Raw genomic sequence first — 139,468 nt, 5'->3', positions numbered from 1 at the left:
TTCACCTTGATGTTCTGCACATGCCATGTATGATGCCGATATTCACCCAGGAGTGTCAAGCAGCTACTTGACTACTGGCCGAACCATTCTAAGCTAGTAAAAGATAGCATTACGTCATCTAGGCTAGGCTCGGTATTGATGAAGTGATGCTTTCACAGCATGACAAGTGGTCTCCAAGAGCAGATTTTAAGGCTTACTAAAGCATTATTCCCCAACCATGCTATTGCAAGAGTGTGTGATAAATTGTTAAAGCTGAGCGTATAAGATGCTAAAGGTAAGAATGGCACAGCATCATGTAATGAGGACAGCAGGAGAGCACACACGCATTAGTGCCAACCTTGGAGCGGATACAGAATCCAAGAGCGTGTGCTTGACATTCAGCGTTGGCAGTCAAGGATCGGGCTCATTCAATCTTGAATATTCAAATCAGTGTTTTCTCATTTCCTTGACTGTCAGTGCTGATTGTCAAGAACGCGCTCTTGGATTTTGTGTCCGCTCCAAGGTTGGCACTTGTGCGTGTGCTTGCTGTCCTGCTGTCCTTATTACTTGATGCTGCGCCATTCTTCCCTTTAGCATGTTAAAGCTAAAACCCCTTCACAGAGATTGGCAGGATACGGCCGGGGCCAGCCATCGAGATGCCAAAAGATCGACTGTGTTACTGTATATACGTAGATTGTCACACAATTTGAAAAATGCGGTCAGAAGGTATGGCGCAGAAATGGTGCTCTTGGCCCTAATAAGTTGACTACAATCTGTAAAATTGTGAAGAATAATTTTGTGAATTTGGTCCGGGAAAAGCATATGTGCCTTGTAAAATGTATGTGGTGTATCGGATACTGTTATCTTGGGGTTGGGTTTATGTTGGTCAAACTCGAAGGTGTGTGAATGTAAGACTACGGGAGCACAACAGATATTTGGATATTGGTAGGGGTTCTAACTTATCTGTACATCGCAAGGAATGTAAAGGCTGCTAACCATTCCTTTTGGCAACACTCATTTTGGCGATACATTCGGAGCAGATTAACCGGAAAATTATCGAGGCTAGACACATCTTATGACTCGGTGACAAATCTCTGAGTGTGCTGTCCATCACGTTAATATGCAACGAGTTTGACTGTCTAGATAAGAGGAAAGTTAAGGGCGATCTTTTACTCATGTTGTGGTATAGCTTATCTGTAACTGTGTGGTTTCTGGTGTTGTTTGGGTATGTACTCCCTGTTTACTTCCATAAACTTCAGTTGCGAGTCAGCGCCTGTTTTGTCTCCTTTCTTGTCATTGTCTCGTGCTGGTAGGTTCATGTACTTGCAGAGTAGATTCACTGAATTGTATACTTGCAGAGGCTTGTGAAGAAAAACCAGAGGAATTTTCTTTCCTTTGTCTGGAATGGAAGTTAAAATTTTTTTCGCATAGCTGGATGTTTGCAGCATGAAATTCCATTCTGGAAGGGTAAACCCACTAAATTGCACATTTTGTGTGCAAGGGTACTGATGCTTGCATGAAACTGAAAACATTCGCCCAGGCTATCTGGCTAGCTTCCTTCTTCCTTGTGCCCAGATTTTTTAAACAATACTTTGTCAGATTTATTTTGACCAGAATTTCTAACATGTTAATACACCGCATTTCGTGATCATATACAACAAAATTCAAAACATGATGATCACTGGTATGGTTTAGTCTGGGGTAGAATGATGAGAAGTTCCTAGTATATAGTAAAATTTAATATTACTAGTCTAACAAACCAAATTGCTCTTTTTTTAGTGGAAAATTTTGCTACCAGAGAGTTGGAGTGGCATGGCGTGATGAAGACTTGGATAGTATGCATTCCAAAGTACCTGTATTCATGTCGGCACGAGAACTTGCGCGCACTGCTTCAAAAAGTTGGTGAGTACTTTGGTGCTGTGCTTCTTCTTAAATAGATAGGTAGATATTTTATTTTAAATGTGCCTGAACAGCCAATTGGCCTAAACGAGTGCACGCTAAGTCAATACAAACACCATGACGTGAACAGACATAATACAGAAAAATGATCACCAATACGATGATAATAATAGTAAAGAAAAAGAAGCATAATGAAATGAACAATGAAAAAAGCAAATTAGGCAAATATTTCTGTGTCATAAAAAGTTGAATTGTATTATTTGCAAACGAGTCATTGGTGAAATGGCATGCATGTCAGGATAAAATCTATCATAGCATTTGGTGGTTTTTCCCTGAGGCACACGAAATCGCAGTAACATCAATAACTGCTCACAGTCAATAGAGCCGAGCACAACTTTATGTAGAAAATGCATGTCACGCGTGAGTCACCTGTCATAAAGAGGTCTGCTAGAAGAAAGTCGTAGTCTTAGAAACGACAGCGCTCAATATATCTATCACAAAGGATGCATACAATCTTCTGCTGAACATTTTCGATTTCATTGCCAGAGGTAACAGAGGCACTATTCCAAGCTACTGATGCAAACTCGAGACGTGGCATCACGAGAGCACAGTAGCCAAATTATATTTTTAATCTGAATAAGAGTGTGTATCTGAAAATTTGAGCAAAAATTGAGTAGCATTTAGGTATTCTTATACGGAATACCACTGTTAAAATTGGTTATAAATGATGTCTCACATGTACACTTATCTGCTGAATATAGTAAGCATGGATTGCGACCTGAGTGCCTCCGATGTATGAAAAAAATGGCCAGGTTACTGCATGACACGTGGAGCAACCCAGTGTAGCACATTCAGGCTTCATGGAGTGGAGAATGAAGGCAGTAATAACTTTAAGAATAGAAAACACAGGACCAGGAAGCTGAAAGAACACACCGACACTCGGTGCATGAAGGGCCTTATGGAGTTGCCTGTCGTGTCGTGCAAGATGGAGGTCGCACAGACATGTTAAACATGAGTCGATGCAGATATTTCTGTCATTACGTAGTACTCAATGCAGAACTCAACAAGCAAGAAGGAAAGGTAACAGCTGACCATGGCCAGACTCTTGTGCTTTCGCTCGACATATACATCATTGCTGCATGTGTCGGGGAAAAGTACATACCCTTGATATCAAGTGACAGAGCATTCACAGTGCCCAGTAACAGCTCACTGAGGTGTTCTGATGCATCTACAGGGCACCTCATGAGAGATTGTTAGGCTTCAGAGCACTCAATCTACAGGGCGCCTCATGAGAAATTCTTAGGCTTCAGAACACTCAGCCCTTGCAGAAGTTGTTTCAAAGTTTGTTGCCACATGAACCTCTTCGTAATAATGACCCTAAAAGGTGAGCCTTGCTTTAGTGTCACAAAAAGGCCTAGGACATGGGTCTTTTTTGCTCCTTCATTAGAACCAAAATGTTTGCGAGCGAGATCTTTCACAGATATGGAATGATTTCACGAAATGTCAGAGAAGACTGAAGCTGTGCGAAGCAATACCAGCAACAGCCCTGCCGCAGTGGCTCAGTGGTTACGGCGCTCGGCTGCTGATCCGAAAGATGCGGGTTCGATCCCGGCCGCGGCGGCCGAATTTCGATGGAGGCGAAATTCTAGAGGCCCGTGTGCTGTGCGATGTCAGTGCACGTTAAAGAACCCCAGGTGGTCGAAATTTACGGAGCCCTTCACTACGGTGTCCCTCATAGCCTGAGTTGCTTTGGGACGTTAAACCCCAATAACCAAACCAAGAAATACCAGTAGCAAACACATCACAGCTGTTGAAGAAGCTGGAAGATTCATGCCTTCATCCTTTTTCTACATCAGACACATGACGACACTTCGTCTTTCTGGGCCATCATTTTGAAAAGGTTAACATGGCAGCGGCCTTCAGTTAAATTTCTGCAAAGAGCCCTTTGTGGAAACTTGAGCATCTGTTCCTCGTGAGGCACACTGCAGAGATATTTGAATACCTTAGTGAGCTGCAACCAGCACCTGTGACTGCATTTTCGCTGACATCAGAGATTAGTACATTTTCTTACAGATGCTGAGATAATGGAAACTATGACTGAAAGCATAAGGTTTCGGGGAAGTATGCTTCCTGATTGCTTGTTGGCAAGTGCTGGGTTACCACCAATCCAATGGGTACAAGCTTTCTCTTCACCTGGTGCTCGTCTTTAGGGTAAAATGCCTGCCAAATGGTTCGTTGCCCCACCTTGAGATGAAGAAAATACCTTGTGCCATGGTGCTCTCTGTCCTCAGATTCCCTCGCGCCATCAAAAATCACAATCATCATCATGCTTGTGGGCAAGTGTCCGGCCTTTTTCAGATGTTACCAATGTTGCTTGCTCGCTAAGTTGTGCATTGAGTACTATGTAATGAACGGCATCTGCATTGAATTGTATTTGGCACCCATCCTTAGCTACTTTCTATTTCCACGAAATTGTAGACAACCGTAAAGACTTTCATGCACACAGTGGTGTCCGAGTTAGCGCATTTTGTCTGCTTCTTCCTGGCCCTGTGGTTTTTGCTGTTTACTGTTATGAAAAATGAATTTTAGGCAATGAATCATATTGGTTTGGTTCTCAGTAAATGGCTTTTACAAGCTTCTACGAAAGCCGATTGTTCAATAGCGGATGGTTCAAATGTATTTGTGAAATTTATAATTGGTGTTGTGTGGCTACTAAATGAGGATTTTTTTATCTTTTCAGATGAATCCGACAGTAATGTTTAGAGGTACAGCATATACAATTTGTCATGAAAATAAAACGTATGTACTTGTACTCACCCAAACACTTGCCACTCTTTCATTCTAAGCTGCATTCTTTGTACGTGTGCAATACATAATATGCATGAAAGTCTTGTACATAATACTTATTTCCTCGGCCTCTGGACTGCTATATCTGCAGTGAACATTCTGGACAGAAGCTATACACAGATGCATGTGCATGTACTACTCAAAGTACTATCGAGAGCAAAAATAACAGACCCCTGCCAGCGCATGCCGATCTGTGCCAAACTGCATGCAAGCGCCGCTTGACGAAGCACTCCAGATGCTGAGACAAGTGCAGTGGCACGCAATGCGTAGCGCTCCTCGAGATGGGCGCACGCCACTGAGCTGGTCTTGGCTCTAGGAGCGCTTCGTCAGGCGGTGCTCACATGCAGTTTGGCGTGGATTGGCACACGCTGGCAGGGGTCTGTTATTTTTGCTCTCGATAGTACATAATTACAATGCAGATTATTTCCGTTCTAGATCAGATGACTTCCAAGTGAACGGAGGAAGTATGCATACACATTACGGGGCCTTTAATAAGGACACAACAGAAGCATTCGTTGCAAAAAAACGATTTAATTCTCGTGCATAGCATAGCGTAACTTTCCGTTACCAAGAATGTGACAACCGTCAGACGGAGGCGCTGTATTCATGTTGCGGAAAACCCTCCGGCAACGCATTACCAGCGGGTTTCTCTGTACTGTGGAGCATATTTTTTTACAGTGTAAGCAACCACTGCGTATAAAAGAAGCGTCAGAGCAATAAACGCGGATTCCTTGTCCTGCACCGGTCTTCGCTGGTTCTCTGCTGCGGCCGCTCGGCTGCCGCACGCTACTACTTTACACTGGCGCCGAGGATGGGATCGAGGCGGCTGGCTGCTTTCTTCGGTTGCTGCTGAAGACGACTACCTGGCGGATGCTGCAATGGCGAAGGTGGGAAAAAATGATACCTTTGACGAAAGGAGCGACAGCTTCGATGCCTACTTGGAAAGATTTGAGCTTTACGTCTTGGCAAATGATGTGGCTGAAGGCAAGAAGCTAGCCGTATTCCTGACTGTAGTAGGACCTCGAGTGTATGAAGTATTGAAGAACCCGCTAGTTCCGAATTCCCCTGCCAGCAAAACGTATGACGAGGTCGCGGCGGTACTGAAAACCCACTACAGTCCCCGAAAGGCCGTGATTGCGGAAAGGTGCCGATTTAACCGAAGATTGCAACTTGAGCAAGAGACTGTAGCCGAATTCATTGTGCAGCTGAAGCACCTGGCCAGAACTTGTGAGTTTGGCAAGTTTCTCGACGAAGCGCTTAGAGACAGCCTAGTCGCCGGGCTACGCTGCGTCGACACTCAGCGTGAGCTGTTTGCCGCTTAAAAGCTGACGTTCGAAGAGGCGTGCAAAATTGCTTTAAATCGTGAACTAGCCACCACCCAGACTCAAGAAGTAAAGCTAGAAGAGCTGAAAAGTATACCACAAAGGCGCTCAGGACTACAAGTTGATGTTCTGAGTCAAGGCTACCGTGCTAAGGACAACTATCGAAGCAAGACTGAGCCCGTAGAGTGCTTCCGTTGCGGTAAACGCCATGCGGCCAATAGTTGCCGATATCGCAAGTACAACTGTCATAACTGCGGAGAGCAAGGTCACTTGAAATCAAAGTGCAGGCAGCGCACAGCAAACCGAACGCGCTGAATGCGATCGATAGCTCGGCCGATGAATCTGACGAAGAGCAAGAAATATACAGTATGACAACAAATAAGCCTGCATACTATGTCACAGTTCTGGTGGAAGGACAGGCCTTAAGGATGCAAATAGACACAGGGCGTCCGTCACCGTCATGCCGAAGTCAGTTTTTCATCGCAAGTTTCCCCATCTGACAGTAACGACGGCTACGGTTCCTTTACGAACATACACAGGAGAACTAGTGCCGGTCGTAGGGTCGGCTGATGTGCGTGTTGAGCACGCTAATCAAACTGACGTTCTACCTGTTCTGATAGTAGATGACGGTGGGAAAGTGTTGCCGTGTCTACTCGGCCGCAACTGGCTGAGGAAGCTGAAATTAAACTGGCAGGAAGTTCAAGCTATACAGCAAGACGACGCCGTGAAGGAACTTAAGAAGTTTCAGGCTTTGTTTTCACCACAGATGGGGCTGATAACGGGCTACAAAGCACAGGTCCTCTTGAAGCCAGGCAGCAAGCCAGTATTTTGCAAGGCCCGTCCCATGCCTTTTGCATTGAAGCAAGCTGTGTCCGAAGAGCCTTGGAAAGGCGGGGGTACTGAAAAGGGTCACCAGAAGCGATTGGGCGACTCCGTTGGTAGTGGTACCGAAAGACGGAGGAGCAAAAATGCGGTTGTGCGGTGACTACAAGGTCACGGTGAACCCTGTGCTGCTGACTGAGCACTACCCTCTTCCCTTGCCAGAAGATTTGTTCACAACATCGGCAGGCTCAAAAGTATTCTGCGTCCTAGGCCTTGCTGCCGCTTACCAGCAAGTAGAACTTGCCGAAGATGCATAGGCGATTTTAACTATAAACACCCACCAAGGCCTTTACCAGTACCAGCGGCTCCCTTACGGAATTGCCAGTGCTCCTGCCATATTCCAGTCGCTCATGGACGGGCTTCTCAAGGGTATCCCTCAAGTAGGGTGTTATATTGATGATGTCATCATTGGAGGTTCAAGTGCGAATGAATGTCGGCAAAGGCTGGAAGAAGTTTTGACACGATTGCAGGAGCACAATGTGACGCTGCGCATGAAAAAATGCAAGGTCTTTTTCAGTGAAGTCTGCTATCTGGGCCACATAATTTCAGCGGATGGAATAAAGCCACTAGGATCGAAAACAAGGGCAATAGAGCGCGCACCGGAGCCTACAAATGGTACTGAACTGAAGTCTTTCCTGGGAATGGTAACATTCTACTCCAAGTTCCTATCGAACTTGGCGACTGTAGCTGCGCCGCTCTACGAGCTCCTGAAGAAGGGCACGCGTTGGAAATGGATAAGCGAGTGTTCTCGCGCGTTTCGAAAAACAAAGAACTTGCTCACGACCAGTCCGGTACTTGCTTACTACAATAAGCAACCCTTGGCTCTAAGCTGTGATGTGTCGCAGTATGGGCTCGGCGCGGTTCTTTTTAACATACTTCCCAGTGGGCAAGAAAAGCCTGTCGGTTTTGCTTCCAGGACGTTATCGCAAGCTGAGCGTGGCTATGCCCAGATCGAGCGAGAAGCGCTGGCAATAATCTTTGCTCTCGAAGTTTCATTGTTACCTATATGGAAGGGCGTTCACGTTGTTCACGGATCATCAACCATTACTAGGCATCTTAGGGCCACGGAAGTAGGTCCCATCTTTGGCGGCTGCTCGAATGCAACGGTGGGCGTTAATCCTGGCTTCTTATCGCTACGACTTGAGATATCGGAAAGGATCTCATATGGAAGTGGCGGACGCGCTGTCTAGACTGCCTGTTGCAACCGAAAACAGCGTTGATGAGACACATACGCTCGCTGTTTTTGAAACTACGCCACTAACGGCTAAAGACGTTACCAAAGCTAGCAAGTATGACGGCATTCTCAGCAAAGTCTACAGATATACGCTTGAAGGATGGCCAGCACAAATCAAAGATGCTCAACTTGTACCGTACTATAACAGACGTGCGGAGCTGTCGCTGGAAGCGGGATGCGTCACATGGGGCAGTCGTGTTATTGTGCCAACAAAGATGAGAAATGCAGTGTTGAGTCTGTTGCACTCGGAACACCCCGGTGCTTCACGCATGAAGATGCTCGCACGTAGCCTGCTCTGGTGGCCAGGGCTAGACGCAGACATCGAAAGCACGGTAAAAACGTGTAGCATTTGCCAACAAATGCAAAATAGCGCTCCCCGTTCTCCATTCGAGCCATGGCCGTTTCCCGCCCGCTGCTGGCAACGAGTGCATGTGGACTTTTTTTACTTTGCAAAAACGACATTTCTTTTGTGCGTGGACTCGTTTTCAAAGTGGATCGAAGTGTTCCCTATGCGCTCTACTACAGCCACGAAGACTATCGAGCGCTTGCGGAGTCTGTTTGCTGCTTACGGATACCCCGAACAACTGGTTTCTGATAACGACCCCCAGTTTTCAGCGCAGGAGTTCCAGGATTTCCTCGACGCCTATGGCATCCGACGCACGTACAGCCCGCCATACCATCTGCAGTCCAACGGGCAAGTGTTCGGCTGAACTGTTTCTGAAACGAACTCCACGCACTACACTGTCATTACTAAGGCCATCATTTCGGGATGACATGCAGAGCAGGCAAGAAGGGTTCAAACAGCAGCATGACCAACGGAGATCATCTTTCCGTTCATTTAAGGAAGGAGACTGGGTGTCCGTGAAGACTGTCCGGCAAAAGAAGGTGTCATGGACGGAAGGGCGTATAGTGCGGCTAGTCAGCCCTGTGACCTATCTCGTAGAGACTCAGAGCACAGTTCGGCACGTTCATGTTGATCATTTGCGATCGCGCAGCTGTTTCCAGTATGCAGGACTGGACACCGGGGTGGAAGCCCCGAGACGACCCGACACCGACGACTTTGAGCGTCATCAGGAGACGCTCCCCTCCCCAACACTAGAGGAGCACAAGAGGAGCGGACGCGGCAGTACCCCCTCTTCGCGATGATGCACCAACCCCGACCCCGCCACCACAAGACGGGCAAGATTTGCAGCTGCCAGCTGCTCACAACGCACATCCTGAGGCGCAAGCTGAAGCGCCTTCCGACTCTCCACCAACAACACTGCGCAGAAGCCGGCGCGCCCGGAAACCACCAGATCGATATACCTTCCACGATTTCCGTCGCTGCAGCTAATGAGTGGAGGTGAAGATCTTGGAGGGAAGGAATGTGATAGCGTCAAGTGCATGACGCGTCACTTTGCCATGACGCGCACTGATAGCAGCAGCGGATAAGCAACCGCTGCGTATAAAAGAAGCGTCAGACAAATAAACGCTGATTCCTTGTCCTGCACCGGTCTTCGCTGGTTCTCTGCTGCGGCCGCTGGGCTGCTGCACGCTACTACTTTACAGCCGTAAGCAATACTTTCCAAATGGTGCAATGCTATATTAAGGGCACAGGCCTGCTCTGCTTTCTCGCTTCTATTAGCACATGCTTCTCATGACACTGGAAGAATCCATTTGCGACTAACTGCTGCCATCTCTGCCATGGTGCAATAGCAGTGGAAATGCCTATGAAGCAATGTAAAAATTGGCGAAGCTCATAGACTGAGAAGTCCTTTACACAACAAGGCTGCCGGTTCTGTGCTTGCTATCACACATAGAGCAGCTCCATTTGTCCTAGGTGTTTGTCAGTGCGTGGTGACATTTATGACATTTAAATTAGGCTAGCAAGGAATAGAACATGAATTAGAAATGCCTGGGAGGATACAAATTGGAAGTTTATGAGCATAGTACAGAGTGTGTTGCTGCCTACTGTTAGGCTCATATTGTTCTTTATTGTACCTCAGTGCGCAAATGATATTATTGCGCCCAGGTTAACCCTGCTCTCACTGAAATTGTTGATTGCTTCAGTTTCAGCTACCTTGCTGAGAATAATGCGCCTGGTGCTGGAGGTCCGACAGCAGCAGCGCGACTTGATGCAGCGGTTACAAAGGCTGGAGGAGCACGTGCTGCTGCGGTCGGACCGGCAGCTGGAGCAGAGGACTCGGCCTGTGTCCCCCTCGCCACCGCCTCCCACCCTTGCACTGCCCGCGTTCTCACCCGACGAGTTGGACACTGCGGAAGCTACCGTCCAGGAGGACAGCGTGGCTGCTGGACCGGTGAGTTAATGTTTCTGATAATTCGTGTCTGGAAAAAATGAATGCCTACTAACGAATTGCATGCATAATGTAATTCCGAGGTTTGTGAAGAAATCTTGAGCTCCAAGAGTATTTGCATGCCGTGCTCTGTGAATAAAATGCTCTTCATAGATATAATTCCTACTGTTGTGCTGGAGTGTGCTGTCACAGTGTGTTTTGTTAATGTAAATGTCTTGTTCATGGAAGTTGCTTGCTGATATACACACTAGCTGTTTCAGTGAACATTTTCAGGAATTCCTAAGAATAGGGAGTCCAAAATAGAAGATATATTTGCAGGTACACATGCATAGTTATAGCGGACACTGTACTGCAAACTTTTTCTAATTATACAATTAGCTTAAACCCACTTAACTTTTTAATTGACGCAGTTCAGTGGTTAGTGCCAGTGGGGAGTACGAAGCCATGAACGTAGCCATATCTTTTTAAAATAAAGAAAAGCATTTTTTGTAGAAATTCAGGAATTGAGACATGCTTTCCACACGAAACCGAAAATTAGCGCAAGAGGCGCACATGAAGTTGAGTTAAGATGGCGACGTCTGCTGATGACGTGTTGCAGGACCTACGGTACCAAACGTTAACTGTGTGCTCTACTTTGGTGTGTTGTGCACCTTATCTCGCTCCATTGCTCTAAAAAATAACCCTGCACTTGGCAATGACTATCCTTTTCTTTACACCAAGATGTGGTGTGAAACCATGTATATGAGATGGCACAGTACCGCTTGCAGTTCGAACTGGGCACCGTAGCCACTGCAGCACGTCCTCTGCGCTCAATTTCAATTTTTCTTGAAAAAACTAGAATTTTTCAGGTTGCAGGGCTTATGGAAATCAGTTTTTTGTTTCAAAGGCTGACATCCCATTGCCTTGTATGTCACTTCGAACTCCCCTTTGGCAGTAACCATTAAACTGTGTTAATTAAAAAGTTAATAAGGGAGTTTTTAATTACCTGTATAATTAGGATGCAGTAATTATGTCCACCACTGCTGAGAGATCGTTCCTCCAAAAAAAATTGTTTTCCCATATCGAACTTGCACTTCTTTAGGAATTTTTGAGTGTTCACTGGAACTCCCTGTCGATTCCTTGTGTGGTGATATGTATTGTTGGAAGCAAAAGTGGTGCACAATGCCCAGCCTGTAGCAGAGCTTGCAAAAACTGCATCCCGTGTCGAGACAGCTGTTAGGGGACTCTCTTTATCTGCTCTTTGGCTCCTATCAATTTGTTGGTCTCAGTAGCAGTGCTGAACATGTGGCGCTCCCAATATTGCTTACGGCAAGTGCCAGTTGTCACGTCATGTTTCCGCCACGCAGTGCAAAGAGCATGCCACCTGCGAGACTGCTGTCGCATCAGAGCGTTTAGGCGAGAAGGAGCGCTAAACATCAAACCGAGCTACTGATGCTGGTTCTGTGCGAAGCATTGCACCTGTCACATCTTGTAGTAGCTTGGTATTTGGCGGTGCAGTCACAGGCTTTTTTGGGGCAGTTGCTCTCAGATGGTGTCACTGGATGTCATTCGATGCAGTTTTCCAGAGCTCTGCCGGTGGCCGGTCGTTGCATAACAGATTTGGTCCCGACAAATTTTTTTTCTTAGTCAAATATTTCTGTGATTACATTATTGTTTTACATCGATCAACAGCAAAAAAAATCCCCTATGCTTTTGTTGCCAGTGGCTGCCTTTCTTCGTATGTGTCTCATAACGAGCCCCTCATTTTCCTTACATTTGTCATTTATTTATTGTTGTGCTGTTTTAATTTAGTTAAGCAGTGGACTTTGTAGCTAACATTAAGGATGTTGTAAGGTCTGTTTTAGAGGAAGCTCAGCTTTCGGTTAATACACTGTTGCATGAACTGCTGTGAACACAGCTGGAAGTTGGTCCTCTCTCAGCGCGTCTTTAATTTGGGCTAGGTTTCCCAAATAATGGGGCTGCTTTAACCCACCTCTTCCCTGTCTTTTGCTCACATTATGCACATTTCATTACTTCATCTGCTGCCAAAAACAAGCAACATCGTTCAAATAAATGTGGTTGCTAAGCACGCAGCTTTACTCAGGTGCTTGGGAATTTAAATAAGCGTCCTTTGTATAGCATTAATTAGACTGCTCAATTTCAGGGTAGTGAGCCCCGCCATGGTGGCTCAGCGGTTAGGGCACTCGACTGCTAAACCCAAAGACACAGGTTCAAACCCAGCTGTGATGGCCAGTCTTCCATGCAGGCGAAAATCAAGGCGCCCGTGTGCAGTGTGCTGTCAGTGGCGCATGTTAAAGACCCCACGTGGTCGAAACTTCCGGAGCCCTTCACTATGGTGTCCCTCATCATAGCCTGAGTCGCTTTGGAACTTTAAGTTCTACAAACCAAATCAATTTTAGCGTAACGGCTGTGCAGCGAAAACACATCCAGCACATATATCTGCCAAAAGCATTATAGTTATAATATAATTATTTCCAAGCTGCAAAGCATAATGGGTAGGAATTGGCAACCTTTGCTTAATTGCTAAAGTTTCTCTGCTCTTAATAAACTGGGGAAAAAAAATGTCCATATTGCTGGTGGTGCTTTCTGCTTGTTGCAACTAGCCAAGCTATTGTATCATACAGAAATTATGCATTATGATTGTAGGTACTCGCATGGGCTGTTGACAGGTAGTCACACAATTGTCTTAGCTATTCGATTCTGCAAAACTAAATGAAATTATAATTGATGTTTGCGCCTAATAGCTTGTGCACCTGTGGTGTTTCTTTTCAGCGAAAGCAGCTGGTCCGCCTGGGGGGCAAGGGCCTGAGGGAGGTGGGATCGAACATAATGACCGCCATCATGGTGGTGGCTGTACAGAGGGTGTACAGCCTCCATGGCCGCAAGTTGGAAGCGATCATTTATTGCCTTGAAGCTATGCAAGGTGGCAACAGGTATATTTTTGCAGTAGCTTTTAATTGAATTTTAAAAGATGAGTGGAAGAAAATATACCATGTTCTCCTGCACTTTGTTTTCTTTTCTTCTTTTCATTTGATACTTTACCACTTTTCTTTTTCATTACAGGTGAATATTTTGTCACTGTTTTTATGGGGGTAATCATCTGCAGTTTTCATGCATGTGCATCTGAAGATATATGAGTCAGCAGATGCCTTTCAAAGAAAGCCCTCCCACCAGTCACATCCATCTCTTGTCATGGATCGTAGTCGTGCCTTGTATCTGCCAGCCATTTGTGCTCCTATATGTTAGTAGTGCAAAGTGGTCGACCGTGATGTTGCAGCAGCTTTATACAGTTGGTTAGAAGAGCTTTCAGGTGGATTTTCTCCTCAAGTTGTACTTGGATACTGTAGTCCTTTCATTTTGGCACGCACTTTGAGTAATAACATGTACTTGTGGCCTTCTCTGTTTTCTCTGTAGCTGAAATAATCTATATTTCTGTGAACGAGCAAACTTTTTCTGCTGGCCTAAAATGAACGCTTATCTTATGCAGATGCCATCTGTGAGAAGACGGGGGTGGATGTGGTGGAAGCGCAGGGGTTTATTAGGAAGTGGTTGCCAGGTTCGGTGGACCGTGGCGGCGGACGCAAAAGGCGTTTTGCCGAAGCGTTTCTGCCAGGTACCGCTGCCGGCCTGGCAACCACTGCGAGCCCCTGGGCTTCAGCCCCCAGCAAAGTGCCCTCCATTCCCCAAGCGGCCCCCACCTCCCCGAATTCCTCCTCCCGCGCGGCCCTTGCTCCCTCCCAAGGTCCCGCCTCCTGCGCGGCCCTCGCTGCCTCGCAAGGACTCGTGCAACCGCGCGTCCCCAGCCACGGTGCCTAACATTTAATAAATTGTTGCTCAGTTGGATTCTTTCGTTGCCTCATTTTGTTGTGCATGTGTATAGAAGAGATGATTGCAGCTTTGCAATGCCAAAACCCATGGCTTTCCCAAGGCGAACATTAACTGGAATGTGAATATTCGCTGAACTGGAAATGCAATGGTATAAACTTCGGGCAAGCGTTAGCAGAAAGGCTGAACAGTGGCCTAATTGTGGTATGTCAGGCCGGTGTTCGTAGAGCAGCTGAAAGTGGGTACAATGGCGGCATGAATGTCGGTTCAGTGCTGGTAGAGCGGCTGAACAGTGGTTTGATAGTGGCATGAATGTCGGTTCAGTGTTGGTAGTTAGATAGGTCCAGTCTTGGCCCGAACATCAGGCCAAGGTTGGAAAAAGTAACTTTTTCCCCAATGCCGACGTCGGTACGACTTTCTAGCCGGTTTTGACCAGCATCATGCTAGCGTCGGTCCATTGTTGGTGTGCTGCTTGGGTTGTTGCCACTCGGCCGGCAGCGAAAGATGCATTTAAATCTAAGAAATTTGGATTCGAAGTTGAAAAAGTTTTTCCCGCCGCTGGTTTCAACTTGGGACTCTCTTATGACGACACAGGACTAAGTGAGGTGAAACATGACGTGAAACATGACGCGCACATGACGTAACGCAGACTCCGTGATTTCTGGCCGCTAGCGGTGCGGCCTGCCAGCAGCCGAAATGAAAGCTACCGCTGGCCGCATGTTGAAGGCATCTATCGGCTATTGCGGCCGTTGCTACAGTCGCTTCATTTACGTTTGCACCGGCGTTATGCCAGCGTTACCATGGATACCGGTCTCCAAGTTGTCAACGAAGTTCTCGCAAATAGACACCTTTAGCATACCTTTTACCTTGTCACCGTTAGCGGAGTACGGGAGCCCGCCTACCGCCGGTGAGCAGGCGCTGATTGGTCCCGATGCTGCAGGAATGCGCGTAGCTACCGGGTACGTAGCGCCATCTGGCGACGTCATGGAGATTTGCGCATGCATTGGCGTGGCCACCGCGATCTGCTCCGGCAGCGCGCCGTTGCTCCGGCCGTCCCATTCGGCGCCTAGCCCAGCAGAAGAGTAATGTTGCTAATTCCCTAAAACGCCGCGAGGTGGCGGTCTTAGCCTAAGCATCGTTGACAGCCGTGCTGTGCGGACGTAGGTTCAGGTGCTCTTCGGATCACGCGTGGAGACCGGGACCGGACCGACTGCGAGAGCGACTGCGTAAAATAGATGAGTACTTTCCTTTAATAGTTTTAAAAGTGTGTTTAATTTTTTTAGGCTATTAGGGGAAGTGCAGGTTAAGGAATAGAATTTAGGTCAGTGACCTATATTCAGCCGGGACTATTCGGCCGGCAGGTTTTTTGCGTTTTTGTGTGCGTTATCCTTTAGAGAGATACCTATTTTTTCTAAGTGATCGATCGGCATTTGCGGTAGACAGAATTTTATTTTATTTGTGCACGTGTTTTCAAGTGTGTTTGTCTTGAGCCTGTAGCTATCTTAGCATTTGGTGGAAGCAATAATCGAATGTTGCTAACATGGTTAACTACTGAAGGTTAGTTGTACGGAGTGTAAGGCGTCGGTGAATTTAAAAGAAACGCGGTTCGATTCGGTGGAGGAGGCCAAAGGCGCAGATTTTATGTGCAAATTCTGCGTATTAGGTGCACGCCTTGACAGGGCTGAACAGGCGAACAGCGAACTAGTGCTAAGGATGGATGCTCTCGAAACAGAGTTACAGATAGAGAGGGCAGAGAAGCGCAAGCTTCAAGAACAGCTTTGTCAGTTGGAGTCAAAAACGGCTGACACCGCCACTGGAAGCCACAATGGCGGGCATTCCAGCGCCAGCCACGTGGATGGGGCTTGCACTGGCATGGACAGCGAGAAGCCAGTAGGTCAGACATGTTCAGACAAGAACAGCTACGCACAGGTGGCAGCTGGGAAGTCGAGAGGCGATGCTGAGAAGGGGAACGAGCTAATTCCACGAAATGAGGTCGCAGTCGCTGAAAAGAGGCAGCTAGATCCGGAAGTTAAGATGGAGGAGCAGAGTACCCTAGTGCTTATCGCTGGTGACTCAAACATGGGGTGCTGCAAAAGAGCTATTCTGGACAGGGTGAAGGGTGATAGGCGGGTAGCAGTCGGGGTGTTGCCAGGAAAGACAATGGACGATGTTCTGAGAGCGACTAAAAGTGAATTTTCCGAGAAGGCTGCAAGGCGTAACTTGGTAGTGGTAGCGGCGGGGCTAAATGATGTCCTGAATGGCAACGCCGCACAAGTAGGGAAAACATTAGCTGAGGGAGTTTACGGTATAAGGGCGATAGCACAGCAAGCGCAGATCGTGGTGTGTACAGTGCCGGAGGTACAAGAAAGGAATGTAGAGGTTGCTAAAGACGTTGTGAATCTTAATCGATAGATAAGGCAGTTAGGCCTCGAGAAAGGCTTTGAGGTGGTAGACATAAACAAGGAAGTGCACAGAGCAGGTTCGGGCAGAGACTTTGGACGAGATGGCATCCATTTCAGTGGAAGGGTAGGAGAAGAGATAGGCTGGCGCCTGGGAGGCCGAGCGGTAGCTTTTTTAGGGGGTCCACGGTGGCTCAGGGCATAGGGGTCGGTAGAAGCGATGTAGTAAATGTAACAATGGCGGCTGAGCCCAACAAAATGGCCACTAGGAGGCCCAGAAAGAAAACTACGAAAAAGAAATTCAACGCCAGGATCACTTACATAAACATGCAAGGGGGTAGAAAGAGAGCAAAATGGCTAGAAATAGAACAGCAGTTAAAGGACGAAGCAGTAGGTGTGTACGCTCTATGCGAGACACATCTGAGGGATCTAGAAGGTTCACCTTTAATCGATGGCTATATCTGGGAAGGGTGCAACAGAACAACAACGGAGAACAAGGGAGGAGGAGTAGGTATGCAGATACATCAAGGAACAAATTGGCAAAGAATAAAATCAACTTGCAAAGAACATGTCTGGGTATCAGGTACAATTGCTGGCAAAAGGACATGGCAAGGGATAGTTTATTTAGGGACCGGGGACAAATGCAGGCAAGAAAACAAGGATCTAGTTAAGTGCCTCAATGACGATATAAAGCAGATTGGAGACGGTGTCGATATTATTTTGCTTGGAGACATGAATGGCCACATCGAGGATCTGGATGGATACACAGATTGTAACGGAAAGTTAATGCTAGATTTGTGTGAGCGGCACATCCTAGTTATTGTCAACAGAGAAACTAAATGTGAGGGGCAAATTACGTGGGAATCCCGTAACAGGCAAACAACCATTGTCTACTGTCTAATGTCGCAGGGCGTCTATAGCAAGCTCGCAATAATGGAAATAGACGAAGAGGGGATGTACAGCCTAGAACGTGATCACAAACGTATTAGTCTACAGTTGGGAGCCCTAGTAAAAAGAGAAATGCAGCGAAGTCAAAAAGACAACGCAAAATTAAATGATGAACAAATAGCGCTAATATCAGCCGAAATAGAAGAAGTAATCGAGAAACGCCCCATGGAAAAGTGGGATTATAATCAGTTCGAACTGCTCATCGCTAAAAAAATGAAACAAGTGAAAGGAGTAAACCGCTGGAGAGGAAATATGAAGCCACGAAGCTGGTGGAATATGTAAATTAAGGCGGCCATCGAACAACGACGGGCGGCTTAAAGGGAACACAAAGAAGCAAAGAGGGCGCAGTTATCTGAAGAGGAAATAGGCGAAAAATGGGAATCTTATCGACAAAAGAAACAGCAAGTTCAGGTCCTAGTCCAGGCTAAAATGAAGCAGTCCTCTGATAAATGGCTGGCTGAAGTTCGCGAGGCAAATAAATGGGGGCCCAGAAAACTCTGGAACCATATAAGCTGGTTGGGAAAAACAAATAAAAGAACGCAGGAACAGATTATAGATGCTGAGGTAAAATGTTTACAGGGAGGCGATGCTGTGAACTACATTACATCATTTATAGCTGCGTCTTTTAGCAACGACAATGGGGTAATCTCGCCAAGTGAGGCGGCAACACAGGACAGCACAATAGAGAACAGCTTAGAACTGACTAGTCTTAACTGGGAAAAGGCGGAAGCGAATATTCCTAAAACCACATCCGCAGGGATAGACGAAATTCCAATTAAGCTGATTAATGAACTTGGCCCAAGAAGCAAGGAAGCGCTGATAAAAGCATTGGAGACAGTCGTAACAAATCAGCAAATTCCGCACAGCTGGAGACGGAGTAAAATGAATTTGATTTAGGAGATAAGATGAACTGTAAAATGTCGACGCACAGATCAGTCGCAAAAGATCAGCTAGGATGAAATGCGCCGTTGTGATCCGATGCCAGCACCAGGAGAGTACGACGAACAGAGACCCCGCCGACGCTACGTTGTTCAAGCGCTTAGTAAAAGAAAGGTATCTAAAAAAACCGCGCAGCTCACCGCTACACTCCTACACCTCCCTCCCCGCAAACACGCACCTAGACACAGAGCGGCGCACAGGGGCGGTGAACCTTTTCCGACGCCAGGCCGCCGAGAAAGACGACATTGCGCGCCGTTTATAACGCAGCGCACCGTCCGCCTCCGGCTACCGTACACAGGCCGTGTGGCCTTCGAAACGCAGCTCAGCAACGTCGAGAGCGGCTTCACGTTTCGGTGCTGTTTGGTCAGGTGCAAAAGTTCGCTGATCAAAACATTCAACGCTTCTTCGCGTGTCGAAGCGCGGTTCCGGAGTGCCACCTTTTCGCGATATTCATTTCAATGCATCGATCGCTCCGCGTAACGACACCAAGTGTGACGAACAAAATATCAAATGAGCGGTTATTCGCCGCATTTAAAAACAATCCTAGATGCGTGCGTAACGTCACGACGCGAGGCATGTAGACTTTAACACGCAAGGCCGAACACACCGTGCCGAAAGCCCGTCCACCGCCACCGAGAAACACTCGGGGCCCTAGCAACAACGACGCCATACGCCGTTGCTAGTGGCCCGAGTTTTTTTAGCAACAACGACAACGTTGCTAGGGGCCTGACTTTTTAAGCCTAAATTTTGACGTCACTTCCGCCACATTCTCGCCAATGCATTGGGAATACGAAGGGCCTCTCCTGAGTTTTCCTTCCTCCATGTCTCCATGGATCAGAAAAGGTGTTGATCACTAACTGACTACGTCTAGGAGGTCCTTTACCGAATACCACAGTATTCAGACATTTGAACTGAACCCTTACTGCGACAGCTGCTAAAGAGTGTTCAGGCTTAACTCCTTGACAATTACACAGGAGTTCGCAACAATGCCAACACCACCCCCCGCCAGTGCCAACATTATCTAAAGATTTTTCACTGTGTCGTTTAACAGTGTTCCTTGAACACAAACTAAGTGTCATCGGTGCTCCTCTTATAATATGGACATATCATCATAGTGATGTCTCATGCCGCGACAGGTCCACTGCATCAATGAAACGGCCACATTTATGCATGACAGCGTGGTTGCAGGATAAATATGAAGAGGAACACAATTCGTACTTATAAACAAACTATGCCTTACGGACTATGCAACGTTCTTACCAGGAGTTGTAATACGGGGTTTTCCTTTGCCGCCACCACAACGGCCGCCAGAAAGGCGGCGGTCCTTCGGCGGCAAAGATGCTGGTATGGTTACCGAGACCTCTATATCCTCCACAGAGGAGCTGGCCGTTAATTCGGCGTTGCGATGGCTCGTGGCCTTCGCGCGATACTTTTCTGGTGCAGCAGCTGCATCAGGCTCCGCTCTAGAAGCAGAATCTATTGGAGCAGTCTTTGGCTCCTTTGTAAGGTTGGGAGGGCAGGTCTAGCTGGGTGTTGGTGTTCTGGCCGCCCATCAGCGATGAGGCGATTGCCGATGGTGGCAAAGAAAGGCCTCCGGCGAAGATCACATGATCTTTCCTAGAAAGGACTGTCGACGGGGTTGGGGCATTGATGTCGCACCAGGTCCAGCAGCTCCACCTGTGGGCCAACTGAAACTGAATACGGTTGCGGTTCCGGCTTCACCGCTTCAGAAAAAGTGCCCGTCTCTTCGAAGATGAATCGCTTCCTAGATTATGGGCAGGATATGTTCTCTTTTGTCTTCAAGCTAATAATTTATTTTACTGTCTTCCAAATACGGCACGACCTGGAGTGCGCGCCATGTGCGCCAGTGCAGGTGGTGTCTTTTCAGAGCCATCTACCGAGGAGCAGAAGATTGGCGCCCGCCTCGTTTCCGAAGTGGGGAAGCCGCACAGAACCCTCAACAGTGTCGACGTATACGGTGGCTGCGGGGGTCCGTCCTTCGGTCTAGCCAAAGCTTGCTTAGCAAGGCCCGTGCTCGCAGTCAGCGGCAACGAGCACCATTTGACCACTTTAAGCAAGAACTTCCCCGATGTGCCGACGTCTCACGCCTGTCCGTCAAAAGTGCTCAAGCAGCTCCACGCTGGCGGGATGACCGACATTCTCGGAGACATCGAGAAAGAAGATGGGAGCCCGTCCTTCGAATCTCAGAAGAGCTGCCGATTTTTGGAGGGTTGTGACAAACAAGGGCTCAGGAATTCTCAACTAGTGACTTTTCTCGGATTCTGTGCCTTCTTTGAATCTTCGTACGTCGTCCTCGTTGCCGAGAGGTGCTGCGTCCGGCACCATAACGGCGACGGCCTTGCCTTGGCTCTCAAGTGCCTTCTGGACCTTGGTTATCAAACTTCTTGCAGCATGCTGCAGGATGGCTGCTACGGTATGCCGCAGAGACACCGGCGCCTCGTCATCTTTGGGGCCAAGCGCGGCCGAGCAAAACTGCCAGCTTTTCCTTTGCCGACTCACACTTTCGAAGTGCCCGAGTGCCACCTATCATTTGCCGTGGACGGTCGCGCCTACAGCAGTCCTCTGAACTTGACCTCTGCGGCGCCATACCAGAGGACCACCTTAAGGGATGCGATTGCCGACCTCAGTGATCCTGAGGCAAAGTTTGACAGAGGTCCGTCAGACTTCATTCGTTGTCACCAGCGGATATGCCCGATCGACTACGACTGCTACAAAAAGATGACGCCGTTGTCCCAGGCTAGTATCGCCGCCATCCCCAAGGTCGCTGGGTCGGACTGGCGCGACCTTCCCAACCGGGAGGTTGAGCTGAGCGACGGCACCCCCGCGTATCGCCTCATCTACACGCACCGCTGCTCACCGTTTATAAAGCTTTTTAAGTTTCGAAACTTCTCCTCCCGAAGCGGCCGCGTTTTGCGCCCGGCCACTGAGATGGCGCTGCAGTCGAAGTTTGCGCCACGCTCGACGCTAGCTAGCCACGCCGCGGTGCAGCAACGTTTCTGAGGCTCCGTTTGTCGTGCTCATTTGCGTCGCGTTCTTTTGTTATCAAGTGATCCTTTCGTTATGAGTTGAGTGTTTGTGCACTACGCTTCAGCAGCTTTCGGTGTGTGGTCGGGTGAGGACGCTCACGGTGTGGACCCAACCTGCAAGTAGCGTGGGCTGCCGAATGTTCTCGAGCGCCAAGTTTTGGATTTTTTCGCTGTCAGAGGGTAGGTGGTGCGCGTAATTTATAATCTTTAGAGTGTGCTAGGACTGTCAACCAAATGCCAACGTGTTTCGTGCCGGTATGTGCCAGCGGGTACCGGCGCAACACGGAGAAAAGGCACTTTTTTTCTCCGCCAACCAATCCAAATCTCCTTGCAAAATGGTCGAGAGCGATACCCCGTGCAGACAAGGTGTTGGGGAAAACATGCAAAGTGTGCGACGCCCATTTCCAAGAAGGGGATATTCTGAAGTCATATAAGCATGTAATCAACGCAGAAGTGATTGAAATCGAGCGCGGTGTATGGTCTCTAAGGAGTGATGCAATTCCTATCATATTTCCTAATCTCCCGCTGTACTTCTCGAATCGTAAACGGCGAAAATCTCCGAAAAAGAGAGCAACCGTCTCAAGAGATGCAGTGGCAACGCAGAGCGACGCTGCAGAAGATATCGATATCGAGCGAGAGCAACCAGAGCCCGTGCAAGACAGCTGCTTGCATGTTAATGAGCTGGTGGAGAAGTGTGCTTCTTTGAGGTTACCTCGTCAGTGGAGATCGGCAGCTCTTGAAGATGAAAATGGGCGCCGATCAGATTGTTTTTTACACGGCAGGATTGGAGGCAGATGTATATACAGTACTCAAGAGTGTCGTAGTTCGCGAAGACATGAGTTATGTTGTATCTGCCCGCGGAAAACTGGTGCTGACGCTGCCCATGGATTTGGCAATCACTTCGTTAGCAGACGTAGAGGCAATTGTGCAGGTTGTACAAACTATGCAAGCCTGTCATGGTTGCACCTCTAGCAGGGGAGGAACTGTATACCACATGCAGTGCAGAGCTCTTACTGAGGCAGAAAAAGGAGTCTGTATAAAGTGTGCGAAAATGACGAAGGACCTCAAAAGAAGAAGTGGGCTGAAACCCAAGAAAAAGGTGTGCCTTGCAGCACCTGTTTTGAGGAAGAGGCTCATTCGGGCCGCTGCAGCTCGGGAGAAAATGAAGAAAGAAATTAGCGAACTCAGTGAAAAACTGAAGAAAGCGTTTTCAACAAGTCTAGGTGAAGTGACACAGGACCTGCCAGAAGCACAAAAGATGGTCTCACAGACAGCCGTCATGCAACAAGCGGCCAAGTCGCCACGTGGGCACCGGTACAGTACAGACTGGCTTATGATCTGTCTGCTTCTGAGGCTGACACGCCCAAAGTGTTACAGAACTCTATCTGACAGGAAGATTTTGCCCCTGCCAAGTGCCAACCGCCTTGTACAGCTACTGAAAGGTCTTCCATGTGGCTACGGCTTAAACAAATTTGCCCTTGGTAGCATAAAACTGCATATGGCTGGCAAGCCAGAACATTACACATATGGTTGTCTAATCATCGATGAAGTGAAACTCAGGGAAGGAACCGAGTTTAACAGGTCGTCCTACAAATTTGATGGCTTTGTAGATTACGGGGATATTACTAAAGTTGGCACAGACCAGCTGGCAGACCATGCACTGGTTGTTATGTTCAACCCAATGTTTGCGTCATGGGTCCAACCCATAGCAACTTTTGCAGCTAAGGGTGCAGCGCCAGGATGGGTCTTGGCAAAGGTGGTAATGAGCTCAGTGCTACAATTGCATGAACATGGTGCTCGCGTACTGGCAGTGATAAGCGATGGTGCCGGAAATAACAAATCGATGTGGACACACCTCGGCATCAGTGGAAAGGTGGAACACCCACAGTGCAAGATTGAACATCCCTGCCTTCCAGAGGGAACATTCCTCCACTTCATTTGTGACATGCCACATATCGTGAAATGCATCCGGAATCATATGATGAAGCACAAATATGGTCAGGCAAGTTAAATAATTCCTTGGATATGCATGTCTCTTGAGTGATGACGCTGTGTAACAGAGACTTGTTCACCTATGTTTAATTACTGCACATAACGAAATGGTGTACAATAATTTGTTGCAGGTAGGTGAATACCAAGCAAATTTCCAGCACTATGAACGTCTTTTTGAGGCGGAAAAAAAGGCCGCTATAAAAGTGGTTCCTAAATTGACTGAGCACCATGTCAAGCCATAGAAGCTCCAGACCATGAACGTTCGTCTGGCGACTCAGGTAAAGTTGGCCATTCAGTCATTGTAAACATTGTAAGCAGTTGGTGCCATAAAACTGCATGCTTATACATTACATCTGTGCTTGTCAGCGTCCAGACATTTTCAAAACTAATTTGCCATCATGTTTTTCCAAGCTTTACAAATTTCTTTTACTCTTTTTCGCTTGCAGCTCTTCAGCCGAAGTGTGTCGATTGGCCTGAAGGTCTACAGACAAATGATGGTACCTGGCTTCGCCGACAGTTTTGGAACGGAACAGTTCACGATGCTACTAAATGACCTCTTTGACATTCTGAACTCCAAGGTTCCTGCAGCTGGAATACGAAAGGGATCTCCCCCGTGCTGGTCTGAACACCCCGTGCTGGTCTCCGGTGTGTTCAACCGCCTCGATGCATCTTTATGGCACCCCGACGGCTTCTGCCATGACTTTGGCCACATGCAGACTGACCTGATTGACTGCCGCACAGGCCGGATTCTTCGAGACCAGCCGATGCGGGTATTTTGGGAAGGCTTTGAAAGCTTGCACAAACGCATGAAGGACAGAGATGGAGAGTACATGATACACAAGTTGAAGGACTGGCCACCCAGCGATGACTTCAGTGATGTGCTCCCAAGCAGGTTTGCTGATCTCATGAAAGCTCTGCATGTTCAGCAGTGGTTGCAGGTGCACATAATGCTCAGTTCTCCAAGTCCAGATGACTTGGAAAAACCACAACTGAAGAAGACTAGTGTGCGGAGAGACTCGTATGGATGCGTGTCTTGGGCGCCCAAGTTACCCGATGGAGAAACTACTGAACGGCAGGAGGAAAAGAGAGCTTCTTTACTGGAGCAGTTCAGGCTTTCATTTCGGAACGAAGTGCTTATCACTCGGCTGATGTCAGAAACCTACGCTTCACAGCGACTGCTGATCAACAAATCAAGAAGCATAATGGATATCAAGCAAAACTGGCCATTTCTGTTTGAAGAGCGGCATCTGAATTCGCACGTCAACATCCTGCTGGGGCTTTAATATGTCAGACGCTTTTGACAAGAACCTGCAAACTGTTGGAAGGCAGCTTTTTCGATATGCCCACAGCCAGGTAAAAAGGGAAAATGTCAAAAAGTGCTTGAAGGAAATAGAGACATCCAAGACTGAGAGAAGGTCGGCTGCAGCTGAATATGAAGGCACCCCACTGCTGTTACTTGCTTTACTGGACGAAGAGGAAGACCTCTTCTACAAAGTTTTGGAGGTAAGCGTTATGATTAGTTGAACTCTTGCATAAATGTCTACAGTAACAAGCCTCTATTAATTGGAATAATAAAGCCACAAAAATGCATGTCATCGCACTTCTTTTGGTACGGCCATCCATGTTGTTCAGCCAGGCCGCTCGACTTTTCTGCGTGTCATAATCAAAGTATGTCTGCATTTTGAGCCACTTCTTTCTAGTCGACAGTGGATGTTGTTATGGAACTTCAGTAGCTAGAGAAGTAACAGATTAAAATTGTGCAGTGAACTACGTGATGTTTTCAGTTTTCTAGGCTTTCTCAGTGCTTCTATTCAGGCATTAACTTACATATTAACAATGTCTATCTACATTGTGCGTTTACCATAAATTTAAATCAGCTGTTGTAAAGGCTACTGCTGTAACACATACTATGCCCTTACCACGAAGGAGACGGCTGCCGATGAGGACCTGGGAGACCTACCCTGCTCACCATTCATCTGTGCTAAAGGTAGTGCTTTTAATTTATGCAATGACAGTCACATTATAACAGTACCATATTTGTGCAGGATGCAGCTTTCTCACTGCGAAGTCCTTTACCGTCACCATTGACGGCCAGCCAGTTTTTGAGGCGTCCACTGCAGCGAAGGCCTTCAAGATGATGTTCGTGTCTCACTTTGCCTTCAACATTGAATACCAGTTCGATACGAGCCGGACCATGGAGTTCACCCAAAGGTAAGAACAGGCTCTGTTCTTTTGCCAATAGTTTTCTTTGGGTACTTTAGCTAAAGTGAAGCATCTATTTTGTAGAACTGTGTGCTTCTTCCTAACAACAATTCAGTGAGCTCAAGAAGTGTGCGCCATAACGAGCAACATTCCTGTGACGGGCCAAACAAAGGCTGATATTTTTTGATTGCATTCAGATTTTATTTGACTTTGGGGAAGAAAAGGGACTCCTTGAAGTGAAGGCCGCTGCATGCAGCAGACTACTTGTCCCGAAATGATAGTTGTATGATATAACTGTGGTCTTGAAAGTAAAGCCAAAACTGATTTGTTTTCCAGGGCCATCGCTGGAATAAACCCAGCCAGGGGCACGAAAACTGAGAAAACAGAGAAGAAACAGCACTCTCTCTCACCAAAGGTCGCCGCACTCATTAGGGCACTTGCCGAGTATGACTTTTAGTAACATTTTATTACTTCGCTTGCTGAATAAGACATTTAGCTGCATTTTAATCAATCACGAATGGAAATAAACGTTTCAATAGTTTTATTGCATCAGTATGGGCCTAGCATGGTCCAAGGTGAATTGAGGGTCCGCTACAAGAACAATGTAAACTAAGGAAAGCGAGAGTTGTACCAAGAATTTGTTTTCTGCTGCAAGTATGTCATCTGTAAAACAGTTTTCTGGACAATAAAGAAGGTGTAGAAAAAGCAACTGATATTTCAAGCTTTTTTATTGAATATTTCTGTGAAACAGCAAAAAAAATAATTCCTACAATGCAGGAAAAATATATATGGAGAACAGAAAGTAATATATATTTTCTGCATTTTTCAGGAGCTTTCTGTGCGGTGAAACATATTTGTGCGAAATCACAGAAAGTTTGTGAGAACTAAAACAAATATTCACAGAAACTTTCTGTGCGGTGAAAATATATTTGTGTGAAATCACAGAAAGTTTGTGAGAACAAAAACAAATATTCACAGAAACTTTCTGTGCGGTGAAAACACATTTCCGTGAAATCACTGAAAACTTTCAAAACACAAAACAGAAAATTACAGAATATTTCTGCACAATGAAAAAACATGTTTTCGTGAAATGACCGAAACGTTCTAGAACGGAAAACAGATAATCACAGATATTTTCTGGCAGGAAAGCTGCCAGACTTTTTCTGTTATTTAACACATAAATTTTTTACAGTGTACGCAAATATAAACGGTTACTTTTGACCCCTTTTGTGACGCTTGTGTAATGGCTCGATTACTGTTAACTGTTGCAGCGATTGACATTTCAAGCGCGCAACAGCCTTTTTTCTGAGCAGTATTTAGTTAGCATCAACCGCTGGGTTGTCCGCGTTATGATTGCGCAGAGCTAGCAAGGTTACGCAAACGCTCATAGTGCTCATAAGAATAGGATCATCGTTCCATCTTTTACTAGGCTTTTCCTGCGGGCATTAACATTACCGGCTAATGTTAGCGGATTTGTGAAACACCCATCGGGTTGCGGGAGGACTTGGAAACCAGATGCTGTCAGCAATGGGCACTGTTTAATTCTCACAGTATAGTTTGTCACGCGCGAGACTCAAAAAATGAACTACCACTCATGTAAGCATACATGGTCGGAGGAAGCTTACTTGAGAACGCGAATCTGCGATAAAAAAGTGCCAGAATTTGTTTTATTGTAATCTTGCATGAAATACAACGCGATACTATTTTTCGAGCGTTATAAACGACGAAACATTTACCAGCGCTGCAACAGGAAGCAAGGAACAATTGGATAAAAAAGCATGCAATCCGGTTGTCAATGAGGCTAAGATTATGTTCAGGCATCAAGTTAAATTGACTAGGGAATTGAGTTTCTGTGAATGCATTCACAGAAATACGGTCATGTGCGCAAGCACACAAAACAGCATGACAAAACACCATGAAATGAACGTCAGGACGGAAGGGAAAAGATGCATGTAGTAGGGACGGTGAACTCTCGCGCGAATCGATGTCCAGGCCGCAGGCGCAGAGGAAGCCCTCGCCAGTATAGGCCGTCCGGGCGCCCAGGAACTGTAGACATCAGAAGCGGCGCGAGAGAGCGACTAACGCTCGAAAGAGCCAGGACGACGACGAACAACCTCAGGGACAATGAATTGAGTATTTACAGCAGTGCGATTGAGAGGGTGTACGCGGGGTGAGTGCAAGTTCAGCATGTTCAGGAGTGGTTGCAGGTGCACATAATGCTCAGAGATTTTATGCAAAGAAATTCACTTCATGAGCTGAAAAGTCCTTGAGTGAGATTTTTATTACGGTGTTCTAGATGTGCTGCAGAAGACACACATATAAAGAGAAATTCTGTTCACTGTAGCTGTACTACTAGTGCACAGTTTAAAGGTGTATATATTTAGCACGTGCATGAGTTGCCTACTAATTGTTGTCGTACCTGCACTCGAGAGCAAATTTATCCTTGTCAACCAAAACTTCCGCACCAATACCATACCGGCATAGCAAAAGAAGCAATTAATTACTTTTTACTCAATCAGATGTGACACACGTCAGTAGCGTAAAATGTCGACGCACAGATCAGTCGCAAAAGATCAGCTAGGATGAAATGCGCCGTTGTGATCCGATGCCAGCACCAGGAGCGTACGACGAACAGAGACCCCGCCGACGCTACGTTGTTCAAGCGCTTAGTAAAAGAAAGGTATCTAAAAAAACCACGCAGCTGACCGCTACACTCCTACACCTCCCTCCCCGCAAACACGCACCTAGACACAGAGCGGCGCACAGGTGCGGTGAACCTTTTCCGACGCCAGGCCGCCGAGAAAGACGACATTGCGCGCCGTTTATAACGCAGCGCACCGTCCGCCTCCGGCTACCGTACACAGGCCGTGTGGCCTTCGAAACGCAGCTCAGCAACGTCGAGAGCGGCTTCACGTTTCGGTGCTGTTTGGTGAGGTGCAAAAGTTCGCTGATCAAAACATTCAACGCTTCTTCGCGTGTCGAAGCGCGGTTCCGGAGTGCCACCTTTTCGCGAGATTCATTTCAATGCATCGATCGCTCCGCGTAACGACACCAAGTGTGACGAACAAAATATCAAATGAGCGGTTATTCGCCGCATTTAAAAACAATCCTAGATGCGTGCGTAACGTCACGACGCGAGGCATGTAGACTTTAACACGCAAGGCCGAACACACCGTGCCGAAAGCCCGTCCACCGCCACCGAGAAACACTCGGGGCCCTAGCAACAACGACGCCATACGCCGTTGCTAGTGGCCCGAGTTTTTTTAGCAACAACGACAACGTTGCTAGGGGCCTGACTTTTTAAGCCTAAATTTTGACGTCACTTCCGCCACATTCTCGCCAATACATTGGGAATACGAAGGGCCTCTCCTGAGTTTTCCTTCCTCCATGTCGCCATGGATCACAAAAGGTGTTGATCACTAACTGACTACGTCAAGGAGGTCCTTTACCGAATACCACAGTATTCAGACATTTGAACTGAACCCTTACTGCGACAGCTGCTAAAGAGTGTTCAGGCTTAACTCCTTGACAATTACACAGGAGTTCGCAACAATGCCAACACCACCCCCCGCCGGTGCCAACATTATCTAAAGATTTTTCACTGTGTTGTTTAACAGTGTTCCTTGAACACAAACTAAGTGTCATCGGTGCTCCTCTTATAATATGGACATATCATCATAGTGATGTCTCATGCCATGACAGGTCCACTGCATCAATGAAACGGCCACATTTATGCATGACAGTGTGGTTGCAGGATAAATATGAAGAGGAACACAATTCGTACTTATAAACTATGCCTTACGTACTATGCAACGTTCTTACCAGGAGTTGTGATACGGGGTTTTCCTTTGCCGCCACCACAACGGCCGCCAGAAAGGCGGCGGTCCTTCGGCGGCAAAGATGCTGGTACGGTTACCGAGACCTCTATATCCTCCACAGAGGAGCTGGCCGTTAATTCGGCGTTGCGATGGCTCGTGGCCTTCGCGCGATACTTTTCTGGTGCAGCAGCTGCATCAGGCTCCGCTCTAGAAGCAGAATCTATTGGAGCAGTCTTTGGCTCCTTTGTAAGGTTGGGAGGGCAGGTCTAGCTGGGTGTTGGTGTTCTGGCCGCCCATCAGCGATGAGGCGATTGCCGATGGTGGCAAAGAAAGGCCTCCGGCGAAGATCACATGATCTTTCCTAGAAAGGACTGTCGACGGGGTTGGGGCATTGATGTCGCACCAGGTCCAGCAGCTCCACCTGTGGGCCAACTGAAACTGAATACGGTTGCGGTTCCGGCTTCACCGCTTCAGAAAAAGTGCCCGTCTCTTCGAAGATGAATCGCTTCCTAGATTATGGGTAGGATATGTTCTCTTTTGTCTTCAAGCTAATAATTTATTTTACTGTCTTCCAAATACGGCACGACCTGGAGTGCGCGCCATGTGCGCCAGTGCAGGTGGTGTCTTTTCAGAGCCATCTACCGAGGAGCAGAAGATTGGCGCCCGCCTCGTTTCCGAAGTGGGGAAACCGCACAGAACCCTCAACAGTGTCGACGTATACGGTGGCTGCGGGGGTCCGTCCTTCGGTCTAGCCAAAGCTTGCTTAGCAAGCCCCGTGCTCGCAGTCAGCGGCAACGAGCACCATTTGACCACTTTAAGCAAGAACTTCCCCGATGTGCCGACGTCTCACGCCTGTCCGTCAAAAGTGCTCAAGCAGCTCCACGCTGGCGGGATGACCGACATTCTCGGAGACATCGAGAAAGAAGATGGGAGCCCGTCCTTCGAATCTCACAAGAGCTGCCGATTTTTGGAGGGTTGTGACAAACAGGGGCTCAGGAATTCTCAACTAGAGACTTTTCTCGGATTCTGTGCCTTCTTTGAATCTTCGTACATCGTCCTCGTTGCCGAGAGGTGCTCCGTCCGGCACCATAACGGCGACGGCCTTGCCTTGGCTCTCAAGTGCCTTCTGGACCTTGGTTATCAAACTTCTTGCAGCATGCTGCAGGATGGCTGCTACGGTATGCCGCAGAGACACCGGCGCCTCGTCATCTTTGGGGCCAAGCGCGGCCGAGCAAAACTGCCAGCTTTTCCTTTGCCGACTCACACTTTCGAAGTGCCCGAGTGCCACCTATCATTTGCCGTGGACGGTCGCGCCTACAGCAGTCCTCTGAACTTGACCTCTGCGGCGCCGTACCAGAGGACCACCTTAAGGGATGCGATTGCCGACCTCAGTGATCCTGAGGCAAAGTTTGACAGAGGTCCGTCAGACTTCATTCGTTGTCACCAGCGGACATGCCCGATCGACTACGACTGCTACAAAAAGATGACGCCGTTGTCCCAGGCTAGTATCGCCGCCATCCCCAAGGTCGATGGGTCGGACTGGCGCGACCTTCCCAACCGGGAGGTTGAGCTGAGCGACAGCACCCCCGCGTATCGCCTCATCTACACGCACCGCTGCTCACCGTTTATAAAGCTTTTTTAGTTTCGAAACTTCTCCTCCCGAAGCGGCCGCGTTTTGCGCCCGGCCACTGAGATGGCGCTGCAGTCGAAGTTTGCGCCACGCTCGACGCTAGCAAGCCACGCCGCGGTGCAGCAACGTTTCTGAGGCTCCGTTTGTCGTGCTCATTTGCGTCGCGTTCTTTTGTTATCAAGTGATCCTTTCGTTATGAGTTGAGTGTTTGTGCACTACGCTTCAGCAGCTTTCGGTGTGTGGTCGGGTGAGGACGCTCACGGTGTGGACCCAACCTGCAAGTAGCGTGGGCTGCCGAATGTTCTCGAGCGCCAAGTTTTGGATTTTTTCGCTGTCAGAGGGTAGGTGGTGCGCGTAATTTATAATCTTTAGAGTGTGCTAGGAGTGTCAACCAAATGCCAACGTGTTTCGTGCCGGTATGTACCAGCGGGTACCGGCGCAACACGGAGAAAAGGCACTTCTTTTCTCCGCCAACCAATCCAAATCTCCTTGCAAAATGGTCGACAGCGATGCCCCGCGCAGACAAGGTGTTGGGGAAAACATGCAAAGTGTGCGACGCCCATTTCCAAGAAGGGGATATTCTGAAGTCATATAAGCATGTAATCAACGCAGAAGTGATTGAAATCGAGCGCGGTGTATGGTCTCTAAGGAGTGATGCAATTCCTACCATATTTCCTAATCTCCCGCTGTACATCTCGAATCGTAAACGGCGAAAATCTCCGAAAAAGAGAGCAACCGTCTCAAGAGACGCAGTGGCAACGCAGAGCGACGCTGCAGAAGATATCGATATCGAGCGAGAGCAACCAGAGCCCGTGCAAGACAGCTGCTTGCATGTTAATGAGCTGGTGGAGAAGAGTGCTTCTTTGAGGTTACCTCGTCAGTGGAGATCGGCAGCTCTTGAAGATGAAAATGGGCGCCGATCACAGATTGTTTTTTAAACGGCAGGATTGGAGGCAGATGTATATACAGTACTCAAGAGTGTCGTAGTTCGCGAAGACATGAGTTATGTTCTATCTGCCCGCGGAAAACTGGTGCTGACGCTGCCCATGGATTTGGCAATCACTTCGTTAGCAGACGTAGAGGCAATTGTGCAGGTTGTACAAACTATGCAAGCCTGTCATGGTTGCACCTCTAGCAGGGGAGGAACTGTATACCACAAGCAGTGCAGAGCTCTTACTGAGGCAGAAAAAGGAGTCTGTATAAAGTGTGCGAAAATGACGAAGGACCTCAAAAGAAGAAGTGGGCTGAAACCCAAGAAAAAGGTGTCCCTTGCAGCACCTGTTTCGAGGAAGAGGCTCATTCGGGCCGCTGCAGCTCGGGAGAAAATGAAGAAAGAAATTAGCGAACTCAGTGAAAAACTGAAGAAAGGGTTTTCAACAAGTCTAGGTGAAGTGACACAGGACCTGCCAGAAGCACAAAAGATGGTCTCACAGACAGCCGTCATGCAACAAGCGGCCAAGTCGCCACGTGGGCACCGGTACAGTACAGACTGGCTTATGATCTGTCTGCTTCTGAGGCTGACAAGCCCAAAGGGTTACAGAACTCTATCTGACATGAAGATTTTGCCCCTGCCAAGTGCCAACCGCCTTGTACAGCTACTGAAAGGTCTTCCATGTGGCTACGGCTTAAACAAATTTGCCCTTGGTAGCATAAAACTGCATATGGCTGGCAAGCCAGAACATTACACATATGGTTGTCTAATCATCGATGAAGTGAAACTCAGGGAAGGAACCGAGTTTAACAGGTCGTCCTACAAATTTGATGGCTTTGTAGATTACGGGGATATTACTAAAGTTGGCGCAGACCAGTTGGCAGACCATGCACTGGTTGTTATGTTCAACCCAATGTTTGCGTCATGGGTCCAACCCATAGCAACTTTTGCAGCTAAGGGTGCAGCGCCAGGATGGGTCTTGGCAAAGGTGGTAATGAGCTCAGTGCTACAATTGCATGAACATGGTGCTCGCGTACTGGCAGTGATAAGCGATGGTGCCGGAAATAACAAATCGATGTGGACACACCTCGGCATCAGTGGAAAGGTGGAGCACCCACAGTGCAAGATTGAACATCCCTGCCTTCCAGAGGGAACATTCCTCCACTTCATTTGTGACGTGCCACATATCGTGAAATGCATCCGGAATCATATGATGAAGCACAAATATGGTCAGGCAAGTTAAATAATTCCTTGGATATGCATGTCTCTTGAGTGATGACGCTGTGTAAGAGACTTGTTCACCTATGTTTAATTACTGCACATAACGAAATGGTGTACAATAATTTGTTGCAGGTAGGTGAATACCAAGCAAATTTCCAGCACTATGAACGTCTTTTTGAGGCGGAAAAAAAGGCCGCTATAAAAGTGGTTCCTAAGTTGACTGAGCACCATGTCAAGCCATAGAAGCTCCAGACCATGAACGTTCGTCTGGCGACTCAGGTAAAGTTGGCCATTCAGTCATTGTAAACATTGTAAGCAGTTGGTGCCATAAAACTGCATGCTTATACATTACATCTGTGCTTGTAAGCGTCCAGACATTTTCAAAACTAATTTGCCATCATGTTTTTCCAAGCTTTACAAATTTCTTTTACTCTTTTTCGCTTGCAGCTCTTCAGCCGAAGTGTGTCGATTGGCCTGAAGGTCTACAGACAAATGATGGTACCTGGCTTCGCCGACAGTTTTGGAACGGAACAGTTCACGATGCTACTAAATGACCTCTTTGACATTCTGAACTCCAAGGTTCCTGCAGCTGGAATACGAAAGGGATCTCCCCCGTGCTGGTCTGAACACCCCGTGCTGGTCTCCGGTGTGTTCAACCGCCTCGATGCATCTTTATGGCACCCCGACGGCTTCTGCCATGACTTTGGCCACATGCAGACTGACCTAATTGACTGCCGCACAGGCCGGATTCTTCGAGACCAGCCGATGCGGGTATTTTGGGAAGGCTTTGAAAGCTTGCACAAACGCATGAAGGACAGAGATGGAGAGTACATGATACTCAAGTTGAAGGACTGGCCACCCAGCGATGACTTCAGTCATGTGCTCCCAAGCAGGTTTGCTGATCTCATGAAAGCTCTGCATGTTCAGCAGTGGTTGCAGGTGCACATAATGCTCAGTTCTCCAAGTCCAGATGACTTGGAAGAACCACAACTGAAGAAGACTAGTGTGCGGAGAGACTCGTATGGATGCGTGTCTTGGGCGCCCAAGTTACCCGATGGAGAAACTACTGAACGGCAGGAGGAAAAGAAAGCTTCTTTACTGGAGCAGTTCAGGCTTTCATTTCGGAACGAAGTGCTTATCACTCGGCTGATGTCAGAAACCTACGCTTCACAGCGACTGCTGATCAACAAATCAAGAAGCATAATGGATATCAAGCAAAACTGGTCATTTCTGTTTGAGAGCGGCATCTGAATTCGCACGTCAACATCCTGCTGGGCTTTAATATGTCAGACGCTTTTGACAAGAACCTGCAAACTGTTGGAAGGCAGCTTTTTCGATATGCCCACAGCCAGGTAAAAAGGGAAAATGTCAAAAAGTGCTTGAAGGAAATAGAGACATCCAAGACTGAGAGAAGGTCGGCTGCAGCTGAATATGAAGGCACCCCACTGCTGTTACTTGCTATACTGGACGAAGACGAAGACCTCTTCTACAAAGTTTTGGAGGTAAGCGTTATGATTAGTTGAACTCTTGCATAAATGTCTACAGTAACAAGCCTCTATTAATTGGAATAATAAAGCCACAAAAATGCATGTCATCGCACTTCTTTTGGTACGGCCATCCATGTTGTTCAGCCAGGCCGCTCGACTTTTCTGCGTGTCATAATCAAAGTATGTCTGCATTTTGAGCCACTTCTTTCTAGTCGACAGTGGATGTTGTTATGGAACTTCAGTAGCTAGAGAAGTAACAGATTAAAATTGTGCAGTGAACTACGTGATGTTTTCAGTTTTCTAGGCTTTCTCAGTGCTTCTATTCAGGCATTAACTTACATATTAACAATGTCTATCTACATTGTGCGTTTACCATAAATCTAAATCAGTTGTTGTAAAGGCTACTGCTGTAACACATACTATGACCTTACCATGAAGGAGACGGCTGCCGATGAGGACCTGGGAGACCTACCCTGCTCACCATTCATCTGTGCTAAAGGTAGTGCTTTTAATTTATGCAATGACAGTCACATTATAACAGTACCATATTTGTGCAGGATGCAGCTTTCTCACTGCGAAGTCCTTTACCGTCACCATTGACGGCCAGCCAGTTTTTGAGGCGTCCACTGCAGCGAAGGCCTTCAAGATGATGTTCGTGTCTCACTTTGCCTTCAACATTGAATACCAGTTCGATACGAGCCGGATCATGGAGTTCACCCAAAGGTAAGAACAGGCTCTGTTCTTTTGCCAATAGTTTTCTTTGGGTACTTTAGCTAAAGTGAAGCATCTATTTTGTAGAACTGTGTGCTTCTTCCTAACAACAATTCAGTGAGCTCAAGAAGTGTGCGCCATAAAGAGCAACATTCCTGTGACGGGCCAAACAAAGGCTGATATTTTTTGATTGCATTCAGATTTTATTTGACTTTGGAGAAGAAAAGGGACTCCTTGAAGTGAAGGCCGCTGCATGCAGCAGACAACTTGTCCCGAAATGAAAGTTGTATGATATAACTGTGGTCTTGAAAGTAAAGCCAAAACTAATTTGTTTTCCAGGGCCATCGCTGGAATAAACCCAGCCAGGGGCACGAAAACTGAGAAAACAGAGAAGAAACAGCACTCTCTCTCACCAAAGGTCGCCGCACTCATTAGGGCACTTGCCGAGTATGACTTTTAGTAACATTTTATTACTTCGCTTGCTGAATAAGACATTTAGCTGCATTTTAATCAATCACGAATGGAAATAAACGTTTCAATAGTTTTATTGCATCAGTATGGGCCTAGCATGGTCCAAGGTGAATTGAGGGTCCGCTACAAGAACAATGTAAACTAAGGAAAGCGAGAGTTGTACCAAGAATTTGTTTTCTGCTGCAAGTATGTCATCTCTAAAACAGTTTTCTGGACAATAAAGAAGGTGTAGAAAAAGCAACTGATATTTCAAGCTTTTTTATTGAATATTTCTGTGAAACAGCAAAAAAAATAATTCCAACAATGCAGGAAAAATATATATGGAGAACAGAAAGTAATATATATTTTCTGCATTTTTCAGGAGCTTTCTGTGCGGTGAAACATATTTGTGCGAAATCACAGAAAGTTTGTGAGAACTAAAACAAATATTCACAGAAACTTTCTGTGCGGTGAGAACACATTTCTGTGAAATCACTGAAAACTTTCAAAACACAAAACAGAAAATTACAGAATATTTCTGCACAATGAAAAAAGATGTTTTCGTGAAATGACCGAAACGTTCTAGAACGGAAAACAGATAATCACAGATATTTTCTGGCAGGAAAGCTGCCAGACTTTTTCTGTTATTTAACACATAAATTTTTTACAGTGTACGCAAATATAAACGGTTACTTGTGACCCCTTTTGTGACGCTTGTGTAATGGCTCGATTACTGTTGACTGTTGCAGCGATTGACATTTCAAGCGCGCAACAGCCTTTTTTCTGAGCAGTATTGAGTTAGCATCAACCGCTGGGTTGTCCGCGTTATGATTGCGCAGAGCTAGCAAGGTTACGCAAACGCTCATATTGCTCATAAGAATAGGATCATCGTTCCATCTTTTACTAGGCTTTTCCTGCGGGCATTAACATTACCGGCTAATGTTAGCGGATTTGTGAAACACCCATCGGGTTGCGGGAGGACTTGGAAACCAGATGCTGTCAGCAATGGGCACTGTTTAATTCTCACAGTATAGTTTGTCACGCGCGAGACTCAAAAAATGAACTACCACTCATGTAAGCATACATGGTCGGAGGAAGCTTACTTGAGAACCCGAATCTGCGATAAAAGTGCCAGAATTTGTTTTATTGTAATCTTGCATGAAATACAACGCGATACTATTTTTCGAGCGTTATAAACGACGAAACATTTACCAGCGCTGCGACAGGAAGCAAGGAACAATTGGATAAAAAAGCATGCAATCCGCTTGTCAATAAGGCTAAGATTATGTTCAGGCATCAAGTTAAATTGACTAGGGAATTGAGTTTCTGTGAATGTATTCACAGAAATACGGTCATGTGCGCAAGCACACAAAACAGCATGACAAAACACCATGAAATGAACGTCAGGACGGAAGGGAAAAGATGCATGTAGTAGGGACGGTGAACTCTCGCGCGAATCGATGTCCAGGCCGCAGGCACAGAGGAAGCCCTCGCCAGTATAGGCCGTCCGGGCGCCCAGGAACTGTAGACATCAGAAGCGGCGCGAGAGAGCGACTAACGCTCGAAAGAGCCAGGACGACGACGAACAACCTCAGGGACAATGAACTGAGTATTTACAGCAGTGCGATTGAGAGGGTGTACGCGGGGTGAGTGCAAGTTCAGCATGTTCAGCAGTGGTTGCAGGTGCACATAATGCTCAGAGATTTTATGCAAAGAAATTCACTTCATGAGCTGAAAAGTCCTTGAGTGAGATTTTTATTACGGTGTTCTAGATGTGCTGCAGAAGACACAAATATAAAGAGAAATTCTGTTCACTGTAGCTGTACTACTAGTGCACAGTTTAAAGGTGTATATATTTAGCACGTGCATGAGTTGCCTACTAATTGTTGTCGTACCTGCACTCGAGAGCAAATTTATCCTTGTCAACCAAAACTTCCGCACCAATACCATACCGGCATAGCAAAAGAAGCAATTAATTACTTTTTACTCAATCAGATGTGACACACGTCAGTAGCGTAAAATGTCGACGCACAGATCAGTCGCAAAAGATCAGCTAGGATGAAATGCGCCGTTGTGATCCGATGCCAGCACCAGGAGCGTACGACGAACAGAGACCCCGCCGACGCCACGTTGTTCAAGCGCTTAGTAAAAGAAAGGTATCTAAAAAAACCACGCAGCTGACCGCTACACTCCTACACCTCCCTCCCCGCAAACACGCACCTAGACACAGAGCGGCGCACAGGTGCGGTGAACCTTTTCCGACGCCAGGCCGCCGAGAAAGACGACATTGCGCGCCGTTTATAACGCAGCGCACCGTCCGCCTCCGGCTACCGTACACAGGCCGTGTGGCCTTCGAAACGCAGCTCAGCAACGTCGAGAGCGGCTTCACGTTTCGGTGCTGTTTGGTGAGGTGCAAAAGTTCGCTGATCAAAACATTCAACGCTTCTTCGCGTGTCGAAGCGCGGTTCCGGAGTGCCACCTTTTCGCGAGATTCATTTCAATGCATCGATCGCTCCGCGTAACGACACCAAGTGTGACGAACAAAATATCAAATGAGCGGTTATTCGCCGCATTTAAAAACAATCCTAGATGCGTGCGTAACGTCACGACGCGAGGCATGTAGACTTTAACACGCAAGGCCGAACACACCGTGCCGAAAGCCCGTCCACCGCCACCGAGAAACACTCGGGGCCCTAGCAACAACGACGCCATACGCCGTTGCTAGTGGCCCGAGTTTTTTTAGCAACAACGACAACGTTGCTAGGGGCCTGACTTTTTAAGCCTAAATTTTGACGTCACTTCCGCCACATTCTCGCCAATGCATTGGGAATACGAAGGGCCTCTCCTGAGTTTTCCTTCCTCCATGTCTCCATGGATCAGAAAAGGTGTTGATCACTAACTGACTACGTCTAGGAGGTCCTTTACCGAATACCACAGTATTCAGACATTTGAACTGAACCCTTACTGCGACAGCTGCTAAAGAGTGTTCAGGCTTAACTCCTTGACAATTACACAGGAGTTCGCAACAATGCCAACACCACCCCCCGCCGGTGCCAACATTATCTAAAGATTTTTCACTGTGTTGTTTAACAGTGTTCCTTGAACACAAACTAAGTGTCATCGGTGCTCCTCTTATAATATGGACATATCATCATAGTGATGTCTCATGCCGCGACAGGTCCACTGCATCAATGAAACGGCCACATTTATGCATGACAGTGTGGTTGCAGGATAAATATGAAGAGGAACACAATTCGTACTTATAAACAAACTATGCCTTACGGACTATGCAACGTTCTTACCAGGAGTTGTGATACGGGGTTTTCCTTTGCCGCCACCACAACGGCCGCCAGAAAGGCGGCGGTCCTTCGGCGGCAAAGATGCTGGTACGGTTACCGAGACCTCTATATCCTCCACAGAGGAGCTGGCCGTTAATTCGGCGTTGCGATGGCTCGTGGCCTTCGCGCGATACTTTTCTGGTGCAGCAGCTGCATCAGGCTCCGCTCTAGAAGCAGAATCTATTGGACCAGTATTTGGCTCCTTTGTAAGGTTGGGAGGGCAGGTCTAGCTGGGTGTTGGTGTTCTGGCCGCCCATCAGCGATGAGGCGATTGCCGATGGTGGCAAAGAAAGGCCTCCGGCGAAGATCACATGATCTTTCCTAGAAAGGACTGTCGACGGGGTTGGGGCATTGATGTCGCACCAGGTCCAGCAGCTCCACCTGTGGGCCAACTGAAACTGAATACGGTTGCGGTTCCGGCTTCACCGCTTCAGAAAAAGTGCCCGTCTCTTCGAAGATGAATCGCTTCCTAGATTATGGGTAGGATATGTTCTCTTTTGTCTTCAAGCTAATAATTTATTTTACTGTCTTCCAAATACGGCACGACCTGGAGTGCGCGCCATGTGCGCCAGTGCAGGTGGTGTCTTTTCAGAGCCATCTACCGAGGAGCAGAAGATTGGCGCCCGCCTCGTTTTCGAAGTGGGGAAGCCGCACAGAACCCTCAACAGTGTCGACGTATACGGTGGCTGCGGGGGTCCGTCCTTCGGTCTAGCCAAAGCTTGCTTAGCAAGCCCCGTGCTCGCAGTCAGCGGCAACGAACACCATTTGACCACTTTAAGCAAGAACTTCCCCGATGTGCCGACGTCTCACGCCTGTCCGTCAAAAGTGCTCAAGCAGCTCCACGCTGGCGGGATGACCGACATTCTCGGAGACATCGAGAAAGAAGATGGGAGCCCGTCCTTCGAATCTCACAAGAGCTACCGATTTTTGGAGGGTTGTGACAAACAGGGGCTCAGGAATTCTCAACTAGTGACTTTTCTCGGATTCTGTGCCTTCTTTGAATCTTCGTACGTCGTCCTCGTTGCCGAGAGGTGCTCCGTCCGGCACCATAACGGCGACGGCCTTGCCTTGGCTCTCAAGTGCCTTCTGGACCTTGGTTATCAAACTTCTTGCAGCATGCTGCAGGATGGCTGCTACGGTATGCCGCAGAGACACCGGCGCCTCGTCATCTTTGGGGCCAAGCGCGGCCGAGCAAAACTGCCAGCTTTTCCTTTGCCGACTCACACTTTCGAAGTGCCCGAGTGCCACCTATCATTTGCCGTGGACGGTCGCGCCTACAGCAGTCCTCTGAACTTGACCTCTGCGGCGCCATACCAGAGGACCACCTTAAGGGATGCGATTGCCGACCTCAGTGATCCTGAGGCAAAGTTTGACAGAGGTCCGTCAGACTTCATTCGTTGTCACCAGCGGATATGCCCGATCGACTACGACTGCTACAAAAAGATGACGCCGTTGTCCCAGGCTAGTATCGCCGCCATCCCCAAGGTCCCTGGGTCGGACGGGCGCGACCTTCCCAAGCGGGAGGTTGAGCTGAGCGACGGCACCCCCGCGTATCGCCTCATCTACACGCACCGCTGCTCACCGTTTATAAAGCTTTTTTAGTTTCGAAACTTCTCCTCCCGAAGCGGCCGCGTTTTGCGCCCGGCCACTGAGATGGCGCTGCAGTCGAAGTTTGCGCCACGCTCGACGCTAGCTAGCCACGCCGCGGTGCAGCAACGTTTCTGAGGCTCCGTTTGTCGTGCTCATTTGCGTCGCGTTCTTTTGTTATCAAGTGATCCTTTCGTTATGAGTTGAGTGTTTGTGCACTACGCTTCAGCAGCTTTCGGTGTGTGGTCGGGTGAGGACGCTCACGGTGTGGACCCAACCTGCAAGTAGCGTGGGCTGCCGAATGTTCTCGAGCGCCAAGTTTTGGATTTTTTCGCTGTCAGAGGGTAGGTGGTGCGCGTAATTTATAGTCTTTAGAGTGTGCTAGGACTGTCAACCAAATGCCAACGTGTTTCTTGCCGGTATGTACCAGCGGGTACCGGCGCAACACGGAGAAAAGGCACTTCTTTTCTCCGCCAACCAATCCAAATCTCCTTGCAAAATGGTCGAGAGCGATACCCCGTGCAGACAAGGTGTTGGGGAAAACATGCAAAGTGTGCGACGCCCATTTCCAAGAAGGGGATATTCTGAAGTCATATAAGCATGTAATCAACGCAGAAGTGATTGAAATCGAGCGCGGTGTATGGTCTCTAAGGAGTGATGCAATTCCTACCATATTTCCTAATCTCCCGCTGTACTTCTCGAATCGTAAACGGCGAAAATCTCCGAAAAAGAGAGAAACCGTCTCAAGAGACGCAGTGGCAACGCAGAGCGACGCTGCAGAAGATATCGATATCGAGCGAGAGCAACCAGAGCCCGTGCAAGACAGCTGCTTGCATGTTAATGAGCTGGTGGAGAAGAGTGCTTCTTTGAGGTTACCTCGTCAGTGGAGATCGGCAGCTCTTGAAGATGAAAATGGGCGCCGATCACAGATTGTTTTTTACACGGCAGGATTGGAGGCAGATGTATATACAGTACTCAAGAGTGTCGTAGTTCGCGAAGACATGAGTTATGTTGTATCTGCCCGCGGAAAACTGGTGCTGACGCTGCCCATGGATTTGGCAATCACTTCGTTAGCAGACGTAGAGGCAATTGTGCAGGTTGTACGAACTATGCAAGCCTGTCATGGTTGCACCTCTAGCAGGGGAGGAACTGTATACCACAAGCAGTGCAGAGCTCTTACTGAGGCAGAAAAAGGAGTCTGTATAAAGTGTGCGAAAATGACGAAGGACCTCAAAAGAAGAAGTGGGCTGAAACCCAAGAAAAAGGTGTGCCTTGCAGCACCTGTTTTGAGGAAGAGGCTCATTCGTGCCGCTGCAGCTCGGGAGAAAATGAAGAAAGAAATTAGCGAACTCAGTGAAAAACTGAAGAAAGCGTTTTCAACAAGTCTAGGTGAAGTGACACAGGACCTGCCAGAAGCACAAAAGATGGTCATACAGACAGCCGTCATGCAACAAGCGGCCAAGTCGCCACGTGGGCACCGGTACAGTACAGACTGGCTTATGATCTGTCTGCTTCTGAGGCTGACAAGCCCAAAGTGTTACAGAACTCTACCTGACATGAAGATTTTGCTCCTGCCAAGTGCCAACCGCCTTGTACAGCTACTGAAAGGTCTTCCATGTGGCTACGGCTTAAACAAATTTGCCCTTGGTAGCAGAAACCTGCATATGGCTGGCAAGCCAGAACATTACACATATGGTTGTCTAATCATCGATGAAGTTAAACTCAGGGAAGGAACCGAGTTTAACAGGTCGTCCTACAAATTTGATGGCTTTGTAGATTACGGGGATATTACTAAAGTTGGCACAGACCAGGTGGCAGACCATGCACTGGTTGTTATGTTCAACCCAATGTTTGCGTCATGGGTCCAACCCATAGCAACTTTTGCAGCTAAGGGTGCAGCGCCAGGATGCGTCTTGGCAAAGGTGGTAATGAGCTCAGTGCTACAATTGCATGAACATGGTGCTCGCGTACTGGCAGTGATAAGCGATGGTGCCGGAAATAACAAATCGATGTGGACACACCTCGGCATCAGTGGAAAGGTGGAGCACCCACAGTGCAAGATCGAACATCCCTGCCTTCCAGAGGGAACATTCCTCCACTTCATTTGTGACGTGCCACATATCGTGAAATGCATCCGGAATCATATGATGAAGCACAAATATGGTCAGGCAAGTTAAATAATTCCTTGGATATGCATGTCTCTTGAGCGATGACGCTGTGTAACAGACTTGTTCACCTATGTTTAATTACTGCACATAACGAAATGGTGTACAATAATTTGTTGCAGGTAGGTGAATACCAAGCAAATTTCCAGCACTATGAACGTCTTTTTGAGGCGGAAAAAAAGGCCGCTATAAAAGTGGTTCCTAAGTTGACTGAGCACCATGTCAAGCCATAGAAGCTCCAGACCATGAACGTTCGTCTGGCGACTCAGGTAAAGTTGGCCATTCAGTCATTGTAAACATTGTAAGCAGTTGGTGCCATAAAACTGCATGCTTATACATTACATCTGTGCTTGTCAGCGTCCAGACATTTTCAAAACTAATTTGACATAATGTTTTTCCAAGCTTTACAAATTTCTTTTACTCTTTTTCGCTTGCAGCTCTTCAGCCGAAGTGTGTCGATCGGCCTGAAGGTCTACAGACAAATGATGGTACCTGGCTTCGCCGACAGTTTTGGAACGGAACAGTTCACGATGCTACTAAATGACCTCTTTGACATTCTGAACTCCAAGGTTCCTGCAGCTGGAATACGAAAGGGATCTCCCCCGTGCTGGTCTGAACACCCCGTGCTGGTCTCCGGTGTGTTCAACCGCCTCGATGCATCTTTATGGCACCCCGACGGCTTCTGCCGTGACTTTGGCCACATGCAGACTGACCTGATTGACTGCCGCACAGGCCGGATTCTTCGAGACCAGCCGATGCGCGTATTTTGGGAAGGCTTTGAAAGCTTGCACAAACGCATGAAGGACAGAGATGGAGAGTACATGATACTCAAGTTGAAGGACTGGCCACCCAGCGATGACTTCAGTGATGTGCTCCCAAGCAGGTTTGCTGATCTCATGAAAGCTCTGCATGTTCAGCAGTGGTTGCAGGTGCACATAATGCTCAGTTCTCCAAGTCCATATGACTTGGAAGAACCACAACTGAAGAGGACTAGTGTGCGGAGAGACTCGTATGGATTCGTGTCTTTGGCGCCCAAGTTACCCGATGGAGAAACTACTGAACGGCAGGAGGAAAAGAAAGCTTCTTTACTGGAGGAGTTCAGGCTTTCATTTCGGAACGAAGTGCTTATCACTCGGCTGATGTCAGAAACCTACGCTTCACAGCGACTGCTGATCAACAAATCAAGAAGCATAATGGATATCAAGCAAAACTGGCCATTTCTGTTTGAAGAGCGGCATCTGAATTCGCACGTCAACATCCTGCTGGGCTTTAATATGTCAGACGCTTTTGACAAGAACCTGCAAACTGTTGGAAGGCAGCTTTTTCGATATGCCCACAGCCAGGTAAAAAGGGAGAATGTCAAAAAGTGCTTGAAGGAAATAGAGACATCCAAGACTGAGAGAAGGTCGGCTGCAGCTGAATACGAAGGCACCCCACTGCTGTTACTTGCTTTACTGGACGAAGAGGAAGACCTCTTCTACAAAGTTTTGGAGGTAAGCGTTATGATTAGTTGAACTCTTGTATAAATGTCTACAGTAACAAGCCTCTATTAATTGGAATAATAAAGCCACAAAAATGCATGTCATCGCACTTCTTTTGCTACTGCCATCCATGTTGTTCAGCCAGGCCGCTCGACTTTTCTGCGTGTCATAATCAATGTCTGCATTTTGAGCCACTTCTTTCTAGTCGACAGTGGATGTTGTTATGGAACTTCAGTAGCTAGAGAAGTAACAGATTAAAATTGTGCAGTGAACTACGTGATGTTTTCAGTTTTCTAGGCTTTCTCAGTGCTTCTATTCAGGCATTAACTTACATATTAACAACGTCTATCTACATTGTGCGTTTACCATAAATTTAAATCAGCTGTTGTAAAGGCTACTGCTGTAACACATAGTATGCCCTTACCATGAAGGAGACGGCTGCCGATGAGGACCTGGGAGACCTACCCTGCTCACCATTCATCTGTGCTAAAGGTAGTGCTTTTAATTTATGCAATGACAGTCACATTATAACAGTACCATATTTGTGCAGGATGCAGCTTTCTCACTGCGAAGTCCTTTACCGTCACCATTGACGGCCAGCCAGTTTTTGAGGCGTCCACTGCAGCGAAGGCCTTCAAGATGATGTTCGTGTCTCACTTTGCCTTCAACATTGAATACCAGTTCGATACGAGCCGGACCATGGAGTTCACCCAAAGGCAAGAACAGGCTCTGTTCTTTCGCCAATAGTTTTCTTTGGCTACTTTAGCTAAAGTGAAGCATCTATTTTGTAGAACTGTGTGCTTCTTCCTAACAACAATTCAGTGAGCTGAAGAAGTGTGCGCCATAAAGAGCAACATTCCTGTGACGGGCCAAACAAAGGCTGATATTTTTTGATTGCATTCAGATTTTATTTGACTTTGGGGAAGAAAAGGGACTCCTTGAAGTGAAGGCCGCTGCATGCAGCAGACAACTTGTCCCGAAATGAAAGTTGTATGATATAACAGTGGTCTTGAAAGTAAAGCCAAAACTGATTTCTTTTCCAGGGCCATCGCTGGAATAAACCCAGCCAGGGCCACGAAAACTGAGAAAACAGAGAAGAAACAGCACTCTCTCTCACCAAAGGTCGCCGCACTCATTAGGGCACTTGCCGAGTATGACTTTTAGTAACATTTTATTACTTCGCTTGCTGAATAAGACATTTAGCTGCATTTTAATCAATCACGAATGGAAATAAACGTTTCAATAGTTTTATTGCATCAGTATGGGCCTAGCATGGTCCAAGGTGAATTGAGGGTCCGCTACAAGAACAATGTAAACTAAGGAAAGCGAGAGTTGTACCAAGAATTTGTTTTCTGCTGCAAGTATGTCATCTGTAAAACAGTTTTCTGGACAATAAAGAAGGTGTAGAAAATCAACTGATATTTCCGGCTTTTTTATTGAATATTTCTGTGAAACAGCAAAAAAAAATAATTCCAACAATGCAGGAAAAATATATATGGAGAACAGAAAGTAATATATATTTTCTGCATTTTTCAGGAGCTTTCTGTGCGGTGAAACATATTTGTGTGAAATCACAGAAAGTTTGTGAGAACTAAAACAAATATTCACAGAAACTTTCTGTGCGGTGAAAATATATTTGTGTGAAATCACAGAAAGTTTGTGAGAACAAAAACAAATATTCACAGAAACTTTCTGTGCGGTGAAAACACATTTCCGTGAAATCACTGAAAACTTTCAAAACACAAAACAGAAAATTACAGAATATTTCTGCACAATGAAAAAACATGTTTTCGTGAAATGACCGAAACGTTCTAGAACTGAAAACAGATAATCACAGATATTTTCTGGCAGGAAAGCTGCCAGACTTTTTCTGTTATTTAACACATAAATTTTTTACAGTGTACGCAAATATAAACGGTTACTTTTGACCCCTTTTGTGACGCTTGTGTAATGGCTCGATTACTGTTGACTGTTGCAGCGATTGACATTTCAAGCGCGCAACAGCCTTTTTTCTGAGCAGTATTGAGTTAGTATCAACCGCTGGGTTGTCCGCGTTATGATTGCGCAGAGCTAGCAAGGTTACGCAAACGCTCATAGTGCTCATAAGAATAGGATCATCGTTCCATCTTTTACTAGGCTTTTCCTGCGGGCATTAACATTACCGGCTAATGTTCGCGGATTTGTGAAACACCCATCGGGTTGCGGGAGGACTTGGAAACCAGATGCTGTCAGCAATGGGCACTGTTTAATTCTCACAGTATAGTTTGTCACGCGCGAGACTCAAAAAATGAACTACCACTCATGTAAGCATACATGGTCGGAGGAAGCTTACTTGAGAACGCGAATCTGCGATAAAAAAGTGCCAGAATTTGTTTTATTGTAATCTTGCATGAAATACAACGCGATACTATTTTTCGAGCGTTATAAACGACGAAACATTTACCAGCGCTGCGACAGGAAGCAAGGACCAATTGGATAAAAAAGCATGCAATCCGCTTGTCAATAAGGCTAAGATTATGTTCAGGCATCAAGTTAAATTGACTAGGAAATTGAGTTTCTGTGAATGTATTCACAGAAATACGGTCATGTGCGCAAGCACACAAAACAGCATGACAAAACACCATGAAATGAACGTCAGGACAGAAGGAAAAAGATGCATGTAGTAGGTACGGTGAACTCTCGCGCGAATCGATGTCCAGGCCGCAGGCGCAGAGGAAGCCCTCGCCAGTATAGGCCGTCCGGGCGCCCAGGAACTGTAGACATCAGAAGCGGCGCGAGAGAGCGACTAACGCTTGAAAGAGCCAGGACGACGACGAACAACCTCAGGGACAATAAACTGAGTATTTACAGCAGTGCGATTCAGAGGGTGTACGCGGGGTGAGTGCAAGTTCAGCATGTTCAGCAGTGGTTGCAGGTGCACATAATGCTCAGAGATTTTATGCAAAGAAATTCACTTCATGAGCTGAAATGTCCTTGAGTGAGATTTTTATTACGGTGTTCTAGATGTGCTGCAGAAGACACACATATAAAGAGAAATTCTGTTCACTGTAGCTGTACTACTAGTGCACAGTTTAAAGGTGTATATATTTAGCACGTGCATGAGTTGCCTACTAATTGTTGTCGTACCTGCACTCGAGAGCAAATTTATCCTTGTCAACCAAAACTTCCGCACCAATACCATACCGGCATAGCAAAAGAAGCAATTAATTACTTTTTACTCAATCAGATGTAACACACGTCAGTAGTGTAAAATGTCGACGCACAGATCAGTCGCAAAAGATCAGCTAGGATGAAATGCGCCGTTGTGATCCGATGCCAGCACCAGGAGCGTACGACGAACAGAGACCCCGCCGACGCTACGTTGTTCAAGCGCTTAGTAAAAGAAAGGTATCTAAAAAAACCGCGCAGGTCACCGCTACACTCCTACACCTCCCTCCCCGCAAACACGCACCTAGACACAGAGCGGCGCACAGGTGCGGTGAACCTTTTCCGACGCCAGGCCGCCGAGAAAGACGACATTGCGCGCCGTTTATAACGCAGCGCACCGTCCGCCTCCGGCTACCGTACACAGGCCGTGTGGCCTTCGAAACGCAGCTCAGCAACGTCGAGAGCGGCTTCACGTTTCGGTGCTGTTTGGTGAGGTGCAAAAGTTCGCTGATCAAAACATTCAACGCTTCTTCGCGTGTCGAAGCGCGGTTCCGGAGTGCCACCTTTTCGCGAGATTCATTTCAATGCATCGATCGCTCCGCGTAACGACACCAAGTGTGACGAACAAAATATCAAATGAGCGGTTATTCGCCGCATTTAAAAACAATCCTAGATGCGTGCGTAACGTCACGACGCGAGGCATGTAGACTTTAACACGCAAGGCCGAACACACCGTGCCGAAAGCCCGTCCACCGCCACCGAGAAACACTCGGGGCCCTAGCAACAACGACGCCATACGCCGTTGCTAGTGGCCCGAGTTTTTTTAGCAACAACGACAACGTTGCTAGGGGCCTGACTTTTTAAGCCTAAATTTTGACGTCACTTCCGCCACATTCTCGCCAATGCATTGGGAATACGAAGGGCCTCTCCTGAGTTTTCCTTCCTCCATGTCTCCATGGATCAGAAAAGGTGTTGATCACTAACTGACTACGTCTAGGAGGTCCTTTACCGAATACCACAGTATTCAGACATTTGAACTGAACCCTTACTGCGACAGCTGCTAAAGAGTGTTCAGGCTTAACTCCTTGACAATTACACAGGAGTTCGCAACAATGCCAACACCACCCCCCGCCGGTGCCAACATTATCTAAAGATTTTTCACTGTGTTGTTTAACAGTGTTCCTTGAACACAAACTAAGTGTCATCGGTGCTCCTCTTATAATATGGACATATCATCATAGTGATGTCTCATGCCGCGACAGGTCCACTGCATCAATGAAACGGCCACATTTATGCATGACAGTGTGGTTGCAGGATAAATATGAAGAGGAACACAATTCGTACTTATAAACTATGCCTTACGGACTATGCAACGTTCTTACCAGGAGTTGTGATACGGGGTTTTCCTTTGCCGCCACCACAACGGCCGCCAGAAAGGCGGCGGTCCTTCGGCGGCAAAGATGATGGTACGGTTACCGAGACCTCTATATCCTCCACAGAGGAGCTGGCCGTTAATTCGGCGTTGCGATGGCTCGTGGCCTTCGCGCGATACTTTTCTGGTGCAGCAGCTGCATCAGGCTCCGCACTAGAAGCAGAATCTATTGGACCAGTCTTTGGCTTCTTTGTAAGGTTGGGAGGGCAGGTCTAGCTGGGTGTTGGTGTTCTGGCCGCCCATCAGCGATGAGGCGATTGCCGATGGTGGCAAAGAAAGGCCTCCGGCGAAGATCACATGATCTTTCCTAGAAAGGACTGTCGACGGGGTTGGGGCATTGATGTCGCACCAGGTCCAGCAGCTCCACCTGTGGGCCAACTGAAACTGAATACGGTTGCGGTTCCGGCTTCACCGCTTCAGAAAAAGTGCCCGTCTCTTCGAAGATGAATCGCTTCCTAGATTATGGGTAGGATATGTTCTCTTTTGTCTTCAAGCTAATAATTTATTTTACTGTCTTCCAAATACGGCACGACCTGGAGTGCGCGCCATGTGCGCCAGTGCAGGTGGTGTCTTTTCAGAGCCATCTACCGAGGAGCAGAAGATTAGCGCCCGCCTCGTTTCCGAAGTGGAGAAGCCGCACAGAACCCTCAACAGTGTCGACGTATACGGTGGCTGCGGGGGTCTGTCCTTCGGTCTAGCCAAAGCTTGCTTAGCAAGCCCCGTGCTCGCAGTCAGCGACAACGAGCACCATTTGACCACTTTAAGCAAGAACTTCCCCGATGTGCCGACGTCTCACGCCTGTCCGTCAAAAGTGCTCAAGCAGCTCCACGCTGGCGGGATGACCGACATTCTCGGAGACATCGAGAAAGAAGATGGGAGCCCGTCCTTCGAATCTCACAAGAGCTGCCGATTTTTGGAGGGTTGTGACAAACAGGGGCTCAGGAATTCTCAACTAGTGACTTTTATCGGATTCTGTGCCTTCTTTGAATCTTCGTACGTCGTCCTCGTTGCCGAGAGGTGCTCCGTCCGGCACCATAACGGCGACGGCCTTGCCTTGGCTCTCAAGTGCCTTCTGGACCTTGGTTATCAAACTTCTTGCAGCATGCTGCAGGATGGCTGCTACGGTATGCCGCAGAGACACCGGCGCCTCGTCATCTTTGGGGCCAAGCGCGGCCGAGCAAAACTGCCAGCTTTTCCTTTGCCGACTCACACTTTCGAAGTGCCCGAGTGCCACCTATCATTTGCCGTGGACGGTCGCGCCTACAGCAGTCCTCTGAACTTGACCTCTGCGGCGCCATACCAGAGGACCACCTTAAGGGATGCGATTGCCGACCTCAGTGATCCTGAGGCAAAGTTTGACAGAGGACCGTCAGACTTCATTCGTTGTCACCAGCGGATATGCCCGATCGACTACGACTGCTACAAAAAGATGACGCCGTTGTCCCAGGCTAGTATCGCCGCCATCCCCAAGGTCCCTGGGTCGGACTGGCGCGACCTTCCCAACCGGGAGGTTGAGCTGAGCGACGGCACCCCCGCGTATCGCCTCATCTACACGCACCGCTGCTCACCGTTTATAAAGCTTTTTTAGTTTCGAAACTTCTCCTCCCGAAGCGGCCGCGTTTTGCGCCCGGCCACTGAGATGGCGCTGCAGTCGAAGTTTGCGCCACGCTCGACGCTAGCTAGCCACGCCGCGGTGCAGCAACGTTTCTGAGGCTCCGTTTGTCGTGCTCATTTGCGTCGCGTTCTTTTGTTATCAAGTGATCCTTTCGTTATGAGTTGAGTGTTTGTGCACTGCGCTTCAGCAGCTTTCGGTGTGTGGTCGGGTGAGGACGCTCATGGTGTGGACCCAACCTGCAAGTAGCGTGGGCTGCCGAATGTTCTCGAGCGCCAAGTTTTGGATTTTTTCGCTGTCAGAGGGTAGGTGGTGCGCGTCATTTATAGTCTTTAGAGTGTGCTAGGACTGTCAACCAAATGCCAACGTGTTTCGTGCCGGTATGTACGAGCGGGTACCGGCCCAACACGGAGAAAAGGCACTTCTTTTCTCCGCCAACCAATCCAAATCTCCTTGCAAAATGGTCGAGAGCGATACCCCGTGCAGACAAGGTGTTGGGGAAAAACATGCAAAGTGTGCGACGCCCATTTCCAAGAAGGGGATATTCTGAAGTCATATAAGCATGTAATCAACGCAGAAGTGATTGAAATCGAGCGCGGTGTATGGTCTCTAAGGAGTGATGCAATTCCTACCATATTACCTAATCTCCCGCTGTACTTCTCGAATCGTAAACGGCGAAAATCTCCGAAAAAGAGAGCAACCGTCTCAAGAGACGCAGTGGCAACGCAGAGCGACGCTGCAGAAGATATCGATATCGAGCGAGAGCAACCAGAGCCCGTGCAAGACAGCTGCTTGCATGTTAATGAGCTGGTGGTGAAGAGTGCTTCTTTGAGGTTACCTCGTCAGTGGAGATCGGCAGCTCTTGAAGATGAAAATGGGCGCCGATCACAGATTGTTTTTTACACGGCAGGATTGGAGGCAGATGTATATACAGTACTCAAGAGTGTCGTAGTTCGCGAAGACATGAGTTGTGTTGTATCTGCCGCGGAAAACTGGTGCTGACGCTGCCCATGGAATTGGCAATCACTTCGTTAGCAGACGTAGAGGCAATTGTACAGGTTGTACAAACTATGCAAGCCTGTCATGGTTGCACCTCTAGCAGGGGAGGAACTGTATACCACAAGCAGTGCAGAGCTCTTACTGAGGCAGAAAAAGGAGTCTGTATAAAGTGTGCGAAAATGACGAAGGACCTCAAAAGAAGAAGTGGGCTGAAACCCAAGAAAAAGGTGTGCCTTGCAGCACCTGTTTTGAGGAAGAGGCTCATTCATGCCGCTGCAGCTCGGGAGAAAATGAAGAAAGAAATTAGCGAACTCAGTGAAAAACTGAAGAAAGCGTTTTCAACAAGTCTAGGTGAAGTGACACAGGACCTGCCAGAAGCACAGAAGATGGTCATACAGACAGCCGTCATGCAACAAGCGGCCAAGTCGCCACGTGGGCACCGGTACAGTACAGACTGGCTTATGATCTGTCTGCTTCTGAGGCTGACAAGCCGAAAGTGTTACAGAACTCTATCTGACATGAAGATTTTGCCCCTGCCAAGTGCCAACCGCCTTGTGCAGCTACTGAAAGGTCTTCCATGTGGCTACGGCTTAAACAAATTTGCCCTTGGTAGCAGAAAACTGCATACGGCTGGCAAGCCAGAACATTACACATATGGTTGTCTAATCATCGATGAAGTGAAACTCAGGGAAGGAACCGAGTTTAACAGGTCGTCCTACAAATTTGATGGCTTTGTAGATTACGGGGATATTACTAAAGTTGGCACAGACCAGGTGGCAGACCATGCACTGGTTGTTATGTTCAACCCAATGTTTGCGTCATGGGTCCAACCCATAGCAACTTTTGCAGCTAAGGGTGCAGCGCCAGGATGCGTCTTGGCAAAGGTGGTAATGAGCTCAGTGCTACAATTGCATGAACATGGTGCTCGCGTACTGGCAGTGATAAGCGATGGTGCCGGAAATAACAAATCGATGTGGACACACCTCGGCATCAGTGGAAAGGTGGAGCACCCACAGTGCAAGATCGAACATCCCTGCCTTCCAGAGGGAACATTCCTCCACTTCATTTGTGACGTGCCACATATCGTGAAATGCATCCGGAATCATATGATGAAGCACAAATATGGTCAGGCAAGTTAAATAATTCCTTGGATATGCATGTCTCTTGAGCGATGACGCTGTGTAACAGACTTGTTCACCTATGTTTAATTACTGCACATAACGAAATGGTGTACAATAATTTGTTGCAGGTAGGTGAATACCAAGCAAATTTCCAGCACTATGAACGTCTTTTTGAGGCGGAAAAAAAGGCCGCTATAAAAGTGGTTCCTAAGTTGACTGAGCACCATGTCAAGCCATAGAAGCTCCAGACCATGAACGTTCGTCTGGCGACTCAGGTAAAGTTGGCCATTCAGTCATTGTAAACATTGTAAGCAGTTGGTGCCATAAAACTGCATGCTTATACATTACATCTGTGCTTGTCAGCGTCCAGACATTTTCAAAACTAATTTGACATCATGTTTTTCCAAGCTTTACAAATTTCTTTTACTCTTTTTCGCTTGCAGCTCTTCAGCCGAAGTGTGTCGATTGGCCTGAAGGTCTACAGACAAATGATGGTACCTGGCTTCGCCGACAGTTTTGGAACGGAACAGTTCACGATGCTACTAAATGACCTCTTTGACATTCTGAACTCCAAGGTTCCTGCAGCTGGAATACGAAAGGGATCTCCCCCGTGCTTGTCTGAACACCCCGTGCTGGTCTCCGGTGTGTTCAACCGCCTCGATGCATCTTTATGGCACCCCGACGGCTTCTGCCGTGACTTTGGCCACATGCAGACTGACCTGATTGACTGCCGCACAGGCCGGATTCTTCGAGACCAGCCGATGCGGGTATTTTGGGAAGGCTTTGAAAGCTTGCACAAACGCATGAAGGACAGAGATGGAGAGTACATGATACTCAAGTTGAAGGACTGGCCACCCAGCGATGACTTCAGTCATGTGCTCCCAAGCAGGTTTGCTGATCTCATGAAAGCTCTGCATGTTCAGCAGTGGTTGCAGGTGCACATAATGCTCAGTTCTCCAAGTCCAGATGACTTGGAAGAACCACAACTGAAGAAGACTAGTGTGCGGAGAGACTCGTATGGATGCGTGTCTTTGGCGCCCAAGTTACCCGATGGAGAAACTACTGAACGGCAGGAGGAAAAGAAAGCTTCTTTACTGGAGGAGTTCAGGCTTTCATTTCGGAACGAAGTGCTTATCACTCGGCTGATGTCAGAAACCTACGCTTCACAGCGACTGCTGATCAACAAATCAAGAAGCATAATGGATATCAAGCAAAACTGGCCATTTCTGTTTGAAGAGCGGCATCTGAATTCGCACGTCAACATCCTGCTGGGCTTTAATATGTCAGACGCTTTTGACAAGAACCTGCAAACTGTTGGAAGGCAGCTTTTTCGATATGCCCACAGCCAGGTAAAAAGGGAAAATGTCAAAAAGTGCTTGAAGGAAATAGAGACATCCAAGACTGAGAGAAGGCCGGCTGCAGCTGAATACGAAGGCACCCCACTGCTGTTACTTGCTTTACTGGACGAAGAGGAAGACCTCTTCTACAAAGTTTTGGAGGTAAGCGTTATGATTAGTTGAACTCTTGCATAAATGTCTACAGTAACAAGCCTCTATTAATTGGAATAATAAAGCCACAAAAATGCATGTCATCGCACTTCTTTTGGTACTGCCATCCATGTTGTTCAGCCAGGCCGCTCGACTTTTCTGCGTGTCATAATCAAAGTATGTCTGCATTTTGAGCCACTTCTTTCTAGTCGACAGTGGATGTTGTTATGGAACTTCAGTAGCTAGAGAAGTAACAGATTAAAATTGTGCAGTGAACTACATGATGTTTTCAGTTTTCTAGGCTTTCTCAGTGCTTCTATTCAGGCATTAACTTACATATTAACAATGTCTATCTACATTGTGCGTTTACCATAAATTTAAATGAGCTGTTGTAAAGGCTACTGCTGTAACACATACTATGCCCTTACCATGAAGGAGACGGCTGCCGATGAGGACCTGGGAGACCTACCCTGCTCACCATTCATCTGTGCTAAAGGTAGTGCTTTTAATTTATGCAATGACAGTCACATTATAACAGTACCATATTTGTGCAGGATGCAGCTTTCTCACTGCGAAGTCCTTTACCGTCACCATTGACGGCCAGCCAGTTTTTGAGGCGTCCACTGCAGCGAAGGCCTTCAAGATGATGTTCGTGTCTCACTTTGCCTTCAACATTGAATACCAGTTCGATACGAGCCGGACCATGGAGTTCACCCAAAGGTAAGAACAGGCTCTGTTCTTTTGCCAATAGTTTTCTTTGGGTACTTAAGCTAAAGTGAAGCATCTATTTTGTAGAACTGTGTGCTTCTTCCTAACAACAATTCAGTGAGCTGAAGAAGTGTGCGCCATAAAGAGCAACATTCCTGTGACGGGCCAAACAAAGGCTGATATTTTTTGATTGCATTCAGATTTTATTTGACTTTGGGGATAAAAGGGACTCCTTGAAGTGAAGGCCGCTGCATGCAGTAGACAACTTGTCCCGAAATGAAAGTTGTATGATATAACTGGTCTTGAAAGTAAAGCCAAAACTGATTTCTTTTCCAGGGCCATCGCTGGAATAAACCCAGCCAGGGGCACGAAAACTGAGAAAACAGAGAAGAAACAGCACTCTCTCTCACCAAAGGTCGCCGCACTCATTAGGGCACTTGCCGAGTATGACTTTTAGTAACATTTTATTACTTCGCTTGCTGAATAAAACATTTAGCTGCATTTTAATCAATCACGAATGGAAATAAACGTTTCAATAGTTTTATTGCATCAGTATGGGCCTAGCATGGTCCAAGGTGAATTGAGGGTCCGCTACAAGAACAATGTAAACTAAGGAAAGCGAGAGTTGTACCAAGAATTTGTTTTCTGCTGCAAGTATGTCATCTGTAAAACAGTTTTCTGGACAATAAAGAAGGTGTAGAAAAAGCAACTGATATTTCCGGCTTTTTTATTGAATATTTCTGTGAAACAGCAAAAAAAATAATTCCAACAATGCAGGAAAAATATATATGGAGAACAGAAAGTAATATATATTTTCTGCATTTTTCAGGAGCTTTCTGTGCGGTGAAACATATTTGTGTGAAATCACAGAAAGTTTGTGAGAACTAAAACAAATATTCACAGAAACTTTCTGTGCGGTGAAAATATATTTGTGTGAAATCACAGAAAGTTTGTGAGAACAAAAACAAATATTCACAGAAACTTTCTGTGCGGTGAAAACACATTTCCGTGAAATCACTGAAAACTTTCAAAACACAAAACAGAAAATTACAGAATATTTCTGCACAATGAAAAAACATGTTTTCGTGAAATGACCGAAACGTTCTAGAACGGAAAACAGATAATCACAGATATTTTCTGGCAGGAAAGCTGCCAGACTTTTTCTGTTATTTAACACAAATTTTTTACAGTGTACGCAAATATAAACGGTTACTTTTGACCCCTTTTGTGACGCTTGTGTAATGGCTCGATTACTGTTGACTGTTGCAGCGATTGACATTTCAAGCGCGCAACAGCCTTTTTTCTGAGCAGTACTGAGTTAGCATCAACCGCTGGGTTGTCCGCGTTATGATTGCGCAGAGCTAGCAAGGTTACGCAAACGCTCATAGTGCTCATAAGAATAGGATCATCGTTCCATCTTTTACTAGGCTTTTCCTGCGGGCATTAACATTACCGGCTAATGTTAGCGGATTTGTGAAACACCCATCGGGTTGCGGGAGGCCTTGGAAACCAGATGCTGTCAGCAATGGGCACTGTTTAATTCTCACAGTATAGTTTGTCACGCGCGAGACTCAAAAAATGAACTACCACTCATGTAAGCATACATGGTCGGAGGAAGCTTACTTGAGAACGCGAATCTGCGATAAAAAAGTGCCAGAATTTGTTTTATTGTAATCTTGCATGAAATACAACGCGATACTATTTTTCGAGCGTTATAAACGACGAAACATTTACCAGCGCTGCGACAGGAAGCAAGGACCAATTGGATAAAAAAGCATGCAATCCGCTTGTCAATAAGGCTAAGATTATGTTCAGGCATCAAGTTAAATTGACTAGGGAATTGAGTTTCTGTGAATGTATTCACAGAAATACGGTCATGTGCGCAAGCACACAAAACAGCATGACAAAACACCATGAAATGAACGTCAGGACGGAAGGGAAAAGATGCATGTAGTAGGGACGGTGAACTCTCGCGCGAATTGATGTCCAGGCCGCAGGCGCAGAGGAAGCCCTCGCCAGTATAGGCCGTCCGGGCGCCCAGGAACTGTAGACATCAGAAGCGGCGCGAGAGAGCGACTAACGCTCGAAAGAGCCAGGACGACGACGAACAACCTCAGGGACAATGAACTGAGTATTTACAGCAGTGCGATTGAGAGGGTGTACGCGGGGTGAGTGCAAGTTCAGCATGTTCAGCAGTGGTTGCAGGTGCACATAATGCTCAGAGATTTTATGCAAAGAAATTCACTTCATGAGCTGAAAAGTCCTTGAGTGAGATTTTTATTACGGTGTTCTAGATGTGCTGCAGAAGACACACATATAAAGAGAAATTCTGTTCACTGTAGCTGTACTACTAGTGCACAGTTTAAAGGTGTATATATTTAGCACGTGCATGAGTTGCCTACTAATTGTTGTCGTACCTGCACTCGAGAGCAAATTTATCCTTGTCAACCAAAACTTCCGCACCAATACCATACCGGCATAGCAAAAGAAGCAATTAATTACTTTTTACTCAATCAGATGTGACACACGTCAGTAGTGTAAAATGTCGACGCACAGATCAGTCGCAAAAGATCAGCTAGGATGAAATGCGCCGTTGTGATCCGATGCCAGCACCAGGAGCGTACGACGAACAGAGACCCCGCCGACGCTACGTTGTTCAAGCGCTTAGTAAAAGAAAGGTATCTAAAAAAACCGCGCAGCTCACCGCTACACTGCTACACCTCCCTCCCCGCAAACACGCACCTAGACACAGAGCGGCGCACAGGTGCGGTGAACCTTTTCCGACGCCAGGCCGCCGAGAAAGACGACATTGCGCGCCGTTTATAACGCAGCGCACCGTCCGCCTCCGGCTACCGTACACAGGCCGTGTGGCCTTCGAAACGCAGCTCAGCAACGTCGAGAGCGGCTTCACGTTTCGGTGCTGTTTGGTGAGGTGCAAAAGTTCGCTGATCAAAACATTCAACGCTTCTTCGCGTGTCGAAGCGCGGTTCCGGAGTGCCACCTTTTCGCGAGATTCATTTCAATGCATCGATCGCTCCGCGTAACGACACCAAGTGTGACGAGCAAAATATCAAATGAGCGGTTATTCGCCGCATTTAAAAACAATCCTAGATGCGTGCGTAACGTCACGACGCGAGGCATGTAGACTTTAACACGCAAGGCCGAACACACCGTGCCGAAAGCCCGTCCACCGCCACCGAGAAACACTCGGGGGCCCTAGCAACAACGACGCCATACGCCGTTGCTAGTGGCCCGAGTTTTTTTTAGCAACAACGACAACGTTGCTAGGAGCCTGACTTTTTAAGCCTAAATTTTGACGTCACTTCCGCCACATTCTCGCCAATGCATTGGGAATACGAAGGGCCTCTCCTGAGTTTTCCTTCCTCCATGTCTCCATGGATCAGAAAAGGTGTTGATCACTAACTGACTACGTCTAGGAGGTCCTTTACCGAATACCACAGTATTCAGACATTTGAACTGAACCCTTACTGCGACAGCTGCTAAAGAGTGTTCAGGCTTAACTCCTTGACAATTACACAGGAGTTCGCAACAATGCCAACACCACCCCCCGCCGGTGCCAACATTATCTAAAGATTTTTCACTGTGTTGTTTAACAGTGTTCCTTGAACACAAACTAAGTGTCATCGGTGCTCCTCTTATAATATGGACATATCATCATAGTGATGTCTCATGCCGCGACAGGTCCACTGCATCAATGAAACGGCCACATTTATGCATGAGAGTGTGGTTGCAGGATAAATATGAAGAGGAACACAATTCGTACTTATAAACTATGCCTTACGGACTATGCAATGTTCTTACCAGGAGTTGTGATACGGGGTTTTCCTTTGCCGCCACCACAACGGCCGCCAGAAAGGCGGCGGTCCTTCGCCGGCAAAGATGCTGGTACGGTTACCGAGACCTCTATATCCTCCACAGAGGAGCTGGCCGTTAATTCGGCGTTGCGATGGCTGGTGGCCTTCGCGCGATACTTTTTGGTGCAGCAGCTGCATCAGGCTCGGCTCTAGAAGCAGAATCTATTGGACCAGTCTTTGGCTCCTTTGTAAGGTTGGGAGGGCAGGTCTAGCTGGGTGTTGGTGTTCTGGCCGCCCATCAGCGATGAGGCGATTGCCGATGGTGGCAAAGAAAGGCCTCCGGCGAAGATCACATGATCTTTCCTAGAAAGGACTGTCGACGGGGTTGGGGCATTGATGTCGCACCAGGTCCAGCAGCTCCACCTGTGGGCCAACTGAAACTGAATACGGTTGCGGTTCCGGCTTCACCGCTTCAGAAAAAGTGCCCGTCTCTTCGAAGATGAATCGCTTCCTAGATTATGTGTAGGATATGTTCTCTTTTGTCTTCAAGCTAATAATTTATTTTACTGTCTTCCAAATACGGCACGACCTGGAGTGCGCGCCATGTGCGCCAGTGCAGGTGGTGTCTTTTCAGAGCCATCTACCGAGGAGCAGAAGATTGGCGCCCGCCTCGTTTCCGAAGTGGAGAAGCCGCACAGAACCCTCAACAGTGTCGACGTATACGGTGGCTGCGGGGGTCTGTCCTTCGGTCTAGCCAAAGCTTGCTTAGCAAGCCCCGTGCTCGCAGTCAGCGACAACGAGCACCATTTGACCACTTTAAGCAAGAACTTCCCCGATGTGCCGACGTCTCACGCCTGTCCGTCAAAAGTGCTCAAGCAGCTAGCTCCACGCTGGCGGGATGACCGACATTCTCGGAGACATCGAGAAAGAAGATGGGAGCCCGTCCTTCGAATCTCACAAGAGCTGCCGATTTTTGGAGGGTTGTGACAAACAGGGGCTCAGGAATTCTCAACTAGTGACTTTTCTCGGATTCTGTGCCTTCTTTGAATCTTCGTACGTCGTCCTCGTTGCCGAGAGGTGCTCCGTCCGGCACCATAACGGCGACGGCCTTGCCTTGGCTCTCAAGTGCCTTCTGGACCTTGGTTATCAAACTTCTTGCAGCATGCTGCAGGATGGCTGCTACGGTATGCCGCAGAGACACCGGCGCCTCGTCATCTTTGGGGCCAAGCGCGGCCGAGCAAAACTGCCAGCTTTTCCTTTGCCGACTCACACTTTCGAAGTGCCCGAGTGCCACCTATCATTTGCCGTGGACGGTCGCGCCTACAGCAGTCCTCTGAACTTGACCTCTGCGGCGCCATACCAGAGGACCACCTTAAGGGATGCGATTGCCGACCTCAGTGATCCTGAGGCAAAGTTTGACAGAGGTCCGTCAGACTTCATTCGTTGTCACCAGCGGATATGCCCGATCGACTACGACTGCTACAAAAAGATGACGCCGTTGTCCCAGGCTAGCATCGCCGCCATCCCCAAGGTCGCTGGGTCGGACTGGCGCGACCTTCCAACCGGGAGGTTGAGCTGAGCGACGGCACCCCCGCGTATCGCCTCATCTACACGCACCGCTGCTCACCGTTTATAAAGCTTTTTTAGTTTCGAAACTTCTCCTCCCGAAGCGGCCGCGTTTTGCGCCCGGCCACTGAGATGGCGCTGCAGTCGAAGTTTGCGCCACGCTCGACGCTAGCTAGCCACGCCGCGGTGCAGCAACGTTTCTGAGGCTCCGTTTGTCGTGCTCATTTGCGTCGCGTTCTTTTGTTATCAAGTGATCCTTTCGTTATGAGTTGAGTGTTTGTGCACTGCGCTTCAGCAGCTTTCGGTGTGCGGTCGGGTGAGGACGCTCATGGTGTGGACCCAACCTGCAAGTAGCGTGGGCTGCCGAATGTTCTCGAGCGCCAAGTTTTGGATTTTTTCGCTGTCAGAGGGTAGGTGGTGCGCGACATTTATAGTCTTTAGAGTGTGCTAGGACTGTCAACCAAATGCCAACGTGTTTCGTGCCGGAATGTACCAGCGGGTACCGGCCCAACACGGAGAAAAGGCACTTCTTTTCTCCGCCAACCAATCCAAATCTCCTTGCAAAATGGTCGAGAGCGATACCCCGTGCAGACAAGGTGTTGGGGAAAACATGCAAAGTGTGCGACGCCCATTTCCAAGAAGGGGATATTCTGAAGTCATATAAGCATGTAATCAACGCAGAAGTGATTGAAATCGAGCGCGGTGTATGGTCTCTAAGGAGTGATGCAATTCCTACCATATTACCTAATCTCCCGCTGTACTTCTCGAATCGTAAGCGGCGAAAATCTCCGAAAAAGAGAGCAACCGTGTCAAGAGACGCAGTGGCAACGCAGAGCGACGGTGCAGAAGATATCGATATCGAGCGAGAGCAACCAGAGCCCGTGCAAGACAGCTGCTTGCATGTTAATGAGCTGGTGGAGAAGAGTGCTTCTTTGAGGTTACCTCGTCAGTGGAGATCGGCAGCTCTTGAAGATGAAAATGGGCGCCGATCACAGATTGTTTTTTACACGGCAGGATTGGAGGCAGATGTATATACAGTACTCAAGAGTGTCGTAGTTCGCGAAGACATGAGTTATGTTGTATCTGCCCGCGGAAAACTGGTGCTGACGCTGCCCATGGATTTGGCAATCACTTCGTTAGCAGACGTAGAGGCAATTGTGCAGGTTGTACAAACTATGCAAGCCTGTCATGGTTGCACCTCTAGCATTGGAGGAACTGTATACCACAAGCAGTGCAGAGCTCTTACTGAGGCAGAAAAAGGAGTCTGTATAAAGTGTGCGAAAATGACGAAGGACCTCAAAAGAAGAAGTGGGCTGAAACCCAAGAAAAAGGTGTGCCTTGCAGCACCTGTTTTGAGGAAGAGGCTCATTCATGCCGGTGCAGCTCGGGAGAAAATGAAGAAAGAAATTAGCGAACTCAGTGAAAAACTGAAGAAAGCGTTTTCAACAAGTCTAGGTGAAGTGACACAGGACCTGCCAGAAGCACAAAAGATGGTCATACAGACAGCCGTCATGCAACAAGCGGCCAAGTCGCCACGTGGGCACCGGTACAGTACAGACTGGCTTATGATCTGTCTGCTTCTGAGGCTGACAAGCCGAAAGTGTTACAGAACTCTATCTGGCATGAAGATTTTGCCCCTGCCAAGTCCCAACCGCCTTGTACAGCTACTGAAAGGTCTTCCATGTGGCTACGGCTTAAACAAATTTGCCCTTGGTAGCAGAAAACTGCATATGGCTGGCAAGCCAGAACATTACACATACGAGGGGGTACCCAAAAGTAACCGGACTTATTTTTGTTTGAACTTATTTGTTCACATTTTCAGCACAGACCTTCAATATCCTTCAAAGTACTCTTCACTTACAATGATACGTTTGTCGAATCTTTCATTTCATTTTTCAAAACATTGTTTAAATTCATCTTTTGTGATGCTTGACAGTCCCTCCGTCGTTTTTTTCTTCACCTCAGCAACGTCAGCGAAACGCTTTCCATTCACCTGTCTTTTCATTCTACGAAATAAAGAAAGTAGCACGTGGCAAGGTCGGGTGAGTATGAGGGTTGAGGAACAGAGGTCATGCCATTTTTGGTCCAAAATTGTCGTAGAGACAGGGCTGTGTGAGCAGGGGCATTGCCATGGTGGAAAAACCAGTCACCCGTCTGCCACAAATCAGGCCGCTTCCGTCACACACTGTTGCCCCACCTTTTCAAAACATCCAAGCAGAAAGCCTGGTTAACTGTCTGACCCTGCGGAACAAATTCTGAATGGACGACTCCTCTCACGTCGAAAAAACAAATCAGCATTGTTTTGAGGTTTGGTTTCACCTGAAGAGCTTTCTTGAGGCGAGGTGAATTTGGAGTTTTCCATTGGCGTGACTGTTGCTTTGATTCAGGATTTAATTCAGGAACACTTGAGTTGTCCCCATAGCATCGTCCTTGAACGTCTTTCTGTATATTTCAAGAGTTTCCGTTCCCCTTTTTCCGAGAAAAAATCAGAATTTCACCGGAGCACGCTGTTCACGAAAATCAGCCATTGCAAAAACGACGCTCACACAAAACAGTCGTCACTCTAAAACTCTTCCTAAACTAGTCTGACCTCCTTCAGCGACGGCACTCCGCTTACTGACTCTGGAATGTTCGTTCTATGCGCTCCTAGCGGTAAAACGCGGTACCACAGAAGCTGTGCCGAATAAAAAAATTAGTCCGGTTTCTTTTGGGTACCCCCTCGTATGGTTGTCTAATCATCGATGAAGTGAAACTCAGGGAAGGAACCGAGTTTAACAGGTCGTCCTACAAATTTGATGGCTTTGTAGATTACGGGGATATTACTAAAGTTGGCACAGACCAGCTGGCAGACCATGCACTGGTTGTTATGTTCAACCCAATGTTTGCGTCATGGGTCCAACCCATAGCAACTTTTGCAGCTAAGGGTGCAGCGCCAGGATGCGTCTTGGCAAAGGTGGTAATGAGCACAGTGCTACAATTGCATGAAAATGGTGCTCGCGTACTGGCAGTGATAAGCGATGGTGCCGGAAATAACAAATCGATGTGGACACACCTCGGCATCAGTGGAAAGGTGGAGCACCCACAGTGCAAGATCGAACATCCCTGCCTTCCAGAGGGAACATTCCTCCACTTCATTTGTGACGTGCCACATATCGTGAAATGCATCCGGAATGATATGATGAAGCACAAATATGGTCAGGCAAGTTAAATAATTCCTTGGATATGCATGTCTCTTGAGCGATGACGCTGTGTAACAGAGACTTGTTCACCTATGTTTAATTACTGCACATAACGAAATGGTGTACAATAATTTGTTGCAGGTAGGTGAATACCAAGCAAATTTCCAGCACTATGAACGTCTTTTTGAGGCGGAAAAAAAGGCCGCTATAAAAGTGGTTCCTAAGTTGACTGAGCACCATGTCAAACCATAGAAGCTCCAGACCATGAACGTTCATCTGGCGACTCAGGTAAAGTTGGCCATTCAGTCATTGTAAACATTTTAAGCAGTTGGTGCCATAAAACTGCATGCTTATACATTACATCTGTGCTTGTCAGCGTCCAGACATTTTCAAAACTAATTTGCCATCATGTTTTTCCAAGCTTTACAATATTCTTTTACTCTTTTTCGCTTGCAGCTCTTCAGCCGAAGTGTGTCGATCGGCCTGAAGGTCTACAGACAAATGATGGTACCTGGCTTCGCCGACAGTTTTGGAACGGAACAGTTCACGATGCTACTAAATGACCTCTTTGACATTCTGAACTCCAAGGTTCCTGCAGCTGGAATACGAAAGGGATCTCCCCCGTGCTGGTCTGAACACCCCGTGCTGGTCTCCGGTGTGTTCAACCGCCTCGATGCATCTTTATGGCACCCCGACGGCTTCTGCCGTGACTTTGGCCACATGCAGACTGACCTGATTGACTGCCGCACAGGCCGGATTCTTCGAGACCAGCCGATGCGCGTATTTTGGGAAGGCTTTGAAAGCTTGCACAAACGCATGAAGGACAGAGATGGAGAGTACATGATACTCAAGTTGAAGGACTGGCCACCCAGCGATGACTTCAGTGATGTGCTCCCAAGCAGGTTTGCTGATGTCATGAAAGCTCTGCATGTTCAGCAGTGGTTGCAGGTGCACATAATGCTCAGTTCTCCAAGTCCATATGACTTGGAAGAACCACAACTGAAGAGGACTAGTGTGCGGAGAGACTCGTATGGATTCGTGTCTTTGGCGCCCAAGTTACCCGATGGAGAAACTACTGAACGGCAGGAGGAAAAGAAAGCTTCTTTACTGGAGGAGTTCAGGCTTTCATTTCGGAACGAAGTGCTTATCACTCGGCTGATGTCAGAAACCTACGCTTCACAGCGACTGCTGATCAACAAATCAAGAAGCATAATGGATATCAAGCAAAACTGGCCATTTCTGTTTGAAGAGCGGCATCTGAATTCGCACGTCAACATCCTGCTGGGCTTTAATATGTCAGACGCTTTTGACAAGAACCTGCAAACTGTTGGAAGGCAGCTTTTTCGATATGCCCACAGCCAGGTAAAAAGGGAGAATGTCAAAAAGTGCTTGAAGGAAATAGAGACATCCAAGACTGAGAGAAGGTCGGCTGCAGCTGAATACGAAGGCACCCCACTGCTGTTACTTGCTTTACTGGACGAAGAGGAAGACCTCTTCTACAAAGTTTTGGAGGTAAGCGTTATGATTAGTTGAACTCTTGTATAAATGTCTACAGTAACAAGCCTCTATTAATTGGAATAATAAAGCCACAAAAATGCATGTCATCGCACTTCTTTTGCTACTGCCATCCATGTTGTTCAGCCAGGCCGCTCGACTTTTCTGCGTGTCATAATCAAAGTATGTCTGCATTTTGAGCCACTTCTTTCTAGTCGACAGTGGATGTTGTTATGGAACTTCAGTAGCTAGAGAAGTAACAGATTAAAATTGTGCAGTGAACTACGTGATGTTTTCAGTTTTCTAGGCTTTCTCAGTGCTTCTATTCAGGCATTAACTTACATATTAACAATGTCTATCTACATTGTGCGTTTACCATAAATTTAAATCAGCTGTTGTAAAGGCTACTGCTGTAACACATACTATGCCCTTACCATTAAGGAGACGGCTGCCGATGAGGACCTGGGAGACCTACCCTGCTCACCATTCATCTGTGCTAAAGGTAGTGCTTTTAATTTATGCAATGACAGTCACATTATAACAGTACCATATTTGTGCAGGATGCAGCTTTCTCACTGCGAAGTCCTTTACCGTCACCATTGACGGCCAGCCAGTTTTTGAGGCGTCCACTGCAGCGAAGGCCTTCAAGATGATGTTCGTGTCTCACTTTGCCTTCAACATTGAATACCAGTTCGATACGAGCCGGACCATGGAGTTCACCCAAAGGTAAGAACAGGCTCTGTTCTTTCGCCAATAGTTTTCTTTGGGTACTTTAGCTAAAGTGAAGCATCTATTTTGTAGAACTGTGTGCTTCTTCCTAACAACAATTCAGTGAGCTGAAGAAGTGTGCGCCATAAAGAGCAACATTCCTGTGACGGGCCAAACAAAGGCTGATATTTTTTGATTGCATTCAGATTTTATTTGACTTTGGGGAAGAAAAGGGACTCCTTGAAGTGAAGGCCGCTGCATGCAGCAGACAACTTGTCCCGAAATGAAAGTTGTATGATATAACAGTGGTCTTGAAAGTAAAGCCAAAACTGATTTCTTTTCCAGGGCCATCGCTGGAATAAACCCAGCCAGGGGCACGAAAACTGAGAAAACAGAGAAGAAACAGCACTCTCTCTCACCAAAGGTCGCCGCACTCATTAGGGCACTTGCCGAGTATGACTTTTTGTAACATTTTATTACTTCGCTTGCTGAATAAGACATTTAGCTGCATTTTAATCAATCACGAATGGAAATAAACGTTTCAATAGTTTTATTGCATCAGTATGGGCCTAGCATGGTCCAAGGTGAATTGAGGGTCCGCTACAAGAACAATGTAAACTAAGGAAAGCGAGAGTTGTACCAAGAATTTGTTTTCTGCTGCAAGTATGTCATCTGTAAAACAGTTTTCTGGACAATAAAGAAGGTGTAGAAAAAGCAACTGATATTTCCGGCTTTTTTATTGAATATTTCTGTGAAACAGCAAAAAAAAAATAATTCCAACAATGCAGGAAAAATATATATGGAGAACAGAAAGTAATATATATTTTCTGCATTTTTCAGGAGCTTTCTGTGCGGTGAAACATATTTGTGTGAAATCACAGAAAGTTTGTGAGAACTAAAACAAATATTCACAGAAACTTTCTGAGCGGTGAAAATATATTTGTGTGAAATCACAGAAAGTTTGAGAGAACAAAAACAAATATTCACAGAAACTTTCTGTGCGGTGAAAACACATTTCCGTGAAATCACTGAAAACTTTCAAAACACAAAACAGAAAATTACAGAATATTTCTGCACAATGAAAAAACATGTTTTCGTGAAATGACCGAAACGTTCTAGAACGGAAAACAGATAATCACAGATATTTTCTGGCAGGAAAGCTGCGACTTTTTGTTATTTAACACATAAATTTTTTACAGTGTACGCAAATATAAACGGTTACTTTTGACCCCTTTTGTGACGCTTGTGTAATGGCTCGATTACTGTTGACTGTTGCAGCGATTGACATTTCAAGCGCGCAACAGCCTTTTTTCTGAGCAGTACTGAGTTAGCATCAACCGCTGGGTTGTCCGCGTTATGATTGCGCAGAGCTAGAAAGGTAACGCAAACGCTCATAGTGCTCATAAGAATAGGATCATCGTTCCATCTTTTACTAGGCTTTTCCTGCGGGCATTAACATTACCGGCTAATGTTAGCGGATTTGTGAAACACCCATCGGGTTGCGGGAGGACTTGGAAACCAGATGCTGTCAGCAATGGGCACTGTTTAATTCTCACAGTATAGTTTGTCACGCGCGAGACTCAAAAAATGAACTACCACTCATGTAAGCATACATGGTCGGAGGAAGCTTACTTGAGAACGCGAATCTGCGACAAAAAAGTGCCAGAATTTGTTTTATTGTAATCTTGCATGAAATACAACGCGATACTATTTTTCGAGCGTTATAAACGACGAAACATTTACCAGCGCTGCGACAGGAAGCAAGGACCAATTGGATAAAAAAGCATGCAATCCGCTTGTCAATAAGGCTAAGATTATGTTCAGGCATCAAGTTAAATTGACTAGGGAATTGAGTTTCTGTGAATGTATTCACAGAAATACGGTCATGTGCGCAAGCACACAAAACAGCATGACAAAACACCATGAAATGAACGTCAGGACGGAAGGGAAAAGATGCATGTAGTAGGGACGGTGAACTCTCGCGCGAATCGATGTCCAGGCCGCAGGCGCAGAGGAAGCCCTCGCCAGTATAGGCCGTCCGGGCGCCCAGGAACTGTAGACATCAGAAGCGGCGCGAGAGAGCGACTAACGCTCGAAAGAGCCAGGACGACGACGAACAACCTCAGGGACAATGAACTGAGTATTTACAGCAGTGCGATTGAGAGGGTGTACGCGGGGTGAGTGCAAGTTCAGCATGTTCAGCAGTGGTTGCAGGTGCACATAATGCTCAGAGATTTTATGCAAAGAAATTCACTTCATGAGCTGAAAAGTCATTGAGTGAGATTTTTATTACGGTGTTCTAGATGTGCTGCAGAAGACACACATATAAAGAGAAATTCTGTTCACTGTAGCTGTACTACTAGTGCACAGTTTAAAGGTGTATATATTTAGCACGTGCATGAGTTGCCTACTAATTGTTGTCGTACCTGCACTCGAGAGCAAATTTATCCTTGTCAACCAAAACTTCCGCACCAATACCATACCGGCATAGCAAAAGAAGCAATTAATTACTTTTTACTCAATCAGATGTGACACACGTCAGTAGTGTAAAATGTCGACGCACAGATCAGTCGCAAAAGATCAGCTAGGATGAAATGCGCCGTTGTGATCCGATGCCAGCACCAGGAGCGTACGACGAACAGAGACCCCGCCGACGCTACGTTGTTCAAGCGCTTAGTAAAAGAAAGGTATCTAAAAAAACCGCGCAGCTCACCGCTACACTCCTACACCTCCCTCCCCGCAAACACGCACCTAGACGCAGAGCGGCGCACAGGTGCGGTGAACCTTTTCCGACGCCAGGCCGCCGAGAAAGACGACATTGCGCGCCGTTTATAACGCAGCGCACCGTCCGCCTCCGGCTACCGTACACAGGCCGTGTGGCCTTCGAAACGCAGCTCAGCAACGTCGAGAGCGGCTTGACGTTTCGGTGCTGTTTGCTGAGGTGCAAAAGTTCGCTGATCAAAACATTCAACGCTTCTTCGCGTGTCGAAGCGCGGTTCCGGAGTGCCACCTTTTCGCGAGATTCATTTAAATGCATCGATCGCTCCGCGTAACGACACCAAGTGTGACGAACAAAATATCAAATGAGCGGTTATTCGCCGCATTTAAAAACAATCCTAGATGCGTGCGTAACGTCACGACGCGAGGCATGTAGACTTTAACACGCAAGGCCGAACACACCGTGCCGAAAGCCCGTCCACCGCCACCGAGAAACACTCGGGGCCCTAGCAACAACGACGCCATGCGCCGTTGCTAGTGGCCCGAGTTTTTTTAGCAACAACGACAACGTTGCTAGGGGCCTGACTTTTTAAGCCTAAATTTTGACGTCACTTCCGCCACATTCTCGCCAATGCATTGGGAATACGAAGGGCCTCTCCTGAGTTTTCCTTCCTCCATGTCTCCATGGATCAGAAAAGGTGTTGATCACTAACTGACTACGTCTAGGAGGTCCTTTACCGAATACCACAGTATTCAGACATTTGAACTGAACCCTTACTGCGACAGCTGCTAAAGAGTGTTCAGGCTTAACTCCTTGACAATTACACAGGAGTTCGCAACAATGCCAACACCACCCCCCGCCGGTGCCAACATTATCTAAAGATTTTTCACTGTGTTGTTTAACAGTGTTCCTTGAACAGAAACTAAGTGTCATCGGTGCTCCTCTTATAATATGGACATATCATCATAGTGATGTCTCATGCCGCGACAGGTCCACTGCATCAATGAAACGGCCATATTTATGCGTGACAGAGTGTGGTTCCAGGATAAATATGAAGAGGAACACAATTGGTACGTATAAACTATGCCTTACGGACTATGCAATGTTCTTACCAGGAGTTGTGATACGGGGTTTTCCTTTGCCGCCACCACAACGGCCGCCAGAAAGGCGGCGGTCCTTCGGCGGCAAAGATGCTGGTACGGTTACCGAGACCTCTATATCCTCCACAGAGGAGCTGGCCGTTAATTCGGCGTTGCGATGGCTCGTGGCCTTCGCGCGATACTTTTCTGGTGCAGCAGCTGCATCAGGCTCCGCACTAGAAGCAGAATCTATTGGACCAGTCTTTGGCTCCTTTGTAAGGTTGGGAGGGCAGGTCTAGCTGGGTGTTGGTGTTCTGGCCGCCCATCAGCGATGAGGCGATTGCCGATGGTGGCAAAGAAAGGCCTCCGGCGAAGATCACATGATCTTTCCTAGAAAGGACTGTCGACGGGGTTGGGGCATTGATGTCGCACCAGGTCCAGCAGCTCCACCTGTGGGCCAACTGAAACTGAATACGGTTGCGGTTCCGGCTTCACCGCTTCAGAAAAAGTGCCCGTCTCTTCGAAGATGAATCGCTTCCTAGATTATGTGTAGGATATGTTCTCTTTTGTCTTCAAGCTAATAATTTATTTTACTGTCTTCCAAATACGGCACGACCTGGAGTGCGCGCCATGTGCGCCAGTGCAGGTGGTGTCTTTTCAGAGCCATCTACCGAGGAGCAGAAGATTGGCGCCCGCCTCGTTTCCGAAGTGGAGAAGCCGCACAGAACCCTCAACAGTGTCGACGTATACGGTGGCTGCGGGGGTCTGTCCTTCGGTCTAGCCAAAGCTTGCTTAGCAAGCCCCGTGCTCGCAGTCAGCGACAACGAGCACCATTTGACCACTTTAAGCAAGAACTTCCCCGATGTGCCGACGTCTCACGCCTGTCCGTCAAAAGTGCTCAAGCAGCTAGCTCCACGCTGGCGGGATGACCGACATTCTCGGAGACATCGAGAAAGAAGATGGGAGCCCGTCCTTCGAATCTCACAAGAGCTGCCGATTTTTGGAGGGTTGTGACAAACAGGGGCTCAGGAATTCTCAACTAGTGACTTTTCTCGGATTCTGTGCCTTCTTTGAATCTTCGTACGTCGTCCTCGTTGCCGAGAGTTGCTCCGTCCGGCACCATAACGGCGACGGCCTTGCCTTGGCTCTCAAGTGCCTTCTGGACCTTGGTTATCAAACTTCTTGCAGCATGCTGCAGGATGGCTGCTACGGTATGCCGCAGAGACACCGGCGCCTCGTCATCTTTGGGGCCAAGCGCGGCCGAGCAAAACTGCCAGCTTTTCCTTTGCCGACTCACACTTTCGAAGTGCCCGAGTGCCACCTATCATTTGCCGTGGACGGTCGCGCCTACAGCAGTCCTCTGAACTTGACCTCTGCGGCGCCATACCAGAGGACCACCTTAAGGGATGCGATTGCCGACCTCAGTGATCCTGAGGCAAAGTTTGACAGAGGTCCGTCAGACTTCATTCGTTGTCACCAGCGGATATGCCCGATCGACTACGACTGCTACAAAAAGATGACGCCGTTGTCCCAGGCTAGTATCGCCGCCATCCCCAAGGTCCCTGGGTCGGACTGGCGCGACCTTCCCAACCGGGAGGTTGAGCTGAGCGACGGCACCCCCGCGTATCGCCTCATCTACACGCACCGCTGCTCACCGTTTATAAAGCTTTTTTAGTTTCGAAACTTCTCCTCCCGAAGCGGCCGCGTTTTGCGCCCGGCCACTGAGATGGCGCTGCAGTCGAAGTTTGCGCCACGCTCGACGCTAGCTAGCCACGCCGCGGTGCAGCAACGTTTCTGAGGCTCCGTTTGTCGTGCTCATTTGCGTCGCGTTCTTTTGTTATCAAGTGATCCTTTCGTTATGAGTTGAGTGTTTGTGCACTGCGCTTCAGCAGCTTTCGGTGTGTGGTCGGGTGAGGACGCTCATGGTGTGGACCCAACCTGCAAGTAGCGTGGGCTGCCGAATGTTCTCGAGCGCCAAGTTTTGGATTTTTTCGCTGTCAGAGGGTAGGTGGTGCGCGTCATTTATAGTCTTTAGAGTGTGCTAGGACTGTCAACCAAATGCCAACGTGTTTCGTGCCGGTATGTACCAGCGGGTACCGGCCCAACACGGAGAAAAGGCACTTCTTTTCTCCGCCAACCAATCCAAATCTCCTTGCAAAATGGTCGAGAGCGATACCCCGTGCAGACAAGGTGTTGGGGAAAACATGCAAAGTGTGCGATGCCCATTTCCAAGAAGGGGATATTCTGAAGTCATATAAGCATGTAATCAACGCAGAAGTGATTGAAATCGAGCGCGGTGTATGGTCTCTAAGGAGTGATGCAATTCCTACCATATTACCTAATCTCCCGCTGTACTTCTCGAATCGTAAACGGCGAAAATCTCCGAAAAAGAGAGCAACCGTCTCAAGAGACGCAGTGGCAACGCAGAGCGACGCTGCAGAAGATATCGATATCGAGCGAGAGCAACCAGAGCCCGTGCAAGACAGCTGCTTGCATGTTAATGAGCTGGTGGAGAAGAGTGCTTCTTTGAGGTTACCTCGTCAGTGGAGATCGGCAGCTCTTGAAGATGAAAATTGGCGCCGATCACAGATTGTTTTTTACACGGCAGGATTGGAGGCAGATGTATATACAGTACTCAAGAGTGTCGTAGTTCGCGAAGACATGAGTTGTGTTGTATCTGCCGCGGAAAACTGGTGCTGACGCTGCCCATGGAATTGGCAATCACTTCGTTAGCAGACGTAGAGGCAATTGTGCAGGTTGTACAAACTATGCAAGCCTGTCATGGTTGCACCTCTAGCAGGGGAGGAACTGTATACCACAAGCAGTGCAGAGCTCTTACTGAGGCAGAAAAAGGAGTCTGTATAAAGTGTGCGAAAATGACGAAGGACCTCAAAAGAAGAAGTGGGCTGAAACCCAAGAAAAAGGTGTGCCTTGCAGCACCTGTTTTGAGGAAGAGGCTCATTCATGCCGCTGCAGCTCGGGAGAAAATGAAGAAAGAAATTAGCGAACTCAGTGAAAAACTGAAGAAAGCGTTTTCAACAAGTCTAGGTGAAGTGACACAGGACCTGCCAGAAGCACAAAAGATGGTCATACAGACAGCCGTCATGCAACAAGCGGCCAAGTCGCCACGTGGGCACCGGTACAGTACAGACTGGCTTATGATCTGTCTGCTTCTGAGGCTGACAAGCCGAAAGTGTTACAGAACTCTATCTGACATGAAGATTTTGCCCCTGCCAAGTGCCAACCGCCTTGTGCAGCTCCTGAAAGGTCTTCCATGTGGCTACGGCTTAAACAAATTTGCCCTTGGTAGCAGAAAACTGCATATGGCTGGCAAGCCAGAACATTACACATATGGTTGTCTAATCATCGATGAAGTGAAACTCAGGAAGGAACCGAGTTTAACAGGTCGTCCTACAAATTTGATGGCTTTGTAGATTACGGGGATATTACTAAAGTTGGCACAGACCAGCTGGCAGACCATGCACTGGTTGTTATGTTCAACCCAATGTTTGCGTCATGGGTCCAACCCATAGCAACTTTTGCAGCTAAGGGTGCAGCGCCAGGATGGGTCTTGGCAAAGGTGGTAATGAGCACAGTGCTACAATTGCATGAACATGGTGCTCGCGTACTGGCAGTGATAAGCGATGGTGCCGGAAATAACAAATGGATGTGGACACACCTCGGCATCAGTGGAAAGGTGGAGCACCCACAGTGCAAGATTGAACATCCCTGCCTTCCAGAGGGAACATTCCTCCACTTCATTTGTGACGTGCCACATATCGTGAAATGCATCCGGAATCATATGATGCACAAATATGGTCAGGCAAGTTAAATAATTCCTTGGATATGCATGTCTCTTGGGTGATGACGCTGTGTAACAGAGACTTGTTCACCTATGTTTAATTACTGCACATAACGAAATGGTGTACAATAATTTGTTGCAGGTAGGTGAATACCAAGCAAATTTCCAGCACTATGAACGTCTTTTTGAGGCGGAAAAAAAGGCCGCTATAAAAGTGGTTCCTAAGTTGACTGAGCACCATGTCAAGCCATAGAAGCTCCAGACCATGAACGTTCGTCTGGCGACTCAGGTAAAGTTGGCCATTCAGTCATTGTAAACATTGTAAGCAGTTGGTGCCATAAAACTGCATGCTTATACATTACATCTGTGCTTGTCAGCGTCCAGACATTTTCAAAACTAATTTGACATCATGTTTTTCCAAGCTTTACAAATTTCTTTTACTCTTTTTCGCTTGCAGCTCTTCAGCCGAAGTGTGTCGATTGGCCTGAAGGTCTACAGACAAATGATGGTACCTGGCTTCGCCGACAGTTTTGGAACGGAACAGTTCACGATGCTACTAAATGACCTCTTTGACATTCTGAACTCTAAGGTTCCTGCAGCTGGAATACGAAAGGGATCTCCCCCGTGCTGGTCTGAACACCCCGTGCTGGTCTCCGCTGTTTTGAACCGCCTCGATGCATCTTTATGGCACCCCGACGGCTTCTGCCGTGACTTTGGCCACATGCAGACTGACCTGATTGACTGCCGCACAGGCCGGATTCTTCGAGACCAGCCGATGCGGGTATTTTGGGAAGGCTTTGAAAGCTTGCACAAACGCATGAAGGACAGAGATGGAGAGTACATGATACTCAAGTTGAAGGACTGGCCACCCAGCGATGACTTCAGTCATGTGCTCCCAAGCAGGTTTGCTGATCTCATGAAAGCTCTGCATGTTCAGCAGTGGTTGCAGGTGCACATAATGCTCAGTTCTCCAAGTCCAGATGACTTGGAAGAACCACAACTGAAGAAGACTAGTGTGCGGAGAGACTCGTATGGATGCGTGTCTTTGGCGCCCAAGTTACCCGATGGAGAAACTACTGAACGGCAGGAGGAAAAGAAAGCTTCTTTACTGGAGGAGTTCAGGCTTTCATTTCGGAACGAAGTGCTTATCACTCGACTGATGTCAGAAACCTACGCTTCACAGCGACTGCTGATCAACAAATCAAGAAGCATAATGGATATCAAGCAAAACTGGCCATTTCTGTTTGAAGAGCGGCATCTGAATTCGCACGTCAACATCCTGCTGGGCTTTAATATGTCAGACGCTTTTGACAAGAACCTGCAAACTGTTGGAAGGCAGCTTTTTCGATATGCCCACAGCCAGGTAAAAAGGGAAAATGTCAAAAAGTGCTTGAAGGAAATAGAGACATCCAAGACTGAGAGAAGGTCGGCTGCAGCTGAATATGAAGGCACCCCACTGCTGTTACTTGCTTTACTGGACGAAGAGGAAGACCTCTTCTACAAAGTTTTGGAGGTAAGCGTTATGATTAGTTGAACTCTTGCATAAATGTCTACAGTAACAAGACTCTATTAATTGGAATAATAAAGCCACAAAAAATGCATGTCATCGCACTTCTTTTGGTACTGCCATCCATGTTGTTCAGCCAGGCCGCTCGACTTTTCTGCGTGTCATAATCAAAGTATGTCTGCATTTTGAGCCACTTCTTTCTAGTCGACAGTGGATGTTGTTATGGAACTTCAGTAGCTAGAGAAGTAACAGATTAAAATTGTGCAGTGAACTACATGATGTTTTCAGTTTTCTAGGCTTTCTCAGTGCTTCTATTCAGGCATTAACTTACATATTAACAATGTCTATCTACATTGTGCGTTTACCATAAATTTAAATCAGCTGTTGTAAAGGCTACTGCTGTAACACATACTATGCCCTTACCATGAAGGAGACGGCTGCCGATGAGGACCTGGGAGACCTACCCTGCTCACCATTCATCTGTGCTAAAGGTAGTGCTTTTAATTTATGCAATGACAGTCACATTATAACAGTACCATATTTGTGCAGGATGCAGCTTTCTCACTGCGAAGTCCTTTACCGTCACCATTGACGGCCAGCCAGTTCTTGAGGCGTCCACTGCAGCGAAGGCCTTCAAGATGATGTTCGTGTCTCACTTTGCCTTCAACATTGAATACCAGTTCGATACGAGCCGGACCATGGAGTTCACCCAAAGGCAAGAACAGGCTCTGTTCTTTCGCCAATAGTTTTCTTTGGGTACTTTAGCTAAAGTGAAGCATCTATTTTGTAGAACTGTGTGCTTCTTCCTAACAACAATTCAGTGAGCTGAAGAAGTGTGCGCCATAAAGAGCAACATTCCTGTGACGGGCCAAACAAAGGCTGATATTTTTTGATTGCATTCAGATTTTATTTGACTTTGGGGAAGAAAAGGGACTCCTTGAAGTGAAGGCCGCTGCATGCAGCAGACAACTTGTCCCGAAATGAAAGTTGTATGATATAACAGTGGTCTTGAAAGTAAAGCCAAAACTGATTTCTTTTCCAGGGCCATCGCTGGAATAAACCCAGCCAGGGGCACGAAAACTGAGAAAACAGAGAAGAAACAGCACTCTCTCTCACCAAAGGTCGCCGCACTCATTAGGGCACTTGCCGAGTATGACTTTTTGTAACATTTTATTACTTCGCTTGCTGAATAAGACATTTAGCTGCATTTTAATCAATCACGAATGGAAATAAACGTTTCAATAGTTTTATTGCATCAGTATGGGCCTAGCATGGTCCAAGGTGAATTGAGGGTCCGCTACAAGAACAATGTAAACTAAGGAAAGCGAGAGTTGTACCAAGAATTTGTTTTCTGCTGCAAGTATGTCATCTGTAAAACAGTTTTCTGGACAATAAAGAAGGTGTAGAAAAAGCAACTGATATTTCCGGCTTTTTTATTGAATATTTCTGTGAAACAGCAAAAAAAAATAATTCCAACAATGCAGGAAAAATATATATGGAGAACAGAAAGTAATATATATTTTCTGCATTTTTCAGGAGCTTTCTGTGCGGTGAAACATATTTGTGTGAAATCACAGAAAGTTTGTGAGAACTAAAACAAATATTCACAGAAACTTTCTGAGCGGTGAAAATATATTTGTGTGAAATCACAGAAAGTTTGAGAGAACAAAAACAAATATTCACAGAAACTTTCTGTGCGGTGAAAACACATTTCCGTGAAATCACTGAAAACTTTCAAAACACAAAACAGAAAATTACAGAATATTTCTGCACAATGAAAAAACATGTTTTCGTGAAATGACCGAAACGTTCTAGAACGGAAAACAGATAATCACAGATATTTTCTGGCAGGAAAGCTGCGACTTTTTGTTATTTAACACATAAATGTTTTACAGTGTACGCAAATATAAATGGTTACTTTTGACCCCTTTTGTGACGCTTGTGTAATGGCTCGATTACTGTTGACTGTTGCAGCGATTGACATTTCAAGCGCGCAACAGCCTTTTTTCTGAGCAGTACTGAGTTAGCATCAACCGCTGGGTTGTCCGCGTTATGATTGCGCAGAGCTAGAAAGGTAACGCAAACGCTCATAGTGCTCATAAGAATAGGATCATCGTTCCATCTTTTACTAGGCTTTTCCTGCGGGCATTAACATTACCGGCTAATGTTAGCGGATTTGTGAAACACCCATCGGGTTGCGGGAGGACTTGGAAACCAGATGCTGTCAGCAATGGGCACTGTTTAATTCTCACAGTATAGTTTGTCACGCGCGAGACTCAAAAAATGAACTACCACTCATGTAAGCATACATGGTCGGAGGAAGCTTACTTGAGAACGCGAATCTGCGACAAAAAAGTGCCAGAATTTGTTTTATTGTAATCTTGCATGAAATACAACGCGATACTATTTTTCGAGCGTTATAAACGACGAAACATTTACCAGCGCTGCGACAGGAAGCAAGGACCAATTGGATAAAAAAGCATGCAATCCGCTTGTCAATAAGGCTAAGATTATGTTCAGGCATCAAGTTAAATTGACTAGGGAATTGAGTTTCTGTGAATGTATTCACAGAAATACGGTCATGTGCGCAAGCACACAAAACAGCATGACAAAACACCATGAAATGAACGTCAGGACGGAAGGGAAAAGATGCATGTAGTAGGGACGGTGAACTCTCGCGCGAATCGATGTCCAGGCCGCAGGCGCAGAGGAAGCCCTCGCCAGTATAGGCCGTCCGGGCGCCCAGGAACTGTAGACATCAGAAGCGGCGCGAGAGAGCGACTAACGCTCGAAAGAGCCAGGACGACGACGAACAACCTCAGGGACAATGAACTGAGTATTTACAGCAGTGCGATTGAGAGGGTGTACGCGGGGTGAGTGCAAGTTCAGCATGTTCAGCAGTGGTTGCAGGTGCACATTATGCTCAGAGATTTTATGCAAAGAAATTCACTTCATGAGCTGAAAAGTCCTTGAGTGAGATTTTTATTACGGTGTTCTAGATGTGCTGCAGAAGACACACATATAAAGAGAAATTCTGTTCACTGTAGCTGTACTACTAGTGCACAGTTTAAAGGTGTATATATTTAGCACGTGCATGAGTTGCCTACTAATTGTTGTCGTACCTGCACTCGAGAGCAAATTTATCCTTGTCAACCAAAACTTCCGCACCAATACCATACCGGCATAGCAAAAGAAGCAATTAATTACTTTTTACTCAATCAGATGTGACACACGTCAGTAGTGTAAAATGTCGACGCACAGATCAGTCGCAAAAGATCAGCTAGGATGAAATGCGCCGTTGTGATCCGATGCCAGCACCAGGAGCGTACGACGAACAGAGACCCCGCCGACGCTACGTTGTTCAAGCGCTTAGTAAAAGAAAGGTATCTAAAAAAACCGCGCAGCTCACCGCTACACTCCTACACCTCCCTCCCCGCAAACACGCACCTAGACGCAGAGCGGCGCACAGGTGCGGTGAACCTTTTCCGACGCCAGGCCGCCGAGAAAGACGACATTGCGCGCCGTTTATAACGCAGCGCACCGTCCGCCTCCGGCTACCGTACACAGGCCGTGTGGCCTTCGAAACGCAGCTCAGCAACGTCGAGAGCGGCTTGACGTTTCGGTGCTGTTTGCTGAGGTGCAAAAGTTCGCTGATCAAAACATTCAACGCTTCTTCGCGTGTCGAAGCGCGGTTCCGGAGTGCCACCTTTTCGCGAGATTCATTTAAATGCATCGATCGCTCCGCGTAACGACACCAAGTGTGACGAACAAAATATCAAATGAGCGGTTATTCGCCGCATTTAAAAACAATCCTAGATGCGTGCGTAACGTCACGACGCGAGGCATGTAGACTTTAACACGCAAGGCCGAACACACCGTGCCGAAAGCCCGTCCACCGCCACCGAGAAACACTCGGGGCCCTAGCAACAACGACGCCATACGCCGTTGCTAGTGGCCCGAGTTTTTTTAGCAACAACGACAACGTTGCTAGGGGCCTGACTTTTTAAGCCTAAATTTTGACGTCACTTCCGCCACATTCTCGCCAATGCATTGGGAATACGAAGGGCCTCTCCTGAGTTTTCCTTCCTCCATGTCTCCATGGATCAGAAAAGGTGTTGATCACTAACTGACTACGTCTAGGAGGTCCTTTACCGAATACCACAGTATTCAGACATTTGAACTGAACCCTTACTGCGACAGCTGCTAAAGAGTGTTCAGGCTTAACTCCTTGACAATTACACAGGAGTTCGCAACAATGCCAACACCACCCCCCGCCGGTGCCAACATTATCTAAAGATTTTTCACTGTGTTGTTTAACAGTGTTCCTTGAACACAAACTAAGTGTCATCGGTGCTCCTCTTATAATATGGACATATCATCATAGTGATGTCTCATGCCGCGACAGGTCCACTGCATCAATGAAACGGCCACATTTATGCATGAGAGTGTGGTTGCAGGATAAATATGAAGAGGAACACAATTCGTACTTATAAACTATGCCTTACGGACTATGCAATGTTCTTACCAGGAGTTGTGATACGGGGTTTTCCTTTGCCGCCACCACAACGGCCGCCAGAAAGGCGGCGGTCCTTCGCCGGCAAAGATGCTGGTACGGTTACCGAGACCTCTATATCCTCCACAGAGGAGCTGGCCGTTAATTCGGCGTTGCGATGGCTGGTGGCCTTCGCGCGATACTTTTTGGTGCAGCAGCTGCATCAGGCTCCGCTCTAGAAGCAGAATCTATTGGACCAGTCTTTGGCTCCTTTGTAAGGTTGGGAGGGCAGGTCTAGCTGGGTGTTGGTGTTCTGGCCGCCCATCAGCGATGAGGCGATTGCCGATGGTGGCAAAGAAAGGCCTCCGGCGAAGATCACATGATCTTTCCTAGAAAGGACTGTCGACGGGGTTGGGGCATTGATGTCGCACCAGGTCCAGCAGCTCCACCTGTGGGCCAACTGAAACTGAATACGGTTGCGGTTCCGGCTTCACCGCTTCAGAAAAAGTGCCCGTCTCTTCGAAGATGAATCGCTTCCTAGATTATGTGTAGGATATGTTCTCTTTTGTCTTCAAGCTAATAATTTATTTTACTGTCTTCCAAATACGGCACGACCTGGAGTGCGCGCCATGTGCGCCAGTGCAGGTGGTGTCTTTTCAGAGCCATCTACCGAGGAGCAGAAGATTGGCGCCCGCCTCGTTTCCGAAGTGGAGAAGCCGCACAGAACCCTCAACAGTGTCGACGTATACGGTGGCTGCGGGGGTCTGTCCTTCGGTCTAGCCAAAGCTTGCTTAGCAAGCCCCGTGCTCGCAGTCAGCGACAACGAGCACCATTTGACCACTTTAAGCAAGAACTTCCCCGATGTGCCGACGTCTCACGCCTGTCCGTCAAAAGTGCTCAAGCAGCTAGCTCCACGCTGGCGGGATGACCGACATTCTCGGAGACATCGAGAAAGAAGATGGGAGCCCGTCCTTCGAATCTCACAAGAGCTGCCGATTTTTGGAGGGTTGTGACAAACAGGGGCTCAGGAATTCTCAACTAGTGACTTTTCTCGGATTCTGTGCCTTCTTTGAATCTTCGTACGTCGTCCTCGTTGCCGAGAGGTGCTCCGTCCGGCACCATAACGGCGACGGCCTTGCCTTGGCTCTCAAGTGCCTTCTGGACCTTGGTTATCAAACTTCTTGCAGCATGCTGCAGGATGGCTGCTACGGTATGCCGCAGAGACACCGGCGCCTCGTCATCTTTGGGGCCAAGCGCGGCCGAGCAAAACTGCCAGCTTTTCCTTTGCCGACTCACACTTTCGAAGTGCCCGAGTGCCACCTATCATTTGCCGTGGACGGTCGCGCCTACAGCAGTCCTCTGAACTTGACCTCTGCGGCGCCATACCAGAGGACCACCTTAAGGGATGCGATTGCCGACCTCAGTGATCCTGAGGCAAAGTTTGACAGAGGTCCGTCAGACTTCATTCGTTGTCACCAGCGGATATGCCCGATCGACTACGACTGCTACAAAAAGATGACGCCGTTGTCCCAGGCTAGTATCGCCGCCATCCCCAAGGTCGCTGGGTCGGACTGGCGCGACCTTCCAACCGGGAGGTTGAGCTGAGCGACGGCACCCCCGCGTATCGCCTCATCTACACGCACCGCTGCTCACCGTTTATAAAGCTTTTTTAGTTTCGAAACTTCTCCTCCCGAAGCGGCCGCGTTTTGCGCCCGGCCACTGAGATGGCGCTGCAGTCGAAGTTTGCGCCACGCTCGACGCTAGCTAGCCACGCCGCGGTGCAGCAACGTTTCTGAGGCTCCGTTTGTCGTGCTCATTTGCGTCGCGTTCTTTTGTTATCAAGTGATTCTTTCGTTATGAGTTGAGTGTTTGTGCACTGCGCTTCAGCAGCTTTCGGTGTGCGGTCGGGTGAGGACGCTCATGGTGTGGACCCAACCTGCAAGTAGCGTGGGCTGCCGAATGTTCTCGAGCGCCAAGTTTTGGATTTTTTCGCTGTCAGAGGGTAGGTGGTGCGCGACATTTATAGTCTTTAGAGTGTGCTAGGACTGTCAACCAAATGCCAACGTGTTTCGTGCCGGAATGTACCAGCGGGTACCGGCCCAACACGGAGAAAAGGCACTTCTTTTCTCCGCCAACCAATCCAAATCTCCTTGCAAAATGGTCGAGAGCGATACCCCGTGCAGACAAGGTGTTGGGGAAAACATGCAAAGTGTGCGACGCCCATTTCCAAGAAGGGGATATTCTGAAGTCATATAAGCATGTAATCAACGCAGAAGTGATTGAAATCGAGCGCGGTGTATGGTCTCTAAGGAGTGATGCAATTCCTACCATATTACCTAATCTCCCGCTGTACTTCTCGAATCGTAAGCGGCGAAAATCTCCGAAAAAGAGAGCAACCGTGTCAAGAGACGCAGTGGCAACGCAGAGCGACGCTGCAGAAGATATCGATATCGAGCGAGAGCAACCAGAGCCCGTGCAAGACAGCTGCTTGCATGTTAATGAGCTGGTGGAGAAGAGTGCTTCTTTGAGGTTACCTCGTCAGTGGAGATCGGCAGCTCTTGAAGATGAAAATGGGCGCCGATCACAGATTGTTTTTTACACGGCAGGATTGGAGGCAGATGTATATACAGTACTCAAGAGTGTCGTAGTTCGCGAAGACATGAGTTATGTTGTATCTGCCCGCGGAAAACTGGTGCTGACGCTGCCCATGGATTTGGCAATCACTTCGTTAGCAGACGTAGAGGCAATTGTGCAGGTTGTACAAACTATGCAAGCCTGTCATGGTTGCACCTCTAGCATTGGAGGAACTGTATACCACAAGCAGTGCAGAGCTCTTACTGAGGCAGAAAAAGGAGTCTGTATAAAGTGTGCGAAAATGACGAAGGACCTCAAAAGAAGAAGTGGGCTGAAACCCAAGAAAAAGGTGTGCCTTGCAGCACCTGTTTTGAGGAAGAGGCTCATTCATGCCGGTGCAGCTCGGGAGAAAATGAAGAAAGAAATTAGCGAACTCAGTGAAAAACTGAAGAAAGCGTTTTCAACAAGTCTAGGTGAAGTGACACAGGACCTGCCAGAAGCACAAAAGATGGTCATACAGACAGCCGTCATGCAACAAGCGGCCAAGTCGCCACGTGGGCACCGGTACAGTACAGACTGGCTTATGATCTGTCTGCTTCTGAGGCTGACAAGCCGAAAGTGTTACAGAACTCTATCTGGCATGAAGATTTTGCCCCTGCCAAGTCCCAACCGCCTTGTACAGCTACTGAAAGGTCTTCCATGTGGCTACGGCTTAAACAAATTTGCCCTTGGTAGCAGAAAACTGCATATGGCTGGCAAGCCAGAACATTACACATATGGTTGTCTAATCATCGATGAAGTGAAACTCAGGGAAGGAACCGAGTTTAACAGGTCGTCCTACAAATTTGATGGCTTTGTAGATTACGGGGATATTACTAAAGTTGGCACAGACCAGCTGGCAGACCATGCACTGGTTGTTATGTTCAACCCAATGTTTGCGTCATGGGTCCAACCCATAGCAACTTTTGCAGCTAAGGGTGCAGCGCCAGGATGCGTCTTGGCAAAGGTGGTAATGAGCACAGTGCTACAATTGCATGAAAATGGTGCTCGCGTACTGGCAGTGATAAGCGATGGTGCCGGAAATAACAAATCGATGTGGACACACCTCGGCATCAGTGGAAAGGTGGAGCACCCACAGTGCAAGATTGAACATCCCTGCCTTCCAGAGGGAACATTCCTCCACTTCATTTGTGACGTGCCACATATCGTGAAATGCATCCGGAATGATATGATGAAGCACAAATATGGTCAGGGAAGTTAAATAATTCCTTGGATATGCATGTCTCTTGAGCGATGACGCTGTGTAACAGAGACTTGTTCACCTATGTTTAATTACTGCACATAACGAAATGGTGTACAATAATTTGTTGCAGGTAGGTGAATACCAAGCAAATTTCCAGCACTATGAACGTCTTTTTGAGGCGGAAAAAAAGGCCGCTATAAAAGTGGTTCCTAAGTTGACTGAGCACCATGTCAAGCCATAGAAGCTCCACACCATGAACGTTCGTCTGGCGACTCAGGTAAAGTTGGCCATTCAGTCATTGTAAACATTTTAAGCAGTTGGTGCCATAAAACTGCATGCTTATACATTACATCTGTGCTTGTCAGCGTCCAGACATTTTCAAAACTAATTTGCCATCATGTTTTTCCAAGCTTTACAATATTCTTTTACTCTTTTTCGCTTGCAGCTCTTCAGCCGAAGTGTGTCGATCGGCCTGAAGGTCTACAGACAAATGATGGTACCTGGCTTCGCCGACAGTTTTGGAACGGAACAGTTCACGATGCTACTAAATGACCTCTTTGACATTCTGAACTCCAAGGTTCCTGCAGCTGGAATACGAAAGGGATCTCCCCCGTGCTGGTCTGAACACCCCGTGCTGGTCTCCGGTGTGTTCAACCGCCTCAATGCATCTTTATGGCACCCCGACGGCTTCTGCCGTGACTTTGGCCACATGCAGACTGACCTGATTGACTGCCGCACAGGCCGGATTCTTCGAGACCAGCCGATGCGCGTATTTTGGGAAGGCTTTGAAAGCTTGCACAAACGCATGAAGGACAGAGATGGAGAGTACATGATACTCAAGTTGAAGGACTGGCCACCCAGCGATGACTTCAGTGATGTGCTCCCAAGCAGGTTTGCTGATCTCATGAAAGCTCTGCATGTTCAGCAGTGGTTGCAGGTGCACATAATGCTCAGTTCTCCAAGTCCATATGACTTGGAAGAACCACAACTGAAGAGGACTAGTGTGCGGAGAGACTCGTATGGATTCGTGTCTTTGGCGCCCAAGTTACCCGATGGAGAAACTACTGAACGGCAGGAGGAAAAGAAAGCTTCTTTACTGGAGGAGTTCAGGCTTTCATTTCGGAACGAAGTGCTTATCACTCGGCTGATGTCAAAAACCTACGCTTCACAGCGACTGCTGATCAACAAATCAAGAAGCATAATGGATATCAAGCAAAACTGGCCATTTCTGTTTGAAGAGCGGCATCTGAATTCGCACGTCAACATCCTGCTGGGCTTTAATATGTCAGACGCTTTTGACAAGAACCTGCAAACTGTTGGAAGGCAGCTTTTTCGATATGCCCACAGCCAGGTAAAAAGGGAGAATGTCAAAAAGTGCTTGAAGGAAATAGAGACATCCAAGACTGAGAGAAGGTCGGCTGCAGCTGAATACGAAGGCACCCCACTGCTGTTACTTGCTTTACTGGACGAAGAGGAAGACCTCTTCTACAAAGTTTTGGAGGTAAGCGTTATGATTAGTTGAACTCTTGTATAAATGTCTACAGTAACAAGCCTCTATTAATTGGAATAATAAAGCCACAAAAATGCATGTCATCGCACTTCTTTTGCTACTGCCATCCATGTTGTTCAGCCAGGCCGCTCGACTTTTCTGCGTGTCATAATCAAAGTATGTCTGCATTTTGAGCCACTTCTTTCTAGTCGACAGTGGATGTTGTTATGGAACTTCAGTAGCTAGAGAAGTAACAGATTAAAATTGTGCAGTGAACTACGTGATGTTTTCAGTTTTCTAGGCTTTCTCAGTGCTTCTATTCAGGCATTAACTTACATATTAACAATGTCTATCTACATTGTGCGTTTACCATAAATTTAAATCAGCTGTTGTAAAGGCTACTGCTGTAACACATACTATGCCCTTACCATTAAGGAGACGGCTGCCGATGAGGACCTGGGAGACCTACCCTGCTCACCATTCATCTGTGCTAAAGGTAGTGCTTTTAATTTATGCAATGACAGTCACATTATAACAGTACCATATTTGTGCAGGATGCAGCTTTCTCACTGCGAAGTCCTTTACCGTCACCATTGACGGCCAGCCAGTTTTTGAGGCGTCCACTGCAGCGAAGGCCTTCAAGATGATGTTCGTGTCTCACTTTGCCTTCAACATTGAATACCAGTTCGATACGAGCCGGACCATGGAGTTCACCCAAAGGTAAGAACAGGCTCTGTTCTTTCGCCAATAGTTTTCTTTGGGTACTTTAGCTAAAGTGAAGCATCTATTTTGTAGAACTGTGTGCTTCTTCCTAACAACAATTCAGTGAGCTGAAGAAGTGTGCGCCATAAAGAGCAACATTCCTGTGACGGGCCAAACAAAGGCTGATATTTTTTGATTGCATTCAGATTTTATTTGACTTTGGGGAAGAAAAGGGACTCCTTGAAGTGAAGGCCGCTGCATGCAGCAGACAACTTGTCCCGAAATGAAAGTTGTATGATATAACAGTGGTCTTGAAAGTAAAGCCAAAACTGATTTCTTTTCCAGGGCCATCGCTGGAATAAACCCAGCCAGGGGCACGAAAACTGAGAAAACAGAGAAGAAACAGCACTCTCTCTCACCAAAGGTCGCCGCACTCATTGGGGCACTTGCCGAGTATGACTTTTTGTTACATTTTATTACTTCGCTTGCTGAATAAGACATTTAGCTGCATTTTAATCAATCACGAATGGAAATAAACGTTTCAATAGTTTTATTGCATCAGTATGGGCCTAGCATGGTCCAAGGTGAATTGAGGGTCCGCTACAAGAACAATGTAAACTAAGGAAAGCGAGAGTTGTACCAAGAATTTGTTTTCTGCTGCAAGTATGTCATCTGTAAAACAGTTTTCTGGACAATAAAGAAGGTGTAGAAAAAGCAACTGATATTTCCGGCTTTTTTATTGAATATTTCTGTGAAACAGCAAAAAAAAAATAATTCCAACAATGCAGGAAAAATATATATGGAGAACAGAAAGTAATATATATTTTCTGCATTTTTCAGGAGCTTTCTGTGCGGTGAAACATATTTGTGTGAAATCACAGAAAGTTTGTGAGAACTAAAACAAATATTCACAGAAACTTTCTGAGCGGTGAAAATATATTTGTGTGAAATCACAGAAAGTTTGAGAGAACAAAAACAAATATTCACAGAAACTTTCTGTGCGGTGAAAACACATTTCCGTGAAATCACTGAAAACTTTCAAAACACAAAACAGAAAATTACAGAATATTTCTGCACAATGAAAAAACATGTTTTCGTGAAATGACCGAAACGTTCTAGAACGGAAAACAGATAATCACAGATATTTTCTGGCAGGAAAGCTGCGACTTTTTGTTATTTAACACATAAATTTTTTACAGTGTACGCAAATATAAACGGTTACTTTTGACCCCTTTTGTGACGCTTGTGTAATGGCTCGATTACTGTTGACTGTTGCAGCGATTGACATTTCAAGCGCGCAACAGCCTTTTTTCTGAGCAGTACTGAGTTAGCATCAACCGCTGGGTTGTCCGCGTTATGATTGCGCAGAGCTAGAAAGGTAACGCAAACGCTCATAGTGCTCATAAGAATAGGATCATCGTTCCATCTTTTACTAGGCTTTTCCTGAGGGCATTAACATTACCGGCTAATGTTAGCGGATTTGTGAAACACCCATCGGGTTGCGGGAGGACTTGGAAACCAGATGCTGTCAGCAATGGGCACTGTTTAATTCTCACAGTATAGTTTGTCACGCGCGAGACTCAAAAAATGAACTACCACTCATGTAAGCATACATGGTCGGAGGAAGCTTACTTGAGAACGCGAATCTGCGACAAAAAAGTGCCAGAATTTGTTTTATTGTAATCTTGCATGAAATACAACGCGATACTATTTTTCGAGCGTTATAAACGACGAAACATTTACCAGCGCTGCGACAGGAAGCAAGGACCAATTGGATAAAAAAGCATGCAATCCGCTTGTCAATAAGGCTAAGATTATGTTCAGGCATCAAGTTAAATTGACTAGGGAATTGAGTTTCTGTGAATGTATTCACAGAAATACGGTCATGTGCGCAAGCACACAAAACAGCATGACAAAACACCATGAAATGAACGTCAGGACGGAAGGGAAAAGATGCATGTAGTAGGGAGGGTGAACTCTCGCGCGAATCGATGTCCAGGCCGCAGGCGCAGAGGAAGCCCTCGCCAGTATAGGCCGTCCGGGCGCCCAGGAACTGTAGACATCAGAAGCGGCGCGAGAGAGCGACTAACGCTCGAAAGAGCCAGGACGACGACGAACAACCTCAGGGACAATGAACTGAGTATTTACAGCAGTGCGATTGAGATGGTGTACGCGGGGTGAGTGCAAGTTCAGCATGTTCAGCAGTGGTTGCAGGTGCACATAATGCTCAGAGATTTTATGCAAAGAAATTCACTTCATGAGCTGAAAAGTCCTTGAGTGAGATTTTTATTACGGTGTTCTAGATGTGCTGCAGAAGACACACATATAAAGAGAAATTCTGTTCACTGTAGCTGTACTACTAGTGCACAGTTTAAAGGTGTATATATTTAGCACGTGCATGAGTTGCCTACTAATTGTTGTCGTACCTGCACTCGAGAGCAAATTTATCCTTGTCAACCAAAACTTCCGCACCAATACCATACCGGCATAGCAAAAGAAGCAATTAATTACTTTTTACTCAATCAGATGTGACACACGTCAGTAGTGTAAAATGTCGACGCACAGATCAGTCGCAAAAGATCAGCTAGGATGAAATGCGCCGTTGTGATCCGATGCCAGCACCAGGAGCGTACGACGAACAGAGACCCCGCCGACGCTACGTTGTTCAAGCGCTTAGTAAAAGAAAGGTATCTAAAAAAACCGCGCAGCTCACCGCTACACTCCTACACCTCCCTCCCCGCAAACACGCACCTAGACGCAGAGCGGCGCACAGGTGCGGTGAACCTTTTCCGACGCCAGGCCGCCGAGAAAGACGACATTGCGCGCCGTTTATAACGCAGCGCACCGTCCGCCTCCGGCTACCGTACACAGGCCGTGTGGCCTTCGAAACGCAGCTCAGCAACGTCGAGAGCGGCTTGACGTTTCGGTGCTGTTTGCTGAGGTGCAAAAGTTCGCTGATCAAAACATTCAACGCTTCTTCGCGTGTCGAAGCGCGGTTCCGGAGTGCCACCTTTTCGCGAGATTCATTTAAATGCATCGATCGCTCCGCGTAACGACACCAAGTGTGACGAACAAAATATCAAATGAGCGGTTATTCGCCGCATTTAAAAACAATCCTAGATGCGTGCGTAACGTCACGACGCGAGGCATGTAGACTTTAACACGCAAGGCCGAACACACCGTGCCGAAAGCCCGTCCACCGCCACCGAGAAACACTCGGGGCCCTAGCAACAACGACGCCATACGCCGTTGCTAGTGGCCCGAGTTTTTTTAGCAACAACGACAACGTTGCTAGGGGCCTGACTTTTTAAGCCTAAATTTTGACGTCACTTCCGCCACATTCTCGCCAATGCATTGGGAATACGAAGGGCCTCTCCTGAGTTTTCCTTCCTCCATGTCTCCATGGATCAGAAAAGGTGTTGATCACTAACTGACTACGTCTAGGAGGTCCTTTACCGAATACCACAGTATTCAGACATTTGAACTGAACCCTTACTGCGACAGCTGCTAAAGAGTGTTCAGGCTTAACTCCTTGACAATTACACAGGAGTTCGCAACAATGCCAACACCACCCCCCGCCGGTGCCAACATTATCTAAAGATTTTTCACTGTGTTGTTTAACAGTGTTCCTTGAACACAAACTAAGTGTCATCGGTGCTCCTCTTATAATATGGACATATCATCATAGTGATGTCTCATGCCGCGACAGGTCCACTGCATCAATGAAACGGCCATATTTATGCGTGACAGAGTGTGGTTCCAGCATAAATATGAAGAGGAACACAATTCGTACGTATAAACTATGCCTTACGGACTATGCAATGTTCTTACCAGGAGTTGTGATACGGGGTTTTCCTTTGCCGCCACCACAACGGCCGCCAGAAAGGCGGCGGTCCTTCGGCGGCAAAGATGCTGGTACGGTTACCGAGACCTCTATATCCTCCACAGAGGAGCTGGCCGTTAATTCGGCGTTGCGATGGCTCGTGGCCTTCGCGCGATACTTTTCTGGTGCAGCAGCTGCATCAGGCTCCGCACTAGAAGCAGAATCTATTGGACCAGTCTTTGGCTCCTTTGTAAGGTTGGGAGGGCAGGTCTAGCTGGGTGTTGGTGTTCTGGCCGCCCATCAGCGATGAGGCGATTGCCGATGGTGGCAAAGAAAGGCCTCCGGCGAAGATCACATGATCTTTCCTAGAAAGGACTGTCGACGGGGTTGGGGCATTGATGTCGCACCAGGTCCAGCAGCTCCACCTGTGGGCCAACTGAAACTGAATACGGTTGCGGTTCCGGCTTCACCGCTTCAGAAAAAGTGCCCGTCTCTTCGAAGATGAATCGCTTCCTAGATTATGGGTAGGATATGTTCTCTTTTGTCTTCAAGCTAATAATTTATTTTACTGTCTTCCAAATACGGCACGACCTGGAGTGCGCGCCATGTGCGCCAGTGCAGGTGGTGTCTTTTCAGAGCCATCTACCGAGGAGCAGAAGATTGGCGCCCGCCTCGTTTCCGAAGTGGAGAAGCCGCACAGAACCCTCAACAGTGTCGACGTATACGGTGGCTGCGGGGGTCTGTCCTTCGGTCTAGCCAAAGCATGCTTAGCAAGCCCCGTGCTCGCAGTCAGCGACAACGAGCACCATTTGACCACTTTAAGCAAGAACTTCCCCGATGTGCCGACGTCTCACGCCTGTCCGTCAAAAGTGCTCAAGCAGCTCCACGCTGGCGGGATGACCGACATTCTCGGAGACATCGAGAAAGAAGATGGGAGCCCGTCCTTCGAATCTCACAAGAGCTGCCGATTTTTGGAGGGTTGTGACAAACAGGGGCTCAGGAATTCTCAACTAGTGACTTTTCTCGGATTCAGTGCCTTCTTTGAATCTTCGTACGTCGTCCTCGTTGCCGAGAGTTGCTCCGTCCGGCACCATAACGGCGACGGCCTTGCCTTGGCTCTCAAGTGCCTTCTGGACCTTGGTTATCAAACTTCTTGCAGCATGCTGCAGGATGGCTGCTACGGTATGCCGCAGAGACACCGGCGCCTCGTCATCTTTGGGGCCAAGCGCGGCCGAGCAAAACTGCCAGCTTTTCCTTTGCCGACTCACACTTTCGAAGTGCCCGAGTGCCACCTATCATTTGCCGTGGACGGTCGCGCCTACAGCAGTCCTCTGAACTTGACCTCTGCGGCGCCATACCAGAGGACCACCTTAAGGGATGCGATTGCCGACCTCAGTGATCCTGAGGCAAAGTTTGACAGAGGTCCGTCAGACTTCATTCGTTGTCACCAGCGGATATGCCCGATCGACTACGACTGCTACAAAAAGATGACGCCGTTGTCCCAGGCTAGTATCGCCGCCATCCCCAAGGTCCCTGGGTCGGACTGGCGCGACCTTCCAAACCGGGAGGTTGAGCTGAGCGACGGCACCCCCGCGTATCGCCTCATCTACACGCACCGCTGCTCACCGTTTATAAAGCTTTTTTAGTTTCGAAACTTCTCCTCCCGAAGCGGCCGCGTTTTGCGCCCGGCCACTGAGATGGCGCTGCAGTCGAAGTTTGCGCCACGCTCGACGCTAGCTAGCCACGCCGCGGTGCAGCAACGTTTCTGAGGCTCCGTTTGTCGTGCTCATTTGCGTCGCGTTCTTTTGTTATCAAGTGATCCTTTCGTTATGAGTTGAGTGTTTGTGCACTGCGCTTCAGCAGCTTTCGGTGTGTGGTCGGGTGAGGACGCTCATGGTGTGGACCCAACCTGCAAGTAGCGTGGGCTGCCGAATGTTCTCGAGCGCCAAGTTTTGGATTTTTTCGCTGTCAGAGGGTAGGTGGTGCGCGTCATTTATAGTCTTTAGAGTGTGCTAGGACTGTCAACCAAATGCCAACGTGTTTCGTGCCGGTATGTACCAGCGGGTACCGGCCCAACACGGAGAAAAGGCACTTCTTTTCTCCGCCAACCAATCCAAATCTCCTTGCAAAATGGTCGAGAGCGATACCCCGTGCAGACAAGGTGTTGGGGAAAACATGCAAAGTGTGCGATGCCCATTTCCAAGAAGGGGATATTCTGAAGTCATATAAGCATGTAATCAACGCAGAAGTGATTGAAATCGAGCGCGGTGTATGGTCTCTAAGGAGTGATGCAATTCCTACCATATTACCTAATCTCCCGCTGTACTTCTCGAATCGTAAACGGCGAAAATCTCCGAAAAAGAGAGCAACCGTCTCAAGAGACGCAGTGGCAACGCAGAGCGACGCTGCAGAAGATATCGATATCGAGCGAGAGCAACCAGAGCCCGTGCAAGACAGCTGCTTGCATGTTAATGAGCTGGTGGAGAAGAGTGCTTCTTTGAGGTTACCTCGTCAGTGGAGATCGGCAGCTCTTGAAGATGAAAATTGGCGCCGATCACAGATTGTTTTTTACACGGCAGGATTGGAGGCAGATGTATATACAGTACTCAAGAGTGTCGTAGTTCGCGAAGACATGAGTTGTGTTGTATCTGCCGCGGAAAACTGGTGCTGACGCTGCCCATGGAATTGGCAATCACTTCGTTAGCAGACGTAGAGGCAATTGTGCAGGTTGTACAAACTATGCAAGCCTGTCATGGTTGCACCTCTAGCAGGGGAGGAACTGTATACCACAAGCAGTGCAGAGCTCTTACTGAGGCAGAAAAAGGAGTCTGTATAAAGTGTGCGAAAATGACGAAGGACCTCAAAAGAAGAAGTGGGCTGAAACCCAAGAAAAAGGTGTGCCTTGCAGCACCTGTTTTGAGGAAGAGGCTCATTCATGCCGCTGCAGCTCGGGAGAAAATGAAGAAAGAAATTAGCGAACTCAGTGAAAAACTGAAGAAAGCGTTTTCAACAAGTCTAGGTGAAGTGACACAGGACCTGCCAGAAGCACAAAAGATGGTCATACAGACAGCCGTCATGCAACAAGCGGCCAAGTCGCCACGTGGGCACCAGTACAGTACAGACTGGCTTATGATCTGTCTGCTTCTGAGGCTGACAAGCCGAAAGTGTTACAGAACTCTATCTGACATGAAGATTTTGCCCCTGCCAAGTGCCAACCGCCTTGTGCAGCTACTGAAAGGTCTTCCATGTGGCTACGGCTTAAACAAATTTGCCCTTGGTAGCAGAAAACTGCATATGGCTGGCAAGCCAGAACATTACACATATGGTTGTCTAATCATCGATGAAGTAAAACTCAGGAAGGAACCGAGTTTAACAGGTCGTCCTACAAATTTGATGGCTTTGTAGATTACGGGGATATTACTAAAGTTGGCACAGACCAGCTGGCAGACCATGCACTGGTTGTTATGTTCAACCCAATGTTTGCGTCATGGGTCCAACCCATAGCAACTTTTGCAGCTAAGGGTGCAGCGCCAGGATGGGTCTTGGCAAAGGTGGTAATGAGCACAGTGCTACAATTGCATGAACATGGTGCTCGCGTACTGGCAGTGATAAGCGATGGTGCCGGAAATAACAAATGGATGTGGACACACCTCGGCATCAGTGGAAAGGTGGAGCACCCACAGTGCAAGATTGAACATCCCTGCCTTCCAGAGGGAACATTCCTCCACTTCATTTGTGACGTGCCACATATCGTGAAATGCATCCGGAATCATATGATGCACAAATATGGTCAGGCAAGTTAAATAATTCCTTGGATATGCATGTCTCTTGGGTGATGACGCTGTGTAACAGAGACTTGTTCACCTGTTTAATTACTGCACATAACGAAATGGTGTACAATAATTTGTTGCAGGTAGGTGAATACCAAGCAAATTTCCAGCACTATGAACGTCTTTTTGAGGCGGAAAAAAAGGCCGCTATAAAAGTGGTTCCTAAGTTGACTGAGCACCATGTCAAGCCATAGAAGCTCCAGACCATGAACGTTCGTCTGGCGACTCAGGTAAAGTTGGCCATTCAGTCATTGTAAACATTGTAAGCAGTTGGTGCCATAAAACTGCATGCTTATACATTACATCTGTGCTTGTCAGCGTCCAGACATTTTCAAAACTAATTTGACATCATGTTTTTCCAAGCTTTACAAATTTCTTTTACTCTTTTTCGCTTGCAGCTCTTCAGCCGAAGTGTGTCGATTGGCCTGAAGGTCTACAGACAAATGATGGTACCTGGCTTCGCCGACAGTTTTGGAACGGAACAGTTCACGATGCTACTAAATGACCTCTTTGACATTCTGAACTCTAAGGTTCCTGCAGCTGGAATACGAAAGGGATCTCCCCCGTGCTGGTCTGAACACCCCGTGCTGGTCTCCGCTGTGTTCAACCGCCTCGATGCATCTTTATGGCACCCCGACGGCTTCTGCCGTGACTTTGGCCACATGCAGACTGACCTGATTGACTGCCGCACAGGCCGGATTCTTCGAGACCAGCCGATGCGGGTATTTTGGGAAGGCTTTGAAAGCTTGCACAAACGCATGAAGGACAGAGATGGAGAGTACATGATACTCAAGTTGAAGGACTGGCCACCCAGCGATGACTTCAGTCATGTGCTCCCAAGCAGGTTTGCTGATCTCATGAAAGCTCTGCATGTTCAGCAGTGGTTGCAGGTGCACATAATGCTCAGTTCTCCAAGTCCAGATGACTTGGAAGAACCACAACTGAAGAAGACTAGTGTGCGGAGAGACTCGTATGGATGCGTGTCTTTGGCGCCCAAGTTACCCGATGGAGAAACTACTGAACGGCAGGAGGAAAAGAAAGCTTCTTTACTGGAGGAGTTCAGGCTTTCATTTCGGAACGAAGTGCTTATCACTCGACTGATGTCAGAAACCTACGCTTCACAGCGACTGCTGATCAACAAATCAAGAAGCATAATGGATATCAAGCAAAACTGGCCATTTCTGTTTGAAGAGCGGCATCTGAATTCGCACGTCAACATCCTGCTGGGCTTTAATATGTCAGACGCTTTTGACAAGAACCTGCAAACTGTTGGAAGGCAGCTTTTTCGATATGCCCACAGCCAGGTAAAAAGGGAAAATGTCAAAAAGTGCTTGAAGGAAATAGAGACATCCAAGACTGAGAGAAGGTCGGCTGCAGCTAAATACGAAGGCACCCCACTGCTGTTACTTGCTTTACTGGACGAAGAGGAAGACCTCTTCTACAAAGTTTTGGAGGTAAGCGTTATGATTAGTTGAACTCTTGCATAAATGTCTACAGTAACAAGACTCTATTAATTGGAATAATAAAGCCACAAAAAATGCATGTCATCGCACTTCTTTTGGTACTGCCATCCATGTTGTTCAGCCAGGCCGCTCGACTTTTCTGCGTGTCATAATCAAAGTATGTCTGCATTTTGAGCCACTTCTTTCTAGTCGACAGTGGATGTTGTTATGGAACTTCAGTAGCTAGAGAAGTAACAGATTAAAATTGTGCAGTGAACTACATGATGTTTTCAGTTTTCTAGGCTTTCTCAGTGCTTCTATTCAGGCATTAACTTACATATTAACAATGTCTATCTACATTGTGCGTTTACCATAAATTTAAATCAGCTGTTGTAAAGGCTACTGCTGTAACACATACTATGCCCTTACCATGAAGGAGACGGCTGCCGATGAGGACCTGGGAGACCTACCCTGCTCACCATTCATCTGTGCTAAAGGTAGTGCTTTTAATTTATGCAATGACAGTCACATTATAACAGTACCATATTTGTGCAGGATGCAGCTTTCTCACTGCGAAGTCCTTTACCGTCACCATTGACGGCCAGCCAGTTTTTGAGGCGTCCACTGCAGCGAAGGCCTTCAAGATGATGTTCGTGTCTCACTTTGCCTTCAACATTGAATACCAGTTCGATACGAGCCGGACCATGGAGTTCACCCAAAGGCAAGAACAGGCTCTGTTCTTTCGCCAATAGTTTTCTTTGGGTACTTTAGCTAAAGTGAAGCATCTATTTTGTAGAACTGTGTGCTTCTTCCTAACAACAATTCAGTGAGCTGAAGAAGTGTGCGCCATAAAGAGCAACATTCCTGTGACGGGCCAAACAAAGGCTGATATTTTTTGATTGCATTCAGATTTTATTTGACTTTGGGGAAGAAAAGGGACTCCTTGAAGTGAAGGCCGCTGCATGCAGCAGACAACTTGTCCCGAAATGAAAGTTGTATGATATAACAGTGGTCTTGAAAGTAAAGCCAAAACTGATTTCTTTTCCAGGGCCATCGCTGGAATAAACCCAGCCAGGGGCACGAAAACTGAGAAAACAGAGAAGAAACAGCACTCTCTCTCACCAAAGGTCGCCGCACTCATTAGGGCACTTGCCGAGTATGACTTTTTGTAACATTTTATTACTTCGCTTGCTGAATAAGACATTTAGCTGCATTTTAATCAATCACGAATGGAAATAAACGTTTCAATAGTTTTATTGCATCAGTATGGGCCTAGCATGGTCCAAGGTGAATTGAGGGTCCGCTACAAGAACAATGTAAACTAAGGAAAGCGAGAGTTGTACCAAGAATTTGTTTTCTGCTGCAAGTATGTCATCTGTAAAACAGTTTTCTGGACAATAAAGAAGGTGTAGAAAAAGCAACTGATATTTCCGGCTTTTTTATTGAATATTTCTGTGAAACAGCAAAAAAAAATAATTCCAACAATGCAGGAAAAATATATATGGAGAACAGAAAGTAATATATATTTTCTGCATTTTTCAGGAGCTTTCTGTGCGGTGAAACATATTTGTGTGAAATCACAGAAAGTTTGTGAGAACTAAAACAAATATTCACAGAAACTTTCTGAGCGGTGAAAATATATTTGTGTGAAATCACAGAAAGTTTGAGAGAACAAAAACAAATATTCACAGAAACTTTCTGTGCGGTGAAAACACATTTCCGTGAAATCACTGAAAACTTTCAAAACACAAAACAGAAAATTACAGAATATTTCTGCACAATGAAAAAACATGTTTTCGTGAAATGACCGAAACGTTCTAGAACGGAAAACAGATAATCACAGATATTTTCTGGCAGGAAAGCTGCGACTTTTTGTTATTTAACACATAAATTTTTTACAGTGTACGCAAATATAAACGGTTACTTTTGACCCCTTTTGTGACGCTTGTGTAATGGCTCGATTACTGTTGACTGTTGCAGCGATTGACATTTCAAGCGCGCAACAGCCTTTTTTCTGAGCAGTACTGAGTTAGCATCAACCGCTGGGTTGTCCGCGTTATGATTGCGCAGAGCTAGAAAGGTAACGCAAACGCTCATAGTGCTCATAAGAATAGGATCATCGTTCCATCTTTTACTAGGCTTTTCCTGCGGGCATTAACATTACCGGCTAATGTTAGCGGATTTGTGAAACACCCATCGGGTTGCGGGAGGACTTGGAAACCAGATGCTGTCAGCAATGGGCACTGTTTAATTCTCACAGTATAGTTTGTCACGCGCGAGACTCAAAAAATGAACTACCACTCATGTAAGCATACATGGTCGGAGGAAGCTTACTTGAGAACGCGAATCTGCGACAAAAAAGTGCCAGAATTTGTTTTATTGTAATCTTGCATGAAATACAACGCGATACTATTTTTCGAGCGTTATAAACGACGAAACATTTACCAGCGCTGCGACAGGAAGCAAGGACCAATTGGATAAAAAAGCATGCAATCCGCTTGTCAATAAGGCTAAGATTATGTTCAGGCATCAAGTTAAATTGACTAGGGAATTGAGTTTCTGTGAATGTATTCACAGAAATACGGTCATGTGCGCAAGCACACAAAACAGCATGACAAAACACCATGAAATGAACGTCAGGACGGAAGGGAAAAGATGCATGTAGTAGGGACGGTGAACTCTCGCGCGAATCGATGTCCAGGCCGCAGGCGCAGAGGAAGCCCTCGCCAGTATAGGCCGTCCGGGCGCCCAGGAACTGTAGACATCAGAAGCGGCGCGAGAGAGCGACTAACGCTCGAAAGAGCCAGGACGACGACGAACAACCTCAGGGACAATGAACTGAGTATTTACAGCAGTGCGATTGAGAGGGTGTACGCGGGGTGAGTGCAAGTTCAGCATGTTCAGCAGTGGTTGCAGGTGCACATAATGCTCAGAGATTTTATGCAAAGAAATTCACTTCATGAGCTGAAAAGTCCTTGAGTGAGATTTTTATTACGGTGTTCTAGATGTGCTGCAGAAGACACACATATAAAGAGAAATTCTGTTCACTGTAGCTGTACTACTAGTGCACAGTTTAAAGGTGTATATATTTAGCACGTGCATGAGTTGCCTACTAATTGTTGTCGTACCTGCACTCGAGAGCAAATTTATCCTTGTCAACCAAAACTTCCGCACCAATACCATACCGGCATAGCAAAAGAAGCAATTAATTACTTTTTACTCAATCAGATGTGACACACGTCAGTAGTGTAAAATGTCGACGCACAGATCAGTCGCAAAAGATCAGCTAGGATGAAATGCGCCGTTGTGATCCGATGCCAGCACCAGGAGCGTACGACGAACAGAGACCCCGCCGACGCTACGTTGTTCAAGCGCTTAGTAAAAGAAAGGTATCTAAAAAAACCGCGCAGCTCACCGCTACACTCCTACACCTCCCTCCCCGCAAACACGCACCTAGACGCAGAGCGGCGCACAGGTGCGGTGAACCTTTTCCGACGCCAGGCCACCGAGAAAGACGACATTGCGCGCCGTTTATAACGCAGCGCACCGTCCGCCTCCGGCTACCGTACACAGGCCGTGTGGCCTTCGAAACGCAGCTCAGCAACGTCGAGAGCGGCTTGACGTTTCGGTGCTGTTTGCTGAGGTGCAAAAGTTCGCTGATCAAAACATTCAACGCTTCTTCGCGTGTCGAAGCGCGGTTCCGGAGTGCCACCTTTTCGCGAGATTCATTTAAATGCATCGATCGCTCCGCGTAACGACACCAAGTGTGACGAACAAAATATCAAATGAGCGGTTATTCGCCGCATTTAAAAACAATCCTAGATGCGTGCGTAACGTCACGACGCGAGGCATGTAGACTTTAACACGCAAGGCCGAACACACCGTGCCGAAAGCCCGTCCACCGCCACCGAGAAACACTCGGGGCCCTAGCAACAACGACGCCATACGCCGTTGCTAGTGGCCCGAGTTTTTTTAGCAACAACGACAACGTTGCTAGGGGCCTGACTTTTTAAGCCTAAATTTTGACGTCACTTCCGCCACATTCTCGCCAATGCATTGGGAATACGAAGGGCCTCTCCTGAGTTTTCCTTCCTCCATGTCTCCATGGATCAGAAAAGGTGTTGATCACTAACTGACTACGTCTAGGAGGTCCTTTACCGAATACCACAGTATTCAGACATTTGAACTGAACCCTTACTGCGACAGCTGCTAAAGAGTGTTCAGGCTTAACTCCTTGACAATTACACAGGAGTTCGCAACAATGCCAACACCACCCCCCGCCGGTGCCAACATTATCTAAAGATTTTTCACTGTGTTGTTTAACAGTGTTCCTTGAACACAAACTAAGTGTCATCGGTGCTCCTCTTATAATATGGACATATCATCATAGTGATGTCTCATGCCGCGACAGGTCCACTGCATCAATGAAACGGCCATATTTATGCGTGACAGAGTGTGGTTCCAGGATAAATATGAAGAGGAACACAATTCGTACGTATAAACTATGCCTTACGGACTATGCAATGTTCTTACCAGGAGTTGTGATACGGGGTTTTCCTTTGCCGCCACCACAACGGCCGCCAGAAAGGCGGCGGTCCTTCGGCGGCAAAGATGCTGGTACGGTTACCGAGACCTCTATATCCTCCACAGAGGTGCTGGCCGTTAATTCGGCGTTGCGATGGCTCGTGGCCTTCGCGCGATACTTTTCTGGTGCAGCAGCTGCATCAGGCTCCGCTCTAGAAGCAGAATCTATTGGACCAGTCTTTGGCTCCTTTGTAAGGTTGGGAGGGCAGGTCTAGCTGGGTGTTGGTGTTCTGGCCGCCCATCAGCGATGAGGCGATTGCCGATGGTGGCAAAGAAAGGCCTCCGGCGAAGATCACATGATCTTTCCTAGAAAGGACTGTCGACGGGGTTGGGGCATTGATGTCGCACCAGGTCCAGCAGCTCCACCTGTGGGCCAACTGAAACTGAATACGGTTGCGGTTCCGGCTTCACCGCTTCAGAAAAAGTGCCCGTCTCTTCGAAGATGAAGACACCACCTGCACTGGCGCACATGGCGCGCACTCCAGGTCGTGCCGTATTTGGAAGACAGTAAAATAAATTATTAGCTTGAAGACAAAAGAGAACATATCCTACCCATAATCTATTATGGGTAGGATATGTTCTCTTTTGTCTTCAAGCTAATAATTTATTTTACTGTCTTCCAAATACGGCACGACCTGGAGTGCGCGCCATGTGCGCCAGTGCAGGTGGTGTCTTTTCAGAGCCATCTACCGAGGAGCAGAAGATTGGCGCCCGCCTCGTTTCCGAAGTGGAGAAGCCGCACAGAACCCTCAACAGTGTCGACGTATACGGTGGCTGCGGGGGTCTGTCCTTCGGTCTAGCCAAAGCTTGCTTAGCAAGCCCCGTGCTCGCAGTCAGCGACAACGAGCACCATTTGACCACTTTAAGCAAGAACTTCCCCGATGTGCCGACGTCTCACGCCTGTCCGTCAGAAGTGCTCAAGCAGCTCCACGCTGGCGGGATGACCGACATTCTCGGAGACATCGAGAAAGAAGATGGGAGCCCGTCCTTCGAATCTCACAAGAGCTGCCGATTTTTGGAGGGTTGTTACAAACAGGGGCTCAGGAATTCTCAACTAGTGACTTTTCTCGGATTCTGTGCCTTCTTTGAATCTTCGTACGTCGTCCTCGTTGCCGAGAGGTGCTCCGTCCGGCACCATAACGGCGACGGCCTTGCCTTGGCTCTCAGAGCCTTCTGGACCTTGGTTATCAAACTTCTTGCAGCATGCTGCAGGATGGCTGCTACGGTATGCCGCAGTGACATCGGCGCCTCGTCATCTTTGGGGCCAAGCGCGGCCGAGCAAAACTGCCAGCTTTTCCTTTGCCGACTCACACTTTCGAAGTGCCCGAGTGCCACCTATCATTTGCCGTGGACGGTCGCGCCTACAGCAGTCCTCTGAACTTGACCTCTGCGGCGCCATACCAGAGGACCACCTTAAGGGATGCGATTGCCGACCTCAGTGATCCTGAGGCAAAGTTTGACAGAGGTGCGTCAGACTTCACTCGTTGTCACCAGCGGATATGCCCGATCGACTACGACTGCTACAAAAAGATGACGCCGTTGTCCCAGGCTAGTATCGCCGCCATCCCCAAGGTCGCTAGGTCGGACTGGCGCGTCCTTCCCAACCGGGAGGTTGAGCTGAGCGACGGCACCCCCGCGTATCGCCTCATCTACACGCACCGCTGCTCACCGTTTATAAAGCTTTTTTAGTTTCGAAACTTCTCCTCCCGAAGCGGCCGCGTTTTGCGCCCGGCCACTGAGATGGCGCTGCAGTCGAAGCTTGCGCCACGCTCGACGCTAGCTAGCCACGCCGCGGTGCAGCAACGTTTCTGAGGCTCCGTTTGTCGTGCTCATTTGCGTCGCGTTCTTTTGTTATCAAGTGATCCTTTAGTTATGAGTTGAGTGTTTGTGCACTACGCTTCAGCAGCTTTCGGTGTGTGGTCGGGTGAGGACGCTCATGGTGTGGACCCAACCTGCAAGTAGCGTGGGCTGCCGAATGTTCTCGAGCGCCAAGTTTTGGATTTTTTCGCTGTCAGAGGGTAGGTGGTGCGCGTCATTTATAGTCTTTAGAGTGTGCTAGGACTGTCAACCAAATGCCAACGTGTTTCGTGCCGGTATGTACCAGCGGGTACCGGCCCAACACGGAGAAAAGGCACTTCTTTTCTCCGCCAACCAATCCAAATCTCCTTGCAAAATGGTCGAGAGCGATACCCCGTGCAGACAATGTGGTGGGGAAAACATGCAAAGTGTGCGACGCCCATTTCCAAGAAGGGGAATTTTCTGAAGTCATATAAGCATGTAATCAACGCAGAAGTGATTGAAATCGAGCGCGGTGTATGGTCTCTAAGGAGTGATGCAATTCCTACCATATTTCCTAATCTCCCGCTGTACTTCTCGAATCGTAAACGGCGAAAATCTCCGAAAAAGAGAGCAACCGTCTCAAGAGACGCAGTGGCAACGCAGAGCGACGCTGCAGAAGATATCGATATCGAGCGAGAGCAACCAGAGCCCGTGCAAGACAGCTGCTTGCATGTTAATGAGCTGGTGGAAAAGAGTGCTTCTCTGAGGTTACCTCGTCAGTGGAGATCGGCAGCTCTTGAAGATGAAAATGGGCGCCGATCACAGATTGTTTTTTACACGGCAGGATTGGAGGCAGATGTATATACAGTACTCAAGAGTGTCGTAGTTCGCGAAGACATGAGTTATGTTGTATCTGCCCGCGGAAAACTGGTGCTGACGCTGCCCATGGATTTGGCAATCACTTCGTTAGCAGACGTAGAGGCAATTGTGCAGGTTGTACAAACTATGCAAGCCTGTCATGGTTGCACCTCTAGCAGGGGAGGAACTGTATACCACAAGCAGTGCAGAGCTCTTACTGAGGCAGAAAAAGGAGTCTGTATAAAGTGTGCGAAAATGACGAAGGACCTCAAAAGAAGAAGTGGGCTGAAACCCAAGAAAAAGGTGTGCCTTGCAGCACCTGTTTTGAGGAAGAGGCTCATTCGTGCCGCTGCAGCTCGGGAGAAAATGAAGAAATTAGCGAACTCAGTGAAAAACTGAAGAAAGCGTTTTCAACAAGTCTAGGTGAAGTGACACAGGACCTGCCAGAAGCACAAAAGATGGTCATACAGACAGCCGTCATGCAACAAGCGGCCAAGTCGCCACGTGGGCACCGGTACAGTACAGACTGGCTTATGATCTGTCTGCTTCTGAGGCTGACAAGCCCAAAGTGTTACAGAACTCTATCTGACATGAAGATTTTGCCCCTGCCAAGTGCCAACCGCCTTGTACAGCTACTGAAAGGTCTTCCATGTGGCTACGGCTTAAACAAATTTGCCCTTGGTAGCAGAAACCTGCATATGGCTGGCAAGCCAGAACATTACACATATGGTTGTCTAATAATCGATGAAGTGAAACTCAGGGAAGGAACCGAGTTTAACAGGTCGTCCTACAAATTTGATGGCTTTGTAGATTACGGGGATATTACCAAAAATGGCACAGACCAGCTGGCAGACCATGCACTGGTTGTTATGTTCAACCCAATGTTTGCGTCATGGGTCCAACCCATAGCAACTTTTGCAGCTAAGGGTGCAGCGCCAGGATGGGTCTTGGCAAAGGTGGTAATGAGCTCAGTGCTACAATTGCATGGACATGGTGCTCGTGTACTGGCAGTGATAAGCGATGGTGCCGGAAATAACAAATCGATGTGGACACACCTCGGCATCAGTGGAAAGGTGGAGCACCCACAGTGCAAGATTGAACATCCCTGCCTTCCAGAGGGAACATTCCTCCACTTCATTTGTGACGTGTCACATATCGTGAAATGCATCCGGAATCATATGATGAAGCACAAATATGGTCAGGCAAGTTAAATAATTCCTTGGATATGCATGTCTCTTGAGTGATGACGCTGTGTAACAGAGACTTGTTCACCTATGTTTAATTACTGCACATAACGAAATGGTGTACAATAATTTGTTGCAGGTAGGTGAATACCAAGCAAATTTCCAGCACTATGAACGTCTTTTCGAGGCGGAAAAAAAGGCCGCTATAAAAGTGGTTCCTAAGTTGACTGAGAACCATGTCAAGCCATAGAAGCTCCAGACCATGAACGTTCGTCTGGCGACTCAGGTAAAGTTGGCCATTCAGTCATTGTAAACATTGTAAGCAGTTGGTGCCATAAAACTGCATGCTTATACATTACATCTGTGCTTGTCAGCGTCCAGACATTTTCAAAACTAATTTGCCATCATGTTTTTCCAAGCTTTACAAATTTCTTTTACTCTTTTTCGCTTGCAGCTCTTCAGCCGAAGTGTGTCGATTGGCCTGAAGGTCTACAGACAAATGATGGTACCTGGCTTCGCCGACAGTTTTGGAACGGAACAGTTCACGATGCTACTAAATGACCTCTTTGACATTCTGAACTCCAAGGTTCCTGCAGCTGGAATACGAAAGGGATCTCCCCCGTGCTGGTCTGAACACCCCGTGCTGGTCTCCGGTGTGTTCAACCGCCTCGATGCATCTTTATGGCACCCCGACGGCTTCTGCCGTGACTTTGGCCACATGCAGACTGACCTGATTGACTGCCGCACAGGCCGGATTCTTCGAGACCAGCCGATGCGGGTATTTTGCGAAGGCTTTGAAAGCTTGCACAAACGCATGAAGGACAGAGATGGAGAGTACATGATACTCAAGTTGAAGGACTGGCCACCCAGCGATGACTTCAGTGATGTGCTCCCAAGCAGGTTTGCTGATCTCATGAAAGCTCTGCATGTTCAGCAGTGGTTGCAGGTGCACATAATGCTCAGTTCTCCAAGTCCAGATGACTTGGAAGAACCACAACTGAAGAGGACTAGTGTGCGGAGAGACTCCTATGGATGCGTGTCTTGGGCGCCCAAGTTACCCGATGGAGAAACTACTGAACGGCAGGAGGAAAAGAAAGCTTCTTTACTGGAGCAGTTCAGGCTTTCATTTCGGAACGAAGTGCTTATCACTCGGCTGATGTCAGAAACCTACGCTTCACAGCGACTGCTGATCAACAAATTAAGAAGCATAATGGATATCAAGCAAAACTGGCCATTTCTGTTTGAAGAGCGGCATCTGAATTCGCACGTCAACATCCTGCTGGGCTTTAATATGTCAGACGCTTTTGACAAGAACCTGCAAACTGTTGGAAGGCAGCTTTTTCGATATGCCCACAGCCAGGTAAAAAGGGAAAATGTCAAAAAGTGCTTGAAGGAAATAGAGACATCCAAGACTGAGAGAAGGTCGGCTGCAGCTGAATACGAAGGCACCCCACTGCTTTTACTTGCTTTACTGGACGAAGAGGAACACCTCTTCTACAAAGTTTTGGAGGTAAGCGTTATGATTAGTTGAACTCTTGCATAAATGTCTACAGTAACAAGACTCTATTAATTGGAATAATAAAGCCACAAAAAATGCATGTCATCGCACTTCTTTTGGTACTGCCATCCATGTTGTTCAGCCAGGCCGCTCGACTTTTCTGCGTGTCATAATCAAAGTATGTCTGCATTTTGAGCCACTTCTTTCTAGTCGACAGTGGATGTTGTTATGGAACTTCAGTAGCTAGAGAAGTAACAGATTAAAATTGTGCAGTGAACTACGTGATGTTTTCAGTTTTCTAGGCTTTCTCAGTGCTTCTATTCAGGCATTAACTTACATATTAACAATGCCTATCTACATTGTGCGTTTGCCATAAATTTAAATCAGCTGTTGTAAAGGCTACTGCTGTAACACATACTATGCCCTTACCATGAAGGAGACGGCTGCCGATGAGGACCTGGGAGACCTACCCTGCTCACCATTCATCTGTGCTAAAGGTAGTGCTTTTAATTTATGCAATGACAGTCACATTATAACAGTACCATATTTGTGCAGGATGCAGCTTTCTCACTGCGAAATCCTTTACCATCACCATTGACGGCCAGCCAGTTTTTGAGGCGTCCACTGCAGCGAAGGCCTTCAAGATGATGTTCGTGTCTCACTTTGCCTTCAACATTGAATACCAGTTCGATACGAGCCGGACCATGGAGTTCACCCAAAGGTAAGAACAGGCTCTGTTCTTTTGCCAATAGTTTTCTTTGGGTACTTTAGCTAAAGTGAAGCATCTATTTTGTAGAACTGTGTGCTTCTTCCTAACAACAATTCGGTGAGCTGAAGAAGTGTGCGCCATAAAGAGCAACATTCCTGTGACGGGCCAAACAAAGGCTGATATTTTTGATTGCATTCAGATTTTATTTGACTTTGGGGAAGAAAAGGGACTCCTTGAAGTGAAGGCCGCTGCATGCAGCAGACAACTTGTCCCGAAATGAAAGTTGTATGATATAACTGCGGTCTTGAAAGTAAAGCCAAAACTGATTTGTTTTCCAGGGCCATCGCTGGAATAAACCCAGCCAGGGGCACGAAAACTGAGAAAACAGAGAAGAAACAGCACTCTCTCTCACCAAAGGTCGCCGCACTCATTAGGGCACTTGCCGAGTATGACTTTTAGTAACATTTTATTACTTCGCTTGCTGAATAAGACAATTAGCTGCATTTTAATCAATCACGAATGGAAATAAACGTTTCAATAGTTTTATTGCATCAGTATGGGCTTAGCATGGTCCAAGGTGAATTGAGGGTCCGCTACAAGATCAATGTAAACTAAGGAAAGCGAGAGTTGTACCAAGAATTTGTTTTCTGCTGCAAGTATGTCATCTGTAAAACAGTTTTCTGGACAATAAAGAAGGTGTAGAAAAACCAACTGATATTTCCGGCTTTTTTATTGAATATTTCTGTGAAACAGCAAAAAAAATAATTCCAACAATGCAGGAAAAATATATATGGAGAACAGAAAGTAATATATATTTTCTGCATTTTTCAGGAGCTTTCTGTGCGGTGAAACATATTTGTGTGAAATCACAGAAAGTTTGTGAGAACAAAAACAAATATTCACAGAAACCTTCTGTACGGTGAAAACACATTTCCGTGAAATCACTGAAAACTTTCAAAACACAAAACAGAAAATTACAGAATATTTCTGCACAATGAAAAAACATGTTTTCGTGAAATGACCGAAACGTTCTAGAACGGAAAACAGATAATCACAGATATTTTCTGGCAGGAAAGCTGCCAGACTTTTTCTGTTATTTAACACATAAATTTTTTACAGTGTACGCAAATATAAACGGTTACTTTTGACCCCTTTTGTGACGCTTGTGTAATGGCTCGATTACTGTTGACTGTTGCAGCGATTGACATTTCAAGCGCGCAACAGCCTTTTTTCTGAGCAGTATTGAGTTAGCATCAACCGCTGGGTTGTCCGCGTTATGATTGCGCAGAGCTAGCAAGGTTACGCAAACGCTCAGAGTGCTCATAAGAATAGGATCATCGTTCCATCTTTTACTAGGCTTTTCCTGCGGGCATTAACATTACCGGCTAATGTTAGCGGATTTGTGAAACACCGATCGGGTTGCGGGAGGACTTGGAAACCAGATGCTGTCAGCAATGGGCACTGTTTAATTCTCACAGTATAGTTTGTCACGCGCGAGACTCAAAAAATGAACTACCACTCATGTAAGCATACATGGTCGGAGGAAGCTTACTTGAGAACGCGAATCTGCGATAAAAAAGTGCCAGATTTGTTTTATTGTAATCTTGCATGAAATACAACGCGATACTATTTTTCGAGCGTTATAAACGACGAAACATTTACCAGCGCTGCGACAGGAAGCAAGGAACAATTGGATAAAAAAGCATGCAATCCGCTTGTCAATAAGGCTAAGATTATGTTCAGGCATCAAGTTAAATTGACTATGGAATTGAGTTTCTGTGAATGTATTCACAGAAATACGGTCATGTGCGCAAGCACACAAAACAGCATGACAAAACACCATGAAATGAACGTCAGGACGGAAGGGAAAAGATGCATGTAGTAGGGACGGTGAACTCTCGCGCGAATCGATGTCCAGGCCACAGGCGCAGAGGAAGCCCTCGCCAGTATAGGCCGTCCGGGCGCCCAGGAACTGTAGACATCAGAAGCGGCGCGAGAGAGCGACTAACGCTCGAAAGAGCCAGGACGACGACGAACAACCTCAGGGACAATGAACTGAGTATTTACAGCAGTGCGATTGAGAGGGTGTACGCGGGGTGAGTGCAAGAGGTAACAACTGCAAAATTTCGACGTAATGCGCACTACTAGTCTGTCGCCAAGGTCACCAACAACGCAAAACAGCGTAGGGAGATGCAATAATGTAAGGACGGACGTCACCAATATGAGCACTGATTGGACATGCTCGATCGATGCAGAGGTCAAAGCGACAGAAATAGAGGGGAGCGCCCGTGGGTTGTGAGAAGGGAAATTAATATGCACGGAGGTTAAATGCAGCAAGGTGTTCTCGAACAGTGGGCAACCATGGAAAACTTGCTGATGGAGCTTGCACGAGCATGTCAACTAATCAGTGGGAATCTTCTTGGACCGGAAGTTTCTTCGTGTTTTAGGGCTCGCTCAAACGTGTCCGTAGTGTGAAGGCCACGCTGTTACAAAAGCCTCAACAGAGCTAGGATCACGAAATTCTCAAGGTGAGCCAAACAGCCAGGGGAGCTGGCAGGCCTCTGTAGTCCATTGAGTACGAAGCCTCGTGAGCCAAAGGACCGTGGGAGTGATGTGACCAAGACAGGAATTAGATGGGGTACTTGGTTTGTGACACAAACATCGTCAGCGCAACACACAGGACAAAAAGAGACACGAATGCTGGCTAGAAACTGTAAGAATTTTAGTCCAGCAACGGAAATTTATACCATACGCCACAGACTAAAAACAAAAACATTAAACCCTACAACAATATTCTTCGCAATTAGAGATTAAGAAATCTGATATGTCTTCTTTTCAGGATGACAAAAGTGCCGACACAATGGACTCTTCTTTTGTGAGCGAATGCTACTTGTAACTCCTCAGAACCTTGGTTTAGTCAAAATTTGGTCCGCACTGGCACGCGGCCACGTGTTCTGGTAAGTTCTTTCTCACTTCATCTTTATTGTCGTTATTATAATGTTTTTTTTAGCCTAGCTTTTAAACAGCGCCCATTCTATCTTTTGTATGACGACCCTCATGATAGAGGCATATTGTAGATATTTTTTTTTACCATTCAGTGAAGCCTTTTCGTGTTTCATTTCACACTGTTCTGACTGCCGGTCTTCTCGGTTGGTTGATTGTCTTGCAGAGTTTTTCCAGTTTGCTAGGTGCAGAAAAAAACCATCCTCACGTGGAACCGCACCTAAGCCTTTTTCAGAAGATGGCTCGCGCAGTACATGTACAGGATCACAGATGTTTTTTCTCGTTCTTCTTGGTCCTATGGCGAACTGGCTTGCTAGGCGGAAATCTTTTTAAATTTTGCAGTCAATACTACAAAGAACAGCGTTCTGGTGTGCAGCGATGCGCAACCATTGCAGTTGGCCCTTGAAGCTTTCGTCGGTGCGATGAAGACATGACCGGTTGCGGGCGCTCTTCAGGGCGCTTGTTGCTAACTCTGTCCTTAATTGTCTGGAGAGTGCTGAAATGTAGGGCATGAGACCTTTGTCTGAGTGCGGAGAGCAGCACCAATAGACGTGCTCTGGGCCTATGAACAAGGCACAAGTCGAGGAACCCGGGGAACAACGGTCTCCAAAATAGTGGGAAAGGAACACGAAAATCATTTCGCTGAGTGTAAAAAAGTTCAGTACGATATACCATTATCGTGTGGGTCATCATACACAGGAAAGACTGGGCACTGCTTAAATAACAGGCTGTGAGACAATAAAAAAACATATCAAAGATGCCGCTAAAAGAATGTATCTGAACACGTGGACCAGTACACCGCGAATTTTGATAAAAGCAAGCTTCTGAGGAGTTACAAGCAGCTTGTTCGCAAATTATATGAAGCGCACATCAAGACAAAAAAGACGAGCGAAGTACGCCAGCAATCTTGTCAACGTGAACCGCTTCGAACCGCATCGTGCGGAAGCAGCGCTGTGAATACGACGTACCTTTTGTCAGGATTCTTTGGGGTTTTTACAGGGAAAAGACTGCACTTTGAAATGGCGAGGACTGCCCAAGTGGAAAACAATGCACAATTTTTTCACAAAGTAACCAGACTGCACGGTTTGCTTCTCAGACGTATATTGAAGCCAATATGCCAGCCGTCAAGCTCTAATCTCGGTATGCTAAGGAGAACACCTGACCTCGCTTTGAAATACCTTTTTGATCTTCAGGGAAGACGTGAGGGCTCTACTGTGCGAATGAGAAGCAAACCATGCAGCCTGGTTACTTTTAGCGAAGGCTGTACGTTACAGCCACACAGGCACCTTAACAGAGGTGGCTGAGGTCCTTGCTGACACCTGCAGCGCCTAACCGAAAACGTTTAGAAGCAACTTCGTATGCGCAGTTCAAAAATAGTTGTCCACCTCCCGAAACTGCAGAGGAAGGTTGTCAATTGTGAACATTATTTGGAAGTATTCAGCCGCGTTTTCTACAAGAAAGGCATAATCTGACGCCCAGGTGGTTCCTGTGCAAGGAGCCTTATTTCGGGCGTTTATACCTGGAAGCCTTTTGTTACAAAGGATACCGAAATTTGTTACGAAGAGCATACCGAAATAGACGCTGCAACCTGCGTTTCTGAGAAGTTACGCGTTCGAGGCAATTGGAAGTTGGAACCTCAATAGATTGCTTTTCACGGAGGCCAGCTGAGCACGACGCGTTCGGGACATGACGTATCTGAATGCCACGGCGTCCTACTACTGCCAAGACCAGAAATTTCAGGAACGTTCGAAATTCAGCGTGAGACTCCTTTCTCAGCCACATTACTATGGTCCCAAGCAACCACAGATATCCATCGCACAGCCGACGCAGGCGCGTTTGAGATGTTCCCGACGTCTGCGGAAAATAGGCGAATGGCCCGCTCATGTGCGCCGGCCGTGCAATAGGAGTTCAAAGGTATACGTTTGTGTCGCGGATGAACGCCCACTTGCGGACGTCCGTTGCCGGACCTTTGTCGAATATTCGTATGTATGGTGCATGCATGTTTTTTTTTCCTTTCCCGCGTCGTAGAATAAAAAAATATTTGAACGTATAAGGCAAATTTTATTGTGGGTAATGCAAATCAGCACTGGACTGGGCTATATAAAAATTATGAAATCTGACTTCAAATCTAAAATGAATTCCTGAGATGCACATTCATCTTCCCACTTCCATAAAGGAGTGGCAGAATAGAAGCCTTCTGGAGAAAAATTAAATAAAGATTAGACGCGAAGCCTACACCAGTATGCAGCAGATCTTGATAAATTCACGAATCCTCTGCAACATTGTCATGAACTCACTCACCCCACTTAGAACTCACGTTAATAAATCCAACAACAGCAAAAAGAGGTACCAGACGCACCGCTCGTAAAATCGATTTTTCAATTTTGTCATAGTTGGATGCATCGCATCATTTTTCATCTTACTGTCAAGTTTGGTGGCCCAAAACCACATGTTTTAAAAATTTTTTTGCGTAAAGATGCAATCTCGACGGAACTGCTCGCGAAAAAACATCGAAAAATGCCTATTTTGCGGCGTCTGTCGCATCAAAAGTACCCTTCACGGCGCTACGAGCTTGGTCTCATTTGAAAGAGCAGTGCCTGAGCTTTCGCTTCCCGCCAAACGGAAGTCCGACCACGATTCGCAGGCGAGAAAAAGACTGAAAACAAACAAAGGAATGCGCCCATGCTATTGGCTATAGGCGGTCACGTGGCAAAATTTACGTCTCCTATTGGCCGGCTCCGTTTTTTCTGGACGCTCGCTGCTTGCATGGGCGACGCCATTTTGAAAATACCATCATGGAGAAGCCGTACCGAAAGCTCCACAGCGTTCACAAATTCGGCAAAAAACGAAGCAATTGTCGAGGTAAAAATGCCGAAGACGCGAGTTCGTCGCCAGCGATGCCGACCGGCTGCAGCGGTGTGCCAGAACATCAACCGGTGAAAGAAGCGACGTTTGCAACTGTTCCGGCGTTCGCCTCGGGCGCGGCGCACGTCGTAGCGACAACGGAAAGCGGCGAAGAGCTGGGTGATGGTATCATTGCAGAAGCAGCGATTGCAAAAAATGATAGTGAGGTGCTTGAGCGCGAATCAACGGTTGTGAGGGATGCTTTCACGCCGAGTGCGGCGCGTGCCTTGGACACGGAGCAACCCACGGACTCAAATGAAATCGGCAATCGGCGGCAGCGGGTTAGATTAGAGTCGACACTATATTTTTGACCCGCGCTGATCACGCTCAGTTGCACAAGAATTCCGACGGTAAAATCGTGAGCCTAACAGCGATTTTGGCAAGCCAGAGGAAGATGCGGGCGCTTGCGACACACCGCACAGCTGACGACCCACCCGCGTCTGCAGCTACCTACGCTGTCGTCGATTTAGCGGCGATAAACAAACTTCTTCAAGATAGTGTGTGCCGGGCTTGCGGTGGAGACGTTGCCATCACGAAAAACAGCGCGAAATATGGGATTGCTATGAAATTGTGCATGGATTGCCACAATTGTGGAAGAATCGCCAGCGAATGCAGCTCTCGGCGGGCTGAAGGCAGCGCGAAGTGCCAGCCGTTTGATGTGAACATTCGCGCAGCTCATGCTATGCAGAGCACTGGTAACAGCCAAACTGCCCTCAACGACATTTTTTCTGCAATTGGTGTGTCCCATAGGGGTCCACACCACAAGAGTTATCAGGGCTATTTGAAAACGAAATTGAGCCCAGCAGCAACAAGGGCTGCAGAAAAGATGCTTGCCAGCTGTGTCTTGTCAGCGAAGGGTTTGACCAGGAGCTGCTGTTCGACAGCCCTGGAAGTGTGGCCGTCTGTTTTGATGCCACGTGGCTGACCAAGTGTCACACATCCCATATAGGTGTAGGCACTGTGATAGAACTCTTTTCTGGCTATGTTTTAGATCATGTGGTCCTGTCCAACTTTTGTGCAGGCTGTACACATGCACCGCCAAAGAAAGACCCAGACTAGCCAATCTGGTTGTCTAAACATGACTGCCAGAAAAACACTGATTGTAAATTGGGGCACATAGAAGTCGAAGCTGCCTTCACTCTTTTTGAACGTTCTCTTTTGCGTCACAGCCTACGCTACACTGTCATGTTTTGTGACGGTGACAGCCAGTCATTCAACGCTGTTCAAGAAGCTAATGTTTATGGATACATACCAGTCAAAAAAGAAGACTGTGTTAACCATGTCAAAAAGCGCATGGGGACTGCACTGCACAACATTGTGCAGTGCAGTGCACAAAGGCACTGGTGAATCTCTGGGTGGAAGAGGCCGCTTGAGAGGCGACCTCATTGAAAAGCTTTCCAGGTATTATAGCTGGGCCCTAAAGTCCAATGTAGGCGATGTGGACAGCATGCAGCAGGCGGTAATGGCTACCTATTACCATGTGACTTCAACGGACATGCTTTCCAATCACAGTCTGTGTCCAAGTGGCCCTGACACATGGTGTAAGCACAATGCTGCTGCTGCCAGAGGAGACACACCGCCCAGCCAACCTTACAATCTCCCTGACAACGTCAAGAAGGCATTGCGCCCAGTGTATGAGCGGCTATCAGATAAGGAGCTGCTTAAACCAGGGTGTCGAACCGGAACAGAACCCGAAACCGGAACCGAACCCGAATTTTCGCCCGGAACCGGAACCGAACCGAACCCATATTTTTTTCGTCATCTTGGAACTGAACCCGAACCGAAACGATTCAAAGGAACCGTTCCGAAACGGTTCGGGACCCGGTTCGGCCCCACGTTTTTTGCATCGCGGCATGCGTCTTGTTTTCCGACAAAATGAGATGATCTATCGCATAGATTTACCCACCCGTAGCTCTCAGCGCTGGGAAGTGCGAAAATGGTACCCAGTATATGCGACAGCAAACTTACAGGAGGTCTGGTGCCTAGGAAGAAGCCTAATTGACGCTTCTGTATTGTACTACCGCCAATTCTAAACACTTGTACGTCAGGTTTATGTGAAATCTTGAGTTATTACTCCTCCCCTGTTTTGCTTCAAGTTGGACGAGATATACCGTATTTGCTGGCCCATCCTCAGTAGCCGCTTCGAGAGACATTGTTCGCGGGCGACCTCCACCATGTCTTCCGGCTTTGCGAATTCCACCATGGTCCCCACTCTGTTGTTTGTCATCACCACCTCAGCTTAGGGAGTTTTTAGATGCTGAAATAAAACGTTGCCTGGCAAAAGAACCACAATAATGTCTGCCCTTTCATATTTTCTGTGCAAAACACTTTACTTACACTTATAGCCACATCTAGCTGGATTGTAAAAAAATAGGTGTCTGTGGACTCTGCCGGAGCCTGGAAAGGTGCAGTGGAAGCTGGAGGGTCAACAACATGGGTATAGTTCTCTAGTTCTTTGACACTGCCCCTGTTGTAGATTCGCATAGTATCTACTTTCACTGCAGCAACTGCGTGCTGCAAAAGTTGGCTGCACAGTCAATGTCAGTTTGAACTGTGGTCTTGCGGCTGTGGTCTGCTTATGTGATAGAACTTCAGCTGTTCACACGTTGTTGGTGCTCCAATAACAAGTATCCAGGCCTTTTTATCTCAAGAGTGAAACTGCGGTGTAATGGTCCTTGCTGCAGGAAATGAACAGAATTAATTGAACCTTTCACAATTAACTCGTTCTTTTTCTCTTTTAGAAAAGGTGACTATAGAAAAGCCTACGCATGGAGGGCTGGACTCTTCGAAGCAGGCTCTTAAATCAGCTGGAGAGTACTCTTCATGAAAAGGAAGGATTGGAGAAAAAGAATTCCAGTTTCATGCATGTACTGTTCCACTCATCTGAATGTCATGCAGTAGTGCACAAGTCTACGAGTAGTTTGTTGCAGCATACATTGCTTTTCTCCTTCTTCTGGGCACATGCAGCTATTGTGTGCAAATTTTCAACCAGGTCAAACCTTTATTCGTTATGAACTCATGCTTACTGAACCCCTGGCACTGAAAAATTTTCGTTGACATAAGTGAAAGTGCAGATGAGAAGGAAATTTGGAGGGGAAATTTAAGCTCCACCTTAAATGTTACGACGCGATAGCCTTAATGGGTTAATGCTCCTATATATGTGGAATTCGTCATTGTCTACTTTGAATTCATAGATCGTAGGGAGCTTTCGTAGCACTCCTGGCCTTGCGATGGCAGGTGCTGCCACCAGTAATGAGATCCAGGTTGTTCTTCTCGAGCAACCTGTCGACACTAATCATTAACACGAGAGAAGCGGGTTCGATCCTGGTCAGGGCGGTCATATTTTGATGAAGATGAAATGCTGGATGCCCATTTACTGTGCAATGTGAGTGCACTTTAAAGAACCCCAGGTGGTCTAAATTACCGGAGTCATCCACAACGACATCACAACAGCCTGAGTCGCTTTGGGATGTTAAACCCCATCAGAAGACCAGCAATGTCAGTGACCGTAGCCGAGTTGGTAAATCGTGACACCACGAGGGAAGTGGCAGAGAACATGTGCAACCGGTACGTTGGTCTAAGGAAAGCCGCAGAATCCGAGACCGTGTCCGGAGTAGTTAGATGCAATGCTAAGAGAGAGCATTCAGAGATAGCGTCTACACGAGGATTCTCCTACAATTGAGGTAGGAAGGGCAACGGACACCTTTGTAGGAATTGTTGAGAGCGGGACCCTTTCGGCAGAGCCGATACAAGCGTCGGACCGGCAGCACCGCTAAAAGGGAGATATTCCTACCGTAAAAGGTTTTCGAGTTGAAACAAAGGAAAACCCTTTAGACAGTAGTGACCGCGGGCCAGTTGAGGTGTCACAGTGGCAGCAGTGACAAAAGATCGGGAGAGGCTACCTTGCTTATGCTGGCGCTCGAAGAAGGCGAGGCTGCCGAACAAACAGATACCAGTAAGAGCCAGACTTCTAGAGAAGGGAATTCAGTTGTAGCTGAGCAGCGTAAGAGCCACACTTCCAGAGAAGAGAACTCAGTTGTAGCTGAGCAGTGCAATGCAGAAATTCTACTCAGAACGACAGACAAGCTTGAGAGGACAAAACCCCCAAAGGAATGAGCTGAGGATCTCAGGGGCAGCTTTATGTCCGCCTGTCAGCTGCTTGGAGCTCGCACTCTGCTGCGAAGGCACAGAGGCCAGTTTTGAATTGGAGGAAGGTTTCCGGGGTGCGACTGAAAAACAAGATACCTAATTGTGCTCAGGAGACGCACACGGAAGAGTCTAGGCGAAGAAGGAAAAGGGCCAAGAGAAAACGGATCAAATTTGAAGCCCTAAGTTCAGTTGTGCAGACAGCTGCTAATGCTATCAAAGGAAGGAATGCGGTAGAAGGAAAGGCGAAGCCTTCCCGCGTTACACCTCGTATAGGTGCAGCAGCAGCTGCTGGTCAGGCGGCATACGCAGGTCGCTCTAAAGCTGACCGCAGTAACGCAGAGAACAGCGTGTTTTCCAACCAAAGCAGGCGCGAAACGCTTCAAGGGGCATCGACCTGTAAGAAAGCCTATACCGCACCGTCCTAACAAAAAGGCAGACAGAAAATAGGCAACGCGGCCCGAATCAGATGGCGCCGGGTTCCGCGACACTCAGCGCATGGGAGAGCAGGGGTCGAACAACCGAGACAAAGCATGCAGGCGTGTTAGGCGGGCGCCCTTGGGAAGGTTTCATGCTTCACTTTTGGCACCGCATTCTAGGAAGCGCGCATAGCGAAAGGGTTGCCTAGCTTCCTGCTTATGGCGAGAAAAAAGGGTACCTTCTCGCGCTGCTCACTGCTCGTCGTCCAGAGTCGCTTATCGAAATTGTTGGTCCTACAAAGGTTGTCCGAAAGCGTGGAGGGGGTGCGGAAACGACAGTGAGAGTCAGGGATCATTTTTTCTGTAGCCTTTTGTCACGAGTTGACAGCAGTAGTCAGTCAGAGCGCGACCCCGGTGGCCGTGTCTGAAAGACTAATCCTTTCAAAGCGACGGAGGTGAGTCAGCTTTCACCCCCGCGTAGCCATTCGAAGCTGTTTTTTTCTTATTGCACTGTTTTTTTTGTGCAAGTGAAATCGGGCAGGGAAAGGCTGCTTTGTTTCAAAACTTGGAGTTGATCGAATGTTACTGTTTTTTTTTCCTTATCTTAGAAAAAGGCTATGGTGCCACTGAGTTGGAAATGATAGGTGTCGATTTCCCATGCTACCAAGTGATAACGGCACTCACAGGAGTGCAGCTCACGTAGAACTACGTGTAGAGTCACGTAGATGGAGCTTCGATTCCTTGACTGACACCTTACGGAAGGGAGCCTCACTGACCTGCACTGAGATTTCCTATCTCAGTGCTAAGAGAAAACTCTTTCAGGAGCCTACAGGATGCGCTCATGTCTAGACCCTTGTTTCGGACCCCTGACTATGGTTGGGAGTTTTTTAGTCCAGTGTGACGTTAGAGATAGAGAACTGGGTGCCGTTTTAAGCCAAGTTGGCGACGACCACGACGAACACCCGATTCTGTACGTCAGCCGCAAGCTGACCTATAGACAGGAAGCGTACAGCGCTTCAGAAAAAGATTGCGCGAGTTTCGTTTGGGCGGCACAGCAGTTGTCGTGTTACCAAGGTTACCTGTATGGCGCGAAGTTCGCCTTTGAGACTGACCATTGTCTCTGACGTGGCTATGACAATTGTCTCCCAAAAATGGTCGCTTACTTATACGGAGTACTGCATTCCAAAAGCAAATTTCACGGTGCAATTCAAGAAGGGAAAACCGCACGGAAATGCTGATGGCTTCAGCCGATTCTTGTAGGTAGGAGAATTTAGTAGCAGCACTTCCTGTGTTTCTTCACTTCTTTTTTTTTTTGAGCAGTCCGTCTTTGGCCATTTCAAAGGGGGCACTTCTCGATTTGTCGGCACAAAATTTACGCCAAAATTCAGTCATATTTTAGTAAACTGTGGGAAGCCTGGTGGGTCTTTGGCAAATTCCGAGCACTTGCTTGTGGGTCAGTTCCCTGTCGCGGGGAACAGTTCACTGATGCCTTTTTTTGTTCATTGTTCGAGCTTGGATGACCGTTCTGGAAACCAGCCCTTTAACCCGGTTCCAGCCTCATCTCTTCCTGCCCAGCGGTGGTGAACGTTGGCCATTCGAGATTCTTCGGGCCGCAGAGGAGCTGTTAAGATCGGCGAACACGGACCTCGAAAGAATTAGTACCGGACGTGAATCATCGCATGGAAAAGATGCGGTGCGGGCTGGCGACAGCAGCGGCGGAAGCAGACGATGGCGGCGGCGGTAGTGTCGCCAAGTCTGTCCTCGGGTCGCCAGACGGTGTGTTGCTACGCAAGGTCAGGCTGAGGCTGCTAATTGAAACAGCTGTGTCCTCGACAGAGGTATCATGCTTTGGTCATCCAGCGGGGGAGTTCGAGGACGTTCATTCACCAGCAGGGAAACTGCAGGAGACTCCTCTCCCGCAGAGGCATCGCACAGAAGACTTGCCGCAGTGGTCAAGGTGACGCCTCTGTGTTTGATGACTGTCTTCCCCTTCCCATCAACCTAGCTGCGAGAGCCCAGCACCGCCCCCTGATGTGGGTACCACCAGTGTCTACATCTGCCCACCTGATTGGTCATTGTTCTCCGAACTTTATTCCCCAGTCAGGGTTCTGGGGAATCCGAACCCTATATAACGGGATGTTGTTTTGTGAACGGAGCACTGCCATCTCGACCTTCTGTACAGTTTCCTCCATATTGGAGTTCGACACCGTCCTTCGGAGCCGGGACCTGCGGGGCTGAACGAGTCAGTCATCTCCAGGACCCTTCCGTGTTCAACAGCATGCTCCCTACGCTCTCGTGTTCGCCAGCGCAGGAGAGCTGCGGTGCAGGCCGGGCATGGCAGCCCCGATAGCCAAGCACATTTACTTCTGGGGTCGAATTACGAGTCGCTCTCAGTTCCCATAGCATGACAACAAAATGTCTCCGCGAGACGCTGACCACGGATTCAACTAATCAGCAGCAAGGTTGCGGTGGCTACTAGTAGAACTTCGCCTCGGAAGCATTTATTTGCACGATAAGAGACCGTAGGCTAACGTTTTGTTTTGATGTAAACAGGCCATGAATAAAATGCACAATGTTTTATTTCCCTAACAAACCATGCTTGAAACTCAACAAATCTAAGCAAAATAAGAAGCGTCCTCTTGCTCTTCAGTCACTTTCGTTTCCGTGAGGGTACGCTGACGACGGAAAAGTGTGAACATGACGGCCTGCTAGAAAACAGCGGATTCCACAGGTAGTTCCTGCTTTTTGTTGCGTGTCGTGTAAAATCAAAGTACTTTGTGGATGTCTTTAGAGAAATCAGAAAATTTGATCAAGGCAGTGAGTGTTATGAGTACGCAGAGATGAACTAACAAGGAGCGGTGGGCTCGAAAATCGATGAAGGCAACTTATGGTGGTGTGTTCTTTATCGGTGCTTACTATCGATGACAAAAATGACCCAAAGATGCTCTTGGGGTGACGTGTGTGATGTTTGGTTCTGTTTTTTGTTTTGGAAATAGCAGACGACTGTGAAGAGTGAAATGCGGGGCAAAATAAAGTTGTATGACCATACGTCGTCTGTTCATCGCACGTAGGCGCGCAAGTTAGCAGCGAACAACGACGAGAAAGACGAATAGGACCAACCGTCTTGCTTGTCCTTGCTGCTTCGTAATTTTTCTTGGTATAAGTTGTTGCAATACAGCGCACGTCTATGGTCTGCTGTGTGAACCCAAGTTACCGATAGCCCACGTCTATGCTGTGTTAACCCAAGTTGTAGATTCCCCGTTGCTCCCTGCTTCATTCCCAGGGCAATACCAAAAAAAATCGACCAAGGAATTGGCATGATTCACTATTATCATTCTAAACGGCATCCGTTAAGGCATCCGCTCGGGTCTCACGAACAAGAATATATTCAGGGTGCGGCTGCAAGTAGAAAGATTACGGTGAATGCATGGGTAGCCATGTCCCAAAAAGTATGAGTCAACTCAACTGAACTGAAGGTAGCCTGACGTCTAACAAATACTGCGAAATCCTCGATTATATACCGATACCGTACCTCTCGAATGGTCGGTTCCTTGACGAAAACATGAAAAAACACCTCTGCCCAGTCCACCATGCAAGACGCGTGATCAGTTGGGTGGAGGATATTAGTGCGTAACGGCTTCAGTGACGTAGGGCGAGCGAAGCCTTGGACTCTGCGTCCTGCAAAGACTGAACGCAGCTGAAGAAGCATATTACGACATTCGGGGTGACACGAGCCGTGCCGAAACTCTTTGACCGTCCCGAAAATACATTCGGCTATCCACGACCATGGAGGAATGGACGCTCTTGAGCGACTCTAGTTTCATGTTCTTTTTGTTTCTAAACGCAATGCATAGTTCCGTCTGGTTTTGTGTTTAGTTGCCTTAGGGTCAATGAAAAATGCTTGGCTCAGTAGCATGCGCTGCCACTGCAAAAAAAATTGTACCTATCGTGAACTAGTCGTTTCTAGCACGCTGGCTAGAAATTTGTAGTTGAGACTTCCGCGTCAGCGTAGAGGTCCCGCAAACAACTGAACGCGCCGGTACGTGGCAGGAACGGCGCCTTGAGATTGTGATGGCGAACGACGCAGGCAGCCTACGGATGCTTGGAATGGTAGAGTATTTACATTTCAGGCACGCTTTTTATAGGCGCCCCCGTACCTTCACAAAACGCTGCGGCCACACGGTGCCACGCAGCAAGTCATGGTGAGCGCACCAATAGCTAAGACAGCCTTGAGTCGCACCGGATCCATTCCATTCTTGGATGGAACTTTTTAATGGGCCTCAGCCCCTTTTCCTGACTTGCCCCGGAGCTCTTCGTTCGTGAACACGTGCCGACGAAGGATTCGAGTAAACTTTAGAACCTGATAGTGGGCATGCAGCGGATGAATAACCTTGCTCGACGACCACGCCGCGCTCCATGTCTACCTCCGTATGAGGGACTTGAAGGGCTACACTTTCGGTTTGGTTTTGTGGGGTAACTTAGTTAGTTGGGAGTTTATTGGCGCAAGGGTGACAAGGCCAAAAAAAGCGCCAAAGCAATGTTTATCTAAATCTAGTTTATGTGAAAATGATGTAATTATCAAACGGTACTCTCAATAAGGAAGTAAGACTAAATTACCCAGTGTAAAAGGCAGGAACAAAATAACGAGATCTAAATATTAATACATAAAATGTGGTACAAAGATGGCGGTAAAAACATTGAAATGGAGGCTTTGCCAAGAGCAAGAGGGCGAGGAGTTGCCTCCCACCGTTCATGGCTACGGCGCCTCCTTGTCTGTGACAGGGTGCCCTTTAGATGATGTGATATGAGAGAAAAAAACTATAAAAACTTTATAATTCCAGTCTCATTTAAAAATTGCATAACTTTGGCAGAGGATACCAGGTTGATCACGTGACAAACGAGATAGGATGAAACGCGATATTTGTAAAGGTTTGCAAAATTAGTATCAGGATGTCTTTCATAAAATGGGCAGGTTAAAAGGATGTGAATGACTGAAAGCAGGCATTTGCAGTGCTTGCATTCTGGTGGTTCTGCTCCCTATCAGTAAATTACTGTGTTAATGCTCTGTGCTCGATTTGTACACTTCAATGTATGACTTGATAAAATCTGCTCCATTTTTTCCATTCTTTCATGTTTGGCTTTAAGAGGTGCATTTTATTATTTTCTTCATTGTTTCATTCAACCTGCGATTTCTATTTCAGCGCTCCCTTAATTGCTCCTTTTTAGTCCTGGCACGGCATCTTCATTTTGTTGGCATCGCTTGTGGTTACATTACCTGCAACGGACTGAGCGAGTGTTTCATGAAATCCCAACATGGCTCAGTACCCAGGAGAAGTGTACACTGTACCCGCGTACCGCAAGCTGATGGAGTTTCTTGCAGGATACAGATGGCTTGGATTATGGGGCTTAACATCCCAGAGCAACTCAGGCTATGACAGACGCCTGCAGGAGAGAGTAAAAGAGGGTTTTTTTATCTTTATGTCGAGCTAACTGCAGTCATAGCACTTCTGGAGTCTGTGTATATTACTACATTTTTACTGTGTTGATTACTTATTTCGTCCAGTGCTGTTAATATGCCACACAATTCAGAAGTGTACACGCTTGCTTTTGGGTTAAATAAAATGGCACAGCCGGCTGCACCCTTTTGCACAGCAGCTGCACTAACACAGTCGTGATTTTGTGTACCAACAGTACAGCTTTCTTATCGTACTTGGCCAATTCAACATTACACTGCACGGGCGTTCACACCCAGGGTGCAACGTCATTTTCATACAAGAACATATGCTCTACAGAAATTCTGAATTGACATGATTCGGTGGCCTGGTTTATTGATTCCTATGGTTGGTATGAAGTTTGTCTAATTTGGCAAGAGTCGTCTGACGTGTATTTTCCAAAATAGGATTGCAAGGGTGTTCCGGCAATGAAAATGCCTTTTGAAATTAAATTGAAAAAGTCTTCGCTATTTCAAGGATGCTTCATGACATTCCACATTTAGAATTTCAATAGGTGACTTTCGGTATGCGCCTAAAGTAATCCTTAAACCAAAATGATGCACGAGGTCTAGAGCCTTCAATGTGGATGGTCCGGCTGAACAATAAACTCACCCGTAGGCCGTCTTTGTGCAAATCATTTACCGATATAGGTGGAAGTAAGCACACCCTGTACGCACCCCGTCTTTTGGGAAAAACCTCAAGGATATTTATTGCTTTCTGAGTGCGGAGCTTCAGCTGCTTGATGTGTTGTCCGAATGTTAGTTCCGAGTAAAAAATCAAACCAAGACATTTTTGTTCCCTTTTTACGAAGATGGTTTTTGCATTGAGATGCAGGGATGGATGTGGAAGCAGGCCTCGTGTGTGTGAGAACAAGACTGAAACTGCTTTTTTCCGGAGAGAACCTAAAGCCATTTTCATCCGCACATTTGGTTAGGCGATTGACAGTTGTTTAAATTTTTCTTTCGCAGATAGCAAAGTTCCATGATGTAGCATTGATTTCCAGATCATCTGCATACAACGAGTACTGCACACCAGGAGGGATGATATTAGTTACCGAATTTATTTTTAGAGAAAAAGCGTCACACTCAACACGATACCTGGGGCACAATATTTTCTTGAAGAAACACATAAGAAATAGTTTTTCCCAATTGGACTCAAAAGGTACGGAAAAGCCTTCAATACAGCAGAGCATTGTCCCGGCAATTCCAGTGTTGACAAGGTCATGAAGGATTCCATACCCTCTGGTCTTGTCGTATGCCCTTTCTAGATCAAAAAATACCAACAGACAGTTTTGGCCATTTGCGCGGGCCTGTGGTCCAAGACGCACGAATAGGTCTACCGTAGACCGGTGACGTCCACTGGAACAGGGTATTGACCTTGAAGCTGCAACGATGATTATCATTGTGACCGCAGAACTTTCGTTATCTATGGTTAAATGTGTAAGATCATCGTGAGTGATTAAGGAATATTCTTTAAATATATCCCACTTGGCATGAACCAGCTTCCAAACACGGGGCCGAACAAACGGCGTTGGGCATGGAGTTGTGGCTTCAAAGAAGGGAAAAACTGTCACTACCAAACGAGTTTTTGTATTGCCTTCCACGAAAAATGCAGGGACAATACAGACGATGCAAATGATAGGTCTAATGTAGAGTAAGATCTGTTTGCGGTGCTAAAATGCATCGCTTAACCGTTGTTTAAGATGATGCTGTTTCTTGGGCCAAGTAACTGTTCAGTTGTTTTCCAATGCATGAGAATTCAGTCTCCATGCATGGAGGAAGGAAAGAAGGAGAGGCCCTGACGTCACTTTTTGTGAAGCCGCCTCGCAACCGGAAGTTGGCTCGCCTCTCACTGGCCGCATTTGTTTTTCCAGTCCTGGACTACTTGCTGACAGGTATCGGCTTCTGCTCTGACAGGAAACAGCCTCATGGTCACATGACCTACTTGCCATAGGCTGCTTTCGAACTCGGCGCCATAGCCGGGCTCCCCCTCGGTAGGGTGGCTACCCTACCCTCGGTTACTGTACACGGACACTGGGCCTCTTCGATTAACCGCGCTCGGGCAGCCCGCTGGTGGCCCGCAAGTTCGTCTCTGACAGGAAAACGCATCATGGTCACGTGGGCTGGCGGCCACCGGAACCAGCCTGCCGGCAATCACGGCGGCAAGCAAGTCGCGGATCACGGAGGGCAGATGCTCTCTCTAGCTTCGCGTTCTACGTCTCATTGCTACGCACGCGTACGGTCGAAATAGGCTGCTTGGTATCGAAAACAACGACTTGCAGTTATTGAGGGCTGCGTGCCGCAGACTGCAGAACATGCAGCTGATCAAGCTCGCACTCGTATACATCGGCAACGACAACGCGAGCGTGTGCCTTCGGTGCACTGTGTACCTCATACCTAGCTTCAAGCATAGGACGGAAAAACTGCCCCTGCGTTGTTTATCAAACGACAAGCCGTACTCTCGGATTATTGCGTGTTTGCTTACTACGCAGTAAGTATATATGATTGGTATGACCGCCGACGATCGACCTTGGAGGACTCTGCTGTCGTTGTTGCGATTTCTACGCTCATAACCTGCTTCCTGTAAGCTGTAAGCAGAATAGAATCGGGATACGTTCGTTCAACTGTAGTCTGTCGGCCGCCGGCTTTTGCTGCGGGCAAGGAACGCATAATCTCGGCAAAAGCGCATATCAGCTTGTTGAACGTCCACCTAGAACAAGCGGGTGCAGTGTATAAATTTAGCTGAGTATCGTTTCTGTAATATTTATAGCAGAGAACTGGTACTTGAATGAAAGGCGCTACAATAAAGCCCTGCGTGTCGGCGCCACACGTTCCGCGTGTGTTTGCATGACGATCAGCGCTAGAGCTCATTTTTCTCTTTTTTTTTAAATGAGACAAACGCGAGGAGGTGCATGCCTGCGGTACTTCTCAGATATTTTGAGCATATGTGGCAGAAGGCCCGAGCATGAAGCTGTACAACAGTTGGCGACGACAGAATCAGCACTTGGTCGGCGCGACAATTCTGTGTGGCCACATATATGCCCGCAGAGATGTCTCGAGCAATGTGCTCGTGAGGGCTTTTAATAAAGGACATGTTTCAGTCAAGCGTTTTTCAAAGCATATCCACTTTTGCACTGCGCCAAACGCAATGAAGACCATACGATCCCGTATCGCGCTCAACCAACACTTCGTAAAACACGTTCAGCACATGCATATATGCGCGCGTCTGAACGCGTACTCGGAACTGGAATCCGGCTGCTCTCGTGAAATGCCTCGAACACCATCGCAATATCCGCCGGGCGCACGAAATTAACAGCCGAAATATTTTGTGAATCAGAAGTATGCGAGGCGGTGAGACGATCGAAATATGATCGCGCATACGCACGCAAAACATATCAATAAACGGCGAGAACTACCGCAAAAGGTGCCATTGCAGGTGACACAGTCGATATGCACCGTGGCCTAGTCGAAACAAGCGCCTGCATCGCGCAAAACATCGCATGAAGAACCGCGGTCCTTCTAGTCCTTATAAAAATGGCCGCGCGAGCTTCCCGCTACCGTACACCTCTCTGTCGTCTGCTAGCTGTCCGAGCGCTGCCAGCACAAAATCGTCCTGGCGAGACTGGCTGCCGGCTGGCAGCCCGAAACCGCCCTGCCAGAGAAAAACGAACGCGTTCCGGGCAGCCACCGGAAGTGGGCGGAGCAACCCGCGAAAATCGAGCGCGCTCGGGCAGCCCGCAAGCAACCCGCGGGCTGCCAGACGCGGATAATCGAAGAAGCCCACTGTCATCTGCTAGCAGACGATACAAGCCACGGCCACCACGACGCCGAAGCAACGCCGAAGCAACGCCGTGCGCTCGATCATGATACTGAGTCGATTTAAAGACTGTACTGTCAGCTTAGCGTAGGTGCATTACAGAACTCAGCTTCGGAGGTATGCTCGCCGCTACTGCTTGCGGCGAAGTTCGCACCAAGTAGCCCAACTCGTTGCGGATAGGCAGATAGACGAAAGCCTTCGCAAAAATGTTGACAACAAGCTCTATAGCTGCTCCAGTATACGAGTGGTTCACCTGCGATGCTTTCAGGTAAGTGTACAGACAGCATGTCGCAAAACAAGCGAACGAGAACCTCTTGACGATACGAGCAAACAATACGCGCTCGCAGCTTCGAACGCGCGTCCGTGTGCGGTGGATTTCAAGAATATAAACGAAGATTCAAGAACAAAAAGTCTTTCGATGGCTCAGAGAGCAGCTACGGAGCTCATGTGAAGGTTTAACGCATGATATCGACCTCCAGGAACACGAAAAGTACTCGAAATGCACACGGAGTCTAACTCAATATGGCTGCCAGCGCGGCGCGCAGCTATCGTCTGCTGCCTTCTCAGCAGCCCCAAGCAACCCGCGGACTGCCATAGGCTAAAAACGAACGCGTTGCTATGGCGATGCAGGCAGGTGGGCGGAGCTTTCGGGCTGCCCGAGAAAAACAAATACCGGACTCGAGTCCGCAAGTAGTCCCGGACAGTCCGGGACTGAAAAGCAAATGCGCCCACTGTCTTCTTTCTCCGCCGAGCTTCGGGGCGGCGGTCGCGCGCGGCTCGGGTAGCTCGGGTAGCGCCGCGTCGCTCGAAGAGAAACTTCTGAATGTGTTGTCTCAGGCCACACAATCTCGGGCCACACAAGGACCGAGATGAATGCGATGAGTTCGGTGTCACTATAGCGAACGCTCTCCGGCAAGTGCCACAAGGCCAACACAGGCAGATGGCCAGCCTGTTGGCGTATGAGGCTGTTGTAAAATACCATAGGGGCCTCAGGTTTACAGAAGTGGAAATATTTTCGGAAGCACACAATGAATAGAAGGTCTCGCAGGTGATGTGTGGCACCTATTTATCTGCACATAGTGCACAACATACTTCGCCCAAGCTGGAGACTTCAATGTTCGTGTGTTCGTGCGTTGTAATAAGAAATAAAAGTCTGTCAATTACAAAAAAGAACCCTGAAGCTACAGCTGGCAAAAACCCTGAAGCTACAGCCTCCCTTGTTCACTATGTGTTTTCAGGAAACACATTTGGTCTATGCACAGTTGTGTAGTCTTTTTTTTTGTGGAGCTCATATCCTGAAGCTGTGTTTTAGCTATAAGAAATGCCACACTGAACACCTGTCACCAATTGATGTCGCCCATCTGGGGCCTTTACAGTGTTTCTCAGCCCATGGACATTTTTGCTTTTTGTTGCCAATGAAATGTGAATGCTAAACCTGAGATAACACTTGCAACTCATGCTAAGCAGCTGAATACTGTACCCTCTGCATCACCACAGCCAGTGAAGAAGCATTTGGCTTTCTTTAAGTCTTGTGCAGCATTTCGAGCAAATAAGGCGAATATAAACAGGCATGTGCACTTTATTGCTTTGCTCATGTCTGAAAACTTTCACATGTTTTATCACAGTGCTAATTCGTTCCCTTTTTCTGTATACATTGCCTTGGTTTCTGTCTCTTGCATTAGTAGGAGGCCATCCTGTGTTTGCAGGTGACAGCAAGATTTCTTCCGTCAAAGTCGAGGATGCGCCCCCACCCCCTATATTCATGTAGAGTAATGCATTCATGAACACGCCTTTTGAGGCATTTTTTTTTCTATACATATTTTCACTCTACACCATCATTGGTTCACTAGGATGACTGTACACCGCACATTTAGCTTTAGTGCTTACTTATGGCCTGGCTGCATCAAACATACATGGTCTAGATTTTTAAACTGTGTTTGCAGATGGTAGCAAGTGTTGTCCTTCAAATTATGAAATGTCTGCAGGCCACTCTTATGAACACTTTGCTGCTAGAACAGAATATCTGCAGATGACAGCCAACAATTAACATTCATACTTGCATATATTACCCGAAAAATTTGTTCTACTTTCAGTGTCGGGTACCGATGTTTATAGTGACATACTGATATTGTAGCACTACACTCCATACCTGTTCAGTGGCTCCTTATGTTGCTTGAATGAGCCTTAACAAATGTTTTTGACCAGTATGCATTTGTGGTCAATGCATTACTTTGACAATTGAAGATATTAAACAACCACTGCAGTGAAAGACAAAGACTTTGCATATTATGTCGGCCATACTCGTTAGACTATAGCCAGCAGAAAATAGGTGACCGTGCTTGGAACTAAGGGAAAAATAAGATGCATTGGATGTGCACTGCATATGATGAAGACGCATGAATAAAATAGCCCATATGTGCGCTTAGCAGCACTATCCCAAGACGTACCTTGTTACACAAGGCTTCGAATAATGCTGTGTTCTACAGTGGTTGCACGTGCACATAATGCTCAGATTTTATGCAAAGAAATTCACTTCATGAGCTGGAAAGTCCTTGAGTGAGATTTTTATTACGGTGTTCTAGATGTGCTGCAGAAGACACACATATAAAAAGAAATTATGCGCACTGTAGCTGTACTACTAGTGCACACTTTAAAGGTGTATATGTTTAGCACGTGCATGAGTTGCTTACTAATTGTTTTCGTACCTGCACTCCGGAGCAAATTTATCCTTGTCAACCAAAACTTCCGCACCAATACCATACCGGCATAGCAAAAGACGCAATTAATTACTTTTTACTCAGTCAGATGTGACACACGTGAGTAGTGTAAAATGTCGACGCACAGATCGGTCGCAAAAGATCAGCTAGGATGAAATGCGCCGTTGTGATCCGATGCCAGCACCAGGAGCGTAAGACGAACAGAGACCCCGCCGACGCTACGTTGTTCAAGCGCTTCGTAAAAGAAAGGTAGCTAAAAAACCGCGCCGCTCACCGCAACACTCCTACACCTCCCTCCCCGCAAACACGCACCTAAACACAGACCGGCGCACAGGTGCGGTGAACCTTTTCCGACGCCAGGCCGAGAAAGACGAAATTGCGGGCCGTTTATAGCGCAGCGCACCGTCCGCCTCCGGCTACCGTACACAGGCCGTGTGGCCTTCGAAACGCAGCTCAGCAACGCCGAGAGCGGCTTCACGTTTCGGTGCTGTTTGGTGAGGTGCAAAGGTTCGCTGATCAAAACAATCAACGCTTCTTCGTGTGTCGAAGCGCGGTTCCGGAGAGCCACTTTTTCGCGAGATTCATTTGAATGCATCGATCGCTCTTGGTAACGACACCAAGTTTGACGAACAAAATATCAAATTAGCGGTTATTCGCCGCATTTAAAAACAATCCCAGATGCGTGCGTAACGTCACGACGCGAGGCATGTAGACTTTATGACACGCAAGGCCGAACACACCGTGCCGAAAGCCCATCACGTCCACCGCCACCGAGAAACACTCGGGCCCCTAGGAACGACACCGCGCGCCGTTGCTAGTGGCCCGAGTTTTCTTAGCACCAACGACAACGTTGCTAGTGGACCGACTTTTTTAGCCTAAATTTTGACCTCACTTCCGCCACATTGTCGCCAATGCATTGGGAATACGAAGGGCCTCTCCTTAGTGTTCCTTCCTCCATGTCTCCATGGATCAGAAAAGGTGTTGGTCTGACTAGGCCTAGGAGGTCCTTTACCGAAGAAAAACTATTTGGTAGAAGATAAGGATAAACCACAGTATTCAGACATTTGAACAGAACCCTTACTGCGACAGCTGCTAAAGAGTGTTCAGGCTTAACTCCTTGAAAATTACACAGGAGTTCGCAACAATGCCAACACCACCCCCCGCCGGTGCCAACATGATCTAAAGATTTTTCACTGTGTTGTTTAACAGTGTTTATTGAACACAAACTAAACGCCATCGGTGCTCCTCTTATAATGTGGACATATCATCACAGTGATGTCTCCTGCCACGACAGGTCCACTGCATCAATGAAACGGCCATATTTATGCATGACAGAGTGTGGTTCCAGGATAAATATGAAGAGGAACACAATTCGTACGTATAAACAATGCCTTACGGACTATGCAACGTTCTTACCAGGAGTTGTGATACGGGGTTTTCCTTTGCCGCCACAATGGCCGCCAGAAGAGCGGCGGTCCTTCGGCGGCAAAGACGCTGGTACGGTTGCCGAGACCTCCATATCTTCCACAGAGGAGCTGGCCATTAATTCGGCGTTGCGATGGCTCGTGGCCTTCGCGCGATACTTTTCTGGTGCAGCAGCTGCATCAGGCTCCGCTCTAGAAGCAGACTCTATTGGAGCAGTCTTTGGCTCCTTTGTAAGGTTGGGAGGGCAGGTCTAGCTGGGTGTTGGTGTTCTGGCCGCCCATCAGCGAGGAGGCGATTGCCGATGGCGGCAAAGAAAGGCCTCCGGCGAAGATCACATGATCTTCCCTAGAAATCTTGAGGCCTGTGGACGGGGCTGGAGCCTTGATGTCGACACCAGGTCCAGCAGCTCCACCTGTGGGCCAACTGAAACTGAACACGGTTGCGGATCCGGCTTCACCGCATCAGAAAAAGTGCCCGTCTCTTGGAAGATGAATCGCTTCCTAGATTATGGGAATTACAGCAACTAAAGTCCTTCGGAAGACGACAGCAGCTCTACAGACTCGGAGGAGCCAACGGCCGTCGGCCGCAGGGCTGTTTCGGCTCGGCCGTCGCAACCGCGAGCGTCAGGGTCAACAGAGGCTGGCAATGGACCGGCACCGCGTCCGCGCGTAGATCGCGCTAGCGGGACTGTGCCCTTGGTCGCGCCGAAAGCCCAGTGGTACTACAAAACGTACTACCCGCCAATCGTGCTTTATCAGCCTCTTCGCGTCGGGCACTTCCTCCGACGCGCGTCTGTGTACTTCCGACGGCACCGGCTGAGACGTCAGGCCAGCGGCGGGTCTCGCTCTTGTCCGTTCGGAGGCTGGTGAACGTCGCCACGCCGATCGCGGTGGTCAACTGCCAACGGCTGCAGCAGAGCCAGCTGAAGAGCAGCGAGTTGCCGAATCCACCGAAGGTGCAGTGCCTGCTCGAGAACAAGTACGCGCAGTCGGCAATGAGGTTCACGCGCTGAGTGCGGGGGTCTCGGAGCTCCGTTCCCGAGCATACGTAGCTCGTGTGAGCTCCTAGAGGCGCTACTTTGTGTGGCCGTATGAAGTGGTGCAGTATGCCACTTCTGCAAGTTTGTTGTGCAAGTTTCGCACATTTATGTAGAGTCTGCAAACATGCAGGACGGAAAGGAAGACTATAGTGTCAGTTGTGCTAATTGCTAATTGACAATAGCTTGGGGCAAAATTGAAAGCCTCTGTCTGATCTCATCGCTGATCCTTCCCTGCCCGGATGACATCGAGAATCGTTTCAATTTGTCCGACCGATTCGCAGACCAATTGTAATCTTCCTTCTGTATCTTGATGTGTCATGCATTATGAAAAAACTTTGAAGAGGTCCCAAAACCTGAACCGTGCATCCGCTACGCACTTCGTGTTCGTTCAGGAAAATTTTTTTGTTTCATTAAGATTTTACATAGAGGGAAGTCTGAGTAATCAGTTTTCTTTGGTTTTGGCCTGGCGGGGCGAGTGGGCTACAGACGGCACTTGCTTTTGCGGTCTGTGGCTTGGCGTTTGTGGTTCCGTTTGGCTCGCCTTCCAGAGAAATTCCGAGAGCTGGACATCGACAGCCGATGAAGAGAGGCCTGGAGAAGTGCGGAACGAGAGCCCCTTCTCGCCCGTCCTGTGAGCCGAGCTGCGTAGGAGCGGCTCATCTTCCGGACGATTTGTCTTGTGGCGGGGGTGCTGTTGTGTTTGGAATGCCTTCCCCCCTCCTGCCTGGGTGGATTAAGGCAGCTCGCGCTCCCCTCCTGCCTAAGTGGATTAAGGCAGCGGACCCTGACCGGCGAAGGCCGAAGATGCGGCGGGGGCTGGCAAAGGCGGCAGCAGCGGTAGGAAAAGCGGCGACGTGGCGGCGTCAGGTGGCCGAGTCGACCCTCGGGTCGAAGGATGTGCTAATTGAAAGACGGCTGTGTCCTCGGCATCTCGTGTTTTGGACATCCGGCAGGGAAGCGTCAAACATGTGCAGGAGGAAGGTCGTTCACCTGCTGATAGACTGCTCTACCCTTTCCCATCGACCAAGCTGCGAGGAGCGGGCTAGCCAGCACCGCCCCTGCCGTGGGTGGCATCAGTGTCCACAACTGTCCGTCTGATTGGACGTCATTCTTCGAACTATATTCCCCAGACAGGGATCTGGGGAATCCGTGCGCTATTTAACGGGTGTTGTTTTGAGGACTCCAGGGCACTCCCGTTGGCGAAGTCCTCATCCACTGAGATTCATTCTTAGTTGCCCTTTGTTGTAAATAATGTAAACATTCCTGTATAAAATTCTTTTCCTTGTTTTATCTTCCTAGCCCCGTCTCCCGCCGTCCTCGTCCCTTCTCCCCCCGACCACGCTCACGCGATCCTAATAGTCTCTCGTCTCGGTCGGGATCGCGCAGAAGCCGTTAAGCCACGAAACGCAGGCTGGAGGGGCTCCGCTGCGCGAGAGCTGTTTATTGCAGCCTTGGACGAAGCACTTAGGGCCATAAGTCAGGTCGAGATCGCTCTCCGGGTACAACAGCGCCCCCACCGCCAGACGCTGCATCAGGAGGTCGAGCTGTTCTGCGCTGCTCGGCTGACTCGATGCGTTGACTCGAAGCATCCAGCGAGTGGTCGGTTCAGCTTTCAGTCGAAGCTCTCGTGTTTTCTGTTGATGTCTTCTTCGCCGGACTCAGCGGCACTTCCTGTCAGGGATTTATGTAAACTTGGCGCACCCAGCAAGACCGCCATTACCGAGCACACCCAAAGCAGAGAGCACCCCGCGAAAACCACTCGATTCGCCAGATCTTCAAGGAAACGATATGTTTCCAATTAATGCGCTAGCTACAAAACAAACCGGAGTGCTAGTCAAGTTTAACAAGCGCAAATAACTACTTTCACTAGAGTGTCGTCCCAATGAGACAGATTTATGCAATGCGGCTAAATAAAAGTACAAAATAAATCAGGATACACATCAGGCAAGCGAAGGGGACAGCTCATTTTACTAGGAGCGCTGCGTGATTCCCATTCTGAGTCTAGCTGTTTCATATTTAAAGCTAGCTTCGTTACGATCCCTTCGAAGTTTCGCAAGCCTTCGGACATTTGTGTATACATTCTTTGGAGCACAGTAAAACTGGCGGCATGCATTAGGACGCTTCTTCGACTACATGGAATATGCAGTGTTATGAAATCTGAAAAGTTAATCTGATACAATGGTTTCGGTTATACAGTTACACACATAGTAACTAAACGGCTCAATTCATTTTAGAAGGCTCGACTGAGACCGTCAGCATTGGTGTTTAGCTTCCCTATCTTATAGCGCACTTCAAAGTTGTGCTCCACCTATGCTATGCTCCACCTCAGTAAGCGGCGATTCTTAGATGAAATGCCCTGTAGACACGTTAAGGGGCAGTGGTCCGTCCCCACCGTGAACTTTGACCCGGCAACGTAGCATGCAAGCTTTTGCACGGCCCAAACGAGGCATGCGCATTCCTTTTCCGATGTGGTGTATGCCTCTTCTCTGACGCTCAACTTGCGACTTATGTACAGAATGGGTCGCTCTTGCCCATTAGAGTCTGTCTTACAAAGAACAGCTCCCAAACCTCGGTCGCTAGCGTCGCATTGAATTATGAAAGGCTATGAAAAATCTGGAGCCATGAGAACCGGCCTTTGACTCAACGCTCGCTTTAAACTCTGGAATGCAGCCTCTTTCTTAGTGTCCCATTTAATTGTTATGGGCTCAGTTTTTCGAAGAGAGTCTGTCAAAGGACTTGCAGTCTCGGAATACTGCTGGGTGTAATGCTGGTAATAACCAGACAGGCCAAGAAATGCCCTCATTTCAGTCTTAGTTGTCGGGCGGTGATAGTCGACCACCGCAGCTATTTTGAGTTCAGACGGTCGGCGTTTACCCCGCCCAACAATATGCCCCAGGTAAGTGACTTCCGCGCAGCCCAAGTGACATTTCTCTGCTCTCACAGTGAGTCCTGCTTCCATCAACCTTTCCAACACGATCCGCAGGTGATCCAGATGATCTTACCAGATCTTATTGGAAAAGATCGCTACATCATCGAGATACGGAAAAGCGAACTTCTCTGGTCCGTGTAGAACGCGGTCCATAAGACAGGAAAATCCGTAAGGAGCATTCTTCAGCCCAAAGCTGAGCATCACTGGCCGTAAAGTCCCTAGCGGTGAAATAAAAGCTGCATAGCGACTCGCACGCTCAGTAAGCGGAACTTGCCAGTATCCGCGAACAAGGTCCAAGGTTGAAATGTACGTGGCCTTGGATACTGTCTCCACCCTGTCTTCAATATTGGGTATAGGGTACGTCTGATCGACTGTTACCGAGTTTAAACGCCGGTAATCTATGCAAGGCCTCGGATCTTTGCCTGGCACTTCAACTAAAATCAGCGGCGAAGTGAAGTCACTCTCAGCTGGGATTATCACACCCAGGTCGCACATCCGGTAAATTTCAGCCTCCATGATTTCCGTTTGCCTCGGAGATACACGGTATGGCTTCCAACGGATTGATTTATCCTCCGTCAGTTCGATGTCATGCTCTATCAGGTTTGTTTTGCCTGGTTTGTCTGAAAAGACGAAAGAAAAATCTCGGACTACGTGTCCTAAGTAGCGCTTTTCGGTTTCATTTAAATTTGGTTCTGCCTCAATCTTGGCCAGCAGGACGCTGCTCGCAGTGTCTCCAGTTGTCATACAAGGAATCTCAGCGATTTCCTCTTCTGGCAGGTTAAGTGCTAAATTTACCACCGCCTCTCGCTGAACATAAGGCTTCATGAGGTTACTATGGTACACTTTAGAATGCTTTCTTCCAAGTTTCACCTCATAATTTGTGTCTGAAAGCTTCGACACTACTTTGGCTGGCCCTTCCCATTGGACATCTAGCTTCGTCTTTTTCGAAGGGCACAGCAGCATGACTTCGTCACCCTCTTTGAAAGTTCGCTTTCGAGCTGTTCTGTCATAGCGTGCCTTAGCAAACGTCTGCGCCGCTTTCATATTGCTTGCAAACATTTCACGAGTTTTCCCCATGCGCTCCAGCAGTTGTAACACGTAGGAAACGACGTTAGGATCCTCTCCTTGGCGCTCCCACGATTCTCGCAACAATCGGATCGGACCCCTCAAGTTACGTCCGTAGACGAGCTCGGCCGGACTCCTGTGCTCTCGTGAGGAGCCGACCTCAGGGCAAACAATTTCGCGGGAATGCAATCTTCCCAGTCATGCTTATTTTCGAAACAAAGAGCCCTTAAAATGCGCTTCAAGGCGGAGTGCATTCGCTCAACAGGGTTCGACTGCGGGTGGTGAACAGAGCTGTGGACGACCTTAATTCCGCATCGTTCTAGGAATGTCGTCGTAAGACAGCTAGTGAACACGCTTCCGTTGTCACTTTGGATTTCTGACGGGAATCCGACGCGCGAGAATATCGCCAATAAGGCATCAACAACGCAGGTTGAACTTAGCTCTTTCAGGGGGATTGCTTCCGGGAATTTTGTGGCGACGCATAGCGCGGTCAAAACGTAGCGGCAACCCGACTCCGATACTGGCAGCGGCCCTACGATGTCAATAACGAGCCGACGGAATGGCTCAGTAATTATGGGGACCAATTTCATGGGCGCCTTCACTTGTCAGTGGACTTTCCAATCATTTGGCACGTGTCGCACGAGCGAACGAATTCCTCCATTTCCTTCCAGCAACCGGGCCATAGTACTCCTGTACTAGCCTCGTTTTCGTTTTTCGCATGCCAGGTGGCCTGCCCAAGCGTTGCTGTGTGCAATGTCGAGAAGCTGTTTACGATACTTCTGCGGTACCAACAATTGGTCGTACACACGTCCTTTAGTGTCACAGTATCGGCGGTACATTAGACCCTCTTTTTCATAGAACGAAATGTTCTTTCTGGAGCAGCCTTGTTGGACGCTTTCTAGCAGGGTGCTCAGTGAAACGTCACTTCTCTGCTCGACAAGAAGCGTCGCCTTGTCTCGCTTAGCGAGCTGCTTCCAACTGTCGGACGCAGGAGTTAACACGGAGCCTACGTCCGGGTTTTCTTCAGCTAGTATAGCAGCTTCTTCTGTGCTCTCAGTTCTCTCTCTCGCCTGACCCTCGGCATCTGAAGCGTGAGGCTGAACGCCTGTCGAAATACTCCTTAGTTCCGCATCTGTTGCATCTACTGTTGATGCTACTGCCTTTGCGCAGTCCAGTTTTCCGGAGAGTTCTCATGTCCTCGAACGGGTTAACGCCATGCACGCTATGTTAGTGGAGAACGACTGCCCCCTTCCTTCAGCACCTGCTCGGATTTGTTAGAAAAGAAATAAGGAAAATGGTCAGGTAGGCTAGCGGAAACTGCCGCCTCAGTGCACAATTTTCTGAAGGGGCCTTCGATAACTACCTTCGCAAGTGGAAGGCAGACACTTTGCTGTTCTGCCACCTGACGGATCCACGCGCATTCCCCAGTAAAGTGCTCAGGAGAAACGCAAAGCGGATGAGCCACATCCATGGTGGCCGCAGAATCTCTGAGAACTCTGCATTTCTTGCAGTTTAATAACAGCTGCTGCATGTCCGGCTGCAAAAGCCGCAGGTTCGTCAGAGTCCTGAATACTCGCGAAAACGACTTTCTTTTTGCAGTTTCTAGCCAAATGGCCTCGTTCCTTGCAGTTAAAACAAATCACTGCCTTTCGCGCCTCACACGCGCGTGCGCTCTCACCACGTGACCCAGACAATTCTGCTGACTTGGACGACTCATCTTGGACGTCCATTAACCTCTCACGTACCTGCGGGGGCTACGTTTCGAAGTTTTTAGAAGGAGGAAATCTCTTTCCTTCGGGCTTGCGGGAACCATAGTCTGCTCTGTCGCTTTTATCCTGTTTTGCCGATTTCGAGCGTAAATTCCTGCGAGTGTAGTAATCTTCAGCCAGTTCGGATGCTTTGTCCAGATTTAGTTCAGTTATTCTGTCTTGCATCCAGAGTCTAGTGTCCTCCGAAATTCCTCGATAGAATTGCTCCAGGCAAATGCACTCGACCACTTTGTCGTGATCTTCATATGCACCTGCGCTCTTCAGCCATTCTTTCACGTTAGCTTTAGTCTGATAAGCAAATTCTTGGTGGGACTCTGCACCCTTCCTCGCATGTCTACACCGCTGGCGAAATGCTTCAGTCGACAGACCGTATTTCCGCAACAGCGCCGCTTTAACCTTGTCGTAGTCTTGTGCATGGTTATTGCTAAGGCGTGCGACTACCTCGGAAGCCTCGCATGAAAGTACGGTCAGCAATTTCTGTGGCCTTTCGTCCTTTTCTAAGCCGGCCTTTTCGCATGTGCGTTCAAAGTTGACGAGAAAAAGTGCTATGTCCTCGCCCACTTTAAACGGCTGCAGAAGGTCCTTCATTTTGGACTGTCTACCTGAAGAAACAGTGCGCCCCGTAGGAATTCGAAGAGCTTCTATCTCGAGTTTCTTTATCTGCAGTTCATGCTCTCTTTGTTCGGCTTCTTTTTTTCTGTCGAGCTCCTCTCGCTGAGCTTTCCGCTCAAGCTCTACAAGCCGCTCCTTTTTCTCTTCGCGTTCCTTCCTGTCTAGAACTGTCTTCCAAGCCTCATCGGCTTCTTCCTCGGTCACCTTCTCTGCCTGCATTAGCTCCAAAATTAGCTTTTTGCGTTTTGCTGAGCCAACTGAAATACCCAGCTCCTGGCAGATTTGAAGAAGGTCTTGGACTTTAAGCTTGTCCATTCTGACTTCGCACTCTGTGCCGTTTGCCCTCAGCTAAATTTTGTACACAGACAACCCAATTCTTGGTCTGTGGAAAATTTTCAGCAATGATCCAAATGCACCAAACCACATTAACGCTAGAGATATCTGCGCTAGAGATATCTGACGAATCGAGAAGCAAACACGCGGCACTCACCACACCAGGATAGCTGACGCCGGCTGATCCCACCGAGCTGCCATCCTCTGTTGTTGGGACTTGGTCAGCTACATCGACGCTTCCGGCGTGGTATCGAGCCCGAGTCAATAGAGATGCGAAGATGGGGGAAGACGAAGAGCTTTATACAAAAGGTTATATATTGCGCGTTATCGACGCGAGAGCTGATATATTGTCGCGTAGCGAGCTTCGCAGGTTTCGCGCGTAAACTTCTCTAACAAGCTGAATGTGTTCTCCCCGCGGTGCGACTGTCGCTGTCCGTGTACTCGCTGCTGTGCAGGAAGCCATTAGAGGGGCTCACACTCCGACATTTGGCAGAGCCGTTTTCTCTGGGGCTCTTTGTGAGCAGGCATTGTGCGCCCCCCCCCCCCCCCCCCGCCCTTGTTTGAATGTTTAGTTAGAGTAAAACGCAGTAAACTGCGAGGGAACGAGGTCTCCCAAGGCCGCGTCCGGGCCACCAGAGCGGGCGCGCGGACCCCCTGTGGTTTGCAGGAGAGTCGCGCGAAGTGATTGCTTCATGCGACACACTGCCCGGCGGACCAGACACGCCGGAGACGAGCCGCGAGGGCTCAAGGCGCGGACGGCGGGTCGCGTGGTGCACCGACTGCGAGGTTTGCGTTCCCTGTGTTTCGGGTGTCGTTTTGTGTGTTTGTATCTGTGTGCCGAGTGGAAATGCGCACGTCTTCGTTGAATTTACGCGGTGCTCTCGAGTAAACAACCTCGTGGGCACCGGCGTGCTATTGGCTGCTTCTGTTTTAAAGAACTCCTTCTCATTGGCTCCGACAACAGCATTTCCGATTGGCTACTAAAAGTGTCCCCAGAATCCTGCGCAAACGTATTTAAGAGCGAGTTCTGGCGCGAAGAAGAGAGATTAACGGCTGCGGTCCTGCTGCTCGGGACCACTGCTCGGGACCACTGCTCGGAAGATGTTGCGCGCCCCCTTGGTATGACTGCCCACGTTATTATTTACTCTTGTGTATCAGTGTGTTCAGTTTAAATCATGTTTTAGACCTATTTTAAATAGATCGACTTAATTCATGCTACCCATCTACACCTGCTGGTCAACTTCTTGGAGGCGGCGAAGCCACCGTTCCGTCGCGACTTACGCTTCGACTTACGCTTCGGTGGTGCTCTCTATAAACTGAGAAAAAACCAGTCACACAAGACGACGGACAAGAAGAGTGTACACACCACAACGACTGGACTAACAACTGAAGTTTATTGGAAAATACATGGTCCGAGCAAGGCCAGCAGAGCATGCGCAACAGCATTATCACTAATCACTGCGCAAAAGAGACAAAGACAAGAAATCTAAACTATCGTGGACGATCTAAAAAAGCAAATTCTTTTTCAAGTAGGCGCACCGAAGTTGTGCTTATACAATCAGAGCCTAACAAACCGATATGATATGCCTCCAGTATTTCCCGCTCCTGTTTTCCCTTGCCTCTACCAAGAATGGTGGCATTGCTAAACAAAGGATAACAGCCACATTCATTGCAATGGCGAGGCAAGTTTGCACCGCCACCGGACCCCAGGGAGGAGTGATGCTCACGAAGCCGGTCATTAATACACCGGCCAGTTTGGCCGATGTAAACTCTCTCGCATGTGAGGGGGAACTTGTACACCACCTGTGCGACACATGTCGTGAAGCGATTCTCATGCTGCGTTGTGCACACGTGGTTCCTTTCCCTGCCTCGGGAAATGCGCGAACACAGTCCCGACAGCTTGCAAGGAGCAGAGAACACCATGCTCACTCCCTGCTTGGCCGCCACTTTTTTCAAGTTGTGGCTCACTTTGTGCACGTACGGCATGACCTCGAACTTCTTTCGTTCAGTTGGCCCAACGTCAGTCCTCTTCGTGCGTCCTTTCTTGAGGTTCTGAAGCAGCGATTCAGCCACTGCCTTCAAAAGGGGTTTAGGGAACCCCGCGGCTTCCAAACCTTTGCATTGATTGTCAAGGCTGGTTTTGATGGTATGGTGACAGCTTTTTCCCAGTGCATTGCGGAAACAGTTCATCGCAATTCCTCTCTTTACAATCTATAAGTAGAGTAAACGTTCCCCAGGTCCCCACACATTGTCCCTATGTTTTCCCGTCACGTTACGTAGTCGTGGGTGAGGGATTGAAGGACCGCCCATGGGGTCGAAGGGCAGCTTGACGCGGGTTTGCTTATGAGCCGCGCAAGCTGCGCGGCTCGTCGGAGGTTAAATCCGAGCTTCTGGGAGCAGACCGCGGAGTCGGTCGCGTTCATTGCACCGCTGGGAAGATGGCCCCGGAGTCACGCCTCGGTCGTGGCGCGAACAAAATGGACCAGATCAGCCGGAATGCACGTTGTAAACAAAGTTCTTGTGCGACCGTCGCTCACTGCTCAGTCTCTCGTCACGGTCGGGATCGCGCAGAAGCCGTTAAGCCACGAA

The 139,468-nt window shown here is 47.7% G+C and overlaps 14 protein-coding genes, 1 long non-coding RNA gene and 8 pseudogenes across 16 annotated transcripts in view; all 23 read left to right on the top strand.

The window, feature by feature from the left end:
* Window positions 1-1,861, top strand: part of LOC149356897 (uncharacterized) — a 7,846-nt gene extending 5,985 nt beyond the window's left edge. Inside the window, exon 3 of the long non-coding RNA XR_016289845.1 lies at window positions 1,759-1,861. This is a non-coding gene — a long non-coding RNA (uncharacterized LOC149356897). The remainder of the gene's footprint in view (window positions 1-1,758) is intronic.
* An 8,393-nt stretch (window positions 1,862-10,254) lies between these two features.
* LOC149356896 (uncharacterized) lies at window positions 10,255-13,988 on the top strand. 2 transcript variants are annotated; one of them, XM_089577852.1, is made up of 3 exons: window positions 10,255-10,460; window positions 13,230-13,390; window positions 13,945-13,988. In XM_089577852.1, the coding sequence occupies exons 1-3, from the start codon at window positions 10,278-10,280 to the stop codon at window positions 13,955-13,957; spliced, it is 357 nt and encodes a 118-aa protein (XP_089433978.1). In that variant the 5' UTR covers window positions 10,255-10,277; the 3' UTR covers window positions 13,958-13,988. The 2 variants fall into 2 exon arrangements, with proteins under 2 accessions (XP_089433978.1, XP_089433977.1); XM_089577851.1 differs by lacking the exon at window positions 13,945-13,988 and having other exon boundaries at window positions 13,230-13,728.
* A 7,861-nt stretch (window positions 13,989-21,849) lies between these two features.
* On the top strand, window positions 21,850-24,555 carry LOC149356895 (uncharacterized; annotated as a pseudogene).
* A 200-nt stretch (window positions 24,556-24,755) lies between these two features.
* Window positions 24,756-26,266, top strand: LOC149356894 (uncharacterized; annotated as a pseudogene).
* A 5,386-nt stretch (window positions 26,267-31,652) lies between these two features.
* On the top strand, window positions 31,653-33,431 carry LOC149356893 (uncharacterized; annotated as a pseudogene).
* A 974-nt stretch (window positions 33,432-34,405) lies between these two features.
* LOC149356892 (uncharacterized) lies at window positions 34,406-36,067 on the top strand (annotated as a pseudogene).
* A 5,313-nt stretch (window positions 36,068-41,380) lies between these two features.
* LOC149356891 (uncharacterized) lies at window positions 41,381-43,159 on the top strand. The gene has a single exon (XM_089577849.1). The coding sequence runs from the start codon at window positions 41,381-41,383 to the stop codon at window positions 43,157-43,159; it is 1,779 nt and encodes a 592-aa protein (XP_089433975.1).
* A 1,127-nt stretch (window positions 43,160-44,286) lies between these two features.
* On the top strand, window positions 44,287-45,792 carry LOC149356890 (uncharacterized). Its single transcript, XM_089577848.1, has 4 exons — window positions 44,287-44,640; window positions 45,060-45,120; window positions 45,179-45,344; window positions 45,672-45,792. Exons 1-4 carry the CDS (start codon window positions 44,287-44,289, stop codon window positions 45,790-45,792), a joined length of 702 nt encoding a protein of 233 aa, XP_089433974.1.
* A 5,386-nt stretch (window positions 45,793-51,178) lies between these two features.
* On the top strand, window positions 51,179-52,957 carry LOC149356889 (uncharacterized; annotated as a pseudogene).
* A 1,127-nt stretch (window positions 52,958-54,084) lies between these two features.
* Window positions 54,085-55,591, top strand: LOC149356888 (uncharacterized). The gene is made up of 4 exons (XM_089577847.1): window positions 54,085-54,438; window positions 54,862-54,922; window positions 54,981-55,146; window positions 55,471-55,591. The coding sequence occupies exons 1-4, from the start codon at window positions 54,085-54,087 to the stop codon at window positions 55,589-55,591; spliced, it is 702 nt and encodes a 233-aa protein (XP_089433973.1).
* A 4,256-nt stretch (window positions 55,592-59,847) lies between these two features.
* On the top strand, window positions 59,848-60,528 carry LOC149356887 (DNA (cytosine-5)-methyltransferase 1-like). The gene has a single exon (XM_089576459.1). The coding sequence runs from the start codon at window positions 59,848-59,850 to the stop codon at window positions 60,526-60,528; it is 681 nt and encodes a 226-aa protein (XP_089432585.1).
* A 451-nt stretch (window positions 60,529-60,979) lies between these two features.
* On the top strand, window positions 60,980-63,723 carry LOC149356886 (uncharacterized). The gene is made up of 2 exons (XM_089577846.1): window positions 60,980-62,270; window positions 63,236-63,723. The coding sequence occupies exons 1-2, from the start codon at window positions 60,980-60,982 to the stop codon at window positions 63,721-63,723; spliced, it is 1,779 nt and encodes a 592-aa protein (XP_089433972.1).
* Window positions 63,724-64,852: 1,129 nt separating this feature from the next.
* LOC149356885 (uncharacterized) lies at window positions 64,853-66,365 on the top strand. The gene is made up of 4 exons (XM_089576458.1): window positions 64,853-65,206; window positions 65,630-65,690; window positions 65,749-65,914; window positions 66,242-66,365. The coding sequence occupies exons 1-4, from the start codon at window positions 64,853-64,855 to the stop codon at window positions 66,363-66,365; spliced, it is 705 nt and encodes a 234-aa protein (XP_089432584.1).
* A 4,254-nt stretch (window positions 66,366-70,619) lies between these two features.
* On the top strand, window positions 70,620-71,369 carry LOC149356884 (DNA (cytosine-5)-methyltransferase 1-like). Its single transcript, XM_089576457.1, has one exon. It carries the CDS (start codon window positions 70,620-70,622, stop codon window positions 71,367-71,369), a length of 750 nt encoding a protein of 249 aa, XP_089432583.1.
* Window positions 71,370-71,752: 383 nt separating this feature from the next.
* On the top strand, window positions 71,753-73,526 carry LOC149356883 (uncharacterized; annotated as a pseudogene).
* Window positions 73,527-74,655: 1,129 nt separating this feature from the next.
* On the top strand, window positions 74,656-76,169 carry LOC149356882 (uncharacterized). The gene is made up of 4 exons (XM_089576456.1): window positions 74,656-75,009; window positions 75,434-75,494; window positions 75,553-75,718; window positions 76,046-76,169. The coding sequence occupies exons 1-4, from the start codon at window positions 74,656-74,658 to the stop codon at window positions 76,167-76,169; spliced, it is 705 nt and encodes a 234-aa protein (XP_089432582.1).
* Window positions 76,170-80,419: 4,250 nt separating this feature from the next.
* On the top strand, window positions 80,420-81,100 carry LOC149356881 (DNA (cytosine-5)-methyltransferase 1-like). Its single transcript, XM_089576455.1, has one exon. It carries the CDS (start codon window positions 80,420-80,422, stop codon window positions 81,098-81,100), a length of 681 nt encoding a protein of 226 aa, XP_089432581.1.
* Window positions 81,101-81,551: 451 nt separating this feature from the next.
* Window positions 81,552-83,330, top strand: LOC149356880 (uncharacterized). The gene has a single exon (XM_089577845.1). It carries the CDS (start codon window positions 81,552-81,554, stop codon window positions 83,328-83,330), a length of 1,779 nt encoding a protein of 592 aa, XP_089433971.1.
* A 1,129-nt stretch (window positions 83,331-84,459) lies between these two features.
* On the top strand, window positions 84,460-85,999 carry LOC149356879 (uncharacterized). The gene is made up of 4 exons (XM_089576454.1): window positions 84,460-84,813; window positions 85,237-85,297; window positions 85,356-85,521; window positions 85,849-85,999. Exons 1-4 carry the CDS (start codon window positions 84,460-84,462, stop codon window positions 85,997-85,999), a joined length of 732 nt encoding a protein of 243 aa, XP_089432580.1.
* A 5,356-nt stretch (window positions 86,000-91,355) lies between these two features.
* On the top strand, window positions 91,356-93,129 carry LOC149356878 (uncharacterized; annotated as a pseudogene).
* A 1,127-nt stretch (window positions 93,130-94,256) lies between these two features.
* Window positions 94,257-95,770, top strand: LOC149356877 (uncharacterized). Its single transcript, XM_089576453.1, has 4 exons — window positions 94,257-94,610; window positions 95,035-95,095; window positions 95,154-95,319; window positions 95,647-95,770. Exons 1-4 carry the CDS (start codon window positions 94,257-94,259, stop codon window positions 95,768-95,770), a joined length of 705 nt encoding a protein of 234 aa, XP_089432579.1.
* Window positions 95,771-101,254: 5,484 nt separating this feature from the next.
* Window positions 101,255-103,116, top strand: LOC149356876 (uncharacterized; annotated as a pseudogene).
* Window positions 103,117-104,159: 1,043 nt separating this feature from the next.
* Window positions 104,160-105,669, top strand: LOC149356875 (uncharacterized). The gene is made up of 4 exons (XM_089577843.1): window positions 104,160-104,513; window positions 104,938-104,998; window positions 105,057-105,222; window positions 105,549-105,669. The coding sequence occupies exons 1-4, from the start codon at window positions 104,160-104,162 to the stop codon at window positions 105,667-105,669; spliced, it is 702 nt and encodes a 233-aa protein (XP_089433969.1).
* Window positions 105,670-139,468: the final 33,799 nt, after the last annotated feature.

The sequence above is a fragment of the Amblyomma mixtum genome, chromosome 3 (assembly GCF_055824585.1).
Source record: "Amblyomma mixtum isolate Tamu chromosome 3, ASM5582458v1, whole genome shotgun sequence".
NCBI classification, from domain to species: Eukaryota; Metazoa; Arthropoda; class Arachnida; order Ixodida; family Ixodidae; genus Amblyomma; species Amblyomma mixtum.
The sequence above is the reverse complement of the archived record's forward strand: the minus strand, read 5'-3'. Positions and strand labels throughout refer to the sequence as shown.

Coding starts and splice junctions, on each gene's coding strand:
- LOC149356885 (XM_089576458.1), top strand. CDS start 64,853: ATGTCAGAAACCTACGCTTCACAGCGACTGCTGATCAACAAATCAAGA. Junction 65,691..65,748: donor ACCATTCATCTGTGCTAAAG/GTAGTGCTTTTA, acceptor ATATTTGTGCAG/GATGCAGCTTTCTCACTGCG. Junction 65,915..66,241: donor ACCATGGAGTTCACCCAAAG/GTAAGAACAGGC, acceptor TTTCTTTTCCAG/GGCCATCGCTGGAATAAACC.
- LOC149356877 (XM_089576453.1), top strand. CDS start 94,257: ATGTCAGAAACCTACGCTTCACAGCGACTGCTGATCAACAAATCAAGA. Junction 95,096..95,153: donor ACCATTCATCTGTGCTAAAG/GTAGTGCTTTTA, acceptor ATATTTGTGCAG/GATGCAGCTTTCTCACTGCG. Junction 95,320..95,646: donor ACCATGGAGTTCACCCAAAG/GCAAGAACAGGC, acceptor TTTCTTTTCCAG/GGCCATCGCTGGAATAAACC.
- LOC149356890 (XM_089577848.1), top strand. CDS start 44,287: ATGTCAGAAACCTACGCTTCACAGCGACTGCTGATCAACAAATCAAGA. Junction 44,641..45,059: donor TCTTCTACAAAGTTTTGGAG/GTAAGCGTTATG, acceptor CTTACCATGAAG/GAGACGGCTGCCGATGAGGA. Junction 45,121..45,178: donor ACCATTCATCTGTGCTAAAG/GTAGTGCTTTTA, acceptor ATATTTGTGCAG/GATGCAGCTTTCTCACTGCG.
- LOC149356884 (XM_089576457.1), top strand. CDS start 70,620: ATGACCGACATTCTCGGAGACATCGAGAAAGAAGATGGGAGCCCGTCC.
- LOC149356881 (XM_089576455.1), top strand. CDS start 80,420: ATGACCGACATTCTCGGAGACATCGAGAAAGAAGATGGGAGCCCGTCC.
- LOC149356880 (XM_089577845.1), top strand. CDS start 81,552: ATGCCAACGTGTTTCGTGCCGGAATGTACCAGCGGGTACCGGCCCAAC.
- LOC149356886 (XM_089577846.1), top strand. CDS start 60,980: ATGCCAACGTGTTTCGTGCCGGAATGTACCAGCGGGTACCGGCCCAAC. Junction 62,271..63,235: donor TGGCAAGCCAGAACATTACA/CATACGAGGGGG, acceptor TGGGTACCCCCT/CGTATGGTTGTCTAATCATC.
- LOC149356891 (XM_089577849.1), top strand. CDS start 41,381: ATGCCAACGTGTTTCTTGCCGGTATGTACCAGCGGGTACCGGCGCAAC.
- LOC149356888 (XM_089577847.1), top strand. CDS start 54,085: ATGTCAGAAACCTACGCTTCACAGCGACTGCTGATCAACAAATCAAGA. Junction 54,439..54,861: donor TCTTCTACAAAGTTTTGGAG/GTAAGCGTTATG, acceptor CTTACCATGAAG/GAGACGGCTGCCGATGAGGA. Junction 54,923..54,980: donor ACCATTCATCTGTGCTAAAG/GTAGTGCTTTTA, acceptor ATATTTGTGCAG/GATGCAGCTTTCTCACTGCG.
- LOC149356882 (XM_089576456.1), top strand. CDS start 74,656: ATGTCAGAAACCTACGCTTCACAGCGACTGCTGATCAACAAATCAAGA. Junction 75,010..75,433: donor TCTTCTACAAAGTTTTGGAG/GTAAGCGTTATG, acceptor CTTACCATGAAG/GAGACGGCTGCCGATGAGGA. Junction 75,495..75,552: donor ACCATTCATCTGTGCTAAAG/GTAGTGCTTTTA, acceptor ATATTTGTGCAG/GATGCAGCTTTCTCACTGCG.
- LOC149356896 (XM_089577851.1), top strand. CDS start 10,278: ATGCAGCGGTTACAAAGGCTGGAGGAGCACGTGCTGCTGCGGTCGGAC. Junction 10,461..13,229: donor ACAGCGTGGCTGCTGGACCG/GTGAGTTAATGT, acceptor GTTTCTTTTCAG/CGAAAGCAGCTGGTCCGCCT.
- LOC149356887 (XM_089576459.1), top strand. CDS start 59,848: ATGACCGACATTCTCGGAGACATCGAGAAAGAAGATGGGAGCCCGTCC.
- LOC149356879 (XM_089576454.1), top strand. CDS start 84,460: ATGTCAAAAACCTACGCTTCACAGCGACTGCTGATCAACAAATCAAGA. Junction 85,298..85,355: donor ACCATTCATCTGTGCTAAAG/GTAGTGCTTTTA, acceptor ATATTTGTGCAG/GATGCAGCTTTCTCACTGCG. Junction 85,522..85,848: donor ACCATGGAGTTCACCCAAAG/GTAAGAACAGGC, acceptor TTTCTTTTCCAG/GGCCATCGCTGGAATAAACC.
- LOC149356875 (XM_089577843.1), top strand. CDS start 104,160: ATGTCAGAAACCTACGCTTCACAGCGACTGCTGATCAACAAATTAAGA. Junction 104,514..104,937: donor TCTTCTACAAAGTTTTGGAG/GTAAGCGTTATG, acceptor CTTACCATGAAG/GAGACGGCTGCCGATGAGGA. Junction 104,999..105,056: donor ACCATTCATCTGTGCTAAAG/GTAGTGCTTTTA, acceptor ATATTTGTGCAG/GATGCAGCTTTCTCACTGCG.